Source organism: Columba livia, chromosome 25 (genome assembly GCF_036013475.1).
Source record: "Columba livia isolate bColLiv1 breed racing homer chromosome 25, bColLiv1.pat.W.v2, whole genome shotgun sequence".
NCBI lineage: Eukaryota > Metazoa > Chordata > Aves > Columbiformes > Columbidae > Columba > Columba livia.
In genome coordinates this window covers 1591622-1713517 of record NC_088626.1, presented here as the reverse complement: position 1 = coordinate 1713517, position 121896 = coordinate 1591622, and the positions used below count along the sequence as shown (strand labels likewise).

Below are 121896 nucleotides of genomic sequence, written 5' to 3'. Positions count from 1 at the left end.
CCTCAGCATCCTGCTGCAGTGGCTGGATACCCCCCGAGCCCCCATCTCCTTCCTCCCCCTTACCCATCTCAAACTGGGTACTGAGAGGGGGGTGGCATGCTTGTGCCATCCTTGGGCTGCCTCACCCCCCTAAACCATCCAGTTTGGGGGTCCCTGGTGGAGCAGCCCCCTCAGTGGCAGGGTGTCCCCTTGTCCCCTCTGAGCCTCCCCATCCCCGGCCCCCTCCGTCCCTGCCGTTGAGTCAGCTGTTGGAGGCGGGCGCCATGTGAGGCCGCGCACACATGGCTCCCGCGCGGCACGGCGCTTGTATTTTTAGCAGACGGTATCAAAAGCATAATTATGTCCGTTGTTTAAATGCAGCCTCTTTCTTTTTTTTTTTTTTTCTCCTGTTTTTTATTTTTCTGACATCCCCTGGGGAGGTTTCAGCTGCCTCCCACCCCACAGGGCAAAGAGGGGGATGTGGGGCGCTGGGTGGGGGGCTCGGCTGGGCAGGGGATGAGACCCCCCGCCTTGTCACTGCCAGGCAGGTAAGACCTTCCTCCCCCATGCTTGGGGGGGAACACACCACCTCTCTTGCGTCCCCCCCCAGCATCATGTCCCCAAACGCACACCTACCCCAAGATGATGGCGAGTGGGAGGTTGGTGGCAGGAGGGGACGTTCGAGGTGACGGGGGTGTGGGAGGACACGGCTGAGGGAATGCTGCCCACCCCCCCCGCAGCTGTCTGTCCCCTCGGGGACGCGTCTGTCCCCAGTCAGCCTGGCCCTGGCATCCAGGGTGATTCCGGCTCTGTGTCACTGAGCTGTGGCACCGGCAGCTGAGGATTTTGGGGACCACGCTCTGGGGGTGCTGGGGGTCACACAGCATCGCTGGGCAGTGAGCTGCCGATCGTCTGGGACTCTTTTCCTTGTGTCATCCCATCAGTGCCACCCATCACCACGGCCGGCCAGTGGTGGGGACACCAAAGGGGACCAGGCTGAGGACAGGAGCCCCCGGCTGCCCTCAGGTAGGTGACATGGCACCCCGAGTGAGCCTGTCCGGGTGCAGGTGGCACAGAGCTGCCCATGTCCCTGGCTGTCGTCCTAAGCCTTTGGCCCCGGGGCCGAGCTTTTAATTACAACAAGGTATTTGGAACCGGTTGCTTGGCTGGGTAAACAGGAGTCGGGGGTGATGGGGCGAGCTGAGGGGGTGGCACAGGATGGGGGGGAGCTGAGGGGGTGGCACAGCGTTGTGTCCCCAACCTGGGGCTCACTGGGATGGCTCGTCCTCCCTGTGATGGGCACGATGTGGGGAACGGAGCGTTCACCACCCAGCCCTGCGTTCCCCCCACCCTGAGCATCCCCGCACAGTGCGTGGGGCTGGCACGGGGGGGACGTCGGTGAAGGTGGGTTGGCTGCCATGTCCCCTGGTCCCTGCTGATGGGGACAAGCTGCCTCTCTCTCAGCCTTTGCCTTGAGGGCATGCAGCACCCAAAAGGAGCCCAGAGAAGCTGTGCCCCCCACTCTCCCCATCTGGGGGGGCAGGAAGGGTAGGGGGTGTCGGGTTGCAGCCCCCAGGCTGGAGGAAGCGCCTGTCTCTCCCCAGCAGCCGAGCGGGATTAGCGATGCTTACTCACCTCCCCGGGGAGAAAAGCGGGAGATTAGGACCAGGACCAGCGGCTGCCCCTGCGGCAGCGGGGCCGGGGTGGTGGTGGCACGGTTTTGCGGGTCCCCCCCGTCCCGGCAGCCGGGGCTGGAGGGGAGCGCAGGCTGCCAGAGCAGCGCTTGGGCTGCGGCCCTAATTCCCAGAAAGCTGCTCGTGTGGGAGTGAGTGTCCTCCCGTGCCCTCCGCTCCGCCGCAGCCTCCAGACTCCTCAAGGTTTGACGTCTTGTGGGTTTTTTCTTTTTTCTTTTCTTTTTTTTTTTTTTAATTTCTTTTTTTTTATTTATTTTTAAGCACTGGGTGCGGATTAGCGAAAGCTCTTGCGGCCGTTGCGCCCGGTGCTGGGCAGAGGGGGGGCGGACAGGGCTGCCTTCCTCTGCCTGCATCTTCATCTTCCTCGCCTGCGCCGCGGTGGAGGCAGGTACGTGTGTGCCGGGCTGGGGCTGGGAGGAGGAGGAGGAGGAGGAAGGGTTGGGGCTCTGTGATGTATAAGGAGCTGGAGTGGGCTCTGGGCGAGCTGGAGAGGGGCATGTGGAGTCTGTTTTGCATGTTGGATTTCAGGCTGCTGGAGGTGGTTTGTGGGTCTGGGGGCTGTGGAGCCCTTTCCTGGAGCAACCCTGGGCAGGGGACAGGGACACCAGGGCAAGGCTGCCAGGCTGCCCGTGCTGCCAGAGCCTCAGCGCAGAGAGGGGCTGTTGTGGGACCAGTGACCCTTCTGCACTGGGACCCCCACCCTCCCCACTGCTGAAGCATCCTGGACCCCCCTGTCCTGCACGGCCACGCATCCCCCTGTGGTCCCAGGGGACACTGTGGGGACAATGTCCCTCCACCCCGCATCCCCGCAGCATCCTGCCCCGTCCCCCAGCGCTGAGCGGGGCAGGGATGCCAAGGATTCTAATTTGGGCTCTTCCGGCCTCCCGCGGTGACTTTCTGGCCAGGGCTCGGCTCGCGGGTGTTCGCCGTCCCTCTGATTTAAGGGAAAAACCAGGCAGATTGGAGCACTGGGGCCATCTGTGCCAAACCGCCAAGCACTGCCACCCCCGTGGAGTTTCTCTCCCAGCAAAGCCTGACCTGGCAAAACTCGAGCCCAGCCCGGACCCCCCTGCATTGCCCTGGGGGCCTCTTGGTGGGTCATGCAGGGACAAGGCAGGGAGCGGGGGACCCAGGATGGGATGGTGGCCAAGCCCCAGAAGAACTTGCCTGCGAGGGCTGTTTTGACCCCGGGGGGCTTGGCGAGGAGCCGTGGGAGCGTGGGGAGGGCGCAGCATCCAGGGATGCTGCCCCAGTGCAGGGTGGGAAATTCCCTCCTGTCCCTCCAGCATCCCGCCCCCCCCCCCCCATCCCAGAAAAGGCTGCTTACAGCTCACCAGCATCAGGGTGGCATGTCCATCGTTGTCCCTGCTTGTCCCCTCCTCGGTTGCTCCCTTGTCCCGATGGCCATGGGCACCCACTGACCCCTGTACCCCTTCCTAGGCTCCATCCCACCTGCCGGCTCAATCCCAGCCCCGCCGGAGCCACCATCCCCAGGGAGGGAAAGGGAGGAGAGTTTCTCTTTCAGCACCTTCTCATCGCAGGAAGGTGCGGGCTCGCCCACGCCCCGAGCCCTGTCTGGGTCCCCTCCCTGTTCCCTGGCACCCATGGGTGCTGCAAGTCCCAGCCGGGCTCCCCAGCCCTCCCCTCCTCAAGGAGAGGGGGTCCTGGAGGTGGGAGAGATGCGAAGGGACCCTGGTGACACCCGGCACTGTGGCAAGGGTTAAGCGCAGCTCCCGGCTCCCAGCAGGGCCAGACCACACGGCAGCTGCTGAGCTGTAACGAAGCCCGTAGGTCTGATGTTAATCACGCTGCTCGGCTCACGCGGGCCCTGGCCTCCCGTCACCCCATTGCCCCCGGCCCCCCGTGCCATGCTGGGGGAGGCTGTGCGGAGCCGCTGCAGTTTATGTAAGTGCGTGAGCTGCGAGTGGGGTGGCCCTGGGACACGCACACCTTATAGAAACCCCCCTGGCACCGGTTGTCCCCCATGTCCCTCACTGAGACCCCAGAAATAGGGTCCCCACCTCAGGGTGACCTGCTGCCCTGTGTACCCGGCTGGAGCATCTGTCGCTCCCGGGGGATTCGGTGGGTTTGGGGTCCTTGTTTTGTTATGGGGGTGCAGCATGGGGGATGCTGCGTGGGCACCCGCGTGGTGATGGCTCCCAGTGGCTGCAGGACATGGGGTTAAATGGCCCTGGGTACCCCTGGGTGGGCAGCGGGATGTGGTTGTAGCATCCTTGTGCTCCATGTGAGCCACTCCGATTGCACCCTGTCCCCCGTGCAGCCGGGAGGGGAGGCAGAGGAGCTGTGCCTTCATCCCAGGCAGCGGAAGGGACAGTGACAGGGGGACGAGGCTCAGCTGCGAGACAGGGTGACTCGGCACCATCGCACGGGCAAAGCGGCAGCACAGCTTGAGGCCAGATCCTTATTGTTTGGGCAAAACCGGCGGGGTCGCGAACCCCCAGGTGGCCACGTGCTCCATGCCAGGCATGTCCCCACCCCCCCCCCGGCACTGGGGCTGGTGTGTTTGGCGCATCCCGGTGTTTCTCCCAATTCCAGTTTGGCCCGGAGCGGGCGGCCGGTGTCTTTCATCGGCGACGGGGCGTCTCGGCTGTGTTTTTGCCGAACAAAAGGCGCTTTCTTCGCGCGGGGCAAAGCGCAGCACACCTGCCCGCCCTTGGCACGGCCGCCGGTGCCTCCGGGGCTGGGTGGCACCACCGGCACCGCGCCGGTTCCCCAGCGTCAGCAACCCCGGCAGCTCAGCCGCCCTCCCAGTCGCTGCCGGAGCCGGCGGAGGCTGCACACACACCACCTTCTCCTGCCATCATTTGCCACAAGATGCTCAAGGCTGCTTAGAGCCGCGGGAAGGTCCTGCTTGCCACCGCACCCTTGGGTGCCCCTCGCCCTGATCCCCCAACCCAGCACACCCGGAGCTCGTAGGACGATCGGCAGGACGAGCACAGAACCCCCGATGCCAATGGATCGAAAACTCCAGCTCCGGCATTCGGAGAAGAACGTCCCCAGGGCCACCCGGGCGGCTTTCTGCCTCCTCCAGATCCCGGAGCCAGACCCCTTCAGCCTGTGGGTCTAGGTGCTCTTCGCCTTTTTGGGACCTGGTGCCACCGATAGAGACCCCCGCTCGTCCTTGTCACCACGGGGGAGGCGGTGGGGTCCCCCATGGACCCTCCAGGTAGCTGTGGGGTGGTGGGGCTGCTTGCCGAGCTGTGGGACCAGCTGCTTGTGCTCTGGATGCGATGACGGACAGGGGGCAACATGGCGAGCCCCGGGGGACCCTGGGGATGGCGTGCAGTGGGACGGGCTTGGGACACCGGGAGGGGGCTGTGCCCTGTCCCAGAGGGACGGGGGGTGTGTGCTGGGTGCTTCCTGAGCAGGGATTTAGGCAATAGTGTGGGAATGGGGACTTTGACCTCCCCTGATAAGGGACAGGTGGCTCTGGGGACACACGGTCCTCCTGTCCCCATCCCAGCTGCCTGCCAGCCATTGAGGCAGCTCTGTGCCACCGCGGAGCAGTGCTGCAGGTTTGCAGGGACACTCGCCTGTCCCCTCGGCTTCTCCAGCTGCTGGGCAGGGTGGTCTGGGGGACAGCGGGTGGCTTTTGCTCCGCCGGGACAGGCTGTGACCCCCCAGGTCCTGCAAGGACCGACTCCGAACTCTTTGTCTGCGTGTGGCCCGGGACACGGAGCAGCGTTAATCCAGCAAATCTCCCCAGGCATTTCTACCGGGGGGGCCCTGCTGGGAGCTCCCCCCTCGCTGCAAACCCTCCTGGGAAGCGCAGCCCAGCCCTGGCCGGAGGCGAATGCCTGTGCGGGGCAAGGCCTCCCCGCGCTGGGTGCCAGCAGGCGGGCGCAGGGCCAGACTGGGAGCGGAGGGGACGGGACGAGGGTGGGGGACCCGCGGCTCCCCCCACGTGCCCTTCCTGAAACTGTGCATCCATCCCAGGTGGGACCCCGTGGTGCATGGGAGCCTGCGACCCCCTCCTTGTACCAGGGAGCCTCGCATCTTAGCACGGGATGATGGAGCTGGGGGGTGACAGCATCCCTGTGCCTCAGTTTCCCCCATTGCAACCCCAGCAGGGTTTGGCGTGGTGTGACATGTCCCATTCCCTGTCCGCAGGGTCTGGGATGGTGCTGAGCACTAGATGAGCGGTGAAGCATCATGGCCAGCGACACGAGGATGGTGGAGACGCCGCTGCGATGGCGGAGAGCCCAGGATGTGGCGCAGGATGCCGGCGGGATGGAGAGCGGTGGGATGATTCTGCCCCAAAGCGCTGCTGCTGAACTGGGACTCTCAGGCTACATGGAGCCCAGCAAGCTGAGCTACGGAACAGAGAAAGGGTGTCCCTGGAGGGGCTCCCAGGGCTGCCTGGGGACAAGCCGGGAGCTGGCCGGTGGCCGGCTGGGCTGTCCCTACCCGGTGGCCTCCCCGTGTCTGCGGGACACCCTGTGCCGCCCCAAGGATGGAGCTGAGTTCCTGCCCAGGAACGGGCAGCCCAAGGCGGGCTGGGCTGAGCCCTGCAAGGAGCACCCCAAACCGCACTGGGCCGAGGCCATGCTGGCCCCCCTGGCCCTCTACAGCCACCACCGCTACCCCCTGCCCTTCCCGGGGCTGGACGGCCAGCGCCCCAAGCCCCACGTCGCTGCAGGGGACAGAGACGGTGACCCCCCGACTTTCCGCCACTGCCCTTTCCTCCTGGACGCCAAGCACAGCCCCTTCCTCCTGTCCTCGCTGCTGCCCGCTGGACCCCCAGGGGACCCTCAGTTTGGCAGTGGGGGACCAGAGGGAGCAGGGGCGATGGGTGACGGGCGCTTCGCCGGGGTGGACTGGCACCTGGGCTCCTATGTGCCCACCTGGGGCCACCCCGTCTACCTGGGGCTCCCGTCGAGGTGCAAGATGGCTCCGACTACCTTCAATGAGTGCTCCAGCTCAGGGGACAAGGTAGGCAGCCCCGGGTGGCCACGGTGGCACGTGGCTCTGGTGGTGGTACAGCTCTGGTGGTGGCACAGCTATGGCTCCCCTGGCTCTGGCTCCAGATCAGGGATGCTCAGCTCCCCAGTGCACCTCAGCTCTCTTGGGTGACAACGGGCTCACCCTGGCTCCCCTGGGTGACAACAGGCTCCAGCCTTGGCTGAACTCAGCTGGGAGCGGCGGGTTGCGAAAGGCGATGCTGGCACCAAGGCTATGCCCCGTGTTGGTGACCCCGAAGGGAGACACAGCCCCCACTCACTCCTATAGCTCGGGAGGGTGACAGCGCGGTGGCAGGGGGGGTCCCGGGCTCCCCAAGGATGGGGCGATGTGCCCAGGGGGATGATGCTCTCCTCCCCCGGGCTGAGTCACCGCGGCAGGAGCTGCGGCACGGGGGCGGCGGGAGGCAGCGCTGCCAGCCCGTGGGTGCGCCCGTCACGCCCCGCGCCGCCGTGGCTCCCCATTCCTTTCCCATGCGGGCAGAGGGGACTCGGGCACCCCACGGAAGCACTGGCCAACTGCCCAGCTCGGGAGGGCTGTGGGGGAACTGAGGCAGGGCTTGGTGGTGCTTCCCATCACCACCCCCCGATGATGTGGGTAATGGAGGCACAACAGGGATGGAGGTGACAGCAGCCTTGATACCCCCTCTGCTCCCCTCCAGGAGTTTTACCCGAAGAAAGAGCCTGGCTTCCCCTCCCCATCCGAGGACCAAGCACCATCGCAGCTGCTGGGCAAGGGCCAGGATGGAGCTGGGGAGCGGGAGCCAGAGCTGACGGGAGCCCCATGGAGGGATGGCCGAGTGGGGGGCAGCTCGGCGGCGCCCGCCCCCCATGTCCACACGCCCCCTCCCAGCTCCAGCCACCCTCTTTTCCTCCTGCAGCCCGGCAGGTCGGGGGGCTGCGGGGGCCCCTGGTTGGGCACACAGCCCCCCGGCACTGATTTCCACCTGGAGCTGGGGCAACGCCGACCCTCCCAGCCCAAAGACGAGTGTCTGGCTTACCAAAACTCCCCCCCGGGAGACCCCGACCCATCTCCTCCGCTCGTGGATGGGCACGACCCGCTGTCCCTCGCCAAGTCGGACCCCCCCCAACTTGTCTCTGCACCACATCGGGCTGCAATGGGTGCCCAGGGGTGGGCTGCAGGGTGCTCAACCTATTCGAGCCCCCCCTGGGCATCCCCGGGGGCCGTTTTCCATGCCCCTCCAGCAACCACACCAAGCTGAAGAAGACGTGGCTGACGCGGCACTCAGAGCAGTCGCTGCCGCGCTGCAAGGGCCCCCACCAGGACAGTGGCCCCGAGCCGGCCGGGGCGGGCAAGCGCTCGGCCAAGCGCCCTCATGGCACCGGCGACGGGCCCGGGGTGGCCAAGAGGGGCACAAAGGCCAGCGAGCACGTGGCCACGGCAGGTGATGATGTAGAGAGCGGAGGGGACCCAGAGGAGAGGAGGATGGAGCTGGGAGAGGGAGGTAAGAGGGGGTGCACGGTGGAGATGGGGATAGGGTGGTGACAGCGCCAGATTCCCAGGGGAGGTTTTGCATCCTGGTTCCTGGTGCCCAAAATATGAACTGTGGACATGCAAGGGCTGGGTAACCTGGGGTGCTTGGGTTTCTTTTCCCAGCACTGGGTCTGGCACAACCTCCCAGGGTGGGGATTTATAGAAACGTCCCTTTGGGGCAGGACAGCACCCTGGGGCGTGACACCCAGGGGGGTGACAAGTGCCATCGCTGGGTCAGAGCCCTCCTTGGGGACACGCTGCCATCTCAGCCCTGACCTCTGCAATCCAGCCCTACTTTCCAGCCCCACTTTCTGGCCCAGTTTCCAGCCCTCAGGGTGGCACACCAGTCCCTGCTGCTGTGTCCCCATGCACCATGTACCCAAGCACCTCCTGTCCCCTCCAGCCACATTGGGCCACGCTGGCCGGGAGCCGTGGTGCCTGCAGAGCGTTCCCTGCACTGCACTGCCTGAGAACATCCCGCGGTGCTGCACCTGCGCCACCCGCACACCCAGGGACCCCCAGGGTGAGGAGGAGGAGGAGGAAGATCCCCCCGAGCGCACCTGCAGGCTGCTGCACTTCCGCAGGTGAGCCCGGGGCTACCAGAGTGTGTGAGCATGGATGGAGCATCCCCTCGCATCACCCCACTTTGGAGCATCTCCTGTCACCCCAATTCAGAGCATCTCTCCTGTCACCCCACTTTGAAGCATCCTCTCCTATCACCCTATTTTGGAGCATCTCCTCTTGTCACCCCACTTTAGAGCATCTCTTGTGACCCCGCTTTGGAGCATCCTCTCCTATCACCCCAATTCAGAGCATCCTTCATGTCATCCCACTTTAGACCATCCCTCATCACCCCATTTCAAAGCAGCCCCTCCCATTCCCTCTCTCCCCCAGGTTCACCCTTGGGGACAGTGGGGACCTGACTGTCGACGGCATCTGCACCCTGGGGGAGGCAGAGGGGGGGACGCTGCAGCCAGAGGTGGCCGACCCTGACTGCGGGGGCAGCAGCCTCTGCCTGGCCAAATACCTGCTGAGGGTCCTGGGGGACAACTTCTGCCAGGCTGTATGCAGGGACAGGGACACGTGGCCGGGAGCCCACGAGGGTAAGTGGGGACCGGGGTGGGGGGTGACACTGGGGACACCGGGGAGGCTGAGGGCTGTGTTTCCCGCAGGGGTGATGGGCTGGAGGCGGGGGGCAGGAGCCCCCCAGCTCTGCGATGCCTGCCAGCGCGGCTTCTTCAACACCCACTGGAGCTGCGCCAGATGTGGCTTCCAGCTGTGTCCCGGCTGCCACCGCAGCAGGCGGGAGGCTGACGGCCACGGTACGGGGACAAGGGGGCTTGCGAAGGGGGTGTCACACCCCCGTGGGGGCTTGGTGGGGACGAACGCGCCCTCTCTCTGACGCAGAGGGTCCAGCGCGGCCACCCCAGTGCATCCCCGGGCAGGAGCACCACGTCGCGTCCCTTGTCCCCACGCAGTTCATCCCCACCCGTGGTGAGTGTGTCCCCCCCTCTCCAAACCCTGGAACCCCACACCCGAGCACCGTCCGGGGCTGACCTGCCTGTCCCCATCTGTCCCCATCTGCCCCCAGTCCTGAGCCGGCTCTGGAAGCTGCTGCACGAGGTCAGGGTCAAGTTCAACATCGAGTCACATTGTCCGTGCAGGGAGGGGGCTGCTGAGCGGAGCCCGGCAGAGCCCCCGGGGAGCAGCCAGGTAAGGGGGGGGCTGTGGGTTGGGGGGGAAGGGAGGGCAGGTGCACCCCAACCCTTTCAACAGGGTGTCTAGGGGTGGGGACCAGCCCTGGGGACAGGGGACATGCATCCCCTCCAGATGTACGGGGTGTTTCAGGAGCTGCCGGGGGCCGCGGTGCTCACCCTCCCCAACAGCAGCGATGGCCAAACCGACACCTCCCGTCCCATCAAGGAAGGTAGGGCTAGTTGTGCCCCCCCCGCTGTGGGCACAGCCCTGCTCCGGGGGGTGTTGGGCATGCTGCGGGGCATCCCTCCGGGGAGTGAGATTTGGAGGAGGACACGGGCAGCCCTGAGCCCCTTTCTCCCCCAAGCAGAGAGCCCTGAGCGGGGGTCACCGCCACCGGGGCAGCCCCCGCCACGGGTGGCTGTGCAGCCTGGCACCCTCTGCGACCTCCTGGCCTCCACCGCCGTCAAGCTGTGCCTGGGGCAGGATGGGGTGCGCATGGCTTTCGCCCCCGTCTCGCCCGCCAACGTGAGTCCTGGGGCTGGCAGGGACCCCCCCCCCCCCCGAAACTCTTCAGCAATCCTGGGGGGGACAAGGTGGGCTGATGGGGTTTGCATCGCTCCCCCAGGACAACCGCCTGACCAGCATCTTAGACAGCATCATCGCCCGCGTGGTGGAGAGGAAGATCCAGGAGAGGCAGGAGGGGGGCGAGCTGAGCCCGCCCAGCCCCAAAAGGTCCCCCTGCACCCTGACACCCAGCGGGCTGCTCTGGCTGCATGACCCCGGCCACGCCAGCAACTACCAACTGTTCCAGGAGCACTGGCGGCGGGGCCAGGTGAACCCCCACCCCGAAGACCCCCCAGCCCCCTGGTGACACTGCGGACCCCCCAGCCCTGCTGAGCCCCGGCTGCCCGGGCAGCCCGTCCTTGTTTCAGGGCTGCAGAAGAGGCTGGAGCGGGGGCTGTGGGGGCCGGAGTCCTTTCGCCCGGTGCGGGGCGAGCAGGCGGTGGCCGTGGTGAACCTGCGGGCACCGGGCAGCCGCCTCCGCGTGAGCAGCCGGGAGTTTTGGGATGGCTTTGCCACCAGTGCGGGTAAGCGGGCCATGAATCTGTGGGGTCTCAAGTGTGATTTTGGCGTGTAGAGGAGGGGGTGAGCCAGCCTGTGCATTCCCCCCCTCCCCGGGAGGTGCTGGTGGCACAACACCCATGTGCGATGATGCTCCATCCCGCAGCATCCCTGGAGCTGGATGGTGGGGACCTGCTGAAGCTGGAGAGTGGCTTTGGGGACATGGAGCTGTGCCGGTAGGTGACAGCAGAGGCTTTGCCGGGGTGGGTGATGCAGGACACATCCTGCTGCAGGATGCAGGGCTGGGTACAGTGGGAGCGGCTCTGCTGTCCCGGTGTCACACACGTTTGTGTCCCAGCGCTGCCAACCTGCGTGCCAGCCTCCCGCTGCCTGAGTACTGCGGGGCCACCGGCCGCCTCAACCTGGCCACCTACCTGCGGGGCCAGCGGGGCTGGCGCTGGCTGCGCCCACGGGTCTGTGCAGCTTATGGTGAGTGTCACAAGCGGTGCCCGGGTGTGTGTTTTGGGGGTGAACTGGGCACCCCCCAGCCATGACGATGCTTGCCTCATTGCCCAGGTGTGCATCCCCGGGACCGAAATATTGGGACCAAAAACCTGACGGTGGAGCCGACCGACACCATCAGCATCTTGGTGCACGCTGCGGCAGAGCCACCTGAGGGTAAGGTGGGAGCATGGTGGGGGTCCCCCCACCCCAAACCCCCCCTGAGCACCCCTCTGCCCCCAGCCCTGCTCCGGGAAGGCGATGCGGACAGTGTGGACGTGCAGCTGCAGGAGCGGCTCTGGGATGCCGGCAGCCGCCCCGGTGCCCTGTGGCACATCTTCCGTGCCGAGGATGCCACCCGCATCCGCGATTTCTTGCAGAAGGTGGGTGCCATCACCTCCCGGAGCAGCCCTGGTCCCCCTTACCCCCGGCTTTGCTCACCCCCACCTCCCCGCAGGACCAAGGGCAGGAGGGGGCAGGCACGCTGGAGCCCCCCAGCCGCTACCTGGACCTTTCGCTGCGGAGGCGGCTGCAAGAGGAGTGCGGGGTGAGCGGCTGGACCCTCCTGCAGTTCGTGGGGGACGCGGTGCTGGTCCCCGCCGGGGCTCCCCACCAGGTAAGCAGCTCTACTTGGGCTGTGGTTGTGCCAAAGCCCCCTGGGGAAACTGAGGCACAGCTGATGCCACCATGTATGAACAGGTGCAAACCCTCACCAGCACCATCAGCGTGGAGCAGCGGTTCCTCTCACCAGAGAGCGCCATCCGCCTCCGGGACCACAGCATCCATCCCTTTGGGGCCGCACACCAGCTCCATGCCCAGGTGAGTGGGTGGTCTGGGGGGTGCGTGGGGGGTCCCGATGCGGGGTGTGAGGTGCTGACCCCCCCTTTGCACCCTTGCAGCTGGATGGCATGATCTTCTGCGCTGTGCAGGAGGCGGTGGGAGTCCTGCGGGGCTGCAAGTGAGACACACGGGGAGGATGCTCAATCCAAGCTTGGCCATGGCCAAGTTCACAGCCAAGACACCACAGGGAGCTGGGGCTGGGTGCCTCTTGCTTGGTGCTTTTCTCCTTGCCGCGGAATAAAGTGTCTGCAGCGAGCCAGGGCCACCGACAGCACCAGCATTTGTGTCAGGGTCTCCATCCTATATGGCGCCTGTCCCTTCATCCCCATCTGGGGTCAGGGATGTCGCGGGGTTGGTGGGATGAGATGGGAAACATTGGGACACCACAGCTCATCGCTGCCTGGAGCTTTGGGGTCTGAGGTGCAGCTCTGCCCTGCTCTGTTGGGCACAAAAGACCGTCCCAAAGACAGGTGCAGGATGGGGAATTGCTCTGCCCTAAGGATAATGGGGGGAAAATGGGCTGTTCCACCTTCACAGCGCCCCACGCACTGTGCAATATGCACCCTGCGCTGCACAGAGCCACGTGTGCTGCGGGAGAGGCACCAGCGGCCGCGCAATCAGCACCGTGCAACGGGCACCACGCAATTAGCAGCGCGCAATTAGCATCATCCCCTTCCGCGCGCGCCACGCCCTCCGCATCACGCGCCCTCTCCGGCCCCTTTAAAAACAAGCCCCGCCCCGCAGCCCTGCGGGGGCGTGGCGTCACGGCTAGCCAATGGAAAGCGAGCTGGCGTGGCGCGGTGACCAATAAAGCGGCGAGCGGGATGGGCGGGGCCGCGCGGCGGAGCGCCGGGACGCGGTGAGTCTTTCGGCGCATGCGCGCTGGGTCGGGGGGGCTGCAGGGTCCCTGCGCCCCCCTCCCTGCACCCCGACCCTCCCCTCCTGCACCCCCGGGCCCTTCCCCTGCTGCACACCCCCGCCTTTCCCGTATTGCACCGTGCAGCCCCCGGAACCGTTCCCCATTGCACCCCAAGCCGCTCCCCGTTGCAACCTGCAACCCCGCGGACCCTTCTGTTGCACCCCAAACCCTGCGCCGCTACACCCCGCAGCCTCCCCAAGCCCTTCCCCTATTGCACTCAAATTCTGACCCGTTGCACTCTGCAGCCCCCCAAACCCTCCACTTATTGCACCCCAACCCCTGCTCTGTTGCACCTCGCAGCCCCCTAAACCTGTTTCCTATTGCACTCCAAACCTTTCCCCATTGCACCCCACAGCTCCCCAAACCCTTGCACCCCAAACCCTGCTTCATCGCACCCTTGCAGCCCCCTAAATCATTCTGCTGTTGCACCCCCCAAACCCTCGCCCTAGCGCACCTCTCCTGCGAGCCCTTTGCTGCTGCTGCGCCTCTCGGTGCCCCCCCAGCCACCCATTTGCACCCCACGGCATTACCCCCCCTCTTGCACCCTGCAGCCCAGCTCGCCCCCCTGCACCCCGCAGCCCCCCGCGCCTTTCCCCCTATGCGCCCCATACTCCGACCAGCCCTTCCCCTATAGCGCCCTGCAGTCCAGCACCCCCTGGCCCCCCCAGCCTGCCGATTCCTGCCCTTGGGCCAGCCCCCCCTGCACCCCACAGCCCAGCGACTCCTTCTCCTACCCCACCCCGGGCATCCCCCAGTCCAGCCGCCCCTTTCCCCCCAGTATCCCCCAATCCAGCCGCCCCTTTCCCCCCAGTATCCCCCAGTCCAGCCGCCCCTTTCCCCCCTCCCTCCTCCAGTCCAGTAAACCCTTCACGTATTTCAGCTTCCCGTGCGTCGTGCAGTCCAGCCAGCCCTTCCCCTACCGCAGCCCCCCCCGCATCCCCAAATCCAGCGAGCTCTTCCCCTACAGCCCCCTCTACACCCTGCAGTCCAGCCGCCCCTTCCCCTATTGTGCCCCCCCATGCCTCCCCCAGTCCAGCAAGCCCTTCCACTACCGCAGCCCCCCCCGCCTCCCCAAGCCTAGCGACCCCTTCCAGTATTATTTCCCTTCCTACGCGCTGCAGTCCAGCCAGCCCTTCCCCTCCTGCGCCCCCCTGGCTGTCCCCCAGTCCAGCAGACCCTTCCCCTATTGCACCCCCCCCTGCATCGCCAAGGCCACCGAGCTCTTCCCTTGCTACGTGCCCCCCCAGCCCAGCAGGTCCTTCCCCTCTTACACACCCCTCCATGTCCCCCAGTCCAGCAAGCCTGTCCCCCCCAGCATCCCGCAGCTGCTGGGAGACCCCTTCCCGCATTGCACCCCCCCCTGCACCCCGCAAACGCCTGACCCCCTCCCTCACCGCCTTCTCCAGCCCAGCCAGCGCCGGGTCTCACTGTCCCCCCGCCTGCATGTCTGGGGGGTGCCCTCCCCCCCCCAAAACCCTGCGACTCCCTGAGTGGATGCTTGAGGGTGCTGCCACCCCACTCATCTCCCCGTCCAGCCTGCGGGACCCCCATGGGGGATGCTCCGGCGGCGGAGCTGGATGCGGTACTGGGGGGCGATGCTTGGGACGTGGGGGTGAGTTTGGAGGGTGCCCCCCCCTCCACCGGCCCCATCCGCCTGGGGAGGAATGTGTGCTACGTCGTCCTGGCCGTGCTCTTCAACCAGGAGGTGAGGCACCCCCGCAGCCCCACGGGACCCCCACGCCGGTGCCACCCGGTGCCCACCCATCCCCTCTGTGTCCCCGCAGGACGCGGTGCTGCTGGTGCAGGAGGCGAAACCCGAGTGCCGCGGGACGTGGTACCTGCCGGCGGGGAGGATGGAGCCCGGTGAGAGCATCGTGGCCGCCATGCGGAGGGAGGTGAAGGAGGAGACGGGGCTGGAGTGCGAAGCCGTCACGTTGCTGGCGCTGGAGGAGAGGGGACCGTCCTGGATCCGCTTCGCCTTCCTTGCACGTCCCACCGGTGCGTCTGTGCCTTTGGGTGCTCTGAGGGGCTGCGGGATGTGGTTTACCTGGAGCATCCCCTGCCAGCCCCGTGCTGGGGCATCGGTGTCCCCTGCCACCCCCCTGACTGGTCACTGATGTCCCCTGCCAGCCCCACAATGGGCTTTGGCATCCCCTGCCACCTTTGTCCCACGGCATTGACATCACTTGTAAGCCTTGTACTAGGACATCAGCATCCCCTGCCAGCACCAGTACTGGCATCCCACCACAAGCCCTGTGCTGGGGTCTCACGGTCCCCTGTTGTCGCCACGCTGGGGCCTCAGTGCTCTCACCACCCCATGACCAGGCTCCAGCACCCCCCTGCCATCCCAGTACCACTGTCCCTTGTGCCCCCCACACCAGGGCATCAGTGTCCCCTGCCACCTCTCTGCCCGCAGGTGGGACCCTGAAGACCCTGGAGGAGGCTGACGCCGAGTCCCTACAAGCCACATGGTGGCCTGGGGACCCCCGTGCGCTGCCCCTGCGAGCCCCCGACATCCTGCCCTTGCTGGACCTGGCCGCCCGCTATCGCCGCAGCCCCCCGCACCCCGCCACGCTGCCGCGGGACCTACCCTGCACCCCGCTCTGCTTGCGGCTCCTGGTGGCCTTCACCAACCACACCGGGGACGTTTGGGTGCTGCTGGCCACGGCCGGGACTCCCCACCTGCCTGTGGTGGTTTGTGGCACGTCCCCATCCGAGCTGCGGGGGGGTCTGCGCCGGCCTGTGCTGCAGCTGCTGGGGGGCTGCCTGCCCCTGGATTCCTCCCCGGGACCCCTGGGGCTGCTGGGGCTGCAGCACCAGGCTGGGGGTCCTGGGGGGGCTGATGGGATTTGCTTCAATGTTGTGCTGAGCATCCCATCCAGCAGCCCCGGGGGTGCCCCCCCCGAGCCCCGGGACCCCGCTTTTCGCTGGTGGCAGGTGGAGGAGGGGAGCAGGAGGGGACGGATCCTGCAGCGGCTCCGTGCTGCGGCCACTGTGCCCATCCGCAGCTAGTGCCCGGGTTCTGGGCATGGGTGGACCGATGGGGACACGTGGCCAGGGGTCCTGCTTGCTTTGCCAAAGGTGAGACCCCTGGGATGTGCTGCCTGTTGCTGGAGGCATGTTTTGGGGTAGGGGAGGCTGAGAGCCACCCGGAGCAGAAATAAACCTGGTTGCTGCATCTTGCATCCACGTGGCTGTGGTTGAAGTGTTGGGGGACAGGTTTTGGGGTCTGTTTGAGAAAGGGGACGGGCACAGTATCAATGGCACAGCTGAGCTCACAGCTTTATTGTACCAGAGTCCCATCACCCAGGGGATGCAGTGCCTGGTTGGGGGCACCATCCCTGCCAGGCAGGAGCCACAAACACACACAAATGCACCCCCCCGTGCTGGAGAACCGGGGAAACGATTAAGTTATTGTAGCCTAGGCGGGGGCAGAACAGCACCGCGCATGTGCCGCCCGTTATTGCCAAAAAAACCCCGTTTGAGGTCAGGGGGGGCTCAGGGGGCAGCTCTGACATAGGGCGGGGGGGAACAGGAACCCACCACCCACGAGGAAACACTTTGCACCCCAAGGGGCTGCGTCCTGCCCGGGGGAGGTGGCATCACCTCCCGCTTGGTGAAGGACTCTGTGCCTCCTCTTCCTCTGTGCCAGTGTCCTTCCCAGGCTGCCACCGCCGTGCCCGGCTCTTGGGGACATTCTGGTCCCAGCAGGGCCACCTGGTCACCGCAGCCCAGCCAAAGAGGGGGTGCTTTAGGGTGGGGGGTGCAGATCAGGGGGGCCCCTCCGGCGGTCCCTTGACCAAGGCAATGGCAGCCAGCTCCTTGCAGAACTCCTCCAGCACCACCACCCCTTTGAAGAGCATCGTGTGGTCCATCCTGGGGGGATACGAGCAATGGGAGGGGGGGCTCTGTGGGGTACACCCCCCCATCCCGTGCCCCCCCAGCACTTACTGCTCCCCAGGTACCAGCCCCAGGAGCTGCCGGCGCACCAGGAGCAGCTTCGCCCTGAACTGGGGCACCCGCTGCAGCCGCTGCATCAGGTCCCCCATCACCTGCACGGGGAGGGAAAAGTCAGGTCCCATTTCGGGGAGGGTGTCCCCATTCCCCCCGCACCCAGCAGGTGACATTACCCTGACAAGGACGGAGAAGAGCGAGCGGCAGCCGGGGGCCAGGTTGAGGTAGGGGTCCAGCAGATACTCGTGGAGGTGGGGATGGGGCAGCGCGGCCAGGCGCGACAGCACCGATGTCACCTGCAGGTTCAGGCTGTAGGGCTGGGGGGGGGATGTTCCATTGGTGGGTCCAGGCAGCGCTTTGGGGGTGAAAGCCCCCCCAGCCACACCAAGGGGCAGTAGGGACCCCAGGTATATCTCGCCTGGCCTCCCCATACCTGGTCGAGGATCCGGGTCATCCGGTCAAACAGCACCTTGAGGAAGTGTCCCTCGTAAAATGTCACCTCGGGGTGGCAGGTGTCGAGGGGCCGGGGGGACAGCGGCCACCCCCATGGGGCCGCGCTGGCACGGCATGCCTGGACCTGCCGGGGGGTGACAGTGGGTGACAGCCAGAGTCAGGGCTGGTGCCACCGGGGATGGGGACCCCCCCACAAGCCACTCACCATGCCCAGGGCGTCGTGCACGTAGGTGTCGTAGCCACCTTCCTCCATGCACGAGGACGTCTTAGCCTCCTCGGGGACCAGGCAGAGGAAGCTGGGGGAGAGGGGAAGAGGGATGGGGAAGAGGGATGGGAAGAGGGATGGGGAAACAGAATGGGAAAGAGAGATGGGGAAACAGAATGGGAAAGAGAGATGGGGAAGCAGGATGGAGAAGAGGGATGGGGAAGAGAGGTGGGGAGGAGAGATGATGGGGAAGAAGGATGGGAAGCGGAATGGGAAGAGGGATGGGGAAGCAGGATGGGAAGAGGGATGGGGAAACAATGGGAAGAGGGATGGGGAAGCGGAATGGGGAAACAATGGGAAGAGGAACAGGATTTGGAAAGGGGAAGTGGGATGGGAAGCAGGATGAGGAAGCAGTATGCAGAAGTGGGATGCAAATCCCTACCTGCTGACCACCTCGCTCACATGCCCCTTCCCCGACGGGGACTTCTTCATCATCCCAAATCCAGCATCTGGGAACCCATCGGTGAAATACGGATCCTCTTCCAGGTCCCTGCGGGGCCAGTGCATTAGCCGGGGGTGCACCAGTGGGGTGGGCACCCCTCACCCTGCCCTGGAACCCCCAGCGCTCACAGTCCATCCTCATCGGGGTCTGCCTCGGGGGGTCCGCGCTCCTCGGGCGCGGGGGGGCCGCGCTGCAGGTAGCTCCTTGTCTCCAGGTTCCTGAGCGCCAGGTTGTGCGCCACGTGCTTGTGGGGCTTCTGCAGGAGCTCTTCGAAGAGCCGCAGGCTGGCCAGGCTGATCTGTCAAAGCATGGAAAGGTGGGGGGGGTGAGACCACCACCGTCCCCCCCGCATCGCCCCTCTGTGTATGTGTGACCCCCCCCAAAAACAGGGCTTACCTCGTCGGAGAGGTGGTTGCAGCGGTCGATGAGCTGGGTGCGCAGAGGGTGGGGGGTGTCGCCTGGGGTTTCAGGGTGCTGGTCCGGCCCCAGGAGGAAGAGGACGAGGCGATGAAGCAGCGGGGGGGCGCGGATCTGCCGCACCGTGCCCGTCAGCATGGCCGTGGCGCTGAGGACGGTGAGCTCGGACCTGCCGGGGATGAGGAGGGCACAGGAGGGGATGCTGCTGTCCTGAGACGGCATCACAGCATCTCACAGTGGGGAAAAAGTAGAACAGGAGGCTGGGGGGAGACCTGGAGGGGGGTTCATCTCCCAAGGAACAAGCAACAGGATGAGAGGAAACAGCCTCCAAGTTGTGCCAGGGGAGGCTGAGGTTGGAAATTTGGGATAATTTATTCCCAAAAGTGCTGTGGGGCATTGGAACAGGCTGCCCAGGGCAGTGCTGGAGTCACCATCCCTGGAGGGTTGGACAGATGGAGGTGAGGTTCTCAGGACATGGGGCAGTGCCAGGGGTGGGGGATGCTCGGACTCGATCTTGAGGGGTTTTTCCAACAAAAATGATTCTATATGATTCTATTCTATGAAAAAGGAGCTGCAGGCAAGGGGAACCCCGCAGTCCCAGCCCCAAGGGGCTCCTAGAGAGAGAAGCGCTCCCGATCTCCTCTCTGGCACCTGGGACACTCACATCTGCAGGAGCCGCGGCTGCAGGACGCCCTGGAAAAACTTCTCATCCACGGCCTCGGCGATGGCATCTGCCACAACCTGCGGGTGACAGCAGAAGCTGAGCCGTGTGGCGGGTTTGTGGCCACCCTGCTCTGCACGGCGCTGGGTGCTCCTTACCGGGTGGGCACCCATCACCAGCTCATCGAGGTAATCCAGCCAGCCGAAAAAAGCATCCAGGCCCTCCTTCCCTGGGAAAACCCCATCGCCGGCGCTGTCACCCTGCGACCTAAGCGGGGTGGAGGATGCGGGGCTGTGACAAACCCTCGGCGGCGCTTGGGGACCACCCTGTGTGTTGCCCACCTCACCTCCAGCTCGCCCTGCCTGTGGCGAGGACATCGGCGGGGTCGGTGCCGGGGGGCACGGCGCTGTAGAGGTCGCAGAGGTGCTCGGTGAGCAGCGGGCACAGGGCGCTGCTCCGCACCAGGCGGGCAGCAGCCGCCTCCTGGGCGAGCCCCACGAGCAACAGCAGGTTCTCCCGAGCCTTCAGCGCGACCCTGCTCTTCTGCGAGGAGGAGGAGGAGGAGACGAGTGGTGTCACACAACCGGCGGTGCCCTCCGCCCCCTCCTTGTCAGCCCTCGCCCCCATACCTGGCTCTTGCACAGCCCCAGCAGGGAGGTGACGAGGTTGCTGTCCCTCCGTGGCGGGGAGGGCTCGGCTGGGGGGGACCCGGTGGTGGTACCCGCGGGATGCTCTGCACACTCTTCCACAGGGCTGGCCGGCAGCTCCGGGGCTCTCCTCCCGTTCAGGATGCTCTTGCCCTGGAGAGGAAGAGGAGCAGCAAAGCATCGTAGAATCATAGAATTTTGGGGGTTGGAAAGGACATTTTTAGGTAATTTAGTCTTTTCCCCCTGCCATGAGCAGGGACATCTTCACCAGCTCAGGTTGCTCAGACCCCGTCCAGCCTGGCCTGGGATGTCTCCAGGGATGGTTCATCCACCACCTCTCTGGCCAACTCGGGCTGGGCTCTCACCACCCTCAGGGGCAATAATTTCTTCTATTTGACCTAAATCTCCCCTCCTTTAACTTAAAACCATCATCCCTTGTCCTATTGCAACAAGTCAGTCCCCAAACAAGCATCTCAGCCACTACCTTCCTCCCACTCGCCCCGTGGAGATTTGCAGTGGGGCTGGAGCTGCAAAGCAGGTGAAAAAGCTCAATTAAACGAGCCAAACCCCACAAATATCCCCCAACATCTCCGGGAGCTGCTCACCTCCAGGATGTACGCCAGCAGGGTGGGATCCTGCTTGATCTTGGCGCAGAGGACGGCGGCGAACTGCACCTCCTCCTTCTCTGTACCACAGCCCAGGCGGTCGCTGCTGAGCTGGAGCAGCTTCTGGCGGGGCAGGGAGCGGGATGCGGGGCTGGGGGCTGCTCCGCAGGCTTGGGAAGGGATGCAGCCAACCCCAACATGCGGCATCGCCAGCCGGGACCCCCCCACGCCCACCCCGAGCTCACCTGCACCGGGCGGTGCACGTTGAGGTAGTGCAGGAGCGGGTGCTGCACCTGGCCCAGCACCCGGGTGAAGAAGAGGAGGACCTGCTGCCTCATCCCAGGGGGGTACTGTGAAAGAGATGGGGAGAGGCATCAGCGAGAGCCCAGTTACCTGTTTGGGTACCTAATTACACTGTAATTTCCCCAAATTGCTTGCCAGGTCACCCAGCAGTCATGTGGGTATTTTGCAAGAACACCTTCAGCAGAGATCCTGGTTTTGCTCCCCCAAAATGATGCAAAAGGGCCCATGGACCCCCCAGGACCTCCTACCTGCCCCAGGCTCCTCTCCCCTTAGCAATTAGGGACTGAAATCTCTAAGTTGAGCTCTCTTGCAGAGAATAAAACCAGGGGGATTCATTCCCCTTTCCCATTGCTACAGCACTAGAGATGGGGAGTTAAAGACCAGCACCCCAGAAACCCAAATCCTCAGCGCCACAGAAGGGCCAGCACCTGTTTCTGAAGCCAATTCTACACTAGCATTTATTTATGTCTCAATATAAGGCTGTTTATAGGGATCCTCATTATAATTAGCAACAAAGTAACAGCAGAGCCATTATATTTGGGCAATATTTGGTTTAAGAGGGAGCTGTCTAAAAACACCTCGTCCTGCAAACCCCAGCAGCAACGCACCAGCTGTGCTGGTGTGAAAAATACACACGCAGGGATGCGATGGGGGACAAGGGACATTTGCAGGAACAGCAGAAAGGATCCCCATAGGGATCTTAAACTAAGCAAGCCAGCCCCCCCCCAAAAAAAAACAAGCACCCCAAGCAGCTCACACTCTATGAACTCATCGCCCAGCTAGAAGAGCTTTGAAATTAAAATTACAGAGCAACAGCATGCAAAGCAGCTGGAAAAGGCTGCGGGTGCTGCAGCAAAGGGGGTCGCCCCCCAAAAAGTGGTTTTCTTTATGATTTTACACCCACCTCCGCCTTGCCCAGGGTGCTGAGGGTCTCCAGGACCTTGTGCTGCAGCAGGTACTCCAGGCACGGACCAGCCTCCCCGGCTGGGCGCTGCTTCTCCTCGTGCACCAGGATGTCCAGCATCTGCTTGAGGCGCCAGGGGATGTCCGTCTGTCTGGCGAGGACGCTCTCGTCTGCAGACACAAGAATCGGGGGCTGTGGCGTGACCCCCCCCATGAAGGGAGCCTAGGGGTGAATTTGGGGTGCTCGCCAGCGGCACCCCGAGCCGTGCTGGCCCAGAATGCAGCTCCCATGCTGTCGGCGGGGACGACGCTAGATGGCAATGTGATGGGGAGTCCCAGCAGCACTCGAGGCTGCTCCTTCCGCCCGTGGCCTAGCGAGCTGCCCACTGTCCCCCCAGCCGGACCGGGGGGCTGGGGGACCCGCCACCACAGCCCAGGGCGGGAATGGGCAGCAGGGAGCAAGGGGGAAGGGCCGAGATGCTGCCGGGACAAGGCTGAAGTTCTGCAGACCTTGCTTTTAGTGCTCCCGGACGGGGACGTGCCCCAACCTGCAATCGCTCCCAGGAAAATACACACCCACCCAAACCCTGCGCTGACCCCATTGGTGTGCAGGGGGGTCGGGGCTAGGCAGGGCCAAGTATTTGGCTGGATAAGTCCTCCTGGGGTATGGGAATGCGTGTCCCACACCAAAACTTCGCATGCCAGCTCAACCACAGTGCATTAGGGTCGGCGTGGTGCTTTGCTACTGCACGGGGTCCATTCTCGGGGCATGGGGACTCCCACCCTGGGCACAGGGTCCTGTTCCAGGGCATAGACACCCCTACCCTGGGCACAGGGACCTTATTTCTAGGCCATTTCTAGGCCATCTTAAGGCACAGGGACCCTCTCCCAGGACATGGGGACCCCATGGGGACTTCATTCTCACCCCACCCCAAGGCACAGGGACCCTCTCCCCGCACCCCACTCACCCGTAGCCTCCAGGTAGTAGCCGGTGATGCCCTTCCAGTGCTCGGTGAAAGCTTCCAGCAGGTCCACGCTGGGCTCCCGCTGCGCACACCGGGGGTCAGGGGTGCACGGAACCCCCCCCCGGTCCCACCGTGTCCCCCACCCCCGGTCCCCACTCACCGTCTCCACCGCCTGCTGCAGCAAAGCGCCCAGACGGCTCAGCATGGCTGTACACCCCCCTGCACCGACCCCCCGCCCCCCCCCAGTACCGGTACCGGCCCCGGTCCCGGCGGCGCTCCCGGGCCCGATCCCGCCGCGCTCCGCCCCGTTGCGGTGGCTCCGCCCGGCGCCGGGCGGGGCGGGGGGGGGGACGGACCGCGGTTCCTCCCCCCGGCGGCTCCGCTCCGGCTCCGGGCGCCGGCGGGGTTGGGGGAGCTGGGGGGTCGGGAGGGAGATGGATTGGGGGGGTGGAGGGGGTTGCAAAGGTCCCTCAGCCCTAAAATTGCTCTGAGGGGGAGCACGGAGTGGGGGAACAGACCCTTTGCAATAACCCCCATCCATACATCACACTGAGATGGGGACAGACCCCCCCCCCAGTTCACCTTTCCAGCGGCACAACCCCATAGAAGCCAAGTTTTACAGTGTATTTTTGTTGTTGTTTTAAATCCCTAACAAACCCAAAGTTTCTACAATTAAAACCAAGCCAAGACAAACACAGCTGCCCGAAAATGGCCCAGGGCCCAGCCCGTGTCCTGCCGACTCCAGGGAAGGTGCAATTAGATGCTCCAAGCAGCCCCCCAACTCTGAATGTCCCCCCCAGTTGCTCTTCCAGGGTCCATCTGCACCCACCCCTGCAAATGGGTGTCCCCGGCAGGAATGGGGTGCTGCTGTTGCACCGTTTTGACTGGGGACAGAGCTGGCGGCTCGCAAGGTTGGAACTGAGCACTTTGTGCCCCAAAATCAAGTTGCCGGGACAGACAAGAAGGCAGCGAGTCCATGAGGAGCTCGTCGCCCCCCAGCCCTCACGCCAGAGAAACCAGGAACCCACAGGCGGAGAGTTTATATGTATTTTAATATAGATATAGATATAAAAAATAGATGTGTGTAGGTGTAGTATCGATACTGATGGTTAAAAAACCCAGATACCAGGCTGGTCCTGCACGATCCACGTGCAGCCTGTTCTGCTGAGAGATGCCCGGTCCAACACGGGGATGCCATAGCTCTGGTCACATTGCAGCCTTCATCTCCCACTCCTGGAAAGGGGCCGAGATGGGTGGTCAACCCCCCCCGTGTCCCGGTGGTACCCGAATCACCCTCACCCCATGCAGCTCCCACCTTTCTCTTCTGCAGCACGCTGCCCTTCTCCACGATGGCTGGGGATGGAGTTGGCTTCAGGGCGCTCTTGGCCGACATGGTGCGCTTCAACAGCGGCGTGAGGAACGAACCCTGCCAGAAAACCAGAGTGGAAAGAGGGTGATGCTTGCCTGCCCAAATCCTTCACGCTCCCTCCAGCCCGTCCCCGGTGTCCCCCTCACCTCGGAGCCAGCCGAGCTGGCGGTGGCAGCAATGTGGCCCTTCAGGGACTTGCCAATGGCCAGCAGGTTCATCTCGGAGCCGGCTTTCAGCCTGCCCTTCACGCGGCAGGCCCTCTCCAGCTGCCCCACCTTCTCCTCCAGCTTGGGGAAAGCTCTCTTCCCTGCAAGGACAGTGGGGACACTGCAGGTACCCCCCAACCCCGCTGTTTGCTCAGCAAAGAGCCAGGCAACCCCCAGCACAGAGGCAGAGCCCCTCTACGGTCCTACCGATGAGGATATCCAGCCCATCCCGAGTCCCTTTCCTCTCGGGCAGCGTCAGGGTGCGTTGGGACCGGGAGAGATCCTTGCCCCGGATTGCTGCTGCTGATGCTGGGGAGGAAGGGCAGAGGAAGGATGCTCAAGCGGAACAGCAGCGGAATCATGGCACAACACCGTGGTCACAGCCACTGCAAACTCCATCCCAGCACATGGGGCTGGGGTGCACGTGGGGACCCCGCTGATCCCCTGGATGGAGCACCCAGCCTCTGCTCACCTGCCTGCGCAGGCAGGGCGCTGCTGCCGGCACCGGTGGGCACCGCGGACACGGGTCTCTTGCGCTGCCCGTGTGCTGCTCGGTCCAAGCTCTGCTGCTGCAGAGGGAAGCCCAGAAGAAGCCCGTGGGCAAATGGATGGTGGGAGCCCATCCTCCTCACCCTGGGGGTTGTGTGGGGTGGGAAAGATGCATCAGCAATGCTTACCAGCTGCTGTAGCCGCTCCATGTTGGAGTAGAGATGCTTGGGGGCTTCGGCTGGCGGGTGCTGCCTGAATGGGTCATCCATGTAGGCGTTGGGGGCCGGGACACGGCGCAGCAGCAGCCCCCTGCGAGCAGGAGGGGTCTCATTCCTGCCCGCAGCCCTGTGGCGAAGCGGGAGGGATGGAGCTGGCCATGTCCTGGCCAGCATCTCCTTACCCTGCAGTGGTGCAGCTGCTGGCATCGCCCAGCTTGGGGGTGTCAGTGCAGGGGCTGTCACTGGCTGGCTCCTCTCCTCCCCTGGCCCGCAGGGTCTTCAGCCAGGCTTCCCTCTCCTCATCCGAACGGGTCTGGTGTGTGGCAGGGGGTCCGGGCTCAGCAGGTCCCCCTTTGGCGAGGGATGCAGGGGTACCACGGGGGTTGCTCACCTGCAGCAGGGCCAGCTCCCGGCCCCGCTGGGCGATGCGGATGCGGAGGTGCTGGGGGGAGCCCGCAGCCGCTCCCGGGTGGACCTGGCAGCCGTCCAGGCGCAGGGCGCAGACGGGGTGCTGGGCAGCGCCGGGCTCGGGGAACATGCGCAGGGCTCCCTGCCGCACCGCGCACCACAGCCGCTGCCAGCGGCCCCGCAGCCGCACCGCCAGGAACCCTGCGGGGACACCCCTGTCAGGGACACCCCGTCAGGGACACCCCCTCAGGGACACGGGGTGCACGGACACTCCCTCACCCGGTCCCTAATGCACCGCACCTCCTTTAGCATCCTCGCCAGGCCGGGGGCTGCGGGCAGCGCTCTGCTGCGAGCAATCCTCCTCCTCTTCCTTGAAAAGCTGGGACCTGGCAGCCTGAGAATGGAGATCCAGAGAGACCTATCCTCCCCAGGCTTTAAGCCCCCTGCACGCTGACCCCCACCCCAAGGCGATCATAAAATCATTTTGGTTAGAAGAGACCCTCAAGATCATTGAACCCAACCGTTAACCTTGTGCAACCCTCCCCAGCATCACCCAAGGGGGACGGCAGAACGGGGAATTGGGATGGACTCTTGACACCCCAAGCAGCTCCTTTCCCATGCACCTGGGTGTCCTGGGCGGGGGGGGGACAACTGGCTCACCCTGCTGAGCCTTGTGGAGGGTGACGCTGGGACACTGATGGCTGCCAGCCCGCTCGGGGCATTGCTGCTCACCTCTTCAATCACCTGCAGACAGACAGGAGAGCTGCAGCTGCTCCTCCCCCACCAAACGGGGCTCCAGGCATCCCCAGGACGGGAGAGGAGCTGGGGACAGATGGCAAGGTCCCCAGCCACCTTGGGAGCACCCCAGCATGGCTGTGCCCCCATTTTTCCTGCCCACGCAGAGCTCTGCCAGGCTGCAACACCTCCAAACCTTCCTCCAGTCCTCAGCCTGCTGCCGGCTCTGGAAGCCGATGACCAGCATCTCACCCGCCGTCCCTGTCACCTTCAGGGCGTGTGGCATCTTCTTGCCGCGCTTGGCTTTGTAGGTGACGCGGCAGCCACGCAGGTCCAGCTCCAGTACAGGCTGAGGGTCAGCAGCACACCTGAAGCCCTGCGGAGGCATGGGGGGGTCAGCAGAGCTCGGGGACCCTTCTCCCCACTCCATCCCTCCTTCTCCAGCCTCTCACCAGCAGCACATGCTCCCGGACAATGAAAAGCTGCTTCGCCCACCGCCCCAGCCAGCGCTTCCTCCAGAGGAACCCGCAGAGCTGCGCCTCGGGGGGGCCGGGGGGCTCGGCATCTAGTGGTCGCCGCAGGTAGTGGGCACGGTCGGTCACACCATCCTCATCCTCCTCGTAAGACTCGTAGTGGCTGCTGTCGGTGTCGGTGCCGCCTGAGAGCCGGGACGGTGTCATGGTGATGGGGGGACGGGGGTGCTGCGGGGGGGGCACGGTGGGGTGCTGCTCACCAGAGCCGGTGCATCTGCTGGAACTGAGGGGTTCGGCATCTTCATAGGAGTTGTCGGCTGGTGGGGAGGGCGGGACACGCAGCACCTTGCTCTGGGGAGGGGAGGGGTGCTCTGAAATTGCTGCCCCCGGGGTGAACCTCTTGGGGTCCCTCAGAGCTGGGGGGCTCTGCCTGGAGCTGGCAGCAGCACAGGGATCTCCCAGCCAGATCCCTTTACAAGCAAGGCTGCAGCGCAGGGTTGACCACAGGGTCCCCTTCTCCTGTTCCATCCCCTGCCCGAGCCCCCAGCATCCCCCATCCATCCGCTGCCCCCTTACCCCTCCGTGCAGGCTCAGGGTGCTGGCTGGGCGGCACTCGCAGGCTCTCCCTCCCGCTGCATCCCCTGTCCTGGTTCCTGGGGAGAAAAGCAGGATGGGCCGCGGTGTGTGGGGTCAGCAAGGAGCCGGGCACCCCTGGCCATGCAGGACGAGACGGGGTGTGGATCAGAGCGAGACTCACCTGAGCTGGCCCGGCCCTGCGGGGTCCCCGGGGAGGGCGAGAGGCAGCGCATGATCATGTACTCTGCATCCTCTGCTGCGGGGTGAGTGCCCGGTCACAGCCCTGCACCAACCAGGGACCACCCTGTCCCCCCGCCCGCGGACCCGCACTCACACGAGGGGCTCTGCAGCCGCGACAGGAGATCAGCCACCGACTTCTTCTTGGCCCGAGCCGCAGCGCTGAGGCTCTCCCGGTCCAGGATGAGCAGGAAGGACCGCAGGTCCGACAGCAGCTTGTCCAGGTCTGCAGGGGACAGGGATGTGCCACCGCACCCTGCCAGGGATGCCTGTCCCCTGCCACGCTGGGCAGGGCTGGGGGGCTCTCTGATGCTGAGCAGACGTGGGGGTTACGTGCCCTGTGCCCCCACTCCGGGCACCTGCCCCAGCTCCGCACAATCCTACTATTGATGGGCTTGGGGTGCCGGGGGAGGATGAGGAGGGGGGACGGGCACCGCTGAAGGCCCCTCTGTGTGCACTCACAGAGCGGGTTTGTTCCCGGTTGGGCGAGGGGATGCGCTGGGCAGCCCAACGTGCTGCTCCTCCATGCTGGGGCGGAGGAGGAGGATGATGATGAGGAGGAGGAGGTATAGCACATGGGAGCAGCTGATGAAGGCTGCTCCAGGCATGAAGAAAATGCTGAGCATTCATTCGAGGGCAGACTGGGGACCACAACCCCGCTGTGCCAGGGATGGAATGGGACAAGAAGCTGCTTTGTGCCTCCTCAGTCCTGCAGTGGGATGGGGCAGCATTGTCCCCATCCCACGGTCCCCAGAGATGGGGGAGACCCAAAGGGCTCCGGGCACATAGAGAAGGTCCCATCAACTCTGGGTCTGTGCAGGTGTTCCCTGCTGTGCTGGAGGAGCAGGAGGCAGAACAGGACCACGCATACCCCTCACCCTGCAGCTACAGAGCCCCCTCATCCTGGGCACCCCCGGCTGCCACCGCAGGAGCGGGCAGATGCCCCCGGTCCCCCCGGGTCGCTGCCCGCCTCCCCCCAGCTCCTTCTGCCGTGCATCTGGAAGTGGTTTGTGTTGCTCTGCTCCGGCACTCCGGGCTCCGCTCCCTGCTCCCAGCTGGGATGAAACATCGCAGACCCACTGTCGAAACCCACTGCCTCCCCCACGTCGCTCCCAGCCTCCCGCCCTCATCACCCTCCTGCCATTTGGAAGAGGGACAACCCCAGTGGAGCCACACCAGCTGTGACGCTGCCCCGTGGCTCCCCAGGTGACCCCGGTGTCCCCATGCCCTGCATCCCGCATCGCTCCGGGCTGGTGGGGGTGTAACACACCCCCAAAACCAGCAGCAGCCCCCAGGGGAGGCGAGGGCAGGCAGGGGAAGGAGCCCACCGGTTCCATGTGTGTTACAGGGGACATGGGAGAAGCCCCTGCAGTGATGCTGGCAAGGGGGGAGCACCGTCCCCCCTCCCCGGTGTCCCTAGCTGGGGAGCACACACCCCTGCCCGGGGGGAGAGGAAACATCTGGCAGGGCAGCGAGGCTGAGCAATGCCGGAGCTGCGCCCAAACATCTGGATTTCCCTGGAAACCAGGGAAGGGAAGGGGAGACCAGCTCCCTGGGGGTCTGATGGGGGGGCTGGGGCTGACTGAAGGGACCCGCGGGCAGAGCATGAGCTTGAGGGGGGGCCACAGGGCCTGGCCCCCGTGCCTGGTGTGCCTGGCTCTTCCTCTCCCTCCCTTTCTCTCCTCCGCCCAGGCTGAATTCCTCGGCAATGACATCTCCATCCACTTGCCCCCGCCAGCCCTCGATGCATTCTCCCCACTGCACTCCCCCCGGCTGGCCCCGATGCCCTCGGTGGGGCAGGGAACCGTGTTTTGGGGGTGCCCGGTTGTCCCCACTGCCCGGTGTGGAGCAGGCAGGAGCTCCCTCGCCCTTGAGGCTACACCAGCTGCCAGGGCCAAGGGAAAGGCAGCCCAGATGAAAAACAGCTGCCCCGGTCTCCAGGGCGGGAGGAAAACGCCCCCCAAACATACAGCGGTCTCCTAGCAAAGCGCCCCACTCCCACAGGACAGCCCAGACCCATCCTCATCCTCGGGGGAGGAGGAGGAAGGAAAGGGGTGCCCAAGGGGTGCCCAAGGGATGCCCTGGGTGATGCCAGCACCCAGAGGGTTGGGGGCTGGCACATCTACTCCACAGCCACGTGTGTTTGTGCAATGAGGGACTAGAGTCCTGCTCCCTCGTGGGGTGCAAGGCGGAGGGGGCAGTATCTCGGGGCCCCCCCTCCAGCGCTCGGGGCGGCTCTCGCCCAGCATGGGATGACTCAGAAAAAGCTGGAGGCCGCCCCGAGCCTGGAGCTGCTGGTGGCCGCAGCGTGACCCGTCACTGCGGGGAGGCTCTGGGCCACGGCCGCAGGGCGGGGGTGCTCCCCCCGGGGCTGCTGCACCCCCAAATTGCCCCAGGGAGGGCGCTGGTGGAAGCCCCGGTACCCCACACCATGCACAGTGCTCAGTGGCTCCCAAACACCCCATCCCTGCACTGATACCCCAAACACTGACACCCCCGCCTTGTCCCTTGCACCCCTTCCCACCCTGCACCCCCACACCCCGCCCCCCGCTTTTCGCACCCTCCCGCACCCCCTTTTCACTCCCACACCCCCTTTGCAAGCACCCACACCCTCCTCACGCTCCCCTGGGCACCCCCGCCCTTTTGCAGCCTTGTACCGCCCCCCCACACCCAGCCTTGCACCCCCTTTTTGCACCCCCGTACCTCTCTGCCGGGCCATGGCGCTCACATGGCGGCGGGACCGGCCCCGGGACCGGGGCAGCGCTGGCCCGGCCCGGCTCGGCTCGGTTCGCACCCGCCCCGCGGGTCCCCAGCGCAGGGGCGTGGGGGGAGGAAGGCGGGGAAGGGCTCCTCATCCTCCTCGGAGCACCATCGCCATCTGCAGGGACCTGGGGCCGGGGCGGGGGGGCGGGACTGAGTGGGAAAGGAAAAGCAGCGGAGCCGGGGTAAAGCCATTTCACCTTTAATTGTAAGCAAAAAATCACTCTCACGCGGATTCTCCGACACCAGCAAATAAAATAAAACTATAACAAAAACAAAACAAAACAAAACAAAAAAACAGAGAAAGTGAATCACTGTAGTCCAGTCAGAAAACAACCCATATTTTTATATATATTTATAGATATGTCGTTTGTAGAGTAGCAGTGAAAGGCAAGTATGGGCCAGTGATTTCCCGATAAATTACATTCTTTACATCCCAACAAGGTCTAGCGGCTGGAAAGTGGCTGGAAACAGAAACCGGGGAGCGTGGGGGGGACGAGGGGTGCGGGGACAGAAGGGTCCTGCCCAAAACATGTGCCCGAAGAGGGGATGGGAGAGGTGTGAGAGAAGGGAAGGTGCTGAGCCCTGCCTGCACGGCCAGGGGGCCAGACCTCAGTGCCCACCGAACCGTGCCCGGCTCCTTTGTACCCCATGGCCCTGCTGCATCCCTCCCAATGCATCACCCCGCTGCGGGGGTGTCTGCAGCAGGAGAGACACCCCCGGCCCCCCTGCCCCATCCCACGTTGCTCCATCTCAGCAGCGTCCCAGCCCTGCCCTCCGCCAGCCCGGTGCCAGGCGGGTTTTGGCAGTGTCCGTGTCCCTGTGGCCATCGCTGTTGGCACAGGAGGGACCAGGGGGGATGTTAAAAGTGGGGGGCTAGAGGGGGGCAAGGTGGGATGGCAGCCTGGCTTTGCTGGGAGAGCATCAGTCTGGCAGTGAGTGGGTCCCCAGGATCTTCCCAATTCTTGGGGTGAAAGTGTGGGAGGGCAGAGGGGCACCTGGGGGGACACCCAGAGGCAGCTGCCCCCCAGGGAGGAGAAAAGCCATCCCACTGACCACACAACGAAGCCAACACACTCCCAGCCACCAAAAGCAGAGCCAGGCACTGCCCCTGCCAGCGTGCCCAGGCAAAGAGGGGGGGGCACAAAGCACAGAGACCCCCACACACCTTCCCCTCCCAGCTGAACCGTCCCTGCCCTGCCGCAGGGTCTGCCCCCAGCCCCATCAACCCCCCTGCAAACCCGGCAGCGAGGGCAGTTTGAGCCCCCCGAGCCCTTTTCCCGCAGGAGGAGCGAGGTGGGGGGGCAGAGCCGGGGGTGCTGGGACAGAGGGGAAGGGGGGGGTCCTAGTAAAAACCGGCTGAGAGCCCTAAAGCGGTTACACGGCGACACGGGGCGAGCTCGGCGGGCTCAGAAGAGGAAGGCTTTCTTCTTCAGCTCGTTGCGCTTCCACAGGGCCAGCTTGCCGAACTCCTCGGGGGGCATCTCGAAAACCCGCAGGAAATCCTCAGGGGAGAGGTGTCGCTGCGGGGGGGGAGAAGAGGGTGATGGGGTTCCCTATTCTGTGCCCTCTGCCCTCCCAAAACCCCGGTTCAGCCCCTACCTCCAGCCTGGTCCTGTCCACACCGGGCGGCAGCTTCACACGGCCGCGGTTCGTCACCATCAGCATTTCATAGGGGTAGATCTGCAAGGGGGGGTCAGGGAGGTTGTAAAACCCTCTCCACAGCCCCCCCCATCCCTGCCCTGGCCCCCCCCAGACCGCTCACCTTTTGCTCCAACATGCTGGGCAGGGAGTTGCCTCTGTCCATGCGCCCGCGCTGGCCGTTCTGGGGGGCACAAATGCTGACATCAGCTGTGACCCCCCCCCCATATCCCTAAAGCGCTGCCCTCTCTCTCCCGAACCGAAGCCAAGGTGATGGGCTCCAGCTTGGGGATGGACACATCCACCCTCCCACCTCCAGCTCATCACAGAGGTGTCCCCAAGTGTCCCCACCCTGTACATCACCCTCTCGTTGGGTCTCCGCACCGGCAGCCAGACAAGCGCTTACCTGCAGGCCTGGAAAAGAGAGAGGAGCAGGGCTCAGCCCTGGGGACCCCCCTGCTGTCCTCCCCCAGGTGATGACAAGCTCCAAGAGGTGGTTTTCCACCCTTTGCTTAGCCCAGGCTTGCCCCAAGCATCCTCCATCCTTCGGGACGCTGCCCATCCCTGGGGACACCACTGCATCCTCCATCTTTGGGGACATTCCCCATCCCTGGGGACATTGCCCATCCCTGGGGACACCACTGCATCCCCTGGGAACAACCCTGCATCCCCCATTCCTGGGGACATGCCCCATCCCTGGGGACACTCCTGCATCCCCCATCCTTGGGGACATCCCAGCATCCTCCATCTTTGGGGTCATCCCCCATCCCTGGGGACATTGCCAATCCTTGGGGTACCCCTGCATACCCCATCCCTGGGGACATCCCAGCATCCTCCATCTTTGGGGACATCCCCTGGGGACACCCCTATACCCCACATCCCTGGGGACACCCCTGCATCCCCCACCCCTGGGGACATGCCCCATCCCTGGGGACACCCCTGCATCTCTCATCCCTGGGGACACACCCCATCCCTGGGGACACCCCTGCATCCCCCATCCTTGGGGACATCCCCCATCCCTGGGGACATTCCCCATCCCTGGGGACACCCCTGCATCCCCTGGGACATCCCCACATCCCACCCCATGGGCTGATGCTCACCCGGACTGCTCTTCTCGCTGCCTGCCGAGCTGAACTCTGCCGACTGCAGCTGCAAGGGGACAAGGGGACAGCATCAGGACACTGTCACCCCCAGTCCCTGTCCCAGGCCGTGTGGCCCTGGCCTGCCCACTCACCCGGGTGAGGGTGCTCCTGCCAGAGGCGGGCAGCGAGGAGCTCTTGTAGCTGCCCATGTGCAGAGCTGCAAGAGAACAGAGGGTCAGGGGTACAGGCAGCCAAAGCCACCGGTTAGGGAAGGGAGGGGATGCGATTTGGGAAGAGCATCCCACGTACACGTGTGGAAGGGCGTCCGGTCCGGCAGCGAGCGGGTTTTTCTCCGGATGGGGAGAGATTTCTCCATCTCCTCCTTCAGGATCAGCTTCCCGAGGTTGGAGGTGATCTGGGAACAAAGGAACATGGGTGGGGGAATCAATATATCTTGTGTATCAGCTTTATAAGATCTTAAAAACAAGGCATTCTACTATAGGAAAATCTCTGTTATTAGTGAAAGCATTGATTCCGTCTTCTGGAATGTTAATATTTTAATGGTTTGATAATACAAATTGGCAGTACCAGTCCTCCAAGGCGAAAATTAAAACAAAGTGTTATGTGTTGGAAAACGGAAAGGATTTGAAACAGTGGAATTTCCAATGTATTCTCTGCACTTCAAACCAAAAGCCACTAAAATAAGGCAACGTTTTGTAGTTAAAGCCCGACTGAAGGAGGGTGCCCACCTGCCCTCTCTACCCCCCACCTTGCTCAGCTCCTGCCTCTGGAGCTCCCGCAGGTTCTTCATCTCCTCCGTCAGATCCTCCTCCTCCTCCTCCCCTCTCTTGGAGGCCATTCGCCTTCTCCACTCTGTCTCTGGGGGGACAAAAAGGAACGTCATATCTGCTGTGGGGTCTCTGGGGGGAATAGACCCCCCGTGCAGCTCAGCCCCTGTTGCCCACCTACCCACGACGGCCAGCGAGGGTGGGCACGGCCAGTAGTCGGTCTCAATCTTAGCGGGTTGGTTTGGGTCTGGGGGCTGTGCCGCTGGGAACTTGGAGGATTCGATGATCAAGTCCTCAATGAGGTGCTTCCCATGGTGGGCACCGGGGTGATGGTCTGTGGGGTACAGGGGGGCGGTGAGGCAGCGCCCCGGGGTGCCCCATCCCCTGGGACAGACCCCCCCGCTCACCTTTCTGCCTGTAGATCGGGGGCTTCTTGTAGATGTTGAGCTCCGTCGTGTCCGTCTCTGCAAGGAAAAGGGGATTTGGGGCTGGGAATACGGCTCTGGGAAGGTGTTTGCCGGACCTCCCCATTTGTGCTGGGGAGCTGGGGGTGCCGGGGGGGCTGTACCAGGTCGGTGGAAGTGCTGGACGCTGCTGCGGGTCGAGCTGCTGCCCTGGCGAGGGGTGGGATGGGGGGCACTGCCGGGGGTCCGGCTCTCCAGCCACTCCCGGATCACCTGCGGGCAAGGGGGGGGACAGTGAGACCCCAGTAATTCAGCATCACCCCCCCCATCAGAGCCCCCGCCTGCATCCCAGAGCTGTCGGTACTCACCTCTGGAGATGGAGGCGGAGAGATGGATTTGGGAGACAGGGAGCGCTGCAAAGGGCAAGAAGGAATTTATTCAAGCAGCCACACATCTGCCCTCAAGGAACCCTCTGTCTGGGGGGGTTTCCCCCCACCCCCCCCAAATCAAGCAGGGTGGCCCCGGGGCTCCCTCACCTCCCGGCTGCGGGGCAGCTCCACGTGCTCCATGAGCGAGTAGGTAAAATGGGGTTCGTAGATCATCAAGTCGGGGCGCTCGATGTCCAGGATCGCCTTGTCCTTGGGGATGGCAGCCAGGTCCTTGTAGCCCAGAACCTCGTTGTCCATCTTAGCCTGGAAGGAAGGAAAAACATCTTTATTTTTGGGGTGCAGAAAGGGAACATTGGGGAACAGGGAGGGCTTCCCTGGGGCTGGCATCCTCTGTGGCCCCTCTATAAAGATGGAGAGGGTTTGGGGAGGCACACACTGACCCCACGGATGAAGGGACGTGGTGGGGAGACACAAGGGACCACTTACCACAATGCTGGAGGGCGATCCCGGGACGCTGGAGCCGCGGGAGGAACAGACGCTCCCAGGGGAGGTCAGTGGTTGCTGGAAGGAAAAGGGCAGATTTCGGCAAACCTTGGCATGGCCAGCTTGGGAAGGGGCTCAGGGTTATGGTCAGGACCCCAGCGCATGGCTGGGGGACTTGGGGACACCCCTGTGCCCCATGGACCTCAGTGTGCCCAGGTGGAACACCCTTGGGGATGGTGGGATTTCAGGATGGGTGCTGGGGTCTCCTTTGCTCCAGCGTCGGGGTTCAGGCCAAGGGACACCGGGGAGGTGACCGTGGCTTGGCCAGGACGTGTTGCCACTAGATGGTGCTGCCAGGCTGGGCTGGCGGAGGAGGAGGAGGAGGAGAAGGAAGGCAGGGCCCTGCCAGCAGCATCCCGACGTGACTCTCCTGGTGATGCCCTTGGCCACCAATCCCTGTCCTTGGCCACCAATCCCTGTCCTTGGCCACCAGCCCTTGTCCATGGCCACCAGCCCCACCACCCCATGTCCCCAGCACCCTGCCCACCCCAGCACCCACTCGCAGCCCCCCAGCACACCACTCATGCCCCCCCTTACCTTCTGCAGTCTTTCCATTCAGCTGTGGGCTGGCGGGGCTGTGTCAGTCACAGGGTCCTGCATGGGGACAGCAGGGGTTTTGGGGCACCTGGGGTGACACCCATGCTCCACACCACCCCCACTGAGCCCAGCAGCCCCCCACCCTGGACCCTAATGCAGCACAAAGCTGGTACAGCCCCACTGCCAAATATTAACGTGCTAGTGGCAGGACAGGCTTCCCAGGGGATGTCACTGTCCCCAGGGTGGCCGAATGGTTCCATGTCACCCCTGGGGCAGGGCAGAGGAACTGGGACACACTGGACCCCCACTCACCGCTGCCTCTGTGGTTCCACATCCCTCTGGGTTCTAACGTCGCGCTGGGGCTCGGGTGCTGCCTCTGCGATGGAGACAAGAGAGAGGTGACAGTGAGGGTGACAGCGAGGGTGACAGCGTTCTGGAGCTCAGCCTTGTCCTCCCGCTGTCCCTGCAATCCCCCTGGTCCCGCTGCCCACCTCCCTGCCCGTGCCGGCCCCGCTGCCCAGCGGCTGCTGACGAGCGCTGCCAAACAAGCAGAGGTAATGAAGCTCTTTGTCCGCTGCTCGAGAAGGCTCCAGCGGCAGCAGGACGGGGGTGCTGTGCTCAGCCCCTGCCCCGCAGCCCCCCGGGACTGAGCCCTCCCTGCGCTTTAAAGCCCACAATGCCCCCACACAAAGGGGAAAATTCCCCATTCTCCTCCAAACTTCTCCTTTCAGAGGGGAGGGCGTTGGGTTAAAAACTCATGCAACAACAACCCAGAGCCAGAGCCCTCCAAACTCAAAGCCACCTGCTCCCCCGGCAGCCTGTGCGTGGGGCTGGGGAGATGCCACCACTCCTGGGGACAACCAGTCCTGCTGTCCCCCAGCCCCACGGCTCCAGTGTGGGCGCAGAGCCCATCCCCGTGGGATGCAGGGATGGAGAAGGACTAGAGCATCCTCCAGCTGCCGGCACAACGTCCAGCCCTCGGTTTGCTCCTCTGAGGGTCGAGCAGGGACAAGGATGCTCTGCCAGCAGCTCCAGCCTGGAGCCTTGAGCCTTTGAGACCACTTAGACACAAATAACCCCCCCACTTTGCTGCTGCGGGGGCCCTGATCTACTCACACTCATCCCCAGCACCTCCCAGGGGTCTGAAGAAACCAGTGCTGGTGGGACAGACACCCCCAGATCGACACAGAGCGCGGCACAAAGCAGCTTTGTCCGGGCGATCCCTGGGCACCCATGAGCTCAGACTTTCCAGTGGCAGAGCCAGGGCAGCCCCCCCGCCTGCGGCTCGCACCCATAGGGCTCGGGGCTCAGGGGGGGCCAGGGACAGGCGGTGGGGACGCGGTGGCAGCAGCAGCGGTGGCAGCCAGCAGATGGATGAGATGGCAAAGAGCAGGAGGCAGAGGAAGCCCAGAGGCCGGCGGGAGGGTGGGTGCGGGGACGGGTGGATGCGGATGCCGGCGGGGAAGGAAAACAAGCCCAAGCCGGGGGTGCGGAGAAACACCGCGATGCAGCCAAAAGGGCTGGCGAGGGGTGTCGGGACTGCACAACCAGCCCAGGAACAGTCGCCCCCCCGTCTTGGGGATATGAGGACACCTTATCTGGTGCAGCCAGGGAGCCACCGCCCCGATGGCAGCTTCTCTGCCCATGGCAACCTCCAATCTCCCCGCAGCCCTTGCTGGCAGATCCCCCGCATGCTCCCCCTTGCTCCCCGAGATAAGGGCACCCCGGTGCGTGTTTGGGATTTTCCTGGCCAGGAGGGTGAGGGAGAGCGGGGCAAGGGGGGGATAACACCGTGCCCCGCTCCCAGGGCGGTGCTCCGGGTACCTGCAGTGCTTTGCTGGAGCCAGGAGAGATGCTGGGCAGGGATGCAGGGGAAACAGAGCGATGGAGGAGGGATGGACAGACAGACAGACTACATGCTGGTGGGGGCTCGCTGGGTTGTGGGGGTGCCAGCCCCCCCTGCACAGCACATCCCGGGGGGGCCGCGGGGAGAGCTGCTGCTGCTGCAGCGGGAAGAGGCCGGTTCCCTCCTCCCCACCCCGAGGAAATCCGGATTTGACTTTTCGCAGCCGCCAAAGCCATCAGCGCCCGGGCCAGGGGCCAGGCTGCACAAACCCCCTCGTCCTGGGGGGGGGACACGGGCAGGGACCCCCAGCCTTCCTCCCCTCTCCCTCCTCCTCTCCCCTTGCCCTTGCAATGCTGCTGGGCACGGACACCCCGATGGTCCCGCAGCTGCCCCGGCTCCCTGCCAGCGTCAGGGCGGGGGGGACACGGTGGGGTCACAAGTTCCCCGAACAGACGGTTCCCGCCAGCCCTGGGAACGGCGTCCTGTGCTTCCCAGCCCAGCCCTGGCCTCCTCCTCCTCCTCCCGCAGCAAACCCCAAACAAACACAACACGGGAGAGGCACCGAGCATCCTGCCCGCCTCGCCGGGGGACACCGAGGCACACAAGGGCCCCACCGGCAACTCGATCGCGGCGGGGAGCACGTGGGTCCCCGACCCGCGTCTCACCGGTGTCCAGTTCCTCCTTTGTCCTGCTTTTTATCGCCCTTTCCCTCCCCACCGGAGCATCGCTCGGCAGAGGGGAGCGACCCTTTGGCTATTGACAGCCCATTGCTTCCGTGCCACTGCACGGGGACATCTCAGTGGCCTTAAAAGCCACCAGTGCCTGGCCCCTGGGATTTTTCCATCCCCTAGGGTGGAGGGTGCACCCTGCCCATCTGCCCTCCTGCGAACACTAGGATGCTTTGTGCCTCAGTTTCCCTGGCTGAGGGGATCACAGCAACACGCCCACCCCATCCAGAAGGAGATGAAGGGGACATTGTCACCTCCTCCAGCTGCTCAGTTCCTCCCACCCGAGGAATCTGGGCCAGCCCAGCTGCTCTCCTGGTCCCCAGCCCTGCCAGGATGCTGGGACCCCCCCAACCAGTTTAGAGCAGGGATGCATGGTTCTCACCCTAAAGCTTCTGGATGGGGTGGGGTGTCTACCCCTGGCCCCTCGCCCTGCACGGCCCCGATGGCCACGCTGCAGCCCGCTTTGGGCAGCGGCTCACGTGGCACGTAATCTGGGATTAAAATGGGATTAGCCTGCTCATCCCGCACACGGAGGGACCCGCTGGGGGTGTGCGAGGAGGCCGCGGCCCCCAGGGGCTCCCGGTGTGGGGCTGGTGATGCCCCCCGGTCCCTGATGAGCCCCCCAGCTCTGCCAGCCCTTGGGACTGCCCCGTGGGGTGCCCTGAGCATCTTGGGGTGAGGGGTCCCACCCGCCTGGGAAGACACTGGGATGTGGCCGGGGGGTCCCTGGGGTCGATGTGGCAGCTGGTGGCCCAGGGCTACCTGGGCTTAGCCCTGCTTGACCACCGGCCCTGCACACCCACGGCCAGGAGCTGGTCCCCCACACCCTAAGGAAATAACTCCAAGATATTGGGGTTTGGGCTTTGCACCCCAGTTTCCCCCCACTGCCCCACGGCGGTGGGTGACGGGAGTTCAGCCCCTCAGTGCAGCATCAGTGGGGCTGGATGGGGCTGGGGGAGTCCAAAACCCTGTGACACGGTGACACCCCGACTGCCACAGCCCAACCATGATACACACAGGGAACATCAAACCCAGCACAGCCTGCACTGGGGGGTGCGGGATGGAGGTGCCCCCCCAGCAACGGCGCTGAGACCCCCCCAAACTCACTCCACTGGGAATGGTCTCATCCCTTGTCCCTGCTCTGACGTGGGGTGTGCCGGGGGAGTGGGGGTGAAGTGGGGGTGCTGCCATGGAGGGGACGCAGGGGGGAGCCCCGGGAGGGGTTATTCCCCCCTTAGTGATGAAGCCCGTGTCCCCAAGTCCCCGCCTTGGGTCACCGCCCTTCCTGTCCCCGCGGCCCCCCCGGCAAGGGCAGCTGGCTTTGCACGGCCAGGCGTGGGGAGGGGGCACAGTGCATCCCCGGAGAGGACAGGGGCCAAGATATGGGGCTGTCCCCACCCCCCAGGATGGGGGGTGCACCAAAGGAGGGGGAGCAGCGGCACCGAAAAGCGACGGGAAAGCAAAGACACCGACACCGACAAACCACCCCCCCCAGGCTCCCCCTGGCCACCTCCCTCCCCTCTCCCCACCGAGACCCGCGGCCACTCACCTAATGCCGGGGACACCGCATACCTCCAGCTGTAGGCAGCTTTTTGGGGGGGACCCCTCTGTCCTCCTCCTCTCGCTTGGCCACCCAACCACCCCGTGGGCTACCAGGCCCTGTGCCGTGGCCACGGCCGAGCCGCCGCGCCGCAGCGCGCATCCGAGAGCGTGCGGGCGAGCGTGCGATGGTGCGAGCGAGCGTGCGAGCCCTATCTCCCAGCCCCAGCACCGCGCTGTGCCGCCTGCCGCACCGATAACCGGTGCTGGGCGCCGGGGAGGGCGTGCGTGGGTGGGTGGGTGCGTGGGTGGGTGCGTGGGGGGCGGGGGGGGGTTGCCACTCGCCTCTCCCCACCTCTGCTGCTGGCTCAGGCTCTTTCGGAACAAGAGGAGAATTAGCCGGCATCATGACGAAGCAGTATTGGCTCCCGCTCCCACCGCTTCCCCGGCACAAAGAGGGAGGAAAACATAAATAACGCCGCTGGCCCGGCTGCCAGAAACAACCCTCTCGGTGCTGGGTGGGCCCTGCACCCCCCCCGCTGCAACTGGGGGATGGAGCTGGGGGCAGCACCCCCGGCCCCCGCACCCCGGCTGGGGGTTTGGCACCCCCAAGACCCGCAGAGCTGAGCAGAGGGGGAGCTGAGCACACAATGATGGGTGAGGATGGCACCCCCCCACCTATCCTGCCCCAAAGCCTGGGTTTGGGGGTGCTCTGAGCACGGTACCCACCCCACGCTCCCCTGGGAGGGGAAACACGGCAGGAATTTCCACCGAGGAAGGGCGAGGGCCAGGGAGGTGCTGAGCGTCTGCTAAAAATCAAGCCCTGAGCTCTGCAGATGCTGCCCGGGAGAGCCCAGAGCCCCCCACATCCCGAGCACCCCAGTTCCCGGGGGGCTGCGGGGGCTGCGTTGGTGCCGCAGCGCCGGAGCCGGCAGCTATTCCCGGCTCTGTGTGGGAGAGAGCTGCCTGGTGACAGCAGCTCCCTTGCTGCATCCTCTCCCCAGTGCCCCGTGCTGTTTGCTGCCTCAGTTTCCCCTCCTGGCTCAAGCGAGGGCTGCTGGACCCTCTGGATGGACACTCAGGGGTGCACAGCTGGGGGATGCACGTTCAGGGATGCACATCTCGGGGTGACGCTCACCCAGGGATACACACCCAAGGGTGCACATCTGGGGGGATGCAGGTCCAGGGATGCACGTCTGGGGGGGATGCACGTTGAGAGATGCACATCTGGGGGGACACAAACACCCCCCCCCAGATGCCAGCACCCGCCTGGCTTGTTGCACCAAGAGCATCATGGCCTCATCCTCAAGACGCCACCGTGTCCCCACGCTGAAGGGGCTTTGCTGGCCCCCGCCCTGCCAGCTGCCCCCCCCAGGGGCCGTGCCCGTGAATAATCACGGCTGCTTTCCCCCTGCTAACCCAGTTTCTCAAGCATGAAGACAACCGCAGCGGCTGCTCGGCGGCTGCCACCTGCGCCCGGGGCCACTCGGGCGTCTGAACCGTCCGTGGCACCCGCCGTGGAGCTCAGCCCCCCAACCTCAGCACCCAGGGGTGCCCCAAGGGAGTAGGAAGGTTGGAAACATATGTATCCTGCAGCAGACAGACACCCAGACACCGCGCACCAGCTCTTGCACCCTTGTGTGCACCCGCTGTGCCCAAACACACTCCCCGGAGCCCACCATGTGCCCGCAAGGTCGCCCCTCATCCCAGTGGTGCCTTTCAAAGCCAGGCAGCTGCCAACCGCTGCTGGAGGGCTGTTGGGGGGCAATGTGGGGGGTAGCAGGGCCCTACCTTCACAGGAGCCCATGGCCCGCTGCGGGCAGGTCTGTCTGTCCGCCGGGAGCCATGCCTGCGCCGAGCATCCCCTCCCCTGCGCCGCACGGCACGTTGCTACAGCGACCGCCTCCGCCGCAACCGATGGAGGGTGTGCAGGAGCCTCCTTGGGCCTCGCGGAGCGATGGAGGATGTGCAGGAGCATCCTTCAGTCTCACCAAGAAATGGAGGATGAGCAGGACCATCCTTTGGCCCCACTGAGTGAGGAAGGATGGGCAAGAGCATCCTTTGAACTCACTGAGCAATAGAGAATATGCAGGAGCATCCTTGAGCCTCGCTGCCCTGCGGGATGGGGGCAAGGAGCCTTTTAGGGGGGATGCAGCCCCTGAATCTCATTAGGAAGCAGTTGCCTGACCCAAAATTTTCCCCCGGTGCCCCACCACAGTGCTGCTGGGTTTGCAGGGGACATCACCCTGAAGGAGACCAGTGACAGCAGCCCCTGCCACCCCAGTGATGCTCGTGGGAACCCTCTGTCAGGACAAGGACCCTGGGGGTACCAGCTCCATGGGGTTGACACCAATCACCTCTGCAGCAAAGCTGGTGCTCTGGGGAGCTGTTCAGCATCTTAACCCCCCTCGAGCATCCCCATCCCACGGCTGCGGTGGGGGGGACACCCTCCAGTGCACTTTCTGCACAGGGGGACATTCCTGTCCCCACCTCCACCCCCCGCCCTGGGTCTCACCTCAAAAAGCAAGAAAGAAGCCGTGTAAAGTTAATTTTTCCTTTTTTCTTCCTTGGCCATAATTAAAAAGGACTCACCCTCCTGAGCCCTTTATATCCCGGGAGGTCAAGAAGAAAGAGAGGGGAGGAAGGGGAAAACCCTGAAAGAAAAGAGAGGAAGGGCTTGGGAAGGAGAAGAGAAGGAGGGGGAGGAAAAAAAGGATGGAGAAAAATTAAAGCGGAGATTACACAAAGGGAACTCCTCTACCTTTGAAGCTTGGGCTAAATTGGGGAGGGGGCGGTGGAGACAGGGAGGGTCCAGACCCTGTCGGCTCCTTTCTCCTTTCAAGAATGTCTCGAATTCCTGCAGAATCAAGGAGCTGGGGCTGTGGGGCCAAAGGGAGCAGGAGGGGGGAGAAAAAATTACCCGTGTAGTTCTGTTAATTCCTGCCCACCACACCTGGGCAGGCAGCGCCGGGTGCATTGTTAGGCTGTAATTGCTGGGTGTTGCATTTCTCTTCTGCTTTAAAGCTTCATTTAACTCAAACTGTTATAATTTTCTCCTCATGGCCCCCCGAACCGTGCCCCCCTCCCGGCATTATGCTGGCAGGGCTTTGTAGGGGCTGGGGGTGAAGGGATTACATCCTCTTACATCCTCTTACATCCTCCCCGCCGGCCGGCCGCCACCTCCCCGGGCATTGTCAGAGGGGAAAGCAATTATGGGGAAGGTGGGATGGCACGGGCTTGGGGGGACAGAGCTCAGGGATGGGGGGGGACACCCCAACCAGTGGCCCCAGGTGCGGGGAGCAATGGGTACCACCCTGAGTACCACTCTGGGTACCACACTGAGGGTGATGCTCTGTGCACTGGGATGCAGGGGACACCCCCAGGACACAGACCGGGGGCTCACAGAGAGGAATGGGGACACGGGGTGTCACCCTCAATGGACACCTTCATCCTCCCGCCACCCAGCATCTCCGTGAACATCTGGGGTCCCTGTGCCCCCCGTTCCAGCAGGTACAAAACCCGCGGCAAAGCCTCATCACAGGAATGAGAATTCCAGCAGTCTAGACACTCACTTTTATTTGCTTTGGGGCTTCCTCCTTTACACAAATAAACTCCAAAGTCTAAATATTTAGGCCTAAAGCCACTCCTAAAGGAAACAGCGGAGCTTGCGAAAACACACAAACAACCCCTCAAAAAAACCCAATAAAAATAACCTAAAGGCAGTTTCTCTTTGGCCAGAGGAGCCTGGTGGGCACCCACATGTGTCCCTGTGCCACCAGAGAGGGCACAGACCTTCCCCTCCAATAAATAACACAGAGACCCCATGGCCATGGGGATACAAGTGCTGGCCCAGGGTCTGCGTGCCCAGGGACCCTCCAAGCTGCACGGACAGACAGACATACGGACAGACACCCCACACTCCCCATCACCCGGCTGCCCGCAGTGCCATGCATCCCTCGCAGGGATGGGGACAGCGTCCCGCTGACCACAGGGCTGGGGTCATCCCACTGATCTCAGGGCTGGGGACATTGTGCTCTGGTGGGGACATCCCGCACTCTCATAGCTGGTCTATCCATCCCCGGCACCGAGAGGGACGTCTGCTGGGACAGGGAGGTGGCATGGGGACAAGTGTCCGAGGGGTTGCCAAGGCGAGCGGGTGGTGAAAGCGGGTACCACGGGATGATCCAGGGATGCAGGGACCCCAGCGTGGGGTTATAAAGTATAAAAATAGAGCATTTTAGAAGAAAAAAAGCAGGGAAGAACCAGTGCTGGAGGGCGCCGGGACAAAGGGAAGAGCCCGGCGAGGCCGAAGGCTGCGAGGATGAGGAAGGCAGAGCCTGGCAAGGGGGATGAGTCCGGGCATTACGTGCGTGGGCGGGGGGTGCGGCGGGTCCGTCGGGTGGGCGAGGACGAGCCGACGAACTCGAACTGCTTCTGCCGCTCGGCGTTGTTGGGGAAGGGCAGCTGCCCCCGGTACAGCCGCTTGATGAAATGGGCTTCGCGCTGGTTCTGGCGGCTGCGGGAGGCGCGGCGGGGCCGGCCCTGCCGCGTGAACGCCATGTACCAGCCCTCGTAGCGCGCGTTGCGGAACGCCGTGTAGTTGTTCTCCAGCACGATCTCCGTGAAGATGCAGTCCTTGCTCTTGCCGTTGGGCTGTGCGGGGGGGAAAGGGGCCGTGAGCACCCGTAGGGATGGGGTTGGGGGTTTGGGGATGTGATCCGCGAGGTGCTGGCACCCCATTGGCACCCTATTCCTGCCATGTTTGCCATGACACAGACCCCAAAGCACCGGGACCAGCTCCCCAGGGGCTTCTCCTTGTGCTTTGCTGGGGGCAAAAAAAGGCTGGATAGACAGGGAATTCTAAAAAAAAACCTACTTTCACAATTTCTGTGGAAGTTCACAGAATGTGAAGGGTTGGAAGGGACCTGGCAAGCTCATCCAGTGCAATCCCCCCATGGAGCAGGAACACCCAGATGAGGTTACACAGGAAGGTGTCCAGGCGGGTTGGAATGTCTGCACAGAAGGAGACTCCACAACCCCCTGGGCAGCCTGGGCCAGGCTCTGCCACCCTCACCCCCAACAAGTTTCTTCTTATATTTAAGCAGAACCTCCTGTGTTCCAGTTTGAACCCATTACCCCTTGTCCTATTACTGGTTGTCACTGAGAAGAGCCTGGCTCCATCCTCCTGACACTCACCCTTTCTGTATTTATAAGCATTAATGAGTTCAGGGGTGCGGAGCATTAGTGGAAGCCCCTCACAACCTTACAAGTTGCACTAGATAATCTTTCAAAGGTCCCTTCCAACCCAAACCATCCCGTGGTTGTGATGGAGGAGAAGGAGGACTGGCAGCTTTTTGGGGGGACATGAAGAGGCCCCCCATGGCCCCTGTGACTGGGGACATGGGGACCAGCCCGGCTGAGCATCCTGGCTGCTCTGGGGACACGGGGACACGCTGGGACTCACTTTCCCGATAAGCTTGCCCCGCTTGCTCATGCAGATGTACTTCTCGCTCTCGGCCCCCTTGATGCGGACGCGGCTCCCAAAAGTGTCCGTCTCCACGATAAGCTTGGCTGCAGGGGAATGAACAAGGGGACAGTGTCCCGGGGGGAGATGTGACACTCCCCATGAGCTACCAGTACCCAAACCACCCCCATCCCCTCCTCCCTGCCGCCCCAGCATCCCTCCCTGCCCGTCGCCCGTGGGGCCAGAGGATGCTCTTGCAGGGGGATGCTCCCCAGCCATGATGCTAAAGGGCTTTTGTTAAAACCCAGCAGAGTCAAACCGGGTGTTTGATGAAAGCAATGGCCCCTTCCTCCCGCCCCGGTGCATCCGCATTGTTGGCGGTTCAATGGGTTCTCCAGGGCCAGACCAAGTCCAGCACCCAGCGGGTTAATTGTCCTCGTCTTCATTGTGTCTCTGCGACATGGCCGTGGCTGCAAAGGTTGGGAGCTGACACTGAAACCGATGACCCCAGTGGGTCCTGCGCTCCTGATAGTGAGAATTGGGGGAAAAAACTGGAAAGGTGGTGAATTAGCCTTTGCAAAGCCTTTCCCAAAGCATTCCGGTGCTGGAGATGCCAGCCTGGCCTTTGCGGTGCTGTGGTGCCCATCACCTTGGCATCTTGGCTCCTTGGCAAACCCGTGTATTTGTGGATATTTAAGATGCTGATGCCGGCATCAGGTGATTCTCCTTGGGGAATAGTTGTCTGTCTCACACCGGGAAGAGATTAGAAAGCAAAAGCCCTAAATATAGGGCTTATAAACGCTGCGTGCTATTAGAGAAATGCATGATTTTTGGAAGCTTCCAGGTCAGGGCTGGATGGTTAAAACTCCCTGGAGTTATTTTAGGTACAAAACCAGCCAGCTGGGGCAATTTAAACCTTTCTCCCTGACGACTGTTCTCCACAATCCCTCTGCAAAACTCCTCTAGGAAGAGACACTTCCCAACAAGTTAGTCCCAGATCAAGCCCTCCGGGGGGATCCCAGCCCCTTACCGAACTTGTTGCCGTCCTCGGCAGTGGCCGTGATCCTTTTGCCGTTCACCTGGACGTGCTTGCCGCTGGTCCGGCTGTACAGCTGGTACTCCCTGATCTGCCGCCGGCTCAGCTGGTCACTCACGGCCCCCTGGTCCCTCACGTACTGGTTAAAATTAGGAGACGGTTGATTCTCCCCCTTTGTTTACAAAGGGAAAAATAAAATCAAATTTGTTTTGGACAGCAGACGGCAAAGGGGGCGGAGTGGGGACCCCAGAGCCACTTCTGCTCCCAGCGTGTCCCAGGACCGGATGGGTGCTCAGCAGCATCTCCTGCTTGGGCAGGTACCAAGGATGGGCTGGGACACATGGGCTGAGCTTAAAAAACACCCGCTGAGTCTCTCGTGGGGGGTGAGACCCACATAAAGCCGGGCTGGGTGTCCCAGGGGCAGAGCAGCCCCCAGCCCGCCCTGGCTGTGCACTGCAGGAATAAAACATCTCATGGACCCCAAGCAGCTCCATGGCTTAGGCTGACAGGGCAACACAAACACACCAGGGTTATTGGATGGTAAGAAGCAGCTAAGTAGTGCAGATGAGCTGAGGAGAGGGGGGGATTAGCGCTGGTGATCGCCCCCCCATCCCCACGCTGCACTCCGACCAGCACTTCCCAATACGCATCTTAAGAGAAGACTCGGTTTAGTCTCGGTGTATATTGGCTGAGCCATCCCAAAGTCCAGCTCCAAAAGGGCTATGGGATATGCTCTTGTGGGGGGGACATGTCCTGCTGCCCCCCCAGGAGCTTGTCCCATGACCATTTGGGAGCCAGTTGCCCATTTTGGGGTGCGGGGACCAGCCACCCTGCATCCCCCGGCTGCAGCGTCACCTCGCTGGGTGCCAAGGGGGCACGAGGAGACCCAGCCCTGGCTGCTCGTGCAGGGGGGAGCAGTGGGGTGGTGGGGTGCACTGCCTGCCCCCCCACACCCCCCAACCTTTGTGTGTGCCTGGGGACTCATTTCCTGCCAGGATCCACTTTAAAGCCTTTGGGGCTGGCCGAGGAGGTGGGCAGCCCCTTGCCATCAAAGGCGCTTCCCTTCCCTCTCATTTTCAAAGAACTAAAAGCATTTACCTTGGGAAAAAGAAAAAAAGAGGGGAAAAAAGAAAACCAACAAGAAAAAAGGTCCCAAGCACGTATTAAGGCTGCTGGGACAGGCAGCTACAGGGGTTTTGTTCAGGCTCCGGAGCAGAGGGTGCTGATATGGAACAGTGCATTTTAATAGCCGCTGCCTTTCTAAAGCGCACAAAAAGGGACGGTGCAGCCTGAGGAGATGTGGGGGGGAGAGGGGAAGGGGGTGTCAAACCCCACACCACCCCGCCGGTGGGGGGGACCGGACCCCGCTCTGCCCCGTTAACCCCCTCAACAGCGGCCTCGGCCGCAGAGTCTGGCCCCCGGAGCTCAAGGCTGATGGACTTGGCACGTCCTTCCCCAGGCAGAGCTGCAAGAAATGTATCGCCTGCCCGGGAGGGTTCCCCGCTGACCTTGGTGGGGAGACGGGGGGGTCCGGGAAGGATGTGCTTCCCCATTGCGGATACCCCGGTACCGACCCATCGCAGCCCCGAGGCCGGTGCTGATGGGCACATCGCTCTGAGCATCCTTCCCCTGCCCAGAGCTGGGTACCACTCAGGGTGGGCACGCACCGGTCCCCAAAACCAGGAAAGCCCCCCCACCAGAGCCAAAGGACACCCCCAAACAAGCGGTTAGCTGGGCGGATGGCACAGCGGACGGGGTTAGTAAAACACATCCACGTACCTGGGTCTGACAGGAGAACATGAGGAGCTGGAAACATCTGCAGCGGGAGACAAAAGGGAGAGAAACGGGGTGGGGGTTTGTACGGGGTTAGTTGTTTTCTCTTCTTTTTCCACCCCCCCGCAAAGAACAGCTGTGTCTAATGCACTAAGAATAAAACTACTGATAAACCCGAGTTGCAAAAGAACCGCAACAAGCGGAGTGCGGGGCTTACATGGAGAGGTTCTGCAGGCTGATGGGCTGCATGGCGCTGCTCGAAGCCCCCCGGCCAGCGGCATGAACGGCCGGCACGGCCACAGGGCTCGCTGCAAACCTGCCCTCCCTCCCCGCCACCGAGCGACCCGTCCCCTCCTTCCTCCTGTGACCCCCGCGTTTGGGGAGGGCGAAGGCGACACCGGGAGAAACCCCCCGGCTGTCGCCGCGATGGTGGAGCCACGTGCGATGCCAACGTCTGTGGGGTGGTGATGGAGCATGGGGGAGGCAGCCGGGGTCGGGTCCTCTCCTCCTCCACCTCCAGCCCTGGGGGCTGCACGTCCTACACCCTGGGGACATCCAGATCCATCCTGTCCCCTGCGTCCCCACCCCATCAGCCTCCGGCCTTGGGTTAGTTCCCCGGTTTGCGGCTCCTAATGGGACAGAGGGATGCGGGCAGGGTAGGGGCGGCCACCCCCCGGAGCAGCCCCCCGCCCCATCGAGCCTTGGCACCCCCCAGATCCCGGCCTGGGGATGGGAGATGCAGGATGTGCAGCCTTTACATGGGGGGAGAGCCCATGTGAAGAGGGGCTGAACCTCTCCTGATTGCTGCGGAGGGGAGGAGGAGGATGGGACCTGGAGGAGGGGATGGGGGAGGTAGGGGGGGCCCAGCTGCTTGGGGTGTCCCCATCATGCATGGTGGGGAAGCCCCCTGCCTCCTCAAGGGAGGATGCTGTGGGGTACGGGAGATGGGGAGGAGGATGCTGTGGGGTTCGGGAGGTGGGGAGGAGGATGCTGTGGGGTACAGAATATGGGGGGAGCATGCTGTGGGACATGGCGATGGTACCAGGGATGGGACAAGCCCTGCAGGGGCTCAGGAAGGGACACGCTGGCACGGGGGATGATTTTGTCACCCTCCTCTCACCGAGGTGCCAGGTGTCACACAGAGCAAAGCGCCACAGCTGGCTTAGTGCTGGGGGGGGTCTAAGAGACCATGTCACAACCCCCCATACCAACAGCTCCCCCTTTCCCCTGCCCCATTGGGTGTCACGTCCCATAGGAGGTGGGGGCTGTGTGCCCCTCCACACCCCGTTTGCTCGAGGAGGGCGGTGCTAAGTGCCTTATAAATACCCCCCAAGGCGCTGGGGTGATGCCCTGGGGGGTAAAAGCCCTGTGGGGTGTCCCAGAGCGGGAGCACACAGGACAAGGGGTTCAGTGTAGAAACCACTTACCCGCATGCTCGCGCCTCAGTTTCCCCATCAGCACAAGGGGTGTCAGGCCTCACCATGGAGCTCAGCGGGTACCAACACCCCCAGCGACCGGAGGGCGGGGGGGCTCGATTCAGTGCTAACGACCCCAATTAGACCTTCCCCGCTGCCTTCTCACCTCCTGGGCCAGGAATTCTGCCCCAAAATAACAATTCGCAGCCCCAAATAGAGACAAACGCGGCATCCCCCAGCTCAGGTCCCCCCCACCCCAGGGCTCAGCATCCCTCGGGCTGTGCCTCCGTCCCCACTCCGCAGGGATGATTGATGGCAGTGGAGCTGTCATCACCCCCGGAGTGTCCCCCCCGGTTTGGGGCAGAGGGTCCCGGGAGCTGTCACCGCAGCGGTGGGGGGGCTGCCTTGTGCAAGCAGCCCCTGCAGGGCGAGGAAAGGCTGGAGGGACAGGGCTGCCTGTCAAAGCTTTATGTGTGTGGCCCCCTGTCCCCCCCATCCCCGTCCTGGCATCCCCAATGGGGCACTCTGCTCCCCCCCCAGCCCTGCTATCCCCCTCCTGCCCCACACCTGGAGTAGACTAAAGCCTGGCTTTGCAGGGGGCTCAGCTCCCCTCTCAGAGCCAATCTGAGACACAGCACCCCCCCATGCTCCTGGAGGGGGGTCAGACCCTCCACAAATACCTGCAGCCCCCAGACCAAGGCCAGGTCAATGGGTTATAATCATCTCCCCGCTGCTCCTTAATCCCCCTTTGTCTCCTATTCACAGGCAACACTTGTTCCCCTACGCAGGACTGTATGTTGGGGGGTCCTGCTGCCCCCCAGCCCCAGGGGAAGGATGGTGCCCAGGCAGAGGGGTCTCATGGACCCCCCCAGCCCCTCCATCCCCAGCACAGAGAGCCAGGAATGGAAATGATCCTTTATTGGGGAAGGAAAACCACCAAACCAGCAGCTTTCCAGCCTCTTCTGCACCTGGAAGGTGAAAGGGTCTCATGGGCACCACGGGCTGACCCTGCCGTGAGATGGGGGCACCCACGGGACCCCCACACCCATCCTACCGCCCCACATCTGGTTTGGCTCCTCGACCCCCCCAGCCCAAGCTGTGCCTGGATTTCTCCCCCCTTTTTGAGCTCAGCATCACGCACCAGCCTCTTTCTTCCTCCCCGGGTTCCCCCCATCCTGTGCGATGATTATTCACCCCCCTTGGCTGAGGTTAGCGGGGGACACAGAGGGACATCCCGCTGGCTCCTGCCATGGTGTCCTCAGGGGACACTTTTGCTCTGGAGAGAAGGGGACGGCTGGGATAAGGGGTGGGGAGTCCCAGAAGTTTGGGTCAGCACCCACCCACCCAATCAGCACACTTTCTTAATTAGCAGCAGCTCTCACAGGGCAATTAATCCTCCCAGGTGTGTGTGATGAGTCCAGAGTCCCATCCCGTTAATGAGCAAAGCCCCTCGGTGCCATGTCCCCATGTCCCATAGTGCCCCGGTGATGTGGTCCCGGGCAGGGGGACCTGCCACCCCAACAGCTGTCACAGGAGAAGATGAATCCCCATGCACCGAGTGTCACCAGCGAGTCCCAGCCAGGACGGGGGTGTCCCCTCTGGGAACAAGCTGTTGGGGACACCAGTCCCTGGCACCAGTGGGGTCCTGCCGTGTGACACCTGGTGTGGAGCATCTCCCGTGTGAGGAAAGGAGGGAGCTGGGGCTCTGGAGCTTGGAGGAGTGACTCATTCATGGGGATCAATGTGGAAAGGGGGAGTGTCAGGAGGATGGAGCCAGGCTCTGCTCGGTGACAACCAGTGATAGGACAAGGGGTAATGGGTTCAAACTGGAACACAAGAGGTTCTGCTTCAATATGAGAAGAAACTTGTTCCTGGTGAGGGTGGCAGAGCCTGGCCCAGGCTGCCCAGGGGGGTTGTGGAGTCTCCTTCTGTGCAGACATTCCAACCCGCCTGGACACCTTCCTGTGTAACCTCATCCGGGTGTTCCTGCTCCATGGGGGGATTGCACTGGATGAGCTTTCCAGGGCCCTTCAACCCCTGACATTCTGGGGTTGTGCCCTGACACTTCTGCCGTGTGTCACCCTGTGTCACCACAGTCCTGCCATGTGTCACTGTGCCCTGTGAACCGCTGCCGTGTGCCATGTGCCACCGCGTCCTGCCGTGGACCACCGTGTCCTGCCATATGTCACCGTGTTCTGCTATATGCCACCGTGTCCTGCCATGTGCCACTGTGTCCTGCCGTGGAACCATCGTGTCCCGCCGTGGACTACCATGTCCTGCCATATGCCACCATGTCCTGCCGTGGAACCACCGTATCCTGCCATGTAGCACCGTGTCCTGCCGTGGACCACTGCGTCCTGCCATGTGCCACCGTGACCTGCCGTGGAACCACCGTGTCCTGCCATGTACCGCCGTGTCCTGCCGTGGACCACCGCGTCCTGCCATATGTCACCGTGTCCTGCTATATGCCACCGTGTCCTGCCATGTGCCACCGTGTCCTGCCGTCCCCGCCGCGGGTTCCCACGTTGCCATGTGTTCCATGTGTCCCCTCCCCGTGTCCCCGTGGGCGCACGCGCGCGTGGGCGGGGCCGCGGCGCCGCTTCCGGCAGCGATGGCGGCCACGGGGCTGGTGGGACAGGGGGGGACACGGTTTTGGGGGAGGGACACAGAGGGGATGGGGTTCCCCCCCAAAACCCCGCAGGTCCCTGAGCAGCTTGTCCTCATCCCCCGCGCAGGGACCCGGCGATGTCGCCGCGGCCGCTCAGGCGCTGTCGCTGCCGGCCGAAGCCTTTGGGAACGATGTGAGTCTGGGGGCGGCACAAACGGGGGGTCCCGGCCTCGGGAGGGGGGCACAGCCCTGGGGGGGGGCGGTTTTGGGGGGGCCCAGCCCCAGGTGCCAGTGCTGGGAGGGGAATGGGGGATCGCACTGTCGGGGGGTTCCCAGTCCTGGGGGATCCCGGTGTTGGGGAGGGTTGGTGGTCCCCACACACGGAGAGGGTCCTTGCACAGGGGGGTCCCCAGTTCTAGGGGGACCTCAGCCTTAGGAGGGGGGTCCCCGGTTTTGGGGGGTCCCAGCCCCAGGGGAGGGGATGTCCCAGTGCTGGGAGGGGAATCGCACCCCTGGTTGGGGGGTGAGTCCGGGGGGTCCCAGTGCTGCGAGGGGATGGGGGATCCCAGCCCCTGGGGGGTCCCAATACCGGGGAGGGGGCTTGGTGGTCCCAACGCAAGGGGGGTTCCTGACACTGAAGGGGGTCTCAGCCCCACGAGAGGGGTCCTAACCTTGAGGTGTCCCCAGCATCAAGGGGGTGTCACCTCCCAGCTTGGGGGTCCCACACAAATGGGTGGGGGGGCTTTGGGATTTGCAGGTCTGTAGCATCGTCCCTGAACCCCCCCAGGCCCCCACAGCATCACCCCCGAGCCATTCCCATTCCCTTTGTCCCCACACACCCCCCGAGGGGAGGAGAGGACCCCCCGGGGAGGGACAGACACCCCCTGGGAGGGACAGACCCCCCCGAGGAGGGACAGACCCCCCAAACCTGCTCGTGCCCCCCAGCCCCGTGTGGAACTGGCCTGGGCCATGAAGGCGCATCAGCACGCCCAGGTCTACTTCAACGTAAGTCCCATGGGGGGGGTCCTGTGATTGGGGGGACTTTTGGGGGGTCCCGGTTAATTCTTTACCTTTCCCTCGTAGCTCATCTCCTCCGTCGACCCCAAATTCCTGAACCTCACGAAAGTCGACGACCAAATCTACAGCGAATTCAGGAAAACCTTCCGGGATCTTAAAATCGACGTTCTCGACCCAGAAGAGCTGAAGTCGGAGCCCGCCAAGGAGGTGGGTGGGCAGCAAGGGGCGGGTACATGACTTCCCCCCACCGCTTCCCCCGGTTTTTGGGGTGCTGATGGTTTTTTTCCTGCCCAGAAATGGCGCCCGTTCTGCCTCAAATTCGAGGGGGTGGTGGAGGATTTCAACTTCGGGACGCTGCTCCGCCTGGACTGCAGCGAGGACTACACGGAGGAGAACAGCATCTTCGGTGGGTGCGAGAGGCTGGACCCATGGATCCGCTCTTTCAGTTCTTATATCTTCTCCCCTGGGGAATGACCTGTTAGAGAGAAGTGTAGGGAAAGGGACCTGGGGGTCCTGGGGACAGCAGGGTGACCATGAGCCAGCACTGGGCCCTTGTGGCCAGGAAGCCAATGGTACCTGGGGTGGGTTAGAAGGGGGTGGTCAGTAGATCAGAGAGGTTCTCCTGCCCCTCTGCTCTGCCCTGGGGAGACCACACCTGGAATATTGTGTCCAGCTGTGGCCCCTCAGTTCCAGCAGGACAGGGAACTGCTGCAGAGAGTCCAGCGCAGGGCAATGAAGATGCTGAAGGGAGTGGAGCATCTCCCGGGTGAGGAAAGGCTGAGGGAGCTGGGGCTTGGAGCTGGACAAGAGGAGACTGAGGGGGGACTCATTCATGTTTCCAGATATCTAAAGGGGGAGTGTCAGGAGGATGGAGCCAGGCTCTTCTGGGTGACAACCAGTGACAGGACAAGGGGTAACGGTTTCAAACTGGAACACAAGAGGTTCCACTTAAATTTGAGAAGAAACTTGTTGGGGTGAGGGTGGCAGAGCCTGGCCCAGGCTGCCCAGGGGGGTTGTGGAGTCTCCTTCTGTGCAGACATTCCAACCCGCCTGGACACCTTCCTGTGTAACCTCATCTGGGTGTTCCTGCTCCATGGGGGGATTGCACTGCATGAGCTTTCCAGGGCCCTTCAACCCCTGACATTCTGGGATTCTGTGATTCTTTTAGCCACCAGGATCCAGTTTTTTGCCATCGAGATCGCTCGGAACAGGGAGGGCTGGAACAGCGTTGTCTACGGCCGGGCCAGGGAGCCGGCGGCTGCCGAGGGGTCGGGGTGAGGATGGGAGATAAACTCCCCTGCTGCTCCATTTACACATTGTAAATACATTTTTTTTTAAAAATAAAGTCAGTCTACTGCAGGTTTTGAAATGATTCTTCCTTAAAACACCCCCAAAAATACACATAATTATTGCTGAATCCGTTGTGATTTTGGCTCGACCACCCATCGAAGTCCCCAACCCAGAACGCTATACCCCCAAAAATCTAATAAAGCGCTCCAAACCCACTTGATCGGTGAGTTTCCCCCCCAGCAGGCAGGAGAGCGATGGATGCCCAGGCAGACGCGGCTCAGTAGAAACCATTGAAGTTTTATTTGCAGTCACAAATGCTTTACACTGTATGCAGCAAACACCCTTACAAGTCAACCAGCAATCTGCTCACGCGGAAAAAAAACAGGACCCAACACACAATCGCCAGAGGAAAGAAAACAAAGTTTAAAAATAAAATTAAAAAAAAAAAAAAGGGAAATAAAATTAAGAGTAGGTGGTGGCTGGGAAGAGAAACTGAAGCCCTAAGGAGTGAGTGTCGGTGGGTAGAGCTGAGCAAGGGGATGCACACGACTAGCAGCAACAATAGTGGGAAAAGTACAAGGCAAACAGGTTCCCCCCCACCCATCAGCTTTCCTGTTTGATACCCAAAACTGTGATTATGGTGACTTAGGGGAAAAGAAATTGAAAAATGAATTTTAAAGGGGGTGTTAAATACTTCATGCCGGGCAAACCTTGTTATTAAGAAGCCTCCGGGGCGGCTGCAGCGGCTCTGGGGAGCTGGGCCGCAGCTTCCCACTGCTCCACTGAAACGGGGGGATAAAGGAAAAGAAAGAGGAGATGGAGCGGGGGGAGAGCCCTACGGGACAGGGGACAGCGGCTACGGGGGGCGGGGGACACCCACGAGCAAGCACGGATGAGAGACCACGCGGCATGGCTTCGAGTTCCTAATAACAAGGGCAAGATGGGAACGGGGAGCTGTGATTTCAGGGGGCTTAATAAGAAAAAATATACATTTGGAATTTTACAACGCCTTCTTTTTTTATCATTTGTTGAATTTTTTCCTTTTTTTTTTTTTTTTCCTTTTTTTTTTTTTTTAATTGTTTTTGCTTCTCTCTACGCTCGTCACTAAATAGATCTCTGCGCTTTCACACACCCACCCCTCGCCCAGTAAAGCTTCAGGCCCGCAGGACACGCTTTCCTCACTCGCATTCGCAACCCTCACGCCAGCACCGGTGCACCAGGACTCTGTAAAAAGTTCAATCACACTATTTTTGTTTGTTTTTCTTTTTTTTTTTTTTCCTTTTTTTTAACTTTTTTTTTTTTTTTTTTTTAAACTGAGTCAATATAAACCTTGTTCAAAATGTTATGAAAAAATGTACATGTTTATACAAGGCAGGCTGCAGCAGAGCGCTGGCGTTCCACGCAGACATTCGGGTAGGGAGATGCTGGATTCTTGCGCTTGGCTTTTATGCCCTTTTTCCACCCCCTCCCACGGAAACAGAAGCGCCCGGTGAGCTCAACAACCCCTCCTGTTCCCTCCTCCCTCGGGACGTGGAGTACGGCCCAAAAAACCAAAGGAGAGCGCCGCAATCCAGCCCTGGGGGAGAGCAGGGATGTAGAAACGCCCTCTTTTCTTTCCATCGGAAACGGGAACCCCTCTGGGCCAGGCCAAAGAGATGCTGCTCTGTACAAGGTGGAGCCGGGAGACGTCAGCTCATCATGTCGTTGCTGTTCACGCCGTAGGTGGAATTCTTCATGGAGTCGTTCACTTCCCGCCTGAACGCCGACAGGTTTTGCGTGAACCTGAGGCAGAGAAACGCGTTAGAGGTTGTCCTGCTGTTGTTAAAATTCACGCTCTCTTTTAGGGAATTTGCCTGTCAGCTAAAGCCTTCTTATTAAACGCACTCTCCTGAAAGTTAGATACATGTTTTGGGAGACATAGCAATGGGATGCAAGGTCGTTGATAAGAACGGATGCACATCTCGCGAGAGGGGCAACGAGAAACAGGTGACCAAAACCTGACCAACTGAGTATAACACCCCATTCACATGATACTTCATAGAAAAGTGGGAGATCACAAGGATCTCGTCCCTTTTCCCTATGGAGGAGAGGACCTTGCGAGTCGTCCCTGTGAACTGAGGCCAAGCGACAGACTGAATCCAGTTCCGCTTGGCTGCAGAGTCCAGTCCAGGACTTCGTGTGCCGGCTCTGCAGTTGCTGGGACTTTTAAGATTGGGTTTGTATATTTTGTATTATTTTTCTCTATTTTTATTGGTAGCATGGGTAAAACATTTTTAATTTTTCCAACTCTCTTCTCTCTGTCCTTCTCTCCCTCCCAATCGTCTGTCCTTAGTGGGAAGGGGGGAGAGTGAGGGGCTGAAGGGGGAGGAAAGAGGGTTAACAATACATCCACCATGGTTTTACTGTCACCCCGCAATCAAAACCTCGATAGAGGTTTCCCGTTCCTCCAGCGTTTTGCTCTCAAACTGTGATTTTGGCATTGGCTACAGGCTCAGCACATCTCGGGGCTTTGTCCACACCAACCTGTCCCTGTTCTTGGTGAGGAGGTTGCGTTCGATGCCCTCCATGAGGTTCTCGAAGCAGAGGTGCATCGCCTGCTGTTTCTCCGGCGGTTGGCTGTTCACGATGCTGTTCCTCAGGTCGGAGAAATACTGGGGGGAGACAAGAGGACAACAGGTTAATCCCCAGAGGAACAGCCACCTCGGCTTTGGGACACACCATAGAGCTCTTCAAGTGACTTCTGGTGCCAAGGATTAATTAGCACAAGGGCCGGGCATCCTTCCCTTAACACACCATCTCTGCTCTGACACCGATCTCCTCCCCTTCAGCATCATTTAAGTCCCACCAGCTCCTCCCGGGACATTTACCTTTTCATTGAGCAGTATCAAGCCGAGCAGAGGCCGAGACATCGACCACTGGTTCCTGCAGTCCTCAAAGATGATGATATTCAGCACTGTCGACAGCATCTGGAAGAGGAAAAATGAGGTTTAAAACTGGTTCTTCCAGCCCACAGCACCGTGTGGGCTCGGGAGCAACGATTCACCTTGGAACCAGCGTTGGAACCTCAAACTACAGAGCTCTGAGCACCAGGGAACCTGGAGCCCCCAAGAACTGGTGGAGAACTTCACTGAGGGCACACGGAGGAGCTGCTGTCCCTTCCACAGCCAGTATCCAACCCAGCTGCTTTGGAAGATGGAGTTTCTCCTTTTATCCTGAGAAAATACAGCTTCTAGCCTCACAAAAAACCCTGGTTTTCTTTGTATTTGATCTACCAACAAGGATGGCACAATATTCCCTGTCTTCCCGTGGGAGTCATGCTGATGTTTTGACTGAGCACCAGCGAGCGAGGCTGGATAGCGCCGTCAGAAACGCATGGAGCAGCATGGCTGGGCGAGAGGCACATCAAAGTGTTTTGCTATGAGATAGGGATCTCTAGATCCCAACACAGGGCCCTCTGGAGCACCAAAGCCTCTGTGAGCACAATCAGCTGTCATTAAGTGACACTCAGGTATCTAAACTACACGGTATGTGTAGGTATGTGCTGAGCTGAGCTTGATCTAAGCAAGGAAAACATCTCTGCTGAGCTAAGCCTGATCTGAGCAAGGAAAACATCTCGGCTCATGTCTGATTCTCTGCCATAGCACACGGAGAGAAGACAAATCCCAGCAAACTCTGTCTATCGGAGGTGCTGAGGACGGTGGCAGATGTGCCACCAGGATGTCTAAAACTCGATTATTCACCCCATTCTGAAGGCAGGAGTGAATAATCCTGGACATGCGAATAAAGCTCCTGGAAGGAGTTCCAAGGCAGCACATGCCCCAACAGGCACAAAATCCAACTTCCACATGGGCCCGACACAGGGAGGTTGTTGCCATATTCTGAATTCCACGCAGTAAATCGTGGGGACCCCACGGCGCTGGCTCTGCTGTGGGTGCACAGAATTGTTCCAGGCATTTAAACAAACCCCGATTTGTTGTAAAGCCGCAGAACGGCACACGCTCTCTGGTTAAAGAGGTGTTTCTTGGCTTCATTCCTATGAACCACCAGCACTGCCAATAACTCTGTTTCGGTTCTAAAAAATACAAATCTCATTTTTGGCTACTTCCTTTCATATATAAAATGCAAAACCAGCTTTCCTTGCCCAGGGAGAACCACGTGCATGAAGCATCGCTTTGAATCAGACCTACCACATGACGAATGCGTAGGAGAGATGCAATACTAGCAAAAAATCCTTTCTGCTCCAGAAAAGCCCGGGGCTCTAGAGCAGGGAGCACACAGCCCCCGTACTGCATCACGCCACGAGATCCAGGGCTTCTCGGGGAGTTCACCACATCAAGGCCCCTACCTGCTGAATCATCTCGGGGTGCTGCTGCATGATGTGCAGGAAGCGGTCGCTCTCCTGGGTCAGAGGTGTGGTTCTCTTCTTGGTGCTGCGCGACAGCTGCTTGAAGAGATAGGTGACAATGTGGTCCAGGCAGGAGCAGCAGCCTGTGCAAACCATGGTGTCTGCAGGAACACGACAAAGCGGAGATGTTGGGGTGCTGCCAGTGTTTTCCTTGCTCAGATGCACCTGGAACCACCTAACCCTGAACGGGTCAGCAACCTCCTCTCTGACACATTCACCTTCTCTAATGTTCCAGGTTTAACAGCAGTGACACTCCTCCACCCATTCCCAAAGTTAATTTATCTGTTAGCCTGAAATAGCACGTGTCCAGAGCACAAGAGAGAAGTGGTTACCTAGTGCAGTGAGGCCTTCTGAAATGGAAGAGAGAATATACATGATTACATGAGGCTCCAGACTGGCGATAAAGTTCATGTGGTCCTGGGTAAGAACTTCCAGTAAGGAATAGTATGACTGGCTGAGCTTGGGATAATCCTGCAGAGAGAGAAAAAGACTTCTAAGGCTTTGTGGCTACGCTGTAAGCATTGGTTACAGCTTTCTGCTAACCCAACCCATTCATTAATCACCTGAAAACTGCTTACTGCATCTCCTGGAAGGAGACCAAACCAACCTCTCTCTCACAGCATGATTCACGGGCCAACATATCTTCCTCCTTTCTCCCCTACCTTCCAAACAGGCTCCAGCAACAATGGCCCAGTAGGTTCCCAATGCTGTTATATCAAACTATCTTTCCCCAGTGCTTTGCTCTTTTCTAAATGGGGAGTGTTTGGCGACTAATACCAGTGCTGGAGATGCAGAGATAGGAACAGCTCTCCAGGTGTTGGTGCAGAGTGCCAGATCACGTACAAAAGTCAAAATACACAGTGCTGGACTCAGCAATCTGCTCTGCAATCAGTGCCACAGACCCCCCAGACTGGGGGGGACTCCACTGGGAGTCCTGTGAAGTGGCCCCATCTCAAGAGCTGCATTTGAGCTGAATGTCTCGAGAAGAATTATTAGGTCAGTAACATGCTGAACGCAGTCAGAGAGAGAGCAAGGACCTCTTTCAGATCCTGCTATGGTAATATGATGGGTAAGATTTGGGGGGAACGGATCCTGCCCTCTCTCCTCGACGTTTTGCCAAGCAGGACTGCGCTGCCGGGGCCTCAAAGCTCTGCTGCAAAATGGATTTTCTGCACACGAGGTGGGGAAAGGAGCGAGACCCTCCTCAGGTGTCCTCAGCAGGCACATTGCACTGTAACTGCTAATGCATCCAAATCTCTGCCCACCGGCGATACGGGGAAGAACCTTCGCTCACAGGAAGTGTTTTTCAGGTAGAGGAGCAATTATTTTGGTAATGACTCTGCAGGTGGAGAGCCGAGCAGCGGGGCTGGTGGGGTTACAGCCTTCACGCCATTCACCTGCTGCTGCACATTCCAGGAGCTTAAATTTCCCGCTGGTCTGTGCCTATAGATGAGCTTCCAAAAGCGGCACAAATCCCCTTGTCTCCACAATTAAACTATCCTTGACTGTCTCAGCCCCCAGCCCTCTCTTCCCTCGCTATGTGTTTATGCTGCTAGCACAGGGGTGGGCTTACCAGAAGGTCACTGTGGGGAATGGAAAGCAGAAGCTTGATAAAAGTTTGCAAGGCATTGTCCAGTGCATCATCCCCGTAGAGGCGGAAGACCCCAAAGTTGACGTAGCTCCCGCTCAGTGCAGCCTTCAGCATAGAGAAGCAGATGGAAATCCCCTTGAGCTTCAAGGCATAGACTTGATCCTTTGGGACCTCCCCAAGCGTTAGGATACGATTTCCTGCATGAGCATAGAAGCGGATTCAGTATTTCAGCAACCACATTCAAACCCTTTCTCCCCCAGGGTGCAGGAAAAATGAAAGTAGAGCCGTAAGGAGTGACTGAGAAGTCAGACACAAGCGCCATGAGACTTGTTCCCCAGCCAAAGGTGGAACCCACTAAAGACAGAAGCGTGGCTTTGCTGCAAGCCACAGGAGAACACAACTGCGTGTAATTTTGCGCTGGAACCAAGACAGCATAAGGACAGGATTGCTGTCCATGTGCTTCCTGGGGTCACCCGTGCCACCTCACACACTCGCAAGAGGCTCAGTTGGGCTCCTGTTCCTTACTATCACTTTCTTCCTCATTTACACAACAAGTATCCTGCCTGTTCTGCCTGCCGACCCAGCACTTGAAGCAGAAGCATCTCCCTGTATCCAAGCATGCATTCAGCAAGTCATTTGGCAGCGTTTCCCAGGCTGGGCTGGCTCTCGGAGCTGGCAGGTGCCCCGGCCCTCGCTCCCCGGGCGAGCGGAGGAGTCAAGGGCAGCGCGAGGCCACGCGGATCCCTCCTGCCGGGTACTCACCATATGTAGTTATCATTTTACTCGTTTCTCGGAAGAGCAGGATGCCGTTCGGTGAGGACACATCGAACTGCAGCCGTTGGGATCTGAAGGAAAGGATTTGGAATAAATCAGAGCTCAAACATACTCGGGAGTAAAACCAAAGGCAATAACCCGGCAGCTCCATGTGCTGCTGTGCACTGGGACACGCTCCTCCCCAGAGTTCAGCAAAACACCCTGGTCTGGTGTAAAATACCGCTGTTCATGACCCAAGGCAGGCAGGACACGGCCACTTAGGGACAGACGAGCTCTGCTGTCGCAGAAGAAAGGGCCTGTATTTCACAGATGTCAGGAATACAAGAGCGAGGCTGGAAATCCTGCCCTGGCAATAGTCACTAGGCTGCTGTACACAAACACATCTCGGAAGCGGCACTAAGGGCAGGCTGACTAACTCCTATTCATAACACGACCAAGAATTCCGAGCTTGGCATTTTTTCACCCTTACAGCGAACAGATCTTACAATCAAAGCGCAGCCACTCATCCTGTTCACCTCCGAAATAAACAAGGAGATGTATTCCAGGAAGGACTGTCCTGCTGCAAAGGTGCCAGTGGGATGTGACAATACCGAGAGCCGACTCTCAGATGACTGTGCCTGAAGCTCATGTCCCTTCCAGCGAGCTCTAACAACGGTTCATCCCTACAGGGCTGCGTTCGGCTGGGCTGTGAGCCAGAGCAGCGTCTTGGCAACCGTCCACCGCAGATTATACAGCTTCTGAATTATCCCAGCAGCGTCAGAGGTACCTCTGTGCTGGCAGAAAGAGCGGATGCTCTAAAGCAAAAGTGGTCAGCTGGCTGCCAGACAGAACGAAGCTTGTTTTAAACCCAGGTTTTAAAAATTAACATGAGTCGCTCGCCTCCATCTTACAGCGCTGTCCTTGGAAGCGCACACTGAGCAAACTCAGTGTTTATTGATCGCGTCTCTTGGTCTGAGTCATGAGACGGCTGATATCTGAACTGTTAAGATTTTGTTCCCTGCTGAAATGACACCAGCTTCCCCCTGTCCCCTTGGCAGCTTTTACAGCATCACCAGACCGAAGTGGAGACAACACAACTGGGCACCAACACCCACGCAGAGGAAGAAGCAGCACACAGACACAAACCCCAGCTTCTGGAGGCTCATACCTGTTATGTACCAGCTCAGCCATCAGTTTGAGGACAGGAGTAGTGCAGGCCGGGTCATGGTACCAGAGTTCAATCGCTCGCTGTAGGATCGGCATGTAGGATGGGTAGCTGCAAGGTGAAAGCTAAGGAACTTGGTTGCTTTCTATGAAAAAAATAAAAAGGTCATCACCTCTACCAAAAAGGTGTATTTTGTGTATGTGAACCTTGTAAAGCAGCTTACTTCATAAGGCTAAACAGAGCTGCTGATTGCTGGGGTACGCTTTATCACAAAAAACGTAATAATAAAGATCTTGAGTCAATTGAAAGAGCTGCATACATGCTTTTTATACTGAGACAAACCAGAATCCAAAAGGTTTAAATTGAAAGGGAAGACAGATACACAGATGTGTCACGGCACAGACGTCTGACCTTCACCAGCCAAGAGCAATGTGGAGCGCAGCCCCGGTGCTCTTTGAGCAGCGATGCGCTCAGCGAGAGGACAAAGACACCGACTGTTGTTGGCCCCAGCGAGCAAGAGGAAAGCTTTTTGTGGCTGCTGGGACGCACACATCCCATTAAAAGCCTTTGTGCTTTACAGGTCACATCTCTTCAGGTCCACTCGGAAAAACCACAACAGTTTGGCTTTGAGCAGGTTTTTAGGCTGACTTGGTTGCAGACAGATCAAGTCAAATCTATTCTAAGGCTTAGAGACAGGACACTGAGTACTATAAAAGTGAAGAGAAACCCCAGTCAGGATTTAGCAGGAAAAAATAGGGCATTTGGATGCAGTGAGCTAGAGTTCTCCCCTCCGATGACTCAAGTTTTAGGGCAACAGAAGGATACATCCACTCAAACAGCATCATGAAGCTGGTCTTGGCATTGAAGGCAAAGGCTATTCCCCTCAAGTCTCTCACCAAACCAACCAAAGTTCTCTGTATTGCAAACAAAAAGATATGTTAAAACATAACACGCTTGTGGATCTATCCTTGCCCTGAGCCATTTTCCCCTTCCTCCCATCGTAAGAGCAACACAGCCTTTCTGTGCTGGATGCCAGCCCCAGGTTAGACAGTTCTTCCTCTTCAGTGCCAGAAATCCTCCCTAATTTGAGCCCGTGCAGTGACAGTATTGGGGTATCTTATTCCCAGCAGAAGGAAAGCTGGCAGGTGAGCCTCTCTGCTTCAGTTTTAAAGTATAACTCGATCCCGAGGCGTACAGGGACACCACTGCTTCCCCATGTACTGAAGGGAAAACACCCATCACTCCAGCATCGACTTGTCTCGTTCAGAAGGCAGAATGGCTCTCACTCTGCATTTACTTGTTCTCTCCCATCTGTCTGAACCAAAAACATCAAAGCCCCTAAATGAAAGAGAACATGGATAACAGAGAAGGTCCTGCCCGACTTACTTTTGCCTCTTGTTCATTGAACGTATTTGTGCTGAACATCTGCGCCACAGTCTCAAAGGCGGCTGTGAGGGGAAGCATGAACTGCTCATACTGATCCTCATCTTCCCCTGAAAGACAAAAATAAAGAAATGAGGAGGAAATAAGACTGCGTAACACTGCACCTCCCTGCGCCCCGCAGTACTGCTGCTGCTAGACACTCACACTTCGCTCACCCATGGAGCTAAAGGCAGAGACAACACAGGTCTCCAGTTGACCCACCACTGCCAATACCTAACTTTGAGAAAAGACTTAGAACAAACCTTTCCACCTCAAGAAAACATCTGCAATATTATGAAGGAACGATTTATCCCCAGCCTTGGCAGTGTGCACCTCTGGGCTACCTGTAGCCTGTAACATGGCATCAAACCCACTCTTGGGCTTCTTTTGCCTCCTTTTTCTTATCCCATCAGCTTATCCCACTCCAGCACCCTTTCCTGCAGGAGCTTGCAGCTCCCTGAACAGCAGGACCCAGCACCTGAGACACAGAATTCTGCTCTGATTCCCACAAAAAGACCCGGGTACCTAAATCCACCATGAGAAGACGCCCAAGTGCAGTGTAGAACGTAGTCCGACATCTCATGTCAGTCAGGTTGGACTGATTGTTAATGCCCAGGAAGGAAAAGTGCTCGCTCTGCAAACAGAAGAGGTGAGTTAAAGGGGAACCAGCACCTCGAACGGGCCCCTGTATCAAAGGCTGAGGATCCCGAATCCTGATTCTCAGCCTGTGTGAGGATGAGAAGCAGTGAGCCGCTCGGTTACCTCGCCAACCCCTTCCCAGCTCGGAGCACAGGCCAGCAGAGGGCACAGGCAGCCCCGCAGCAGCGTCCTGCCTGCTGCCAAAGACACCAGCTCCCGGCTTTCATCTTGCAATCCCCAGGACCAGACGAACGAGGAGCTCTTGCTTTGCCTCCAGAGCAGAGCAGCATCTGCTCCTCTTCCTCACGGGCACCTCCAGGCACTAAGGTTGCTGAAAACCAGCTCTCTGCAGGCAGATCCCAGTTACTCTGCCTGCGTTCCCCACCAAAACAGCAGCCACAGAAAATGCTTCTGGGCCAAACTCGGGATGTGGGACTGTCTGAAAAATATCCTCTAGCTGAAGGAACACAGCGTATTGTTCAGCCAGTCGATGCAAACCTTGTGGATGCGGTGCTGGGAGCGCTATCGCTGCAGCGTCGCAGCATCAAATGACCACACGCTTCCAGAGGCAAGTGAGAAATGCGATACTTTGCTGCTGGTTTCTAGGTGCTCGTTCTAATACTTTTGATTTCCAGTCAGCAGCCCAGATCCACACAGGCAGTGACCAAGGGACACGGCTGCCACCCTGACCGCTACAAGTCACAGCACTTCCTCCAAATCAGCACTTTCAGAATGAAAGCTGAGGCATCAAAATGTCGTTATATTTTGCTTTAAATTACATAAGGAGTGCTCGCTGCTGCCTGCATGCACAGCAGCATCAGCTGTCTCCTGCATCTCAGTCTGGAGATAGCTGTCTTTTGGTGGAGTAGAAAGCCCCACATGAACCTTTCAGGGATGAAAGGTGTCGCATAATTACAGCCCCTCAAAATCGAAGGGCAGGCTTTGAACAAAGAGATAGAACACAGATCACATTTCCAGGGCTCATCTAGTACGATGGAAGCATCTGGAACACAGGTAAAATTCAGAAGTGTGTACAGGTGTTAAGATTACGGGATCAGCTCAGCTGCACAAAGGCAGACGGAGGAGTTTGCTGTGTGACAAGAAGCAGGTGAAAGGACTTACCGTGTGATTGTTCAGCATGAACTGTACAGCGCTGAGTTTCACCAGCTTTCTGACGCTACTGTATGTAAATGGGGTGTTAAGGAAGCGGCAGAGTCAACAGAAAACTTCTCGCAATGCTTGCAAAGCGCTTTCCAGCACAAAACTACAAGGGGACTTATGTCTATAACATTCAGCATGTTCTAGCCTCAGTTCCATTTGCTTCAGGAGCAACCAAGTTGCATAAACCTCTACTGTAAAGACCTGCAGTGGCCATTTTCATTTTATTCTGTCAGGAAAAACAAGTAGAAGACCATTCGGTAGCCTGTACACAAATTATTTGTGGACGGTGAGCTACAAAGCAATTATGATCCAAAATAAATCCACTACAATATTACAGCACTTCAATTCACCAGCCAGGTAGGACGTTGACCAACCACTTGCACTCTGCTCTTCTCGCTACCCAAAAGACGAAGCGGTTCAGGAATCTGTCATACACAGAGTGCTCCTGTTCCAGCCGAGCGTCTGGGCCACTTTTCCCCCATGCTGAGGTTTAATGGTCCTGCAGCCCCAGAAGCAATTCCATAAAGGATATCCGATGGACAGGTCGTTCAGCAGCTGCAGCGTCTTGGAGGTGATCGGCTCGCACCGGCCCCAGTACTTCAGGTTGGTGATGCTAGGGGAAGAGGACAAGGATGGATCAGAGGGCTTTGCTCGCCTTCCCATTTGCTGTGCGGCGGATTCTTTCAGTTCAAAAGTCACCCGACATCATCGGCTCCACCCTCCACCGAAACCACAGACATCACAAGCCACAAAATATTGGTATAAAATTACTGTACTTACATTTGGTTGACTAGAAAATTATCCTTCAGATAATCTTCACTACTTGGGTCCCAAGCTACACTGGCCCATACCCAGGCCCTTGGAATTCTGTGGCACTCCAGGGCTGGTTTCTGCAGCAAGGGTAAGAGAATTCTGCGGCAGTGACTACATGCAGACGTATGCAATTCTGCACCTGCACCATCCACTGTCAGCTGCAGAATTCTAGTAGCCCTTGCTTCTTCCAGGAGAGCCGTTTCACCCTTGGGCATGCTAAAGAAGTCGAGGGGGAGCTGGCGGCTGCACGGCACCAGGCACACGGCACTGGGCGCCAGCGTTGGAGCGACTGAATTGGTTCAAAAAAGCTAAAGGAGGCTGCCAAACATCCGACAAAAAAAGCCAGTCGACAGGTTCGGTCCAGAGGAAAGCTGCCAAGGAACAGGCCAAATTGGTTTGCCTACCAGGTTGGAGGAGTTTTAAGAAAGGACTGGTGCTGCTCTGGTACTGAACAGCACCATTTGCAAAGAAAAGAGATCTCTGAAGGATCAATTTCCCTCCCCATAGAGCTTTCGTGGCTGGTGATTGCCAATAGTTTAGTGATAGGGCATGAGTGCTTCAGGCTGTCCCCTCTCTGACTCGGTTTTTACTAAGCAGGCACTGGAAAGAGAATCCATTATCCTGGTGTACGGCTTATTTTTGTGTCTCCACGGTGGATAAATCAATCCTGGATATTGTGCGTGACTTAAGCCCTGATAAAAGCCTGTAATTCTCTCAAGTAGCCAGATGGTTCTAGTTTTACACTGAACAACACTCCCTCATATTGCAGTTTTCCTGGTTACACCTTCAGATAAACCCTGGAAGCTCCGCTGCCGGCAAGCAGGAACACTTACATTTTTCCTATGAAGACGCTCAGGACCATCGTCTCATCGTTCAAGCCCAGGACCTCTGAGAGACGGCGGTACAGCTGGAGGGGAAGAGAAAGAATCACACCAATTTAAAAGCTGTCAAGTAATGATCAAAGATTCCTTGTTTTCCACTTGCTCTCCCTTCGTGGCACACTTGCCCGGGAGCGCCTGTGCTCTGGGCTTGCCCAGATCAGTCAAGCAACACGCATAGATGCTTGTGATCTGATCCAGACTAATCACCGTCGCCTCTTCTCTCTCGTTAGTCACGGCGAGTTCAGATACTGTACACAGCAGCCAGAGCACTTGAATTTCCTAAGAAAAGGGGACCTAACAACTGTGCTCCTCCACCTGCACCTACGTGCGGTATCTCAGTCAATTTGACTTGTCACATCACTGCTCTCAAGTCTGTTAGACGAGGAAGGAAGGTCCTAGGTTACTAGAAAGGAAGAGAAGCTAATTCTAGACTAACGATGTTCCCATCCTTTACTTTTTAATTTTAAAAAAGGTATTTTGCATCTTTAGAGATGCACCAAGGCAATCGAAGCCTGGTACACCTACAACTGCCTTGCAATGAAGAAAACGTGTATTTATCTTCACTTTAGAGCCGAGGAAGCAAGGCACAGATGTGTCTCACGCTCCCCGCGGGTGTCTGAGGTGTTGTACAGGCTTTAGGGATTCTTCTGAAGTCACAGCAGAGACCTGGCAGGTAACAAAACTGAACCCAAGTCTCAAGTTCAAGGCTACTGTCATAGTCACTGGCTCCTTCCTGATACGTACTGAACACAGCATTTCAAAACCAGCTCAGGGTTTGCAATGTTAACACTGGACACTTATCTAGAAAACACAGCAGACATGTCCCTTAAAATATTTTCATCTATAAAGAAGAGAAAATAAGTAACGCCACTTGCTTTCATTTAGAACAGGGAGCTGTTACTGGATTTCACACCACCGAAGAGATGTAGCCGTGATTACCTTGGAAGACTTCTGCACCTGATCTCCGATATAGATCTTCCGGAACTGCTCGAAGAAGCTCAGCATGGCCAGCTCCAGCTTCTCATTCCCGGCCTGCGCCAGCCGCGAGTCCGTCAGGTTCATCAGCTGCAGCACCCTGCAGAGGCGCAAACACACCTTGCTGGGGAAACCGGGACACACCAGGGATTTCTGGCACACGGTGGCGCTTCCGGTTTTTACTTTCTGTGGGCATTGTCACTTTGGGTCGAGAACTGACAACAAAACGCTGAGTAGGACACATTCCTCCTCTGTGCAAGGGCCCGGCGAGGATTCTATGTCCCTTCTAACAGAGATGCAAGGGTTGGTTTTAATCTGCTGCAGAAGCGAGTTTGAGGCGCTTTAGCACGCTTACCCAGTGACTGGGCCATCATGTGCTCAAACCCACCTGAGAAACAAACCCTCCCTAAACTAAACTAAACAACTCTCCCACTACAACAAGGAATTTCAGGGTGAGTAACACGTGCAGCAGAACAGGGGAGCAAACCCAACAATACTATTTTTTGGCAAATGCCACAAAACAGAGTGGGAAAGATGACGTCAATAGACTTCTGTGAACATCTCTCATATATGCTGGTGCTAAAGGCAGCTGAAGTATATACGGGGTCTCATTCCCTCTTCAGTAACTTATCAGCGACATGGGAAGCGAGAGCGTGATGTTATTTATGGGCTCAGCAATAGCCCAGCTTCCATACATTGCTGGTATAGGTCCTGCTCCTTCCCCAGCCTCCCTGCAGAGCTGCTAGCTCTGGGCCAGAAGGCATTCAGCAGGACTTGAGGCTGTTCCTGAGCACTAAGCAAGCTGCATGTTCTCACACCCATCAAATACAGCTTGCACTTTACAATCCCAAAAACCCAGCACGTGTTAGGTGACACTATAAAGTTTAAACAGCTGTAGAAGAACTACAATATTCACAGCGTATTTACAGACAAAACATACTTTGGATTATTAAGTAGGGAAAAAGGCTTTTCCCCCACGCCAGCAAAAAACCATCATGCATTTAGTTGTACTCCAATGCATGCACTTAACCCCGGTATAATTCCCCTCTTACATGCTCTTCCCCTCTCATTCTCTTTCTTACAACTCAGATTTCCCAATTTAGCCAAGCCACGGCAGAGGTTTGCTGTGGCTCTACCCAGTGCCGCCAATCTCTGCTCTCAGGATGGCCAACTCCACGCCTTTCAGTGGAAAGAGGGGAAGAACACGGTGGCAGCTCCACGACAGCAATTCTTGCGTTGCCTTCAAGAGCGGCGCAGCTAGAAAACAGTCAGCGTCCCTACCGACAAACCAACTCGCCATCCATCGCATCCTGCTCATCCGTGCTGGCGAACGAGACCCTACCGCCAATCACTGCCCCGATTATATAGACGAGCCACGTCAGGCGCCCTGCAAGCAAGAGAGGACATCAGAACCAAGCACGTCGCACGTCACGCAGAGGAAGCCGAGACAGGACTCACAAGGAGTATTTTTCTGCTTTAGTGCCCATCTATATTGAAATTACTCAATCTTCCACTTGGTGAAAAACGGGCACAACTTTAGAAAAAGAACTCCAGGTCTGCCTGGAAGATTTTCATTATTTAAAGCTGTTCCACTGCAGAAAGCCACCTCCTTTTTAAAAGGTATTTAAACACGTGCAGGTGCCAGCAGGTGGAGTTTATTCTTTCAAAGCACATGTGGCTGGCGGAGAAGTCAACATCGTATTGACTTTTGCCCATATTAAAAAAAAAGAGAAAAAAGTACCATGTTAAATCAGACGATGCTTTTAGTGCCTAACTCCTCCATGAAGGGGGACACCAGCTGCACTATCAGAGAGGGGGCACGACACAGCTACACCCCAGCCTCCAAAGGAACCGCTGCGGCTTTATGGCCAATGTTGAGCAATTCCGGAACCAACCAGCTGTGCAAGTACAAAACCTCCACGCTGAACCCACCCAACAGCTAGAAACCCCACTTGGTTAACTCATCAGCTGGAGGTTTCTGCCACGCCACGGTCTGCATCCTGCCTGGGATAAAAGAGGGATGGGGCAGGTGGTGCTGAGAACTTGTCTCTGAAATCCTGGGCAGGGAGAGGCACTAAGTTTCCCCAAAAAAAAGAATGGGGTCAGTTGTAGGACAGCAATATCTTCAGCCAGCACTGCTGTATGTGTTGGGAGTGTCTGTCCACAGCCTAAAATATTCTATGCCACAGGGTCACATCCCCAAGGGATTGTTTGTGAGCTGTGCCTCCCTATTTACGGGTTTCACCAGGAATGCTGGCTTCTTGAATGGCACTTTTGAGAACAGGGAACCTACTCCAAGCCCACAGGCCACAGTTCTCCGAAGGCGCTCACCTTCCTGCACAGCAACGTCCATGGGGCTGGCGGTGGCACTTTGCAGCAGCTCCTGGTAGGACTGGGCTGACTGGTCGAAGAGCTGCACGAGCAGAGCGCAGGTCTTCTCGTACTCGCAGCGCCCGATGGTGGAGAGCTGGTCCAGCTGCTGCTGCACAAGGCCAGTGTCATCCAGCGGGTCCTCCAAACCATCCCTGAGCAGCGAGAGAGCCGATTAGAAAAGGACTTGAGCTGCAGAGACAGCCTAACCCATAACACGAGCTTATTTCTATCAGGTACAGGATGCTTTCCCAGCTTAACGGTTGGACTCGATCTTAAAGGTCTTTCCCAACCGAAACAATTCTGTGATTCTCTACAGCAACTCCAACGACTAAAGTCTCTACTATTTGTCACGATGAAAAGCTATACAGACCAATGTCATCTGATCACTATTGCAGCTGTAAATCAGAACAGTAGCGGTTCAGGTGGAAAGGCCATCAGGACCTGGGATGACAAAGCGCTTCTTAGGTCTTTAACTTTTATCCAGGTCTTTGAACAGAACGTGTGGCATCAAAAACAAGGTCTCTGTCTGGTTGTCTTTGTATAACAAAGCTTTCCCTTCCAGTGTTTTATTTGCCTTTTCTTCTAAATACACTAACCTCAACACTAAGCCTGAGAACTCCAGAACTAGCTAAACCTGCTGTTCCTCCCTTGCGGTGCAAGACACCTAAAAAAGGGATAAGCTGATTCGTCTCCCTTAAGAAACACATTTTTTTTTTCTAGACCAATTGTTTTCATCAAATACAAACACACAGGAGGTGGAATTCATCCCACACAAATCGAGGCACTGCAACAGAGTCCTGATCCACACTGGAGCCCTCCGCGTTAGACTTTGGTGCTGACACCGAAGCGTTGCCGTCTCTCTGCTCTCCCTACCTCAGTATGATGTGCACAGACTCCAGCCTGGACGTGATGTACGCTTTTGTGACTTCTGGCGTATACGTTTCGAGCATGTGAGGCTCGGTGGCTTTAACGTAGGGCACGGACGCAGCCAGGCGCTGCCACAAGCTCAGCAGATAGTGGACGCTGTTGGGTGCGAACTCCCAGTGCTGCCAGGAGCCCAGAGAAAGAAAAGAAATCAGCCAGTTATGGCCTTGATTGTTTCACCCATGTTATTTTGACTCGTGTAGCACTACCTGTGGCAGCATCTAAAAGCTTGAATGATCTGGTTGACAATTTTAACAACGAATTTCTAGCTCACACCTGAATTCAGTGGGTATTATCAGTAAAGATAATCCCCAGTTCCCATGCTATGCAGCTGAGCCAAAGCTTTTGGTCCCAAACTACTGTCGAGCTCATACAGCTCCCCAAATAGAATACACAGTCTAAAGCTGTTTTCCAGATCAATATTAAAATTTAACAAAGGCATTATGTAAGCTATACAATTTTTTTAAGCCATATTCTATGCAGGGGTGTAGTCAGAAGCTGTATACCAGTGGAAAAATCAGTGGGAATATAACACAACGTTCGTATTACTAGCAACCCCTGCAACTGCATTTTAATAGTGAAGTGATATATATATATATATATATATATATAATTCTAAAAATAAGGCTTATTTTATGAGGGTTTTTTTCCCGCTCTGGTAGGACATGGACTCTGGAGGCAGAGCAACCCTGCTGCCCCTGCTCCAATCAGGAGGAATTCACAGAATAACCAATGCTACGCCACAGGATTCCGTCACAGGGGTTGCCGGGCTCTTTGGTGAAATAACAAAGCAAATTAAGGGGCAAAGAACAGACAATTTTGCTTCAAGAGAAGCTAAGGGGCACAAACGCCCATGGAGGGTAAGGAGAAGCACGTGGTACCTGCAGGCTGGTGACGGTGAAGTTGGCGATGAGCCGGATGACCTCGGGGTAGTTCTCCACCTTCACCAGTTCTCCCAGCTGGTAATTGCTTTTCAACCGGGCCAGCAATCGGCAGAATTCGTGGTAGTTATTTGGGTCTGACAAACTCTGAGAGGAACAAAAGAGAAGAGCTGAGAAACAACATACACAACACGTGGCGGTTGGCTACAACAGACACAGGTGGAATGGTAGGAAAAGGAAATAACAGCAAAAGGTTGTGTCTTTCTCCCCAGTGCCACAAGCGGGACGTTTACGCTAGGAAGTCTTCTTGGGGAAGAAACTTGATGCAGAGGATCAGAGACACAACTCCATTGACAGCATCTGAAACGCTCACCTGGGGGTTTTCCAGTATTCGTTTAACTCCATCCACGAGATGAGATAGAAACTTTGCTCTTTCGGCGTTGTTGAAGAGGGATCTGCGCACAGAGGCTATCTGCACCAAGCACGATAAAACCTAACGGGGCAGAGAATAGACACAGGCAGGGATTACAATAAAATGAACAGAACGTTTCCTCCTTGTGACAAACAACCATCTAAATCTGATGATCCTCTGCATGCTATGCAAGAAAAAAAACCACTAAGAGCATGAAAAAAGAAATATATATTGTTCTCAACCCAAAACTCTGAAATTTAAATCAAGAGTAAATGGAAAAGGTGCAGCTGCAGTGGTATCAGGCTGGTGAGCAGGGTTTGAAGAACAAAAGCCCCGCTCCCCCTGCCAGGATTACCCGCTCAGCCGCTCGTTCTGGCTGTTCTTACCTTTACTGATCAAAGAGGAAGGACAATTAAAGGTGTAATTGCTTCAGATTTCTATTCAGTAACAAAAAGAAGTGTCTCGCGCTGTTAAAATCTCTCATGAATATTTGAGGCTCTAAACTTAGAATTAGCAAGTAACCCTTCAACATAATGAAGAGTGCTGAGAGTCTCGGTGGAAAAAATACATCTGAAGGACCCTTCCTTCCCTCGCCAAAGGGCATGTTTGCATCCTAGCATTAATTATGAAAAATATAATACTTATCTGACAGATAAATGCCTGGCAGGCAGGTTTTTTTTCCAAGAAGAACTAACCCAACTGTGAGCTCAGTCGTGCTATTGGCCATTCCACCCACCTGGGACATGGCCTAGTTTGCAAGTGTGGAAGAAGAAATTACATGTTTCGGTTGTGCTCCCAGACTTGCTACCGACTCACAGTTCAGTTTTACGATCAACTCGGCCGTACAGTGGAAATAACACCAGCTACGTCCCTCAAAAATGGAAGAGCGAGCAGGGAGACCCCCAAGGATAAAGGAGGAGGTTGGATTTTCAGCAAATAAACTGGGTTTAGGTCAAATCCAAAAGCTGCAGATGCATCCAAAGGAGCAGCAGCAGCAGCCCAGGCTGCTCTTTGTCACAAGGCAGTGTCACCAAAGAAAAGGTGGCTGTCCAAGGTCAGCACGTGGCATTTGAACCGACAATGAGTGTCCCAGATGAACCCTATAAACGCTTTCTGGTAGCGGAGTCTATAAGGAAAATAAACGCTAAACTTACCAGAGGAGAAAACGAAGGAGGGATGGAATGATAAAGGTCAAAAAACAACTGAAGGGTCGAAGAATCCAAGAATGCTGAAACAGAATGGAGCATTTGACTGAGAACACGTCCATTGACTCTTTCCACAGCTCTAATACTCATCAACAAAGCCATGAGCACTTGTAAAATCCTTTGGAAATTCTCTGATAGCGTAGTGCTTCGTGTGGCATTTTTACACAATTGCCTTTACCAGAAATAAAGCGAACCTGCTGCTACTTGGTACCAGGACAAAATTACAGGAAAATATTTAAAGAATGTAATCTGCAGAACCGCCTGGTGAGAACAGCAAGGGTGCTGAGAACAGGTGCTATTTGTTATTTGCTTTTCTTTAAAAACACATTTTACTGTTTCTTGAAGTGGCAGGTGTGAGACTGAAAGGGCAGAGGAGCATTTCTATAGCTCACTGTGGCCAACCCAAATCGACCTGCGTTTGCAGCCACACCACGGAAAGGCTGCACTTTACGTGTGGCATCGTACGTGATAAAGGTTTGTGAAGCACAGCGAGGGCTTTAGCAGCTGCAAGATTACCTGATCTCCAGCTGGTTGGGATCTGCACAGTGCAAAGATCATCCGAGGACTCGTCTGTCGATGTGCCAATGAAATCAAAGTTCAGGCAGTTATGCGTGAGCTTAAGGAGCTGCATGAGCAGCCCATGCTGGCTTTCATCGTTTAGATTCAGGTTCTTCCCAGAAGCCTATAAAATACATTGCATGACAAAAGTAAAAATAATAAAACCAAAGTGACAGCTGAGTTTGAGGCAGTAACTCGGTTTTAAACAGGACGTGGCAATGGTAGGATCGTAGCGCCAACCCCAGCTATCACACACTTCCACAGACAGCGTGTGTATTTACACACTTACTCCTTGCACAAGATGGATAAACAGACAGCGCTTCCTTTCCCACTCGGCTCGTACGGCACAGCAGAAAAGCAGCCAGGCTTGCCAGCCTGCAATTATACCGTGAGATCCAGGAGATAAGGGACTTCTTATTAAACACAAGAATACATTTTCTGCCTGACAAGCGATTCGCAGCAGGGAATCTTGTTGCTCCACCTAAGCCTGGGATGGAAACGAGTGCGTATGGTGATCCGTATAAGTCCTGCTCCAGTTACACCGCTCTGCGCTGGGCAGGGAAAACGCGGATACTCTCAAGTAACACAAAGAACTCGATGGACACGAAATGCCAGGTCATTTTGCTGCAGTTTAAATGTCGCACTCGGGTCTGTACTCCAAGGACAGGCTGGCCCTTCCATCCTTTGTATTATCGCTCTGTACTTAAAACAAAACTAACTTGTTCCAGCTTAAGTCTACTGCAAATAACACGCTGCACCGTGCCAGCTCTGCCAAGACCAGCGCCAGTGGTCACTGCAATACTTTCCTCACTCTCTCCGCTGTATCACAAAGATTAATTCTTCTGGGGCTGCCTTAATACACCCTGTTTTATGGACATGGACTTGAGCATTGGTTTCTTGCAGCCCAATCCTTCCCACTTGAAAGGATCACTTGAGAAAATCCTGTTTTACATACAGTAGATTGAGACAGGTACTATTAGACTAAAAAAAGATATCTTGGGTAGTTGGTGTTTAACCACAGGAGGACAAGATGTCGCATGAGGCAACAGAAAACATTCCAACCCATCTTAAACCACAGCTCCCAAAGGAAGAAACGCACGATGACTGAGAGTCAGAATGGAAAACCAGAGGTTTCCTCCCAAGCTGAGCCGTGTCTTTCCAGTCTCTGAGTCCCCATGTCACACAGAAGGAGTGACACGTGGGGGACACCAGCCCGAGCACAATGCTGCCGACACCATGTTAACAAGGGCTGGTTGATGTCTCCTGGTTGAGCAGAAGCACTCGCTGAATTTCCTCTGAATCTGGGCAGTTCTAAGGACCCTGCCCTGCCTGCACCTCCCCAGGCACCGCTCTTCACAAAGCCAGAGGAATCCCTTTACTTCTGACACCTCTGATTGACCATTAAATGCACCTGGAACAAGCCAATGGATTCAAAAGCGACCACAACTGTTTCAGTTCAGGATGGGTGTATGGGAAAGGCTGCCTGGCATCACTGTACGAGGCTGCCGTCCTTTAGAAACAGGGAGGAGAAAAAAGCTCCAATTACACCCACGTACCCACCTCTACTACTGACAGAACCAGAGCTGCTCATTTCGAAGTATCTTTAAAATAAAATTCCCTTTTCACTCTTTGTGCTATTTGTCAACTCTCACACCTCACTCAGCTGAAGGACGAGAGTTAAACTAATCAAATCTGTTCCAGTGCCACCCAGCTGACTGGGGGAGACTTTCTCATAAAGGGCTATTCTTCCCAGCACCATTAGAAAAGAAACCTGATGCAGAACCAAGAATTTTCTTCAGATAATCCGCCTGCTTACAGAAGATACATGTGCTACTTCAGCTGAAAGAAAACCTGATTTTTTCAGTGGTAAAAACCAACCTGGCAAGCAGAGCATTGCTGCCTTGTCCCAAGGTATTTTTAAAGCAAATTCTCATGTGTGATAATTAGCACAAAATAAAAACCTGGGGAATACAAGACAGTCTGATATTTATATTTCTGTATTTATGTCATGTTCACTTCTTTCTTAATCCAAACCTAAGTCAAACTTTCCTGGAACACAAGTCCAGAACAAAACTTTCGGAACAAGAGCTCCAGGAGAGTTATATCAGCAGGAACTTCAGCCCAAAGTCTCTTGCCCCAATATACAGATGCTAAATGATGTGAGTTCCTTACCTGTTTCAGTAAATTGCATGACAGCGTGAAAATATCAAATAAGGATGAATCTCGGAAGGACGAGGCTATTTTCCTGTGCTTGGTCAGTGGATGAGTAGTATCCGCCTGAGCAGAGAGAAAACCAGCGCTTAGAACAGGCGGGCAAGGGGGAACAAGAGCAGCAGAACCCGTAGGAACCCAGTTAAGCACTGGGACACCAAGGTTTCCCCCCTAGAGTGATGTGTAAACCAGGGGGATGTGCAGCTGGGCTTCTTCCACAAATCAAATGATGTTTCTAGCCGATGACAGGACTTTGCACCTACGATACTCACAGCGCAGCTTCACTGTGGCCCTGCCGGGAAGCGGCGTTGGCTTTACTCTCGAGTTCATTTAAATCCCTTCCAAAGTGGGATCAACAGCAGGATTTTCAACAGCACTCAAGTCATTTTAGCAACTTGAACGCTGCTTTCTAAAGTGCTCCGAGCTCCTAAGAGTTAAATCCTACCTGAGGCCACTGGGCAGACACATGGTCAACTACCAGCAACTATAATTCCCCTCCTGAACCTGCACAGATGAGAAGAAAACTAGAAGGAGAGTTAACCAGTGACAGCCAGTTTGGACTTTGCTGTATCTATTATAAACTCCAGTTCTGGACCTCTCACCCTATCAGAATAAAGAGCCGATAGGTGATCTAAAAGGCAAATATACACATATTGCTTTATACTGGATAACAAATCTCCAATCGTGTCAATCAATGCATTCTAGCACGGGCCACCAGCAGCACAAAATACCACTTGATAGACTGTTTTCTAGGAAGAAAAGCGAAGCGATAATTCACATCTTTGCCATTTATTTGAATGCAGGCCAGGAGGAGTTATCTGACGGGCAGTGGGTTACTGTGGTGCATTTGGGATGGAGCCTTCCTGCAGCGGCACAAAGTGAATCCCCCATTTTCATGATGCTTTTGTTATCCTACCTCTGTTAACCTTAAACGTGCCCGTGTCCCACCCAGTGCTGCAGGAACCAGGACGGTTCTCACCCCTGCAGACCTCACTAACATAATGACCTTCACAACGACCCCACGGGGGATGCAAACACTCTTGTCTCTTATATTATCGGTGAGAAATCTGCATCACCCAGTAGTTAGAACTGGACTTGAATACATCAGGCACTCATGTTATTAAATCTCAGGCTCTTTAAGAAAATGACCATTATTTACTCTCTCCATGGTTATTACCAATCTCACTTATTTCTGGCCTTGTGCTACATGAGCATTTCCTTTTATTTTTATTTCACTATGAGCTCACACGGCTTAAATCACCAAAATCCTACAGTACAGCACTCGGTACCTCCAGGCAAGTCTGTGCAGTACGACCAGGATGAAAACTGATACTTCAAAACAGTTACCAGCACTTGATTTTATTTGTACTGTAAGCTTTTGGAACAAAAGCTTTAGCAAACAGAGCTCTGGAAAATCCAGCTCTCATGCAATGTAGCTGGAAGCATAAATAGTTATCCAAAAAAGCCTGAAGAGAGGCCCCACAAGGGTTTTTTTGGTGGGTTTTTTTGCTATGTACATGTACGTGACCCCACTCTGAGTGGGCACGTTGGCACATTTATTATGCACTGATTTATAAACAGACTTGTTCTCATCCTTGATGCAAGGAGGTGCAGGACGGGCCCTCTGCGGAGATGCAGGTAGGATTGTGCAAAAATCTGGGCGTTTTAGAGACATTTACACACGCGGCAGCTCTCACGCTGTCCTAGGGCTGTGGTAGCCACTAACGGCGCTGCAGCAAATCTGCCTCATTAGGAAAACGATGTAAACTTCGATAGCACCAAGTAACGCCGCTTGTTCTGGCTTTTTTGTCGCTCGGTAGGCTGGGCTAGTTCATTAGTATCGCTCAGAAGATGACATCAAAATGCGAGAGAAGATGGAAGATGCCAATGAAACAAAACAATTCCTCAAGACAGGAGGTTACAGCATCTTACCACAAAACCAGGTGACTGCGAAAAATAATAAATCAAAAAGGAAACACCCACCACACAACAATCCCCCCACCAAACAAAAACCCCCGAACGATGCACAGACACACAGCAGGACACAACAATATGAATGAGAAAATTGGACACTTACTTCACTGAGGAAGGCTGTAGCACTTACTTGATTAATCTCATTCGTTAGTTGGGACAGGATTGTCACTCCTATGATGCAGTGCTCGACACTATCCTGGGGAAGGGACAGGGAGAGCAGTCAGCAGAGCCACCTTTCCAGTGAGGTTCACCTTCTGCTTGGAAGATTTCTAGACAGATTTGTCTACAAAGCCTTTATCTTTGTAGTCTTGTGGTTGGAAAAAAGCACATGAGTGATACCAAGCAGAGAATTCAAAATCTGCTTTTAAAGCGCTTGACGATGTTAAAGCAAAGGGTTGCAGAGTTCAGTAACACAAGTTAATCAAAATAAGCATCTTCTATTTAATGGCTTAATCAACGTTTTTGTGTTAAGCCCTAACGCTGATAAAACATGTGGAAATTTCTGCAGCATTTAGGTGAGTATTAAAGTTGCCAGATGAAAACTTTGGGAAATAAATCTTTCCCCCTGTCTCTTTTAAGCTCTGGAGCTGAACACCCCGAGGAGCAGCCGCCCGAGGTCCCGCACAGCCCTCCTGCCAAGCACAACAGTCTGTGTCCCTGGGAAGAGAGCTCATTCTTCGCAGCCCGTTCAGCCTCTGGCTGCACTTGAGACTCCCAACAAGGGGCTGATTGTGAACTAAGTCTGTCAGACACCTCTTCGCTGGGAACTGTAATCCATCCATCAAATGATTTAAGAGGAACAACCTGCATTGTTCCTTTGCCCCACTTTCTGTTCTCTAACTAATCGATGACGTTTCCTTTCCCAGCTCCAGCTCGCTGTGCACCTTCTGCACAAGTTGCCCTGATCTCCAGCTTCAAAGACTGAACTCATCTGCAACAGGGAAATCCAAATAGATTTAAGGCTTGGGACCGCGGCCACTTCATTACCGGGGCCATCTCTTGATGACCGGCTCAGTATTTACAAGATAATATCCAGACAGAAGCCACTGGAAAACCCGACTCTCTAAAAACGAGCAGCCTGAACAGGTAACTTGAGCAAACAGGAACAGACCATCTCAAACTGAGCACAGCAAGCAGATATTCACACCATTTAATTAGGTTTCTGATTAAAAAGAACACATTGCCCATGTCACGAGCTGGGAGAGTGAGGAATCCAGCTCTGATATTTCAGATAAAAGCACCTGCAAACTGTTTGGGACATAGTTGCCAGCCCAGAATGGAACACGATCTTTAAACTACCTACCACCTCAGAGATTGTACTTCACTGCAGACATCTGGAAATGTCTAAAATAACAGTAGTTGGCCTATTTTCTGAATGCCCACACTCCAGAATAAGGCTTTGTACACATTACGTCTCCTTTTCCACACCGGGAAGAACCGGTCATTCTGATCTCCTCTGCTGTCTTCCTCCAACATTGGATTTTGGGACAAATTTCAGAGCAATTAAATCAGTATTTGTAGTGTTAGAGGATTTGCTGGTCTCTCTGTGGGGAAGCTGCAGTTTGGAGACAGCTGTTGATAAAAATGCCACCACCTGCCTATACAGGCTCTTGAGTTGGGAATGAAACCCTGTTCTGTGGTGAGAACACGTCTTTATGAAACCACAAAAACAGTTCATAATGCTTGCGTAACACACTAGTTTCAAGCTGTGTTTTGTTATGATAACTCATCTGAATATTAAATGGATATATTCCACGGATATATCACCCTTGTAGCGCGTGAAAGCAAGTCAAGCACGGCGCGTATTTCCCTCATAGACAATAAGCCCACGTGTTCACCATTTCACACTGATCGGCACGGTGTATTTAAGCATGAAAGAAGAATTGTGCAACCGGAACGCTAAAAGACGCGTCTTACCATTGAATACGAATGGTGGCGGTTTCCAGATACAAATCCCCGCCCCACCAAGCTGTGTATTATAAAACCTGACCTGTCCTGCCAGCTGCTTAAGCCTTGGTAGTCACTGTTCAACCAACAAATGCACAGATGAAAGACTGGACGGAGGATATTAAGGTGCAAAAAAGACCCCTGAAAACGCATGGACTTTTCAATCCCACAAGGTGCATATTCATCTTCCGTAAAATCTGACCTGTAAAAACCTTGTGACGTCTGTGATCACGTTCCTGAAGACATACTCATCCTTCTGACAGTCAAACCAGCCCAGCTTTGTGATCCTGGCGTACAACTGGATCAGCGCTTGTGTGACAAACGTCGCCAGCTTAGGCCTGGTAGCAAGGTAGTTGAGCACATAGTTCCCTGAAACACAGAGAACAGGTGGATCTGTAGAGAAAAACTCAAGGGATGGAACTGAGGTGGTAACACCGACAGGAAAAAGCGTCTTTTGGGAACAACATAAGCTTATTTTTAAAAACAAAATCAGCACAGTCGTGGGTTAGATACAAATATTGACCTTTACTTGTGCCTTTAACATCCTAAGGCTGCGGATTAGATCTGGAAGGTGCTTACAGACAGGTGAGAGCTCCTCCCCACAAGCCCAACTTGTTCCCTATTATCAGTTATGTATTAAATGCAACTGGTTGATTCACGAGACCACAGAGCTGTCACTCCCATTTGGAAAAATTCTCTATATTTAGCCTTGAACTCTGATAGCTGAAAGTCCGCACGACAAACACTCGCATCAGTTTGGTTACAAAAAATAAATCTTGTACTTACGAATATCTATTCGTTGTTCCAATGGTAAAGGGTTGTTTGTGCGTGACACGAGTTTTGTAAGGCATGTAGCTGCCAATAACTGCGAGTAGGATGACTGCAAAGGGACAAACACAAGCACAAATAGGAGTTTAGCGCACACTTCACAAGGATGAACAGCAGTGCTGGATTTTAAGCTAATTGCTCTCTGGAAATCTGAGTTTACAGCATCAGATCACACACAGAGAATGAAACTGGGCTTCATGAGTTTCCCTTGGAAAAATACATTATTTGCCCTCAGGTGAGCCAGTTACTGGTTCCCATCAGAAGAGCTTCAAATCAGTTTGGTTTGAATTCACTTCAAATTTAATCAAAAGCTAAAAAATGTGCTTTGTGTAAGTTTGCTAAGCCTGTAAGTGCTGCTCTTTTCCCCCTTCTCCTGGAGGATCCACTCTCTACAATGTTTAATGTTTCCTCTTTTTGTGGCCAAGGTTCCGATCTGATAGATGTGAAAGCTGGATGCACATTCTGCCAAAAGTCAAACCTTGCAAGATCAGGTGGCAAAGCCATTTTAAGCGTTATTTGTGCTGATACAAAGTAAAGAACAAACAGCCACTTCAAAAGGAGAAAGCTAAAAAAGTCAGGCAGGATTTACTGCCGGCATAACTGTAACACTAATTCTAAAGCACATGATCTAATTTCCCTTGTTTTAAACTGCTGGATTATTAAGGCAACACTATAGCAGGGGCAATTTTCCAAGGAAACATTCCAGAAGAATCCATGCTGGTTTTATGCCTCTGTGCACACACCATTTTCTGCCCAAAGCCCGTGGGGAAGGCAGGAGCCCCCCCAGCCACTGAAATATCGCTGCTGTAATGATGTTTTCAGCTTAAAGCTTGACGCGTCTGGGTGGAAGCCGGTGAAGAACGCAACAAGGCCCACAAGACATCAGAACTGACAATCGTTTGTAGTAACCATAATTAGCAATCAAGAGTCGATGCTTTTTTTGGCACACGCTGCCCGCAAATTGAGCTCCGGGAGAGCACGCTGGGTATAGAATATAAACACGGCACACCAGACCTCGGGGCTGTTTCCCTTGTTGATGTCCCAAACTAACGAGATACGGTTTGGATAAGGATGTACGTACGCTCCCTCTCTCGAGCAGCAGCTGGCACTTGCTCAGGCAGTCGGGGCTGTTGGTGAACTCCACCAGCGCTTTCTCCGCCTGCAGCCGCGTCGCCGTGTCCGTGGTCTCATACAGCTGCTTGCACAGGTTCTCTAGCTGGGCTAGGCTCTGCAAAGCACGACAGCAAACCCGTGAGGAACCAGACATTGTGCAGTTTAGTTAGGCAGCAGTTTAACTCAGGTTATACAGACATACCTATACACACATACATAATTTTATTGCCTCAGCTTGGTTTGTTTTTTGATCAGCTAAATGCATTTAACCTGAATTACCCATCCAGAAGTTTCACAGCGACCTGTTACACCTGACAAGGCATTGCCCCCCTGCTTTTACCTTTTTTACCTCAAAACAGGCAGCCACCCCCAAGGTCAGGGCTCACCCAGCCTGACCGCACCACATGCTGCGGCTGGTGAGCTCTGGAAAACCTCTTACACCTTGTGCTACGACAGTGACAACCCTCACCTGCTCATTTTAAAGAGCAAAAAACACTCTCGCATCCAGTTTTTATGTTATGCGGTGTCAACTCCCTCACAAACGTGGTTTATATTCCCCTTGCAGGGCACCATAACAGACTTCAGCATCCCCGGCTGCTGGAAGGATCTCACGTTAAATCTTCTCCGCTATATATGCCAAAAATACCTAAAGCCGAACAGAGCGAATGAAGGATGGATGGATGCCTTTGAGCGGCGGCTCTGCGAACGCGTTCAAAGGGAAATAAAACTAGCAGGCAGATTCTGTGTGCCCAAACAACTGGAAAATATTTGCCATAAACTGTGATCCAGGCAGATGGTTTCCCCCAGCGAAATCTTAGGTGTCCTAGTTAAAAAGTGGCTTCGCAGATGGCCATAAATATTCCCCCAGGTTCTTACTGCTAGATTAATAAGCAGGTATTTTCAGCTGCTTTAGGGGCTACATTTGAAGATTCCAGGAGTAAATCATTACAAGTACACCGTAACTTTTGTGCTTTGACTTCTGTGTTTGTAAAAAAGCTGCTATCAGTCGCCTCATTTATTTTTGAAGAAGAGATTGTTATGCAAAAGGCGAGTTACCAACAGGGTCCAATTCTTGTACCTTGTACCAGATTCCAGAGCTCTGATATATTTTTTAATATGGAAAATGTTGCCTTTACAGCCTCACGACTTTATAGAGAAATCAGAGAACTTTGCCACGTGCCCGACAGCAGTTCAGTTCAACATACAGGTTTGGGATTGACAAAAGCAAAACCCAAAGACTAAAGCTTTACGCAGAAAGCCCTCAGAAACCTAAAATGAATATAAACCACTATTAATAATAAACTATTATAAACCATATTAGCTCTGATTAAGCATTTGGCAGTAACCTGTCGTTTCTCAGTACAGATCCACGTTCAGTTATTTAAAATCAGTTGGGAGGTGCCTGTTCATGTGTATCAGCCCAAGGACAACACACAATTTCCTCCCAAATCCTTGTGAGCGTTTCTGAACAGTGACCAAAGCCATTCGGTCCACATGTGTACGATGGAACAGCGATGATCCCACATCAAACCCATCAACGTGGTTTACAATTTTGTAAAAAAATATCTACTTTTAAGAGTTTCACACCACCCTGCACGAATTCTTCACGATGTTCAGGAATGGGCTTGCCCTACAGTTTTCTTCATGCATCTATGAAACGCTAATTCCCTGCGAGCGTTTGGGACTCGGTGGCGAGAACCACACGGCGCCTTTTGTGTGACACTGGCAGTGACAAAACGCCCTTGTTGGTGCCCATTCTGTGCCAGCCTTCCTGCACATCACGGCTCCTTAACTCCCCCGGAGCCACCGGGAACACGCGACCCCCAGGACTCCAACAAAACCGCTCCAAAAACGCCGAGCGAACAGCCCATCTGCTGCCCGGGAGATCCGGCACACAAGGTCACCATTCAATGCCTTATTAATGACACCGCGGTTATTAAAGCAGAGTTTTCCCATGAAAAAAGATCACACACATGGAAAAGCTTGTCCAAATTATCCAGCAGAATAAAGTGCACTCTAGATTAAGCCAACCACCCACCTCGGGTTTTAAACATACTTTAATATCACGCCTATTATTGCCTGGTATCAGCTGTCCTGAGGGTCTCTGCCCAGACAACCCTCAAATTAAAGCTCACTCGATTCCTCTTCCTCAGGAAGGGGGCTGGAGAGTGTCTGAGGGTACAAGGACAAATACCAAAGCCAATGAGAGCAACTCAGCAGCAAAACTCACATCCAAACGTGGGAGTTTTCATCCAATTATTTCAAGTTTGTGAATGGGCATTTTACCCTGGCAACGGGGTAGAGATCGGGTCAGCCCCAGCTTCCAAAGGCAGAGATGTTGGGGCCTCTGGGGTAGCAATTAGGCGGGGATTATCCCTACTCTTTCAACCAAGATAACAAAAAAATACCATTTAGTATAACGATTATGCAGGGCAAGGGCTCTGCGCGTTCCAGATAAGGAGGAAAGCATGAGACAGCAGTGTTTGAAACAGGGAGACGCTCGGGTATCCTGCGAGTGCTACATGCCAGGACACAAAGGTACGAGTCTGGTGAGCCGGGACCAAAAACAGCACCGAAAATACATTTACTACTAACCCGGACCTGCGTTCATCGCTCCTTTGAGAACAAACAGCTCCAAAGATGATGTAAAAAGAAGAAACGAGCCCTGTGCAGCCCTGAGGGCGAGGAGGTGGATGAGGGCTCAGGGTGGGACAAGGACTCTGTGCTTGGCCTGGAGTTTTGGGAGAGTTGTATTTTAGAATTGCTGCGTCACAGCCTCCCAGCCCCCAAATCGCTCTTATCTGCCCCCGAATTGCTCTTATCTGCCCCTCGCAGGCCAGCACTGAAATCCCAGGATTTTTCTCCAGTTCCACACTCTTTTAACACATGCTAGTACGCCCAAAGCACTTTACACTGTAAGAAAACCCAACCACATGTTCCAATTTCTCTCATACATCTCACTACAAAGGTTACGTGACAACGTGAACCACCGGGCACCAACACCAATATCATATTTTGGATCCATCTCCCCAAAGCGAAGTTCAGCCCTACACTGAAGGGTAACACAGCACACCCTGTGACTGATGCTTTTGTTTTGTAAGTAGTAGAAATGTTTATCAACAGGGGAAAGTTTATTTAGCACAAACCAGCAAACTTGACAAATGATGAGCAAAACTTCCACTCCCCTTTCCCCCGCCAGCAACAAGCAGAAACTGCCAATCCATCACCTCAGGTGAACTCTGCATCATGTCATCGCTTATTTCTTTAATAATATCAAATACTGAGAAGAAATGAGTTTTCCCCTGTATGTGGCACCTCCTTGGTAAGATCTTGGCCTCAGATGCTTGGCCACCGAGAGGAGCTGTGAAGCTCAAAATGTGGAGAAACCCCAACCTATCAATCTCATTTATACTGGAAGCTACAAATAATACTCGTCACCATTCAGTGTTTTCCCCATGGTGAAGATAAACAATGTGTGATCACCTTTAAAATGATAAATACTACAAGGAAAGTACCAGCCACCTAAAAGGAGCCCCGGGGACCGGCTGCGGAATTGATCCTGTATTACACGGCTGCTTAAGCAACACTCTTTACATCCCAGGGCTGCAATGAGCTCTAGGCAGGTTTAGTTCAATAGAGTTTGACTTCGCCATGCTGACAATTCCCATTTTGGAAAATGAAGGAAACACACGCAGCCAGTGCCCATCGGCCGGGGGGAGCAGGAGAGCGATAACCCCCCAGATGACACATCTCAAATGGAGTATTTAGCTTAACGAGATCAGTCCCCAAACTCCTCTGCTGCCTGGTGGTTCTAACCCTGAAGGATGCGCGCTCCTGTGAATCCTCCCGGCACACATTGTTTCCAAGACATTCCTTCCTCCTGCCTTCTGGTTACTGACTCCGCGAGCCAGAGATCCTGCAACATGTTTAATACAGTTATTTTTGTCCCAAGCACATTCATCCATTTTAATGTCCCTCAACTGGTTCCCCCATATGTTATAATCGAAGTCAGACTTTGCAAGCGCTGGGTGAGTGCGGGGCAGGCAAGGAGATGTTTCTGTCCTCGCTCACTATGAACAGGCCACACAAAGTCACCCGTGTACCTCCAGGCCACACAAAGTCACCCGTGTACCTCCAGGACATGACACCCCGGAGGTGGGAAGAGGCCACGATCTATTTTTCCTTTCCCTTGACCATTTTATGTGTAAGGAACACACGTACTCTTGGCACGCATGGTGTTGCGGCACACGCTCCTCTAACGCACACCTGAAACCACACGTCCAGTCCTACGCTGGCTTCTGCTCTCCAAACCTGTGGGCATTTTCCAGCTTTGTTCAATTCCTCCACAATCTTACAGGAAAACAGGGAGGAAGAAGATGCAGCACGCAGCCAGGGCTCTGAAATCCTGCGGTTCAACCAACCTAATGAAGCGGCATGGCAGGAGTCAAAGGGCTCTGGTGTTTGAAGTGGCTAAGGCTCAGGGAATGCCTGGGGTCACCTGATGAATGTCAGGTATTTCAACCAAAATAAAAAAGCTTTTAAGCTGAGCGATGCAACTATTAACTGCCAAGGACCAAGGTGATGCACTTGGTAAGTTCTCATAGCTGGAAAAATCAAGGTCTCCCAGCTCATTCGTTAAGAAAATCTGAACAACAAACCCCTGTTTCCACCCCCCTGCTGCTAACAGAGGAAGCAAACCTACCTCCAGCACTTCCCCAAATTACTTATTGCACTAGGATTTTCGGGCATCTCTCTGGGAATCAATACGGAGCTCTCACTCCTTTCTCCAAGGTGAAGACAGAACAGGGCTGCCTGGGACCCAAGCTCTGCCAGTTCACTGCACAGACCTTCAGAGCAACTCCACGTCCAGCCCCACAGAAACACTTCAAATTAACACTCCCTGGAACTCAGTACAGACAACACGTTACACAGGGCGGTTTCTATCCCAAAGAGCTTGAAGTGGAGGAACACGATCCCCTTAGCGGGTGGTGAAACTGTTGAGAAACTCTTCAATATTCTAGTTGGCTACAAATACATATTAGTGCATAATTTTATGGAGGCTCAGCTCCACAAGGACAGCCGTTTGTTGAGCTCCCTGCTCAGAAAGCCAAGCAAAGGCAAGGTAATGCTCCGCTTTCTAACACAGGGCATGTCTGAAGTGAGCTGATCGCTCCTCGGAGGCCAGCAGCACTGCGAACAGACTGAAGGCTACAATTTTCAAAGGAAAACTCTCAAATTCTGCGCCATCAGGACTTGCAGATGCTCACAGAATCTCTGCATAAACCGACAGCCACGGAATAATTAAGAAGAGCTTGCCAATGCATCAGATTTGTCTCTAACAGAGATAACAGGCAACTTTCAGGGCACACGAGCTTTGCAGAACGAGCCACCTTGCGCTGCAATAATCAATATCACAGCCCAGGCACCACGAGCAGTCAGTGTTTTACTCAAATGAGAACCAACTACCAAAAAACCCCAACAACTTGGGTCTGTGCTTCGCATTCAGCAGGAGAATTTGTTTGAGTCACAAAGCTGTGCTCTGAGATGATGGTGCAGGAGAAAACAAGCCTTCCAAACGCCTTCAAAACTCTAGAGGCACCTCCGATTGTTTGAAATATTAAAGCTGCTACAGGGCTGCTCAAACTCACCATCCAGAAATGGCAAAATAATCCAAGCGCTGCAAATCACCTTCAACTTACTGGTTAAACTGGTGTCAACTACATTATCAAGCGCTAGAAGAGAAACAACAGAATTGGTACTTTCCAGCATGATGTCCTTGGACTCTAACTCCTGTAATCACTGTGTTCACAAACACAACCAGGGACACGGGGCACGGAGCTTTCATGCGGGAATTCAACCCAAACGCTTGGGTGATACAGTTCAAGATACGTTCAAGAACCACGTTACAGAAAATGCCACCACAGGACAGACATGAATCCTGCGCGGATCTCGAGCTGCGAGTCCACAGGGTACATGGATACAGAGCTCATTTTACTGGCAATAGATAAAAAGGATGGAAAGGACTTAAGGATGATCCTAAGTGGAGGTGTTTAGCAGAAAAATGCAGGTTATTTATTTTATAAACTGATCTTACAACACAAGAACACACATGGTCTGCTGGTAATCCTGCTATAAGGGGACTGAACAACTTCTTAACTAAGAATAATCTTTCTGATGAATCTTATTTAAGCGATGATCAGACTGGGTGGACACCAGGTGGACAGACTGGAGCAAGAAGATGCACATGAGCTGCAGAAAACAGTACGTCAAAACGGGAAAGAATCTTCAATGTATCCCCGTTACCATTTGAAAAAAATAACAATCTCCTTTTACAGAATTCACTCAGTAACCAGAAGCTCCTCATTACAAGAAATCAAATTTAGACACCAATCAAGCCAGCAAAGCACTCAGCTGAAACAGGGAGGGATGGACACAATTTGCCTGATTCTTGTAAATACCTTCCTGTTTGATTTCCTTGTTCTTGTGTTATTAGTAAATGATACAAGAATACTGAACGATACGTTAGCAGGACAACTGTAAGCTTTAAACATTTCAGCTGGAAACCCACAATTTACCAAAATGCCATGGGCAGAAATAAGTGCTCCTATACTGTATATGCAGCTGGAATGACCTCAAACAAGGCAGTCTGCTAAAAGACAAAACACCTTTTTCTCCGCTAGCACTAACCCATAACTTCTTGCTCTCTGCTGCGTGTTCATTTACATGCAGGACTCGTACCAGGTAAGTCCTGGGAAGCGTAATGTTTAACCAGTGCTCCTGCTCCAGGTACTGCACCCAAAACCAGCTTAAAACGTCAAAGAGCTACTAAAAAATACTTGTTCACAGCACTCAATGGCGGCGCGTTATTTTTCTAAAGCATCACGCATTTTTCAGCCTGGAGAATGAGTTTTGATTTTCAGAGGAGGACAACAAGCAAGGGGAGAAGGAAGAGAAGGATCAGGCTCTCAAAGCACGTGCATAATGGAGACCTTACATCAGCCAATATCCAGAGTACACCACCAGTGAGATGTCAAGCGTGAAGCTGATGTTTTATCCTGACCACAGCAGGGCAACGAGCTTCCCACCGACAAACCATGACTGCAGTTAGCAGGGACCGGCAATAAACGTCACATTTTGTCCTTAAGGAGAAACAAAAGCAAAAATGTCAAGCTTCTGCTGAGATATTTTCTGGGTGGTTTAGCAGCTATCCTCCGCCAGAACCTTTTAGGAGTTTGTTAGAACTAATACATAGTAAAAATAACCAACGAGGACACCACGATAACCAACAACTGCATGCATATATCAACCGGGTTTGACCAGAAAATCAAAATATTCTCCAGGTGTCAGCTGGGGAGCAGAATTAAACTGCTGGCTGTGGGGTCTCCGGACCTGAAAAGCAGCGACCGTTTTTCCTACATCGAAGTTGGGCAGCTGAGATCTGGAGATACGGAAGCGCAACTTGATCCCTTCACCTTTGGGCTGAAAGCCAAGTCTCAGCACCCACCACTGTGTTCTGCAACTCTGCTGTGGAGCATCCACGCGGAGCTGTTTAAAAACACACACGCAAATATCACAGAACTTTAAAATAAAGCCTAATTTGCAAAAGAAATGAGCTCTATTTTTAGTCTAAGCAGTGTTCTTGCCTCCCCAGGTCCAGCGCATTCCCTTGGGCTATTCTGAAATAAACCCAAGGCCTCAACAGGAGCTTTCAGTGACACACAGAAGGTAAAAGCTTGATGTAAAACAAACAAAACGAGTATTCGGAGCAATGCGTAGTTGGGCAGCGGGGCTACATCGTGACTCTATTACCAAGCAAGCGCAGGGTTACTGAGATATCGAATGGAAAACACGCACCTTCGTCTCCAGGGCTTCCTCTGGAGCAAGCTGAACACTATGGATTGCTAGAGCCAAATTAGATTTTGTGTTGGAGCCAAAACAAGGTCCTTTAGAACACAGAAGAAAAAAAAGATCTGATCTTATTAGGAATGGAGAAGGAATCGTCCTAGGAAACAGTCTCAAAAAAACAAGTTGTGACCCCCGGTACCTGAACACGGCACAAAGGAGCTTCCAACACCAATGAGAAAATCCCCGTCTTCCACTCAAACACACTTTCATACTTTTATTTTCTCCACTGAGCTTCCTCCACAACTGCATTGAGATTAAAGAAGCTACTGGAGGCCCCAGCAGAACTGAACCTGCACAAACACACAACTGCTCCACACACGGATCTTTTCCAGCTTGGAGCAAAGCGCCGTCAGCTCATCCAACAGTTAAAAAGATAAAAAGCCCAGTGCAAGTCTCTGGGATCTGAAAAACCCAGTTCTAAACCTAAAAGCAGATAGCGTGGAAGCAAGAAAAGGGACGCAATTTCCTTTTTAGATGCCAGATTTGTTCTATTACAAGTAGCCATCTCAGCACCTGGCTTGTTCCTCTCATGGGCCCAAATTTCTTCCATTTCAACTTGAAGTTGAGCTACTGAGAACAAGTAATAATAAACGTACAAGAGACAGCAACTCCTAATCAGTGCAATGATTTTTTTAAATTCAAGACAAATGAAACATTCAACATAGACAGTGACAGGATTCATCATTGTCCCACAACAAACCTTCTCCCAAGGGAATACTCCCATTAACAAGTAAGTGCATCCCGGTTCTGGGCAGCAGAATGGGAAACGTCAAAGGGGCCAGGAAAGTGGGAGAAAGACAAAGATGACATCAATCTGTTTTCAAATAGGGCAAAAAAGGGGAAAGGGACCTGTATCTGCCCACAGAGCCAACAGCAACAACATCCCCACTGGTCTCCGCTGTGTCCAGTGTGAGCAAGCTGAAGTGATGTTTACAAGACTTGGAACAGACAGAAATATTAATTCAAAACAAGGTCGGATGAGCTTCATATGAAGTGGAAAAGCTTTGAGACCGCTGGATTTCTTTTTGGCCAGACGAAATCATCTGATTCTCTCGGCTCCTGCACCGGGATCACTGCGGCCTTTGTTCCCAGGCACCCAAGGGCCGCTCGCGGGGAAGCACCAGCGCTAAACCCCGACCCCACGGTTCCCACCGACCAAACTCACAGCCTGCATCACATCTAGTTCTCAAAGACGAGAACACGATATTCTCTTTCGTTATGGCCTTCAAAGTTTGTCTTTATCCTCACTGTTGCTCCATACTGCAAATAAGTTCACGACAACTGCAATCTATAAATGGTGTTTTTGTGCTTGATCACATACTGCTCACCAGGTATCAATACAAGTCCAGGGAGTCCCACTGGGAACGTGGAACACCCAACCCAAAGCTCTCACCAATATTTGACAAACCCCCACTCCGCACAGCTTCTGACAGCCGGTATTTATTTGCAAACCCCTGTTCCCATTAAAACAGGAGCAGCTCCCACAGCATATGCCGTAAAAACAAGTCTCTCAATTATTCACACTGATAGTCAACATCTCCCCGTGATGCTGGATAACTCAATAACTGCTCTGTTAAATGAACACGGGGTTTGAGAGCGGAGCCTCTGCAGTTTAATTCAAATCTTATGGCCAAAAGGGTGGTGCTTCGAGCCACAGAAAGACCTCTCCCCAAAAATTCAATCTATTAATAAAACCCGCTACTTCTTCCAGCCACAAAAGTCTAGTTTTAAAGGGAACCTTGCGGTCTGCTTTCTGAAGGGAACTCATGAGGCTCCTCAGAGCTACTGCTTAATGTCTTTACCTAGAGCAAAAAGAAAAAAAAAGACAATAAAAAGCAAGCAAACGCCATCCAGTCGCTGCACATAACAATTTTGTCAGCTATATTTGTCCTGCACAGGAACTGCGCCAAACTGCAGGTGCCTTAACCGTATTTGCAAATCAGTTTTCCTCCGAGGGAAACATCTTCCAAGCCTCTGATGTTAAACTTTAACTAACCAAGCCGAACACGGCCATCGCAACCCTGTTCTTAGGGCTCAAACTTCCACTTGCTCAATTCAATATTTAACAAAGAAAAGCAGGGGCTGCGCACAGTTTTAAAGCAACAAGAGCAGCCATTTCACCCGCCCTCAGCATCCAAGTGCGGGGTCGCCAGCTGAGTTTTAAAGGCGCCATTCGACTCACAGCAAACGAATTCAGAGTTTCTTCAGCAAATGTAGAGCCTGTGAATTGTTCAATAAGGCAGCGACTCCTCTCCCCCCCTGAGATTACCCAGGAGGCATTTGCCAGCAACCTCGCCAGCCAACCTGCGCGCCGCACGGCTCCATCGCAAGTTAATAAACTGCTCACCCTTGTGGTTCGCAGGGGTAGCATGTGAAAAAGATATTTATTTCAAAGTTGCACGCATAATAAGCAACTACCCGTGTCACTGCAGTTCAGGGAGCCTTCTGGACACTGTGCACGTGCTGCTAAAATTTTATGCAAAAATAAACCCCCTCGCTGTTTCCTATTTTTACTTTTTCAGTGGCAGCACCGGATCCTCACAGGGTTTTCCAGCCCATCTCGCAAACCTGACTTGCTTAAAGCCACTGTCACCGGCTCCTGTCCACACCGGCAACACTCCCATCCACGCAGGGGTTTGTTTGCAACACCAAACACTTTACCTGAGCCTGGCAGCTGGAAAACAAAACATGCTGCGAATAGAAAAAAGAGCAAAGGTGCAAACCTCAAAGCTGGGGGGGATGGCGGCTGCAGGGACACAACCCCGGGATGGGGGGTTGGCAGCTGCTTGTTCGTTTCCACGATGGAGGGGACCCGAATTCCCCCAAATTTTCGCTACTGGAAAACTGGCGGGAGGAGGCAAAGGCCGCTCGGCCGGTGACCGGCGGCGGTGCAGCCGCGCTCAGCCCCGGGGGTGACACACACACAAGGCCGGAGCCCCCGGTAACCCGGCCCGGGGAGGCCGCACCGCCCGCCCGCCAAGGCCGCTCGCCCCCGGGCCCACCCGCGGCGGAGACCCGAGGAACGGCGGGGGCGGCAGCAGCGCGGCCGGGCCGGCCCTTTCCCCGCGGGGCCTGCGGGCCGCGCTGCCATCCCCGGCGCGCCGGGCCGGGCCGGGCCAGGCCTCACCTCCCCTCACCGGGCCGCGCCGCGCCGGGCCTACCCACGGCTCCCTACCCGCACAGCCCGAGCGCTCGGGGAAGGACGAGGCGCGTCCCCCGTTGTCCCCGGGGGCGGCCCCGCGGCGCCGCCCCCCCTCACCTGCACATGATCCGCCATTTTGCTCCATTCATGCTCCGCTCCCTCCGCCTCCGCCGGGCCCGGCCCGCGCCCCCCCCGCTCCGCCCCGCGCGCACGCGCCGCGGCCTCCGCGCCTGCGCACGCCGCCCGGCCACGCCCACCCCGCCGCCCCGCCGAGCTGCGGCGCGGGTGACGTCACGACGGCGGCGACGCAGAGGAGGGAGGGGCGGGATTTGTTGACATGGCGCTTAAAGGGGCCGCGCGTCCCCAGGGAGCCCGGTGGGTCGGACCAGTGTTCTCGGTGTCCTGCGGCTTTGTGCCCAGTTCCCTGCACCAGTGCTCCCAGTTATCCCGGGCAGGGACGAGCTTAGTCCCCCGGAAGCCCCTGCATCAGTGCCCCCAGTGCCCAACACCAGTGCTCACAGTGTCCTGCTATCACATCCCTGCACCCAGTTATTGCACCAGTGCTCCCAGTGCCCCCAGTACCTCCAGTACCTCCAGTAACCAACACCAGTGCTCGCAGTGTCCTGCAACCACATCCCTGAACCCAGTTCGTTGCATTGGTGGCCTCCAGTCACCCCAGCCCAGCACCAGCGCACCCAGTGCCCAACACCAGTGCTCCCAGTGTCCTGCAGCCCTGTCCCCAGTTCCTTGCACCAGTGGCCTCAAGTCAGCCCAGGCAGGGATCAACCTCCTGCCCCAGCAGCCCCTACACCAGTGCTTCCAGTACTCCCAGTATCCAGCACCAGCGCTCCCAGTGTCCTACTACCACATCCCTGCACCCAGTTCCTTGCACCCTCAATCACTCCAGCTCAGCACCAGTGGCCCAATCCAGCATCAGTGCCCCAGCAGCCCCTACACCAGTACTCCCAGTTACACCAGCCAGGGACATGCCTCATCCCCTCACCCTCTTCCCAGCCGCATCGAGGCCAGTTTTGTCACTGGGGGGCTGCACCGCCCTTACTGGGAGCACTGGGTCAGGGCTGGGGGGTCATTCCTTAGCGGCGCAGCCTCTAGACCCGTTTCACAGATGGGGAAACTGAGGCACAGCCACAATTTCTGCTGAGCCACCAGACACAGGAAGCCGGAGGAAGCAGAAGAACCCGACCGTGCGTCACACGCAGGGACGTCACAACTTGTCCCAACGGCAGCGCGGACGGGACAGGACCCCCCTGGGGCCGTGGGACGGGACCCCCCTGGGGCAGCAGGACAGGGGGGACAGTGGCGGGGGGGCGGCGGGTGCTGGTGGCCGGAGGATGGAAGAGGCGGTGGTGAAGCAGGGTGTGCTGCACCTCCAGCTCCAGCAGACCTTCGGGAAGGTGAGGAGGTGGTGGGGCGGCTGCTTGACCCCATGGTGGGGCTTGGCTGGGTTGAAAATGGGGGGGACTCGTGGTGGGGCTTGGCTGTGCTGGATACGGGGGTGCAAAGGGCGTTGGACCCAGAGCGAGCGGGATGCTCACACCCATGGGGATGCTCTGCACCGATGTCACAGGGATGGATGGTGTTGGGGACACGTCACCAAGAGACCCCCCGCCGTGAGGGGGTCAGAGCTGTGGGACAAACCGGCACAACCCCCCGAGCCTCGTTACTTCCGTGGCTGATGGCGACTGGGGTTTGGCAACGGTTCTTGTGCAAGAAGGGGAAGGAGCCGCCCGAGTGTCCCCGGGAGGCAAAGCTGGGGCTTCGTCCCCATGGCCACCATCTGCAGGGGGCCTACCATGGGCAGGGTGGGGAGCGGACAGGGGGTTGCACCGATTTTTGGGGCAAAACTTCCTCTCCCGCTGCTTCCCCTCCACCTCTGCATGACATGCTGTTAATTGCTGCTTACTCACAGGGCAAGCCGGGAACCCAAAAATCAGTGGTTTTGGTGAAGATGGAGGAAATAAAGAGCTGCAAGTGCTCTCGCAGGGGGGTGCAGGGGAGGCGGGATGGATCCTGGTGCCGGGTGATGTTGTGATGCTTGTGTCAGGGATGCTTTTCCTTATTCTGCCTAAACCCACCAACACTGGTGCAAGACCCCACCAGGGCACTGATGCCCTGTCCCGGGCTCACACGATCCACCTGGAAGGGTGAAATCAGAACGGCCTGACGCTGCATTTTCACTCCTCTCACTGTTTCTCCCCCATGGGCAGAAATGGAGGAAATTCTGGGGCATCTTATACCGTGAAAGCTCCTGCTCCACCGCCCGCCTGGAGCTCTTCGAGGGCTCGGTGCCACCGAACGCTGAGAAGCTGCGGAAAGGCGAGGGCAGCAAGCGGCTGGTGAAGCTGAGCGACTGCGTGCATGTGGCCGAGGCCAGCGGCGATGCCACCTGCCCCAGGGACACCATCCCCTTCCTCCTGGAGACCACGGACAAGCGGTACCTCCTGGCTGCCGATGGCGCTGAGGCCAACGGCTGGATCCTGAAGCTGTGCGAGCTGGCGTTCCCGGTACGGGCTGGGATAACTGGGGGGCATTGGGAGCCATGGTTGGGAGTCCCTGGGGTTTTGTGGTGATGGGGGAGGCTGGAGGATGCTCTGTCCTCGCTCACCTGCTGCTCTCTCCCTAGCAGAGGAGCAGGGAGGAGTGGGCGGCAGGGAAGAACGGGCAGCAGACATCACTGGGCACCGATGGCGAGTTCTCCATGGAGGAAAATTCCCTGTACAGCTCGCAGGGGAAAGGTGGGTACAGGGACAGGGGGAAGTTGCAGCAGAGTGGGGTTTGCTGGCACAGGATGCAGCAGACATAGAGTAAATTTGGTTGGAATAGCCCCTCAACATCAGAGTCCACCCATAACCCACCCCTGGCACTGACCCGTGTCCTGAGAACCTCATCTCCATCTGCTCAACCTCTCCAGGGATGGTGACTCCAGCACTGCCCTGGGCAGCCTGTTCCAATGCCCCACAGCCCTTTGGGGAAGAAATGATCCCAAATTTCCAACCTGAACCTCCCCTGGTGCAACTTGAGGCCGTTTCCTCTGCTCCTGGCGCTTGTTCCTGGGGAGCAGAGCCCGACCCCCCTGGCTCCAAGCTCCTTTCAGGCAGGTCAGAGATCAGAAGGTCTCCCCTCAGCTCCTGTTCTCCAGCTGAACCCCCCAGGTCCCTCAGCCACTCCCATCACACTCGTGCTCCAGCCCCTCACCAGCTCCGTTCCCTTCTCTCAACTCACTCCAGCACCTGCAACATCTCATCCCCCCCTTACCCAGGCACCTCGGCCAGTTTTGCAGCCCCCGCCGTGTCTACGTGCCGGCGGCTGGGTGGAAAATCTCCCGAAATAGCATCTCTGTGCTCTTCCTGCTCTGCGGTTTGGCTGTCGCTGCACTCTCGGGCTGCTCCCCCTTCAGCCCTTATCGGCCGGATGCTGCTGCCCCAAATGCCTTGCTGTGGGGGGGTCACAAGCCCCACAGCACCTCTTTGTGGTGGGAGATGCAGCCCTGCTCCTTGCAGGTGTTAAATCATTGAAATCACAGAGTAGTTGGCGTTGAAGGGACCTTCCAAGCTCATCCAGTCCAACCCCCTGCCATGAGCAGGGACATCTTCAACTAGATCACATTGCTCAGATCTATTAACCTTAAATTATTATTAAATGTTATTATTTATTAAACTATAAAAGCCACCCTCCTCCGTCCCCAGCCGGCTTGGAGCAGGTGTTCAAGGTGACGGTCAGGGCCACCGAGTCCTCCGAGCGCTGCCGGCTCTGGGGCCGGTGCATCCTGCGAGCAGGTGACGAGGCGCTGGAGCTGCTGGACTTCCAAACCTTGGACATCATCTACAGCTGGCCCTACCGCTTCCTGCGGCGCTTCGGGAGGGATAAGGTACAGGGGACACCGGGAGGGTGGGCTGGCGGTGGGATGTGACACAGGGACCTGATGCTGTCCCTCCCCAGGTGACCTTCTCCTTCGAAGCCGGCCGGCGCTGCGCATCCGGAGAAGGCAACTTTGAGTTTGAGACTCGGCAAGGGAACGAGATCTTCCAGGCCATCGAGTCGGCCATCAACCTGCACCGGGGCCGGGGGGCCGAGGAACCGCGATGGGGAGGCCCTGGGGATGATGCCCCCCGGCCACTCGGCCACACCAAGATGCCCAGTTGGGCGCAGGGACACGAGGAGCCCCGTGCCACCAAGTGCCCCTCGCTGGAGCCTGCCCGGGAGGGGAAGGTGCCAAAAACCAAGCTGCCAATGCCCCCCAGCAGCGGCCCAGGGATTGGGGAGCTGTCGGGAGCTTTTCTGCCCCCCTGCAGTGCCGATTGCCACTACAATGAGCCCTGCAATGCCCTGCGCCGGGGGACCCCCCCGGGACGGAGGCAGGATGCTCCAGCCAAGACGACCACTGAATGCGAGTACGCTGTCCCCTTTGACACCATCACCAAGACCTTCGTGGCTCATAAATTCAGCAGCGTGGCCCATGGCCCCGAGGATGTCCCCGATCCCTTCTACCACAGCATCGGGGAGGCGAGGACACAGATGAGCAAGCAGCCCCCGCCGCGCCCCACCGCCGCCAAGCCCGAGCACATCTACGATGAACCCGAGGGTGTCTCTGCCCAAACCATCTACGACGAGCCTGAGGAGGTGAAGGGGGAGGCGTGGAGGCTGCAGGCGGCCGTGGAGGAGCCCCCCGGGCACGAGTACCCCTACAACCCGCAGCAGGATGACTACGCTGTGCCCAAGAGACCCGTCCCAGCCCGGCAGCCCTTCCTGCTGCAGGGCAAGGAGTGGCTGGGGGACACTGAGTATGACAACGTGGTCCTCAAGCTGGCCAAGAAGAGGGACCTGCAGTGAGTGGGATGGGGAAGGGGAGGAGGGGAGAGGAATTACCCCCCCTCCCGCAGCTCCAACCCCCCAAACTGGGACCCCCTTCCCCGGCAGAGCTGAGACCCCCCCAGCTCAGCGCACCCATGGACGGAGGGGAGGAGGTGAGGGCATCCTCTCCAGAGCGGCGGGGAACATCTGGGCAGCTGCGGGGCACATCTGGGCAGCTGCGGGGCCGGCAGCCGCTGGAGGGCAGCGTGCGCTCGCCGAACGGGCAGGGCAGGCAGCGAGCAGGCAGGGGACCCTCCGGCAGCCCCTTCGCGGCTCCGGCACCCCCGGATCGCAGCATCGGGGGCTCCTGCGGACCACAAGCCCCCCCGGTCCTCACCCGGCCAAACCTCAAGATCCCCAGTTCCGCCATGCACACCCCTGGGGATGCACATCCCAAACCCCAACATGCAGTTGGACAATGCTCATCCTGGACCCCAAGATACAGCCGGACAATGCATGACCCCAGGGGTGCAGATACTACACCCCAAGGTGCAGCTGGACAACGCAACACCACCCAAGGATGCTCAGGCCGTGCTGGTGGGTGATGCACACCCCCGGGGATGCACATCCCACACCCCAAAATGCAGCCAGACGATGCACAGCTCCAGGATGCTCAGCCCCAGGGATGCAGATCCCACACCCCAAGAGGCAGCCAGACGATGTGCAACCCCCAGGGATTCTCAGCCCACGCTGGTTGGTGATGCTCACCCCAGGGATGCAGATCCCACACCCCATGATTCATCCGGATGATGCACGACCGCAGGATGCTCAGCCCACGCTGGCTGGTGATGCTGACCCCCCAGGACACACACCCCGCACCATAAGATGCAGCGAGCAGTGCACAGCTGACAGCAAACACGCTGCCTGCAGATTTCTCTTTGCCCACACCATTTTTTGTCCACTCAGCCCTTGCTGGGATGGCACCACGGCCACACGCAGCCCCCAGCCCCCCTGGGATGTGCTCGGTCCCCCCAGCAGCCAGCGCTGGGGCCAAGCACCGATCCTGCCCAATGGTCATGCCGCATCCTTGCTCAGCAAGAACAGCGGTATAAATTTCCACTGTCTCAGCCATGTTCTTATTTTTAATTCTTCTTTTTTTCTACAAACCCACTTTCCAGTTCCTCTGAATTATAGATGAAATACTCAGCTTTATTGTCATGGTGATTTCAGTGGCTGGCTCCTCTCCTCCTGGGACACTGAGAGCAGTACATGGCTTGGCACAGCCTGACCTGCTCTGGGTCACCCTCCTCCTCCTCCTCCAGCCCTTGCTTGGGGACACGCAGCCCCTCAGCCGGCACAGTGAGAGTCACCAGCCCCAATTCCCCATCAGCAGATGGTTTCCTGGCACAGAACCGTCTCCCAGGGCTCTGTCAGTGCCCATCACTCCGAACAGACCATCTCTAGCACCCACCAGCTCCATCAACATGATGGAGGGAGCTCAGGAGCCGCTGCTGGTCCCCCAGCACCCTGGCAGGTCTGTCACCGAAGGCAAAGAAAAGGCATGAATTATTTATAATCTCTTTCAATCAAATAAATGCTTAGGTGCTTGAGTTAATTTCCCGGATCCTGAAAATCCAAAGTGCAGACTTTTAATAAGGCAAATTAAGTGCTTTATATATTGCACTGATTAAAGCTCCGTCTCTATCACACGCCGAATCGGAGGGGCTGGAAAACAAACAAGTCCCTCGTGCAGGCAGCGGTGGGGTCCCTGCACAGAAAACCATAAAACGGGTCAAAAAATAAAAGAACAAACAAGTTTTTCACAGTTTTTTTACCAGTGAGTAAAATTTAGAGCAAGGAAGAGCACAGACCATGGCAGATCTTGCTGATGATGTGGGCAGAGGTTTGGAGACACGGGGTGGGCTGGAGGGATGGGAGGTGGTCCTCAGCCCATGCCCCCCATCCTTTCCTGGGTCTGTTCCTATGGCAACAAGAGGTGATCCCCATCCCTGGCCGGGATGATCCCCATTCCCAACCAGGCTGATCCCCATCCCTGGCCAGGATGATCCCCATCCCCAGCCAGGCTGATCCCCATCCCCAATCACGCTGGTTCCCATCTCCAGCCCTCAATATGACCAGGAGCATCCATCAGCACTACCGGCTTGGTCATCTGGAGCGATGGGGACTCCTGACGGAATGATGCCATTCACCGGGAATCAATCGCTTAAGCATGCGCTATTATTAATTAGTGCTCATTATAGTGGTTATTCATTATTAATCGGTGTTAACACAGTCCTCTCTCTTTGCCGCCCTCCAGCCCAGCTCCCTGCTGCAATCCTCGCTCCTTCCAGCCTCCTCCACCGCTATTTTTCTTCATTAAGCAAAGAAATGGAAACACTTTCTGGACTTCACTTAAAGATCCTGTGGGTCTAACGAGATTTGTACCATGCCAGGCAGGCTAACGAGGAGTCGCTGCGAATGGCACTAATCGAATTTCACAGACGCAGCAGCACGGGCCGGGCAAAGCGCCGGGGGTTTTGCTGCTGGAGTAAATCGCTCGCAGCTTCCCCCATCGGCACGGACGGGGTTTTAGGGTGGAAAAGGAGACATGTCCTGGACTATCGAGCCCAGGTAAGGAGGATGCGAAGGCTGGAAAAGCCCTCAGCGAGGCTCGGAAAACAAAATCGATGGCGGAGAAGGGAGGAAGAGATTACAGCGCAAAGCCCCAGACAAATGGAGAGCGCTTTAATCTGATTAGGGACTTATTGTCGTTATTGTATTATGCTGATTATAAATCATTTAGGAGCACAAGCTAATCAAAACAGAGATTTGTTCTGAGCTTAAAGGGTCCAGCAAAAGCCCCTGCCCATCTTCCCCAGCACCCTCCGGGAGCTGCATCCCAGGGTGATGGGCATGGACCAGGGATGCAGCCCCATGGATAAAACAGGGATGATGCCGGGGAATGGCGGGGCTGGCAAGGTTTGGATGGGCAGAGCGAGGAAAAAGGGGTACGGACACCCCAACATGGAGAAATAAAGCAGGAGCGAGCTCCCCGAGTAACCAGCATGGGGATGCTGCCCATGGTCAGGAGATGATGCTCCCGGGGCCGGGTGTACCGGGCTCATTTCCCTCCCCTTGCTCCATGCACCTTGTCGAAGTAGCTTCTTTTTTCATTACTGTCTCCTCGAATTAGGGACGTGTTCGCTTTGCAGCGCGCTCGCCGCTCGGCCGCCGAATCCCAGGCGCCAGCGATGCAGCTGCAAACTGCATTAGCGTCTCGTCGAGGAGGCCCTAATACTATTAGGAGGGAGGCATTATAGGTGCTAAATGACAAGTCCCTAATCAGTGCCGGGATTTATGTCAATCACGTTCGCTGCGCAGGGCGGAGCAGGGCCCTTCATTCAGAAAATGAATCGCCTAATTGGGATGATCTGGATTCTCTCCGCCTGTCTCGTTTGGGGAGCTCTGGGGCTCCTGGTTGCCTCCTCGGGATGGGGAGTTAATGATGCTGGGGACAAGGTGCAGGGTGAGGAGCAGGGAGGTGATGACTGTGGCCACGGGTTGGAGCTGCAGCCAACTCCTCGCTTCACCCAGCCTGCTTTATGTTCTCCTTTTTGGTGGCCTGAGAAGGCAGAACCGGTCACTGCTGCGTTTTTGCAGACAAGGCATCAGTCCAGACTCTGCTGAGCACTGTACAGGCAAAGAGGGGGGGTAAAAGAGGCTTTTTTCCCCATTTCCCCACCCCTGCGTGGGTGCCCTTAAAGAGCCGGCCTGCCCTCCTGCCCTTTGCTTCAGCAAAATTAATTGCCAATTGCCAGAAGTCCATAAAACCCAGCTTTTCTTGGGGAAGGAAGCTGTAAAAGCATCGTGTCCGCAGCCGTATTTCCATCACTCCGCATTGATCCCGTGGCCTCTGCCGGCCACGGCTCAGCTGTGGGGTGATGTGTTTGGCCCCCGCAAACCCACCTGCATCGATCCCGGGGACCTCGGCCAGCCCACACCCCCCCAGCAGCATCCCTGGGTGTCCCGTGTCCTCCCTCTCCTTCCCACCCATCTGGAGATATGTATAACGGAGAAAAAAGCCCTATAGCTGCAAGGGGCATATTGCAGCATCAGCAACCCCCCCAGCACTGAAATACCCTGTGGCTGGGCAGGGTTTGGGGAGCATCCTTCTGCAGGATGGAGGGATGCAGGAGGATGCAGCTGGGCTCTCCCACTGAGGCCAACCTGATGCTCCATGAGACTGGGGATGCTCCAGGAGAGCATGGTGTGCAGAGCCCGGACCAAAGGAGCAGCTGAATTTGCTTCTCGGACCTAGAAAAGAGGAGAAGGGCTGGTGGCCAAGGGTGTGGGGAGGCAGTTCCCTTCTGGAAAGGCAATTTGCTGCTGGGTTTGGTCCAGGGGATGGAGGTTCTTATGGAACTCTGGTCTTGCTGGGCTGTGGGAGGTAATGGGAGCAGGAGGGACTGTTCCCGCATCTCACCCCGAGCCCAATAATCCCTCCGTATCATTTCCCAGCGCTGAATATTGCACCAAGGCTAAAATACCAACAATTTGTATTACATCAGCACTTCATGGAGCCTGGGAGAGCGTTTTAGCTCTTTTTTTTTTTTTTGCATGTTACTCCTACACTTTCATTATGGGAATCCCATGATGGAGAAGGGCAGAATGTGGCCAGAGCCCGAATTTCTGAGTCCTGCCCGCTCACCCCATTGTGCTGTAGGGCCAGGTTGCATTTAAACACCTAAATTGAATCCGGAGATTCAGCTCCCACATGCCTCTGCTGCAGCGGACGCGTTCAGTACGTTCCCATTACCTAAATACGCACCGTTTGAACAAAAATAATGCTCTGTATGTTTTACAGAGCGCCCCCGCACACGGATTTTGTCAGGGCTGCAATATAAATATCCCCACCAGCCTCCCGACACCCACCTGCCCAGACTGATGCCTAAGCAAGAAAACGCAAAAATCCGCCCTCTGCTAATCTGCTGTTCACAGCAATAATTAAACAGCAAACGAGGATGCTGAAACCTGCCCTGCCCCAGCCGGGTGGATGCCCAGGAAGGGTCTGGTCCCCCTGGGTTTGACTAGGGGACCCTGGTGTCCTGGAGCAGCCCCAGTGCTCTGTGTCACCGTGGCACAGGGCACATGTCCCTGTTATTAAAAGCCATCACAGGGCCGGTGTCACACTGTCCCCTGAAGAACCACCACCTTTCCCAGGGCCTCATCTCATTAGAAAAGGAGCTGGGGAAGCGGCTGAATTTCCACCCTGCTGCTCTCGGTTATCTCTACGAAAGGGGAGCCAATTACCAGCAGCTGGTGAGAGCCCAAAATTATTATTAATTTCAAACAAAGCATATGCTTTGTGTTAACAATCCTCCGTGGTGTGGCAGAAGGGCCGATCCCATCCAGATGGCTCCACACGCACTGGGAATGACTAATGCATCTTGCCGGGAGACGAGCAGGGGCTGTGCCCGTCAGGGTCAGTGGCAGCAGGAGCCCGGCACAGGGTCGCAAGCAGCATCAGTCGCTGCTTAAAACCAAAGAGAATCCCTGTGCACTTAGGTTAATGTCCCCACAGTGTCCCCACACTCAGGGTGAGGCAGCAGGGATGCTGGCAGTTCTGCAGAGCCAGCATCAAGCTCCCCCAGAGATGATATACATGTATTAAGGAAGTATAAGTATACTAATAGAATATTAAGGAATATTAAGCTGCATCCATTTCTGCCCAGGGAGGTTGTAGAGTCTCCTACTCTGGAGACATTCAAAACCCACCTGGCCACCTTCCTGTGTAGCCTCATCTGGGTGTTCCTGCTCCAGCAGGGAGATTGAACTAGATGATCTTTTGAGGTTCCTTCCAATCCCTAGCATTCTATGATTTGGAATAGAATATTAAGGAATATTTGGAATAGAATATTAAGGAATATTTGGTTCCCAGACCTGCTGTCCCAACAGAGGGAGGTGAAGCATCCCCGTGGGATGCTCAAGGCTGGTGCTGTCCCACAAGTGCCCTGCAAGCAGAATCCCTTGCTGGATTTATGCTGGAATATAGGATGAAGCGTTCTCCTTTTCGTCCCTGCGTTCAGAGACAGACAGGAGGGCATTTTCCCTTTCCCATTTTGCAATGGCCTGAGCGTCTGCGGGCGCTTCGGCACCCGGGGCTGCAGAACGCACATCGAGTGCTGCTCTGCTTGCCTTGGGAAGTGACACCGATAGGTGTTAATGCAGAGTTCAGAGCTGCGTTTCCTCTTTGAAATGCAGCAATTACATCTGAAATAGCTGGCGTGAAAATAAAGAATTATTTCTATTTTTATCAGGCAGCGGGAACTGGTACCATGTGTCACCTCTATGGAGCTGCTGCTCGGATCCACTGACCCTGGGTGGGCTCAGCCCCTGGAAAGCACTAACGGGAGCCAATATTCTGGGAAAAAAGGCTTTTTTCACAGCAATTTGGACACGGATCCACCCCAAAGGGGCTTTTCCTTTGGGTCTGTCCGGCGTCAGCTTGCAGCTGGATGAACACAATCCCACATCTGACAGAAACAGAGCATCTCCTGCCTGAAGATGGAGAAGAATAAATCACAGTCAGACTCTCAGTCTCCCACCCAGGGGCAACCCACCCAGCTTTGCCCAGGAAAGTGTCACCGTCACCACCCCAGGGACCCCGGGAAGGGGGCGGCGGGTGCGACAGAGTTGCTTTCAATCCCACGGCTGGAATCGGGAACGAAGCATCTCCAGGGGAGAGGGGTAAAAATAGCGGCTGCTCTGTGTCAGCGACAGGAGGGCGGGAGGTGGAGCAGCCAGGGGTTTTATCGAGGGCAGGCTGTGAACACTCGGATATAAATAGGAGTAATTACTCGAGTGGGGGCATGGCACTTAATGAGGGGTTGGGCTGACACCGGCACTGTGATTGCACGATGCTTCGCAGCACAGGCTGGAGGAGAAATTGGTACCCAGAGCCTGGGGGGAGTGAAGGAGCCCTGGGAATGGGTGGGTGACATCCCAGGGGACACCGTGGTAGCCAGGGGGGGACAAGCATCACCCTGCTTTGTGCCAGGGTGGAGGTGGCAGCTGGGGAAGGAGAAACACTCACTTCTTAATTACACTCCCCATCAGTGGAATTGATACCTGGTGACTGAGTAATTGTGTCCAGGAGCTGCGGGCAATGGTTAATTTTAATTAAAACCTGCGGCTGCGTCTGCCTGAGCTTTCTGCGGGCAGGGGCTCTGCTAGGGGGGATCTCCACCTGAAAATGCCCTTCGTACCCCTCCTGCACCTTCCCTGGGTTAACCGTGGATAGTGCCAAGACCTGGGGGTTTGCCCCTGTCCCACACCCCCTCCGTGCCCTCTGGGCGGGTTCTGGGGGGTTTGGGGATGCTCAGAGCAGACTGAGGGCTCTGGGCCTCTGCTCCTTGCTTATTGCACAGGAAAAAAATCATTACATCACATTTCCAAGGTGTAGGGACCCAAAATCCCTGAGTCCAGACCCCGCAGCGCTGGGGCGCGTGGGAAGGAGGGGGCACGGGGCAGGATCACCCCCAGTGCAGTAAAACCGGCAGCTCCCATCCTGCTGATGTCCCGCATTGCTCAGCACTGACCTGTCCCCAGCCCTGTGCCCGGGAAGGTGACACCCAGGCCGTGTCCCCATTCCCAGTGCCATGGGATGCTGGAGGAACCAAAGAGGGCAGTGCCAGCTTTATCTGTGCCAAACAGCAGTGGATGTGCTCAGGACAGAGCTGGGCTGGTGTGAAGTCGAGTCTGTGCAACAACGGCGAGAGTAATTGGGTTAAAAAGTCAATCACCGAGCCACAGATCCACTTTTCCGTGAGTTCTGCGCTCGCCAGCACCCCAGACTCCTGCTTCAAATTAACCTGGCTCTGCTGCCAATGTCATCTGTTTTCTCAGCTGCTCGTGACACCACATCTTCATCCCATCCCCTAAACATGCACCTGGGTGATGTGCAGGACCTGATCCTGGCCTGGATGTACCAGCACACCTAGCTGCTGCCCCTTTGCCTCCCCCCGGGCATCATTGCACTAAGGGAAAACCTGAAATACATGACTGAGGCTTTGAATAACCCTGGGCTGAGCCATTTCTTGCTCCACGAGGACCAGAGTCACCTGCTCGTGCATTGCTGAACCCATTTATTCCCTGCACAGATGCCACCTCGTCCCTGACACCCCTGTCCCCAGGCTCTGTGGTGACATGGAGCAGACATTTGTCATTGTGGGGCTGAAACAACACACATCTGAACACCAGCTCTCCCCTTTTTCCCTTTTGGACCCATTACCAAGGACCTTATTGCCTTTTCCTCCCCAGTAAGTGCAGCGCTCCCCCCAGTTCGCCCCACAGCCCCTCCGGCACATTGTATAACCTACGGCACATTATTGCAGCCGTCATCTCTTTGCCATCCCCTAAAGCCCCATTAACCATCAGCTCCGGGTCACTCTGCCTGCACTTGGTGACCTTTGCTTCTTTTTGGGCTAATTGCTGCCCCATTTCACCCTCATCAGCGAGTTTGCAGGGCTCTTGCTCTCTTTGCCTCCCAAGTTATTGATCCCAAATTCCCCCATGGGGAACCTTCTCTCTTATTGCTTTATTATCTTTTCCCCAGCTGCTCTGTTACTGCTTCTCTGCACTCCCCCGTGCCCCAGTAACCCCCCAGATCTGCTGCATGGGACATGGGGACATCGCACCAGGTGCCAGGGAACAACAGGCTTTTGGGAGCCCCCGTGCCCCAGTAACCCCCCAGCTCTGCTGCATGGGACGTGGGGACATTGCACAAGGTGCCAGGGAACACCAGGCTTTTGGGAGCAAACGGAGCAGCAAAAAGCAAAGCATAAAGCTGCCAAACAGCTTAAAAACAAGCACTTATGAACATGCAGCAAGCAGGATTTCACCTGCACGGTGCAGTGCTGTGAGCTTCTGCTTCGTCTCAGGCCTGAGAGGAGAGAGAAAGCGCTTTTACACTTGAAAAATAGGGAAAATAAAAATGCAACCCACCTCGCCACTGCCCAGCAAAGCCCAAAACCAGCCCTATCCCCCCTGCTGGGATCTATTGCCTTCCCAGCTCATGGGTCCCGGCTGGGGCAGCTGTTTGCCCAGCGCTGGGATTTGGCAGCTGTTACTGAGCTCACTTAGCGCAAGATCAGCTCGGAGCTGATGTACCCACAGCAGAGATATGTATTAATGACCCTGGGCCTTTGTAGTCATCCTTTTATAAGTGCAAGGAGTTCTAGGACAGGAAAGAGACTCCGCTGACCAAAAAGGCATTGCCAGCCTTTTCGAGGCTTGCGAGCTCACTGTGAATAAATAGCGAGGAAAAACGTGATCTTTAAGGGTTTTTTTCCCACCCGGCACCTCTGCTCATCTCCACCCAGACGCGGTACCCGGCTGCCTCGCATCTGTCAGCATCCGCAGCATCCCCGGCCCTTTGCTTTTGTAGTTTGTTTGGTTTTGTTTGCGCTTGCCTGTCAGCTCCTCTTTCCCCGGCGTCCCAGATGAGAGCAGATCGCATGCTAATGAATTCCGGATTGGCAGCCGCACCCGGAGACGGGGAAAAGCCACGTGGATTACAACAGGAGTTTTGCTTCTGCACCTGGATTTGCTTCTCAGCCCAAGTTTCCCCTCTGCGGGTAGCGATGCTCTGCCCTCGGATGCGCAGAAGGTGGGATGCAGGGAGAGGGATGGAAGAGAAGCAAGCGATGGGGTTTGGACCATTATAACAGTGTTCACACTGCAAACAGCCTGGCTATACCCCGTGCCCATATGTGCACATATGTTCAACCCACCTCCATGTCACACACAGCCCAGGTCACCCCGAGACGCTTCCCCCAGCGCCTGGGATCCAACAGCAAAGATTAGGGCTGTTGCCTTTTCTTCTGCGGGGAATGTAATCCCCCCACTTTGAAAGGCGCATCCTCCGCTTGATGCTTCCTGACATTAATATTATCATCTCCCAGCAGCCGCAGAGCCCCGCTGTCGCCTGCGATTAGGGCGCTGACACAGATCGGCGCAAGATTTCACAAGCGTCTCATTACCGCCGACTCCGGTTCCGCGCGGTTTATGGAACTCATCCCGCATCCAAACCTGTCACCGCTCAGCCCCGCTGCATGCTGATGAGGGGTAACGGGGGGGACAAACGCTGAGCCCCCCTCCCCGCTCAGCCTTGCGAGGAGGCTTTTTTCCTCCAGAGCAGCCATGCGGTGGGTGCTGTAGGATGGTACGCTGGTTATACTGGTTGGGCAGCATCTTCCAGGGGTGCGTTAGAGGTTTAGGAGGGGGGAAAGACCCCAGAGCCAGCATCCCAGCTTTGCTGGAAAGCCATGGATGTGGGGGAGTCTGCAGTCTCCGAAACCAGCCCCCATGGGCGCCGGGGATGGATGCTGAGCCACACACTGATGCTCTCACCCGTCCTAATTGCACAGGCAGAGGGGATTTTCGGAGTCAGAGTGTAATGACGGTGGCTGGAGCGGGGCCAGCGCTTTGCGGTGAGCGCGGGGTCTCTCTCCGAAAGTGCCGCGGGTTCATTAATGGCCTTGGACAGGCGGGATCTCGCCGTTTGCTGGCGCTGGGGTTTTGTTTTGTGTGCAGCTCATGCGAGAGATGCAGCTCCCAGCAGCACGGTGGCTCCCGAGCTCTGCTCTGCGGCTCTGGGGACATGTGGCACCGCTGGGGACCGGGATGTTGCCCTGATGCAAAGCTCCCTTGATGATCTTGAGGGCCCTTTCCATCCAAAATGATTCCTGGTGCAAAAGCACCAGGGTGACAACCCATATTGATGTTGTTGTCTATCTCTACCCCTTGTTGCAAAATCAAAAGCCACTTTCAGGTTTCTGTGCACCCTGTGGCTTTGTCACCGGGGTCCTGGGTCCCAGGAGGGACTGGGAGGATGATGGTGACTGCGCTGGGTGACCCGGGATCGGTGACAGGGATTGGGGGTCCCATTGCCACCCCACAACTCCAGCCCTTCCCCTGCCAGGAACAGAACTCGCAATGTGACCCTGGTCCCCAAAGGGTTCATCAGTGGTGCCAACAGAACCTCCTCACCTCCTTGCAATTAATCAGAGGAGCTATTTGTAAATGAAGCCAACCACTGCTCATCAGCTGGAAAACGCCTCTGTCGGCCCCGAGCTGCTGAGCTGAGCAGCTGACACTTAAAATGAGGTGTCTTGGATTTATCTTGCTGCTGGATCTTTTTTCCCCCCTATTTTTGAGTTTAAACCTTCCCCCCAGGTCCCCAGCCTATGTGCTGGGGGGCGTTTTGCCAGCAGCTCCATGCTGGGTGATGCTGAACCCCCACAAAGGAGCCGTTTGGGGTGCACAAAAGCCTTTTAATGCACCGTTATTCCCCCTGTGACCCCTCTGGGCATCCCCGTGTGTGTGCAGCCGCATGTTTGCCGTATCCGTTACCGGCAACGCTTGGGATCAGGCGCCCGGTGAACAAAAAGCTCTCCGTGAAACCAGAGCTCACCTCGTTGCTATGTAATTATTTCCGCTCTACCCAAGCGATAGGTGGGGAATTCATCCTCTTGCCAAGAAGTTTGTTTTTCCTCAGACACCCCGGTGCCGAAGATGCCAGAGCATGGTTGCGAAGGACCGAACAGCCTAATTAAGAATAAATCATTAATGATGAACCTGGCCTTGCTGGTAAGCCTCAGGTTGGCTCCTCCAGCACTCCCCTTGCTTTACTCCATATTGATGGCACTGGGGAGGGGGTGGCACTGGTTTAGCTGGATGCAAAGGTCCTGTGCATGCTCTGTGGGAACGGATGCTGGTCCTGCCACCCCAAATCCCTGCTCCCCCTTCCTCCGTCCTCCTCTTCCCCTCCTGCTCTGACACAGGGAGCAGCGTCACTGTGAAAGCACCGATCGTGTGACATCTATTCAAAAGCACCCAGTCCCGGCCTTATCATTAAATGCAAATGCTGGGGAGTAATTGCTGGCGGTAGCAGCGAGAAGAGAAAAATGACGGCGAGCCAAGGAGCAGCTATTAGACGGGAAAACGGAAAGTGTAAACAAAATATGGACCATTAGCCCGGAGTAACAACGCCCGTTTGCCCCTCCTAATGCCTGGCATGGCTGCTTTTTTCGCATTGCTTAGGAAGGAGACACTAGAGAAGAGAGGCTGAATTAAACCACTGTGTCACCTGGGGGTGCTGGAGGTGACCATGGGTGCCCTATGGTGCTCCGGGTGGCAGTGACCCCCATTCCCGCTCCATTTCAGGGGGAAAACTCCCTTTTTCTCGCAGCCTAGACCTGCCAGGTGGCGAGGCAGGAGCCTCCAGCCTCGTCCCAGGCTCAGCCTTGCTAATCTCAGTTTGTCAGCATCGCTGGGGCTCTGTCAGCTGCCGGCGAGCGGGGCTGAAATCTGCCTGCTAAATCCGACAGGGAAATTAAACTCAGGTAGGGAGATGGCTATCAGGTAATTTTTGTGATGCCCGTCCCTCTCCCCACCTCCCAGTTCATTTGCCATCCCGCCCGGCAGTCCCTGCCTCCTCCTCCTCCTCCTCTGAGGAAGTGGATGGGCTCACTGAGGATGCTACAGGTCTTGGGGGGTCTCCGTGTGTCCCCCATCCCCTCCCTGTGCAGCACGGGGACCCTTCCAGCCATCTCTGAGTCTCATCTCCAGCCCTGCCAGGCTGCAGCAGCAAATTCTCCAGGGGTAGAACAACATTGCAATCAATTAGAGGCATAGAAAGAAAAAATAAATAAGATAATTTTATCAATGGAGAAATCCGAGGCAAGGAGGTGGGATTTTCTGTTCTGGGTAATGGGAGCATCATGTCTCCAATTAAAGTTGGGAGGATTCATCTTGGAGCTGGGGCCCGTCAGAAGCCAACATTTATTAGGCTGTCAAAGTCAATCTCTTTCAAGAGCTGCTTCCCCAAGCACATCACATTATGTATCATTTATGTCTTGTCTGTCGGGGCACCCAGTTTTGGGTGGGTTTTTTTTGCTTTACATCTTGTTTTGTTTCCCCTGATGAGAAAGAAACCCAGTGGCCCAAACTGATCCCATTTCATGAAAGCTGTTTCTGATTAATTATCATTATTGCTACACACAGAAAGATCAACGCCCAGTGTGGTGCAGACACAAGCAGCAAAGAGACTGGGGTCTGTCCTGGGTGATCGCAGAGCAGATAAGTGACAAGAGAGGGGACACAGACTGGGGTGTGCTGGGGATGTGGGACATCCCAAAACCAGGATGCGGCTGTGTCTGCACCGCACCTGGTCCAGAGGGATTTTGGTGATGCTGCCTTGGGATCCAGGCACAGCCTCCCGCTCACCTCCTGGATGCTCCGGAGACACAAAGCGGCACAGACTGGTGGATTCTGTCAGTTTAATTGATCATGGCAAGAGGCCGCATCTTGTTACCTGCCGCGAGCGGAGCGGGCGGGTGACAGGAGACTTTGTTGTACGCACGGCTCCAGCCAGGACTATTTTTGCTCCCTTCCCACTTCCAGCGATGGAGGGGCGTTTTCTCTTGATCTCCTTCAATGCATCCAGCAAAGGAAGAGGGAAAACTATCTCCTTTGTGCCTTTCTGCCAGTCCCACATCCCGGGGGGGTTGGCTCTGCTCCCCAGCGGTGTCAGCATCCCTGGGGAGCAGCAGCCGGATTGACGGCTCCGGCTTCTTTCATTGCTCGGCGCTGGGAGCAGAACTATTTTTATCCTCTCTTTTCACTGCTCTCGGCTCCCCCACCTGCGCGAAGGGACGGGAGGGGTTTAACCAGAGCTTTTCTCTCCATCCTGGGATGTGCTTTGGATCTTTATGCCCGGTTTTGCCCCTGTCCTGGCTGCTTGGGGACGTCTTGGTGCTCGGCTGCTCTTGCCCTGCGCCATCCCGTATCGATCCCTCCCGCTCCTGTCTGGGTCTCACTGTCCTGGTGATTTATCAGGCGGGTTTGGAGATGGGAATGTGGTGTCTCCCACCCTCTTTAGCATCCCTGGGGAGGCTCTGTGACATCCGGGGGGGGCATGGGCATATCCCCCCCAGCAGCAAAACCACCCACATCCCAAAGCATCTCCTGGTGATGGGTGGAGGGTCCTCCTTGCACGGGTGATGGGGAGGAGGGGGGTCCAGGGCTGAGCCCCGCTAAGGGACTCCTAAGCCATTGCGAATGAGCCTGTTTGGATGCCCTGTTACTGGAATTCAGCCTCCTCGGAGCTGCCAGGCCAGGGTTATTACAGGATATTATACAGACCATTTGCATGGCCACCTCCAGGTCATTTCAATCACTTTAAGCTACTTATCTGCCCATTTTCTTCCCCATAATATTTGCCTAATTCGATTACTCTGCAGCCTCAGCATGCTGCAGTGAAATAATCAGGAGATATTACCCAGAGCAAGTCAACTGGATCCACATTTCCAGCTGCTTCTCTCTCCAGCCGCCTCTTCTGTGGGGCTCTGTGCTTGCCCTTGCTTGGGGACACCAGGGACAGCCCTGAGACCTGTGTCACCCATCTGTCTGTCCCAACACAGCCCTCTGTCCTTCACCCACCCCACTGCAAACCCTGGGACTTGTCCCCTCCTGGTGCTCAGGGCCAGCGGTGGCATTTACTGTGTGCTGGGCACCAGCAGGGGAAAAAGAGATGTTTTTGAGGATGCTGATGCTTTAATTTCAGGCCAAACAGGAGGGTTTGGGCACCAAAAGTCCAGGAGCTGGGCTGCAGGGAAAGCAGGTGATGCTCTGCAAAACAAACTTGCTCCCAACCAGCCCGTTGCAATGGTTTTTGGGGCAGGTTAGAGGGTTGGGTGCCCACGGGAGGAAGAAGAGGGGAGAGCAGAAGAGGCTGAAGCATGGAGAGGATGCGAGAATGGAGCTGTTGGTTCTCCCCAGCCAAAGCCCTTTGACACAGCTTGGAGGAGCTGAATCCGCTTCCAGGCTTCGATTCCAGGGGGAGCTCTGGCAGCCCAATCAACACCAGGCGGCTAACGAGGCGCCCTGAATTAATTGGCAGGATCGGCTGCCTAAATGAAGATTCAGTATGCGCAGGAGGAGCTGGGGAACGGGGCTGCTTTCGGAGATGGGCACATCCAATTTGTGCCTGCAGCAGCCTTGGGAAGTTCAATTAAAGCCTGTCTTTGGCTTTTCTAATCAAGCCCAGCCCGTGTCCCCATGGAGGTGGGTGCAGGCAGCACAATGGAGATGCCGTCATGGGAATATGCTTTGGTCCCATGAAACTCCATGTGAGAACCTGCCCGACTCCTCAAATACCCAGTGACTCTGAAATGCTGCAACTGAAGCAACCCCACAAAAAAAAAGGGCTAATCCTGCCCATTCCTCAGAGGTGGCCGAGCACACCGGTGCTGCTGGATGTGCATTTAATAAACTGATTTAATCACCAATTTTGCAGCTGCCTCAGTTTGCATCTCAGCAGCGCTTGCTGCGTTTCCCCGCCTCCACGGCTTATTAGTATTTTGTTATTATTATTTGGCTTATAAATAAAAAATGCAGACAGGTAGGGGGGTTCCTGGAGGAGAAAGGCTTTGTAGAAATGTTTTTGATGGTGTTTGAAATGGCTTTCCCAAGGGAGGTTTGCTTTGAGCTGGCGGGATCTGCTTCTCAGAGAGGTTTTTGATTATTTGGAGTATTATCATTGTTCTTTGCACCCTCTTATCCTCCCTGACGCTCCTCAGAGGAACCGAGGAGTAAATGACAGTGCAAGGTGTACTCGGTTGGGTTTGTGAATGCCGTGTATGTTTGTGTGGGGTTTCCTCAAAGGGGGACTTCTGCAGGGCTTTATCTGAAAGGGACGTCAGGATCTGGAGAGCTGTAACCCAACCTGTGCTGGCATCCAGCCCTGACAGTGTTTCAGTAAAAGACATCTTTGTGTGGTTGGGATTGCTCCCCACCCTGGCACAGAGCTCCTCATCTCCCTCACCCCGCTGTCCCGGCTCGCAGTGTTGCAAATGTTATTAATGCACGTTAAAATATCCATAATTAAGCTCAGTTTCCAACGCCGAGGAAAATGAAAGCAGTAAATCCCAGGTGGAAGGAGGGTGAAGCAGCGGATGAAGCACAGGCAGCCCCTTGGCAATGTCCCTGTCACCCCAGAGCTGCCTGCGGACACCTGGCAGGTGTTTGCACATGAAACATCGTGCTCCTGAGGAGGAAAAGCTTCAGAGGAAAAGTGGCTGGAAGTGCCTTGGCCGGTATGAAAAGCCTGGAGGGACAGGGACGATTCGCTGGGGAAAGGATACTCCTGCATCCGTCTGGGAGCGGAGCGGTGCTATAAATACTCTGCTGACACAGCAGGCAGGGCTGAGACAACACAAACAACCCAGGGACTCGGGGATATCGCCAGGGACCCGCGGGGCGAGTGGTGACAGCAGAGCAGGGAACAGCTTTGGACATCTCCTGCCATCATTTCCCCGGGGTCTGTCCCCTGTGCGCTCCCATGTCTGTCACCGCGGTGGCACCTTCTGCCGCAGCCCCTCCTGCAGCAGGGACGCCCATCCCAGCTCTCTCACCCATCCCCTGCCCCTGTTTTATGAAATCTGGGGGGGTTTTCAACATTTTCCCAGCCCGAGTAGGTTTGCCTCTTGTTTCCAGGCTGGGGGGGCTGCCAGGTGCTTGTGGGGGGACCGAGCATCCATGTCTGCAAGGGATGGGGAACCTCACCAGCACCCAAGGACCACTCTGCGGAGGATGCAGAAACATCTGGCGCACACCTGTCCCCTCCCATTCCTTTCCAGACAGCACCTGCATCCCACCCTAATGCACTAAGGTGACAAGGGAATGTCCCACCACACGGACACCCCCCCCACCGCCATGGCTTTCCTAACGGAGCAATTGAAAACAATCCTTTCCTGCCGCGGGAATCTCAGCGCTGTGCCAGCAGTTAGAAACATCCGGTGACGGCGGTGGGCTTGCTGAGATTTCATCACCATTTCCACCCCCTGCTTTGATTTTTGTGCCCCAGTTAGCTCTTTATCCCCCCTAATCAAACCATTTTGGCTTCCCGGCCCTTCCTTGTAGAGGGAGACATCCCATGAGCTGCATCTCTGCTTTCCTCCTTGGGATACATTCTGTTGCTTTTATCCCTGTCTCTGCTTCTTTCCCAGGATTTTAATTATCCTACCAGCTAATAAAGCCCCTCAGCTGCTATTTCAAGCTCCCAGTGCCAAGCTGAACCTTGCAGAGGTTCCTCTTGGATGGAGGGAGGAGCAAAAGGTGCTGCTTTAGAACAAGGTGTGTTTGGGATCAAAGATTGAAGGAAACCCTTTCAAATGACACCAGATTCCAGGATTACGCCTGCAGAGCATCGTCTGTGCTTCAGCAAAGCCATTCTGCCCTGGAAACCAGGAGAGGGGACAGGGAAGAGCTGGCATTCCCCCGATTTCAGCTGGCTGATGGCACTAACCACAACCCTGCCCATGGGTTGTGGTTATCATCAGTACCACCGGGGTTTTTGGTGGTCAACAGTGGGCTCCTGGCTCCATCTCCAGACCAGTCGCTGTCTGCTGGACCTTTTGGTGACAGAAACCAGCAGCTGTTCCCGTGCATCCTTCCCCGCATCCCCAGGGATGCAGGAGCACATGCTGGAGCCAGAACCCCCTCCAGATCTCCGCTGCCTGCACTGCAAACGTGCTGATATATCGGAATTTTGTGCTGTTTCCTGACATGGGCCCCAGTTCTGCTAATCCGCTTGAGCAGCAAAGGCACGGGAAGCATCAGCCGAGGATGCCGCATCCACACCAGTGCTCCCTGCTCCTTTGCAGACCACAGCAATTATTCATTTAACGTCCAGGGAGTGGATGGAAAATCTCATTCCCGGGACCGGGGAGCGCGGGGGCAGGAGGGGCCCCCCGGCCCGGGCTCCTGAGCTTTTAGTGAAACTCAATTTGCTTCATTGCTTGATGAGAGCTGAGTGTGTGACACTGGAACCAGCCGTCATTACCCGGCTTTTCCCCACGTCATTCCCAGAGCAGCTGAAAAGCCCCTTTTTCTCCTCGCTGCCTTTGCCTCCATCCCCGTGCCCTTGGTCTACTGGCTTGCTTGTGCACTGAGGGGTCTGTGACTCCATCCCTTGAGCATCCCGGGCTAAATCCTGGGGTGTCCCTGGGTTGATGCGCCCAGAAAATCCACCCTGTGTGGCTCTGGGGCTGGAAGTCTCGCTAAAGAGAGAGTGGAGTAAAACCAATATGTTCCTTCGCAATAAAATCCCCAACCGCTTCCCTTTCAGCTCGGCGTCTGGCTCAGGTGCCGTGGGGTTTTAGTTAAATGTCAGCTGTAATTTGGGGCTGCGGAGGCTGACGAGTGTGTGAGCAGGAAACCTGACAGCTCGGCTCTGCGTGTCCCCATCAGAGCTGATTGTCCCCTCCAAGTGCCACCAGCCCAATTGCCCATCCCCGTTTGGGCTGCTGCAAACTCCAAAAAACTTCTGGAGAGGAGGGGGGCGGCTGCAGCATCCCCTGAGCAGCCCATGGGATGTGATGACCCAGCATTGCTGATGGCACCTTCAGCTCCACAAGCCTGGGACACCCTCAAGCACCAGCGGGACTTGTCCCCTGTCCCCAAATGCTGCTGGCTGAGCTGGACGGTGATGCTCTCAGGTTTTAGACCTAACAACGATCCCTGTGTTTATTCAAAGAGGTTAAAGTGAGATTTGTTATCAGCTTGGCTCTTTTTCTTTCAATGCCTCTGCAGGTATCACTTCTGTCCCCAAGGTCCCCAGGACATCAGTCGATGGAGACATAGGGGAAGGGGCTGGTTTCCCCAGCAGAGGTTAAAGAGGGAGAATCAGCCACAAAAACAGCAGCCAGGGAAAAAATAGCCTCTGCTTTGCATGGAGCTGTCGGGGTCCATCAGCGTCGGGGTGTTGCAAGGACTCCCGTAGCCGGTGGCTCCGAGCTGGCTGCTGTCAGCAGTCCTGCAAACGTGATTCCCAAGGAGACACCCGGAGAGAGCGAAAAGTGTCACCGTCTGTGCCAGTGTGAGCCCTGATGGCATCCGTGGATTCAGCCCCCAAGGATCAGCTCTTTGAGGGCACCCAGGAGGAAAACCCTCCTCAGATGGAGTGTTTGAAGGATGATGGAGACGTGGGGCTTCCCCGTACAGCCAGCTGCAGATGAGCATCTTGCACAGCAAGGAGCAATGCAGCTTTCCCCATGGGTGCCCCGTGCATGGTTTTGCATGAGCACATCATCTGTTCATGCAGCAAATGTGCCCAAAGTGGAGCAGGATGTGCTCCCTCCACAGCCAGGGAATGAGTTTCTTCTCCTCTTGTTTAAAAATGATATAAAATAGAGTCTTGTTAGCAGAAATCCAGCATGAAACTGGGGAGCCTGGGTCACCCTCTCGCTGCCCAGGGAGGTGCTCATGCTCTTCTCATAGTTCTCAGGACTCGGAGAAGACAACAAGTGTTGGCTGGGGAGAGCTCTGAGGCTGGTCCTGCCCCCCATGGATTACACTATTAATGCCTAATCCATCACTTTAACAACCTTGACTCCCATTAACATGATAACGCTTCGCAGAATTAAAGCTGAAAGTCAGGAGGGTAAGCAAATCCAACTCACATTAATGGGGCTTAAACAGAAGGAGGGGGAGAAAAAAATCCTCTGGTTACATTTATCAATTTCTGAGCAGAAACAAAGCCCAGCAGGAGGAGACGTGTCTCAGCCCTATGGAGGGGTCTCCTCCTGCTGCTGCCCAGGGGATGCTCGAGCCGCCTGGCTGGGATCCTCTGGACGTGGGAGACAATTTGGGGAGAGGAGCAGCAGCCCATGTCATTGCCCATCACTCCAAACATGCGCGGGAAGCAGCAGAACAACAGGCAGCAGCGCAAGCACCAGTGAATATTTGCAGGGCTGTATTGGTGCTCAGTCCTTGTCCCTGGCGCGATGATGGTCCCTTGAAGGTCTCCCATGACCCCAAAGCCTCTTCCCTTCTCCCTTCTCCCTCCGGGCAATGCCAGCAGTTCCTCGGTGGCTCCTCTCCAGACAGAGCCCTCTTTGTGCTGCGGGGCCGCGGAGGGAAAACCCCGCGGGTGCCCCATAAAGAGGAGCTGGAAGAGCTGCCTCTGCCCTCCCACCCATCTCCTCTCCTCCTAAAGGCAAATACAAACCCCCCCACCCCCAAAACACAGACTGAGGAGGGAGGCTGGTCGGCGTGATGCTTCCCATACCCAGCCCCTGATTTAAGGAGCTATAAATTCCCCTGGAATCAATTCTAAACGAAAGGGCAGGTAGCTGACTGCTCCCGATAACGCCGGTGCGGGGCTGCGCCGTGAGCAGTGTCTGCGGTGGGAGTGCTGCTGGGATGAACCCGAGCTGTGGGGACAACTGTCGGGTGTCACCTCGTGGGGACTGAGTGACCCTTCCCTTCCCACACAGCCCAGCCTGGAGCCTGGGAAGGCGGGAGAGGGAGACAAGGTGAGGCTGAAAAGCGGAGACGAGAGGAGAGCAGTTCCCTCTTCTGGCCGAGGAAATGCTTTTCCTCTGCTCGGCTCCGAGATGCCACTAAAGCAGTTATTAAAGCAGGTACTAAAGCAGGTATTAAAGCAGGTGTTCAAGCTGGTACTAAAACATGTATTTGTCTTCCTGAGGCAGAGGAGAGGTGCCTGGAGACGGGATGAAGCTGCTGCCGTTGTTCCTGCTGCTGAGATCCCGTCTCGGGTGCAGGTGGGGGATAAGCACAGGCACAAAGGGCAGAGAGGAGCGGTGGCTTCTTTGCGTCAGGACTGGCACTTTTGCCTAATCTTATGGCAGGAAGACAAGTGTAACACCCAGTGCGACGAGCCACTCCGAGACCTGACAAAATTGCAGCAATGCTGGGCGGCTGAGGACACTACTTTTCACTGCTGTCTCCATTTAGGCTCTGTGAAAGCACAGTAACATCCTGCTAAGTCAGAGTCTATGTGTTTGCATTTATTTTCTTTTTTAAAAGAGAAGCAAAGCCAGGAAGAGCAAAGAGCAGGAAAAGAATAGGACAAGGAAGGATGTTGTTAAATGCGAAGCCTCACTAATGCGTATTGCTCTGATCTGTTGTTTGTCATCCTCCCCTTTCTTTCTGCCTGAATCTTTGCTCCAAGAGCAGCGTGACCCTGCGTGCTGCTCACTGGGGTGATCTGCCAGGGGGGTCTTGAAGCCCCTTGCTCCCCAGACAAGGCTGTGGGGCTGGGAAGGCTCGGCACAGTGGGGAGCACACGCTGTGGGGCTCAGCAATGCGGGGCTGCTCCCCCCGGCTCCCCTCCTGCTTGAGATGAATGGACCAGAGAATCCTCCTCCATGCCATCCATGACCTTCATGGATTTGGGGTCAGGTCCCCCCATCGTTGGCACTTGTAGGGTCCTGAGCCCAAGCCAGGGATGCAGAGAGGGGTGAGAGGCCGGGACGAAAAGGAGGAGGTGGCCAGGAGGGCTCTGCAGCGAGGGCCCTGCCCACTCGCAGGGGCTGGAGAGCAGCAGAGGGGTTAGGGTGAGCTGAGCTGCCTGTGGAGCCTCCAACGTGAATGAATAACCCCCCCCGGCTCGATGTGCGTGTGTGCACATGTATGTGCGTGTGCAAATCCTTCCCCAGATCAGCTGCTATGTCCCCGTTTGGTTGTGAGCCCCACTGCCTCCCTCTCCCCAAAATCTGGTGACATTTCACCCATCTGGCAACAAGCCACCCACAACCCCTGTGCCCCTGTGACCCGACGGGTCCCCACCTGCCACCATCCCCACGCTTGGGGCAGAGCAGGGGCAGCAAGGGGGTTGGGGTGGGGGGGTCTCGCAGCAGCGGGGCTCCACGGGGAGGTTTTCCATTGCGCACAGGCAGGTGCATTCGCGGAGGGTCGCAGGGAGGGATGCAGGAATGGAGGGATGGGGGGATGGAGGGATGAGGGTATGGAGGGATGGAGGAATGAGGGGATGAAGGGATGAAGGGATGGAGGAATGAGGGGATGAAGGGATGGAGGGATGGAGGGATGAGGGGATGGAGGGATAAGGGGATAGAGGGATGGAGGGATGGGGGTCTGCACAGCCCCCCGCCGGAGGAAGGGCGGCGGAAGGGCATCCGCGGCTGCGCTGACCTCCGAGCTGCGCGGCCCCCGGGCCCGGCGGAGAGAGGCGGATCGGGGCGGGGAGGGGACGGGCGGCACCGCCGGCTCTGCCCCCTTCTCCGGGGCTCGGCGGAGCGCAGCCGCCCCTCGCCGCGCCCCCCCCTCGTCCCACCCCCGGCAGGCAGAGGCTCGGCACAAGCCGCCGGGAGCCCGGCGGAGCGCGGAGCCCGGGCGGGGATGCGGGAGGCGGCGAGCGGCTGAGGCCCCGGCTCCGCGCCGGGCGGAGCGCACCCCCCGGCCCCCCCTCTCTATTGCAGCCCACCGTCCTCACCCGGATTTGGGATCTACCTGGACTCCTTGGGAATTATTATTCTTCTTTTCTTTTGTTCCCCTCTTTAAAACAAAAAAAAAAAAAAAAGAAAGAAAAATTGCACACGTGGAGGAACGCGTGGATTTACTAACATGATCTTGGCAAACGCGTTCTGCATCGTCCTCTTCGTAGGTGAGTGGCCCCGGCGGGGGTGCCCGCAGGCCGGGGGGGGGCCGATGTCGCCTGGCAGGGCAGGATGGCAGAGGTGGCGTGTCCTTCCCCGGGCTGAGGGGCTGGGGGGCTGGAGGGAGGGACCGGCGCTCCCCGGAGATGGGGTTTGCATCAGGACGAAGATTTTAACTGGGGACAACTTTATTTTCCTATTCTCTATCAACTTAAAGCGGGGGTGGGTACGGGGGGCCACGACACGACCCCAACCGCCCCACTGGGGCAGCTCCCGCCTCTGGCACCGCACGATCGCGATCCGCGGGAGCGGGTGGGATCCGCAGCCGAGCCCTGTTCGGCTTTGATCCCCTTTCTCCTTGTGGATTTGCATTTCGGAGGATTATCTACCGCTCTTCCCCCCGCCACCCGTGTCTCCCAGCGCCCCCCAGCCCCTCCTGCCGTGGCTGCTGAGCCCCCCCATCGCTCCCTGTTCCTGGGAACTCGGCATGGAGAATCTGCTCGGAAAGTTGAGCTAATTGCATGTGTGTGTGCGTGGGGAATTGCTGTCCCTTCTGCTGCAATTCGTGCGTGTTGCTTTAGATCATGTGTGAGTTATTTAGGAGCTCTTGTCTCTGCCAGGAAGAAAAGCTTCCCATTTCTAGGGCAGGCTCAGCCGGCGGTGGGGAAGGTGCGGCTGAAAAGGGGGAGAAATCACAAATCGTGGTGGGTTTGGGGTGAAAAAGAAGCGAGTGAGAAAGGTCCGTATTTCGCTCCGGCGAGGCTGGGTGCACGCAGGACCGTGTTGTGCTCCAGACGCCGTGACACCCGCTGCCTGTCAGGGGGTGTGTGGTCCCCAGCAAACCAGCGAGCACCCCGAAAAACTCAGCTGAGCTGGGGGAGCGTCACCCCGGCTGTGAGGCCGGAGACAAGGGACAGTCAGCGGCTGGGGGAGACTTGAAGGTTGGCAGAACAAACGTCCCTCCCGAGCATC

The 121896-nt window shown here is 56.9% G+C and overlaps 10 protein-coding genes across 19 annotated transcripts in view; 5 read left to right on the top strand and 5 right to left on the bottom strand.

The window, feature by feature from the left end:
• The first annotated feature begins 546 nt into the window (after nt 1–546).
• HR (HR lysine demethylase and nuclear receptor corepressor) lies at nt 547–12526 on the top strand. Its single transcript, XM_065040928.1, is given in 21 exon segments — nt 547–1005; nt 1935–2061; nt 5805–6626; nt 7315–7764; nt 7767–8118; nt 8551–8731; nt 9042–9250; nt 9320–9469; nt 9555–9641; nt 9739–9860; nt 9978–10074; nt 10210–10370; nt 10471–10677; nt 10762–10933; nt 11074–11143; nt 11266–11396; nt 11484–11585; nt 11652–11791; nt 11866–12024; nt 12108–12227; nt 12308–12526. Coding segments are annotated over 19 exon segments (3753 nt in total). The 5' UTR covers nt 547–1005; nt 1935–2061; nt 5805–5846; the 3' UTR covers nt 12371–12526.
• Nucleotides 12527–13001: 475 nt separating this feature from the next.
• Nucleotides 13002–16352, top strand: NUDT18 (nudix hydrolase 18). Of its 2 annotated transcripts, XM_065040925.1 has the most exons (4): nt 13002–13107; nt 14703–14872; nt 14952–15165; nt 15584–16352. In XM_065040925.1, exons 2-4 carry the CDS (start codon nt 14717–14719, stop codon nt 16177–16179), a joined length of 966 nt encoding a protein of 321 aa, XP_064896997.1. In that variant the 5' UTR covers nt 13002–13107; nt 14703–14716; the 3' UTR covers nt 16180–16352. The 2 variants fall into 2 exon arrangements, with proteins under 2 accessions (XP_064896997.1, XP_005510922.2); XM_005510865.2 differs by lacking the exon at nt 13002–13107 and having other exon boundaries at nt 13171–14872.
• A 72-nt stretch (nt 16353–16424) lies between these two features.
• FHIP2B (FHF complex subunit HOOK interacting protein 2B) lies at nt 16425–23075 on the bottom strand. The gene is made up of 17 exons (XM_065040918.1): nt 22943–23075; nt 22786–22864; nt 21819–21988; nt 20857–20961; nt 20612–20734; nt 19989–20159; nt 19706–19902; nt 19518–19626; nt 19363–19439; nt 18678–18867; nt 18410–18579; nt 18222–18329; nt 17780–17870; nt 17555–17698; nt 17298–17438; nt 17119–17219; nt 16425–17043 (listed from the first exon to the last, which is right to left on the bottom strand). Exons 1-17 carry the CDS (start codon nt 22985–22987, stop codon nt 16938–16940), a joined length of 2127 nt encoding a protein of 708 aa, XP_064896990.1. The 5' UTR covers nt 22988–23075; the 3' UTR covers nt 16425–16937.
• A 740-nt stretch (nt 23076–23815) lies between these two features.
• On the bottom strand, nt 23816–30378 carry LOC110365025 (actin filament-associated protein 1-like 2). Of its 3 annotated transcripts, none has more exons than XM_065040920.1 (17): nt 30197–30378; nt 27591–27719; nt 27438–27512; nt 27257–27333; nt 26941–27031; nt 26660–26865; nt 26404–26583; nt 26133–26216; nt 25773–25866; nt 25456–25673; nt 25247–25377; nt 25035–25098; nt 24830–24926; nt 24565–24666; nt 24298–24458; nt 24098–24208; nt 23816–24015 (listed from the first exon to the last, which is right to left on the bottom strand). In XM_065040920.1, the coding sequence occupies exons 1-17, from the start codon at nt 30210–30212 to the stop codon at nt 23989–23991; spliced, it is 1863 nt and encodes a 620-aa protein (XP_064896992.1). In that variant the 5' UTR covers nt 30213–30378; the 3' UTR covers nt 23816–23988. The 3 variants fall into 3 exon arrangements, with proteins under 3 accessions (XP_064896992.1, XP_064896991.1, XP_064896993.1); XM_065040919.1 differs by having other exon boundaries at nt 25035–25155; nt 30197–30370; XM_065040921.1 differs by lacking the exon at nt 30197–30378 and having other exon boundaries at nt 25035–25155; nt 27438–27509; nt 27591–30008.
• A 61-nt stretch (nt 30379–30439) lies between these two features.
• On the bottom strand, nt 30440–41469 carry DMTN (dematin actin binding protein). Of its 2 annotated transcripts, XM_065040922.1 has the most exons (17): nt 36754–39684; nt 35950–36013; nt 35638–35694; nt 35044–35118; nt 34705–34860; nt 34537–34581; nt 34333–34441; nt 34172–34228; nt 33946–34098; nt 33746–33855; nt 33286–33391; nt 33129–33193; nt 32995–33043; nt 32301–32308; nt 32019–32078; nt 31856–31936; nt 30440–31776 (listed from the first exon to the last, which is right to left on the bottom strand). In XM_065040922.1, the coding sequence occupies exons 3-17, from the start codon at nt 35653–35655 to the stop codon at nt 31663–31665; spliced, it is 1206 nt and encodes a 401-aa protein (XP_064896994.1). In that variant the 5' UTR covers nt 35656–35694; nt 35950–36013; nt 36754–39684; the 3' UTR covers nt 30440–31662. The 2 variants fall into 2 exon arrangements, 1 of the variants encoding a protein (XP_064896994.1); XR_010468007.1 differs by lacking the exons at nt 32301–32308; nt 36754–39684 and adding an exon at nt 39761–41469.
• Nucleotides 41470–43300: 1831 nt separating this feature from the next.
• On the bottom strand, nt 43301–48809 carry FGF17 (fibroblast growth factor 17). 2 transcript variants are annotated; one of them, XM_065040905.1, is made up of 5 exons: nt 48241–48809; nt 48030–48066; nt 46245–46422; nt 45215–45321; nt 43301–44403 (listed from the first exon to the last, which is right to left on the bottom strand). In XM_065040905.1, exons 1-5 carry the CDS (start codon nt 48576–48578, stop codon nt 44113–44115), a joined length of 951 nt encoding a protein of 316 aa, XP_064896977.1. In that variant the 5' UTR covers nt 48579–48809; the 3' UTR covers nt 43301–44112. The 2 variants fall into 2 exon arrangements, with proteins under 2 accessions (XP_064896977.1, XP_064896978.1); XM_065040906.1 differs by having other exon boundaries at nt 46245–46389.
• Nucleotides 48810–51977: 3168 nt separating this feature from the next.
• PBDC1 (polysaccharide biosynthesis domain containing 1) lies at nt 51978–54422 on the top strand. Its single transcript, XM_065040908.1, has 6 exons — nt 51978–52067; nt 52174–52239; nt 52992–53051; nt 53130–53270; nt 53358–53469; nt 54232–54422. The coding sequence occupies exons 1-6, from the start codon at nt 51978–51980 to the stop codon at nt 54339–54341; spliced, it is 579 nt and encodes a 192-aa protein (XP_064896980.1). The 3' UTR covers nt 54342–54422.
• Nucleotides 54423–54630: 208 nt separating this feature from the next.
• Nucleotides 54631–93878, bottom strand: XPO7 (exportin 7). 4 transcript variants are annotated; one of them, XM_065040903.1, is made up of 28 exons: nt 93749–93878; nt 82553–82699; nt 81430–81523; nt 80846–81012; nt 78800–78892; nt 76684–76788; nt 74470–74635; nt 73903–73976; nt 72710–72829; nt 72337–72483; nt 71405–71577; nt 70490–70683; nt 69440–69545; nt 68123–68258; nt 67136–67209; nt 66022–66102; nt 65451–65514; nt 64215–64323; nt 63654–63760; nt 63093–63181; nt 62271–62378; nt 61112–61194; nt 60332–60546; nt 59091–59229; nt 58699–58859; nt 57221–57319; nt 56877–57004; nt 54631–56135 (listed from the first exon to the last, which is right to left on the bottom strand). In XM_065040903.1, the coding sequence occupies exons 1-28, from the start codon at nt 93764–93766 to the stop codon at nt 56042–56044; spliced, it is 3291 nt and encodes a 1096-aa protein (XP_064896975.1). In that variant the 5' UTR covers nt 93767–93878; the 3' UTR covers nt 54631–56041. The 4 variants fall into 4 exon arrangements, with proteins under 4 accessions (XP_064896975.1, XP_064896976.1, XP_064896972.1 ...); XM_065040904.1 differs by having other exon boundaries at nt 78827–78892; XM_065040900.1 differs by lacking the exon at nt 93749–93878 and adding an exon at nt 90439–91011.
• A 943-nt stretch (nt 93879–94821) lies between these two features.
• Nucleotides 94822–104523, top strand: DOK2 (docking protein 2). 2 transcript variants are annotated; one of them, XM_021299004.2, is made up of 5 exons: nt 94822–95046; nt 95860–96156; nt 96279–96387; nt 97339–97520; nt 97592–104523. In XM_021299004.2, the coding sequence occupies exons 1-5, from the start codon at nt 94984–94986 to the stop codon at nt 98480–98482; spliced, it is 1542 nt and encodes a 513-aa protein (XP_021154679.2). In that variant the 5' UTR covers nt 94822–94983; the 3' UTR covers nt 98483–104523. The 2 variants fall into 2 exon arrangements, with proteins under 2 accessions (XP_021154679.2, XP_021154678.2); XM_021299003.2 differs by having other exon boundaries at nt 94825–95046; nt 96276–96387.
• A 16054-nt stretch (nt 104524–120577) lies between these two features.
• Nucleotides 120578–121896, top strand: part of GFRA2 (GDNF family receptor alpha 2) — a 23203-nt gene continuing 21884 nt past the window's right edge. Inside the window, exon 1 of the mRNA XM_013369881.3 lies at nt 120578–120932. Coding sequence (XP_013225335.3) covers nt 120893–120932 — 40 coding nt within the window. The 5' untranslated portion in view covers nt 120578–120892. The remainder of the gene's footprint in view (nt 120933–121896) is intronic.

Excerpts from the sequence above, each read along its gene's own strand:
- LOC110365025 (XM_065040919.1), bottom strand. Across the intron at positions 27,513-27,590 it reads GCGGCTGCAGAGCCCCTCGT|CAGAGGATGCAGAGTACATG; the intron begins GTGAGTGCGGGT and ends CTCACCCCGCAG. Across the intron at positions 25,867-26,132 it reads CCTCCACAAGGCTCAGCAGG|GCTGCCAGGTCCCAGCTTTT; the intron begins GTGAGCCAGTTG and ends CTCCATTCTCAG.
- NUDT18 (XM_065040925.1), top strand. The coding sequence starts at position 14,717 with ATGGGGGATGCTCCGGCGGCGGAGCTGGATGCGGTACTGGGGGGCGAT. Across the intron at positions 14,873-14,951 it reads CCGTGCTCTTCAACCAGGAG|GACGCGGTGCTGCTGGTGCA; the intron begins GTGAGGCACCCC and ends GTGTCCCCGCAG. Across the intron at positions 15,166-15,583 it reads CTTCCTTGCACGTCCCACCG|GTGGGACCCTGAAGACCCTG; the intron begins GTGCGTCTGTGC and ends CTCTGCCCGCAG.
- FGF17 (XM_065040905.1), bottom strand. The coding sequence starts at position 48,578 with ATGTCCCCAGGGTGTAGGACGTGCAGCCCCCAGGGCTGGAGGTGGAGG. Across the intron at positions 46,423-48,029 it reads TGTTCTCCTGTCAGACCCAG|GGGGAGAATCAACCGTCTCC; the intron begins GTACGTGGATGT and ends TTGTAAACAAAG. Across the intron at positions 44,404-45,214 it reads GGGGCAAGCTTATCGGGAAA|CCCAACGGCAAGAGCAAGGA; the intron begins GTGAGTCCCAGC and ends CCCCCCGCACAG.
- PBDC1 (XM_065040908.1), top strand. The coding sequence starts at position 51,978 with ATGTGTCCCCTCCCCGTGTCCCCGTGGGCGCACGCGCGCGTGGGCGGG. Across the intron at positions 52,068-52,173 it reads CGATGGCGGCCACGGGGCTG|GGACCCGGCGATGTCGCCGC; the intron begins GTGGGACAGGGG and ends TCCCCCGCGCAG. Across the intron at positions 53,470-54,231 it reads GGAGGAGAACAGCATCTTCG|CCACCAGGATCCAGTTTTTT; the intron begins GTGGGTGCGAGA and ends TGATTCTTTTAG.
- DMTN (XM_065040922.1), bottom strand. Across the intron at positions 33,856-33,945 it reads ACCCTCGCTGGCCGTCGTGG|AGACAGAGTGGAGAAGGCGA; the intron begins GTAGGTGGGCAA and ends TTGTCCCCCCAG. Across the intron at positions 33,194-33,285 it reads CCGGACGCCCTTCCACACGT|CTCTGCACATGGGCAGCTAC; the intron begins GTACGTGGGATG and ends GTTCTCTTGCAG.
- XPO7 (XM_065040900.1), bottom strand. The coding sequence starts at position 90,738 with ATGCAGTTGTGGAGGAAGCTCAGTGGAGAAAATAAAAGTATGAAAGTG. Across the intron at positions 70,684-71,404 it reads TCTGTGCACATCATACTGAG|GGATGGTTTGGAGGACCCGC; the intron begins GTAGGGAGAGCA and ends CTCGCTGCTCAG. Across the intron at positions 57,320-58,698 it reads ACCCCGAGATGATTCAGCAG|ATGCTGTCGACAGTGCTGAA; the intron begins GTAGGGGCCTTG and ends TTCCTCTTCCAG.
- DOK2 (XM_021299003.2), top strand. The coding sequence starts at position 94,984 with ATGGAAGAGGCGGTGGTGAAGCAGGGTGTGCTGCACCTCCAGCTCCAG. Across the intron at positions 96,157-96,275 it reads TGTGCGAGCTGGCGTTCCCG|CAGAGGAGCAGGGAGGAGTG; the intron begins GTACGGGCTGGG and ends CTCTCTCCCTAG. Across the intron at positions 96,388-97,338 it reads GTACAGCTCGCAGGGGAAAG|CCGGCTTGGAGCAGGTGTTC; the intron begins GTGGGTACAGGG and ends CTCCGTCCCCAG.
- FHIP2B (XM_065040918.1), bottom strand. The coding sequence starts at position 22,987 with ATGCTGAGCCGTCTGGGCGCTTTGCTGCAGCAGGCGGTGGAGACG. Across the intron at positions 19,903-19,988 it reads TGGGGCTGTGCAAGAGCCAG|AAGAGCAGGGTCGCGCTGAA; the intron begins GTATGGGGGCGA and ends TCCTCCTCGCAG. Across the intron at positions 18,330-18,409 it reads GACCCCGATGAGGATGGACT|GGACCTGGAAGAGGATCCGT; the intron begins GTGAGCGCTGGG and ends CTGGCCCCGCAG.